The sequence below is a fragment of the Oryx dammah genome, unplaced genomic scaffold, assembly GCF_014754425.2.
Source record: "Oryx dammah isolate SB20612 unplaced genomic scaffold, SCBI_Odam_1.1 HiC_scaffold_29, whole genome shotgun sequence".
Classification (NCBI taxonomy): domain Eukaryota; kingdom Metazoa; phylum Chordata; class Mammalia; order Artiodactyla; family Bovidae; genus Oryx; species Oryx dammah.
In genome coordinates, this window is record NW_024070213.1 from 49,584,188 (window position 1) to 49,728,366 (window position 144,179).

Here is a 144,179-nt window from a genome sequence, read left to right on the forward strand (position 1 = left end):
GTTTCAGGAAAAGTAACTTTAATCAGGAGATGAGGGGTGCATGAAAAATGTTGTGGTAATTCCCAATGGGACTTCTGAGACCTTTCAAGTATTCTGTCCCCTTTTTACATCTATTTCAAATAAAAATGCATGCAATATCTCTCCCTTGATACAATCGTGTACTATTCTTATCTTCAGAAGGACTTTTAGTGTTTGTTTGGTAGGCAGTTAACAACTGTTGTTTCCAATTGAATGGAAGGTAGAAACAAAGCAAGATGGAAGGTTGAGGGAATTCCTCTTAATTGGAAAGGAGTTGGAAGAAATGAGTGTGCTATAAATAGCAAACTTGTATTTGTTATTATGTCTCAATATTCAGAATAGAGGGAAGGTGATACAGAGAGACTCACTATTTATAGACAGAGTAAGACCTGCATATAGAAAGAAAAGGCCCTACCGAGTAAGTCATGCTGGATGACAATCAAGTCACATCGGATGACAGTCAAGACTCAGAGGAGGTAGCAATCTTTGGTGCCAGGAAGGGAGAAGAAAGTGTTTGAGTCTGACCTTGTGGAAAAGGATTTCAGTCACAAAGGAGTTGGGAGGGGGTATGAGGTGAAATTAACTCAATGATGTGCATGAGGGCTAAGCAGCCTGAGTCGTGTCCGGCTCTTTGCCACCCTGTGTACTGCATCCTGCCAGGCTCCTCTGTCCATGGGATTCTCCAGGAAAGAACACTGGAGTGGGTTGCCATGCCCTACCTGTAGGGCATCTTCCCGACCCGTGGATCCAACCAGCATCTCTTACACCTCCTGCATTGGCAGGTGGGTTCTTTACCACTAGCGCTGAATGATACTTGATAGAAAATACAGGAAAAGGAAGAAACATGGTATGAGCGTGACTCTACTCAACAAGAAGAAAGAATATGGTGGGGAAAGGTTGGTGGATGATTTCCCCATGGAGCCTACACCATGGCTCAGGAAAGGTTAGTGCTGTCTAGAGCCAGACAGGGAAGAATGGGCTGGGAGTTTTCAAGTGATCAGGCAGAACATCACTGGCTTTTCAGAGGTGTTTGCAATTCAGACTGCGCCTTAATATACCTAGGTGTTTCTATAAAACACAGAATTTGTATTTTTTAAAAAATCATATTCTGCTTGCTTTTTTTGTTTGTTGGTTTGGTTTTGGTGTTTTTGTTTGTCTGTTTTTGGTGATATGTCCTATTACAAAAATCTTAGATTCCTAAAGGAGGAGATGCTGAAACCCTTGCCTTTGGTATAAGAAGATTTCAAGTTTCATTTGCCAGTATTCACCATCACCTCCTCTTCCCTCTTTCTCTTCTTCCTCTAGCTTCCATTAACTGACTCTGACCAAATCATTCTTAGGGTCCCTTAAAAAAAAAATCTCTACTCTTCTCTTCTCCATGTAACTCTGTGAACTTCTCTGGTTGTCCTTAAAAAAAAAAAAAAAAAAAATCTCTAAATGACAACACTGAACTAGATCACCTACCCTAAAAACTTAATTAGGACATTTTCCAAAATGATAAAACATAGCAATTCACGAGGATGAGACCTAACCATATTAGCCAAATAGTTGTGGTTTCCCAAAAGGTTACTTCTAAATACCACAAATGATTCAGTTACCTATTTTTTTTTTTTTTTTCCCTAGAACTAGCTGACGTCTCTGCTCTCAGAGCTGTCCCGAGGGCACTGAGATTTTTCTAGAAAAAGTGGTACCGGGAGCTTAAGATTTTCACACAGCATTTCACAGATTTTCAAAACCTATCGGTTCTTAATCTTCTTTACTCAAAAAGTCTGGGTACCACAAGCAGATAAAACCTTATCTTTGCGCTCTTGTGGCTTAGCTGGTAAAGAATCTGCCAGCAACGCGAGAGACCTGGATTTGATCCCAACCCTGGAGAAGGCAAAGGCTACCCACTCCAGTGTTCTGGACTGGAGAATTCCAAGGACTGAATAGTCCATGGGGTCGCAAAGAGTCAGGCACTACTGAGCGACTTTCACTCACTTCCGTTCTTGAGTTCCCCCTCCTGGGCTTTAGATGCATTCACGAGCTTAAGCTGCTGCTGCTAAGTCGCTTCAGTCGTGTCCGACTCTGTGCGACCCTATAGACGGCGGCCCACCAGGCTCCCCCGTCCCTGGGATTCTCCAGTCAAGAACACTGGGGTGGGTTGCCATGTCCTTCTCCAATGCATGAAAGTGAAGTCTCTCAGTCGTGTCTGACTAGTAGCGACCCCATGGACTGCAGCCTACCAGGCTCCTCTGTCCATGGGATTTTCCAGGCAAGAGTACTGGAGTGGGGTGCCATTGCCTTCTCCGACGAGCTTAAGCACTGACCCCTTAACCACGGACCCTCACACTCTACTAGCCCTCTGGGAGCCGGGCGGGGTATGCGGTTTCCCGCGAGAGAAGGGCGCTGGCGGAAGCGGGGCCGCCACACTTCCGGTGGCCGTGTAGGGCGCTCGCCACACTTCCTGTTGATCCTGCTCAGCTGAGGGCTGGGCTGAGAGGAGGGCCGGCGGGCGGACGGCGGCGGCCACTGGCCAGGCGTGGGCGCGCGCGGGGCCACCCAGGGCACAGCGCATACGCTCGTCGCCTGAGCCTGGAGCACCCTCGACTGCCGCGCTATCCGCTCTCCGTCCTTCCATCCGGCCCTCTGCTTTCCGCGCGGCACCATGCCCGCTGTGGACAAGCTCTTGCTAGAGGAGGCGTTGCAGGACAGCCCCCAGGTACCTCCCGCCGCCCGGGTCCCCCTCACCCGAGGGCTTGAGGCCGAGGAGGCCCTTCCAGCCCCGGGGTGGAGGCGGGGAGTACGCCGGGCCACCTTGGGGGCAAGGAGGGGGCGGGTCCCGGCCCAGTGTCCTGAACCTGGGATGCTCCGGGACATGGCATCCCTCAGGCAGAGCTGGAGGCACCGGGAAAGCAACCCCCAGTCTTTGTGTCCCGACTGCTTTCCAAACTCAGCTGAAGCTGGGGCTGCTTGGCCTACACCTGGGCTCCACTGCTTACTAGCCGAGCGCCCCGGGTAGATAATCTCCAGATAATCTTTTTCTGCCTCAGTTTCGTCATCTGTAAGATAGGGATAATAATTGTACCTGCCTCCTAGAGTTGTTAGAATTAAAGAAATGCCTGTAAAGTTGTTAGAGAGTAATGTCTGGCACAGAATAAGAAGTCAGTCTTATTACTGCTGTTGATATGCTGGGACCTGGTGGATTTAGGGCCAGAGTGAGAGGCAGAGAGCCTGGACCTCTTTCCCAGCGGTGCCAGACCTCCCCTTGGCCCTATTTTCCCATTTGTGAAGAGGAAATTGTAATAATACAATACCTCTCTCATTTGTCGCACAGGGAAACTTCATTAGCACTCCCGAGATGAGATTCAAGTCCTTTGAGCTCTGCAGAAAGCTGGTGTGTAAATATAGTGAGTGCAGAATGACTTTAGTTCCTAAATCGGTACACCTTTCCCCAGGGAAGCTTTGTTCACCTTCATTAATGTTTCCCCAGCTTCTTATTTACCCTAGTGGCTCTGCATCCCTGGGTTATTTAAGTAAGGCTCTTTATTCCCTAGTATCTCAACTCTTAAAAAATGAGAGTAAGATTTTAAGAGTAAACTATTTTCCTCTCACAACTTCTCTTCACTTTTTGCTTCCTTTCGATTTTCTTCTTAATGTAATTGGGCCTCCTGGAGATGATCCTTTGATGAACTTACCCACTCTACATCTCTCCACTTCAGACTTAGTAATCGAAGGACTCTGAGCTTAGAAACTTGTGCCCATTTCTTTGTGATCTTCCTTACATAGTCAAGAAATTGTAAGGAAGCCGTGATTTATTATTTTTTTTAATTGGCATCCTCAGGTCTGATTGACTTTTTCAAAGACTGCTTTGAAGTCTCTGCACTTCTGGCATATTGATGGGACAAAAGCCCTTGGTAGAAGTCATTTTGTCCCTCCTCAGACTTGTTATGTGGGATCTGAAGATAATAAAGTGGGATTTGTATCATTTTGAACAAGGATTTCCACTTGCTTTGTAGTTGGAGAAACTGAGATGCAAAGATACATTGCTTTCCTAATGGAGTATGGTGATGGCTGAGCCAGATTAGAGAGGCTGCACTAACTGAATCTCAGTGTTGCCCTCACCGAGGAGTTAATATTTGGAATTTTTGGCTCTCACATCAGTGAATATGCACTAGTTCTGAGTGTTTTCAGGATGTACACAGCTATCAGGCAGGCTAAAGAGGACTGGCAAGCAAGTTGGGACACCTGGGTCCTAATTGTGGCTGTAACATTAACTCATCATTTGATTTGGGTGAATTCTTCATCCCTGTCCTGTGACTGGGGCTTCCCAGGTGGCACAGTGATTAAAAACACACATGCCAATGCAGGAGACACAAGAGACGTGGTTCAAACCCTGAATCAGGAAGATTCCCCTGATGGAGGAAACGGCAACCTGCTCCAGTGTTCTTGCCTGGGAAATCCCATGGACAGAGCAGCCTAGTGGGCTACGCTCCACGGAGTTGCAAAGAGTTGGGCATGACTGAGTGACAGCACAAGCCCAGTCGTGTGACTGGCTCGGTTTTTCCCATCTGCAGAATGAGGAGCAGATGATCTTTAAGGGGCTTAAAGTTTTATGTTTGAGGAAGAAGAGGTATGGAGGCCTTGTCATTCATCTTTAGGGTTCCTCTTTATGTGATGAATTTGTCATTGCTTTTGAGACATGTTACTTACAAGGGTTCTTAGGTTTGAAAGGAAGCTAACTTCTAGGACGATCTCTGATAACCATCAAAGTATAGTGTTCTTGTGTGGCGCCGGTGCCTAATGCAGCTTTCCTCCCAAGAGATTCATAGACTTATAATTGGAAAGAATCTAATCCAACTCCTTCGTTTTATCTATAAAGAATAAAAACCATAGCAAACACCTGTATCATATATGCATTTTATGTGCAAGGCACTGTTCTCAATACTTTACATATATTAACTCATCTAATCCAACAAATCTTTTGAAGTAGGTCCTCTATTAAAATTACCAAGGAGCAGAGAAGTTAAGTAATTTGCCCCCAAGATTATACATTAGAGTGGAAGAGCCGGGATTGGAATTCAGGCAGTCTGCCTGTATTGTTGAAGTTAGCCCAGCCACCTAGCACCTGGCTTTTCTGTCATCGGTGACCTAGAATATTTCACTAAAAGGAAGCATTCTTAAGAAACCATCTATTGTTTGTTTCCTCTTGTTTTATGTGGAGTATTTATGAGGGTTACTCCAGTAACCTGATTGCATAGGATTCGTTAATGAACACAGAAGCTTTTATGTTTAAACTCAGTGACCCAAGAGGAGCTGAATAACTGTTCATTGACCTTAGATACATCTGTTCACGTCCTTTTTTCTTTATAGTTCACAGCCCTGCACAACGTAGTATAAGACTAGTTGATGAGTGTACACATATTATCTCTGCTTCAGTTCAGTCGCTCAGTCATGTCCGACTCTGCAACCACTTGGACGGCAGCATGCCAGGCTTCTCTGTCCATCACCAACTCCCAGAGCTTATTCACACTCATGTCAGTCGAGTCAGTGATGCCATCCAACCATCTCATCCTCTGTCATTCTGTTCTCCTCCCGCCTTCAGTCTTTCCTAGCATCAGGGTCTTTCTAAGGAGTCAGTTCTTCCCATCAGGTGGCCAAAGTATTGGAGCTTCAGCATCAGTCCTTCCAATAAATGTTCAGGACTGATTTCCTTTAGGACTGATTGGTTTGATCTCCTTGCAGTCCAAGGGACTCTCAAGAGTCTTCTCCAACACCACACTTCAAAAGCATCAATTCTTCAGCGCTCAGCTTTCTTTATAGTCCAACCCTCACATCCATACACGACTACTGGAAAAACCATAGCCTTGACTAGATGGACCTTTGTCAGCAAAGTAATGTCTCTGCTTTTTAATATGCTGTCTAGGTTGGTCATAACTTTCCTTCCAAGGAGTAAGCGTCTTTTATTTTTATGGCTGCAGTCACCATTTGCAGTGATTTTGGAGGCCCCAAAATAAAGTATCTCTCTGTTTCCATTGTTTCCCCATCTATTTGCCATGAAGTGATAGGACCGGATACCATGATCTTCATTTTCTGAATGTTGAGTTTGAAGCCAACTTTTTCACTCTCCTCTTTCACTTTCATCACTTTCATCTTTAGTTCTTTGCTTTCTGCCATAAGGTTGGTGTCATCTGCATATCTGAGGTTATTGATATTTCTCTCGGCAATCTTGATTCCAACTTGTGCTTCTCCAGCCCAACATTTCGAATGATGTACTCTGCATATAAGTTAAAGCAGGGTGATGATATACAGCCTTGATGTCCTCCTTTCCCCATTTGGAACCAGTCTGTTGTTCCATGTCCAGTTGTAACCGTTGCTTGACCTGCATACAGATTTCTCAGGAGGCAGGTAAGGTGGTCTGGTATTCCCATCTCTTCAAGAATTTTCCACAGTTTGTTGTGATCCACACAATCAAAGGCTTTGGCCTAGTCAGTAAAGCAGAAGTAGATGTTTTTCTGGAACTCACTTGCTTTCTCAATGATCCAGCGGATGTTCACAATTTGATCTCTGCTATATGAGCAACAGAATGTTTTAGGGATTAAGATACTTGTCTCTGTTGCTGTTTGGGAGCCTCTGATCCTGGCTCTGCTGTGCTAAGTCACTTCAGTCGTGTCTGACTCTTAGCAACCTTATGGACTGTAGCCCGCCAGGCTCCTCTGTCCATGGAGTTCTCCAGGCAAGAATACTGGAGTGGGTTGCCATTCCATTCTGCAGGGGTTCTTCCTGACCCAGGGATTGAACCTGTGTCTCCTTTGTCTCCTGCATTGGCAGGCGGGTTCTTTACCACTAGAGCCACCTGGGAAGCCCCCTGCTCCTGGCTAAGTGCTGGTAAATGCTTGAATGTAATGACAAATAAGATAAGAATGCCTGCCCTCCGCTGGTTCACAGTCTGCTCTGGGAGACAGATAAGGAGAGCAGCAGTTCCTGCACTGTGTGAATACTACTGTGATAGGATCACAAATGCAACTTTGAGCGGCTGCAGCTTGCCCTTCTCCAGGGGCTCTTCTTTTTCCTGTACGTGGTGTGCTTTTGAGATAAAGTGAAGCGCTGTTGCTTGCTGTTTTGTTATGGTGTTTGTTTCCTTTGCAGTTGGCACAACTGAAGCACAGACAATGTTAAGACTAAGTTCTGAGATTATGCAGTGAGAGGTCCAACTGGGAAACCAGGCCTTTTTTAACTCAGGCAAGATGCATCAGAACATTACCTAGTGGTTTGGTCTTCATGGTGGAAGACTTTTGTCCTGCTGTACTCTTTGTTTATAATACATTTTTATTTCAGTAGACTTGGTTCTCAGAGAGGGCAATGGCACCCGACTCCAGTACTCTTGCCTGGAAAATCCTATGGACAGAGGAGCCTGGTAGGCTGCAGTCCATGAGGTCGGGAAGAGTCGGACACGACTGAGTGACTTCCCTTTCACTTTTCACTTTCATGCATTGGAGAAGGAAATGGCAACCCACTCCAGTGTTCTTGCCTGGAGAATCCCAGGGACGGCGGAGCCTGGTGGGCTGCCGTCTATGGGGTCGCACAGAGTCGGACACAACTGAAGTGACTTAGCAGCAGCAGCAGCAGACTTGGTTCTACTGAGACATTTCTGTCCCTCTCCCATAATATGGGAATAAGAGTTTTGTTTTTACCTTAAATATATATATGTAGTATTTATACTTGTATATATTATATGTGATAAATATTGAAACATTTTAAATATATAAAATATACATATACGTGTGTGTACATTTTATAATCACAGCTATTGAAATTGTGCCATTATATAATTAGATGCTGTTTTTAGGCATGAAAAATGTTTAGGACTATTTTATTAGATTACACTTGGTTTCTTTATTGTAAGATAGAAGGTAGTGTGGAGCTAAGGCTGAGGTGTTTGGTTTTGTTCTTCTATCCAGGCATACTCTTGAAAGTATAGAGTAGTAGAGAAAGGATGGAATTTAAATCTTGATCCAGCAGGTGACTCAACCTCTCTGAGCTTGTGTTTGTAAAATCACAATAAAATACTTGCTTAATTGTTATGAAGAATAAGTAACACACGTAAAGTATCAATATCTCCATGCTTGCATGTTACAGTAACTCCATAAATGATTGCTGTTATTGTCCTTATAATTATATGCAACAGAGTCCTCTGGATTTTTTGATAGAACTTTCCAGCAACTAGTGTACATTTGACTGGTCCTATTCCTTCTTCATATCTCAGAACATTCCTGTTGTTCCATGTATAAGTTTAAACAGATAAGAGAGCTGATAAATGTGGATATTAAAACAGTGTCTGAGATAGATGGGTATTTTTTTTCCAGGATGATCGTTCAGTTAGAAAGGGAAGATAGGAGTGTTTTTGTCAGTTTTAATGAGTATCATGATAAACATGTTCAGGATATAAAAAAAAGATCTGTGATGTAGTTTTGGCTGTTATCACAGGTAAGAGCATGATAGTAGGATGACCAAAGAGAAGCCAGCTCCAGACAGCTGTATCCTTCCTCCAGACAGGATGGGGGGCTGTGGGCCAAGGAGCATGCCCACTGACGAGACCCACCTTTGCTGGGTGATGGGTGCAGACTCCTGTGGTGGAAAAAAGGTTGGCCATTGGTGCCAGCCTGACCTGGGTTTACATTGCAGCCCTGTTGCTTCCCAGTTGTGGGAGGTTTGTTAGCCTTGATGAGCCTCAGTTTTATCATCTGTAAAATGGGTTAGTTTAACTGTGGTATCTAATAAAGTTGGTGGAAGGATTAGATGAAGCAGTATTTAGTGCTCGACACAGTCTGATACATAGGACATACAGAGTAAATGGTAGTTTTTAGTTTTCTTTCTGCTCTCTTTGTGGAGGATATTTATACAAGCCCTCTCATTTCATCCTACAGCTCATTTTCCATTCTGTTTTGTTTCTAAGAGTTTTAAAAACAGTAAGTAAGATTCAGCTAAATGGATGTGAGTAGTGTTTTAAAAAATTAAATAGCCTCGATCTAGTTGTATCACTCTCTTTCTTTCTCTTAGACATACTGTTATAGGAGCCCGAATCATAATGAACATTGAAGAACTCCGTCATCATTGACACCATGAGTACCGAAAGGGTTTCTCCTGTTAGCTGATGTTTATGTCAGTAGTTAACTGTGTAGATAATGTTGCCGTAGTGTTGAAATGAAACCATGCGTGTGAAGCCAGTGTGTAATAAGTAACTGACATTCATTATCTGCTTCATGATCACTATCCTCTGCTGCCACTATGTTTTAGACACTGATAGGCACCTTAAGTACATTCTTTACTTCTAGTGCTATCTGCAGATTAGTGTTAGGGCCTGAATCTGGACCCAGGACTGACATGGTCCCAAGGGGATCGCAGAGCCTTTGAGAGGCCCCAGTAGACTATAAGCCTCTGGAGAACAGAGTTGGTTCTGATCACCACTGAATCTCAATTCCCATCACAGTGTTTCATCCAATATTGGATGAAGGCCGAAGTATATACATGAATGAATGACTCCAGAGTAATAGACTAGTCACTGTAGGTTCCCAAAACATCTTTTAGCAATCTTCTTTTTTTCAAATAGTATATTTGAAAGAGATATAATAAAGAATTCTAAACCAATGGTTTTCACCTACTCATTGACATCCAGTGATGGATTAAGAGATCCAGTGGGTCACAGCCATGATTTTTGTTTTATTTGTTCTGATCCCTTCATTGATAGGAATTGGTACTGAAGAGAGTTTATTGGTTTCAGAGAAGGTATTTTTAGCCATAAAGACCTCAGGCAAAGCCAGGATAATATATACTGCTGTGAAGTGCCCCAGAGTTTGTCAACAAAATCAAAGGTCAGACGATTAAAACTCCTGGATTTCTCTTCTAGTTTATTGGGGGATGCTTTTGGGTCAGTTATTGTTCTCTTGCCCAAGATAAGTTAGAAAAAGAAAGAAGGAATTGAAATTCATTTGCAGGGAAACTATGCACCTTAATGGATTGTTCTTTGTAAGCTGCCCTGGAATCACCTTATTAAAGACATTTCTGTAGTTTCCTCTCTGTTCTGTGCCTAGTGGGTTATTTTCTGAAATAGAGATCCCATTGTCACTAATGTTTCCCATTGTGCTGGACACATTAACAGTAGTCCCTTGAACAGACATGGTCTCTTGGTGTGATGCCGTGATACTTCTTTAGACATCTTCCAATATATAATTATTTTCTTAGTGCTCAGCAGATCAGGCACCCTGCATGAAAATGGTAGGAAATACCTTTCATCTAAGACATTGCTCAGCTGTTCTTGAAACCCTGAGTAGTCTTCCCAAAGGAACGGAGCTAGCGTTCCTAAGTTTCTATTTGAGTTTTGTGCCCAGAACTTCTGCTGGCATGCCCACAGTACACGAAATTTCCTGGCCATGAGTTTTAAAACGTGGTTTACTAGAGTGTGACGAAAGACGCGGAGATTGATTGTAGTGTCTTAAGCGGAAGGAATGACACACTCCTGCAAGACACTCAAGATTGCAGAAAACCAGACAGATGGTTAACTACTGTGATGATGCAGTGCTGGGTGACCACACCCCAGGTACACAGACAGGACTGACACTGAGTTCAATTTATGGGCTTGAAGGGAGAGGCTGCCCTTTTTAACACTATTTTATTGGATGAACTTTACTGGTGCTTAGGTAGAGGCTAAAGTCGAGACAGATAATAGCCCTTGAGTCTTAACCCTTTAGAAACTGGCTTTCCTTCTCTGTTCCCAGTACTCAAACTGTATTCAGTTTGGCCTTGCACTGTAGTCTAAAGGATTAGAAAAGGAATTCTAAATTAAAGCTCCAGGAATCAACTTGTATCAGTATTAGCAATAAAAAAATAAAGCCAGAGAACGGTCATCTTCCCTTCCCAGTTCTGTGTGTGTATGTGTATTTGTTTTACTTCTTTTGTAACTTTTCCACTTAGAAATAATATTGGCCTCTTTTCTTGCAGACTCGCTCTTTACTGAGTGTATTTGAGGAAGATGCTGGCACTCTCACGGATTATACCAACCAGCTGCTCCAGGCGATGCAGCGCGTCTATGGAGCCCAGGTATCCTCCTGCCCACTCACGTGGAGAGGAACAGAGTAGGAGCCCTCTGCCCTCACCTTGAACTTCTCTCAGGAGGTCGAGAGATTTGAGTCAGAACACCCCCCTTTAAATTTTTGAAATAAAATCACAATTGTTTTTCTCTTCTCTTCATCTCAAAAAACTAAGGACAGTTTGCTTTCATAGCCTAAGAAAGAGGGTAATTTTCCTGTAACTAGTAGAACCAGTAGAAAGGTACATCACTGCTTTTTAATTAAAAAAAAAAAAATGCAGTCCCAAAGGGAAACATTTGGGTCTCCTCTTCCTACTTGTGAATGAGTGGGTTCAGTATTCTGAGGCATGGCTCTTTTGTTTCTTATAAATATCAGTCTTAGATGTCAGTGCAGGCACATAGAGATGTTTTTTCAAGTGCTTCCTCTGAAAAGACTTGAGTCACAGTTCTAGAACAGTTGGGTGGTTCTTTGTTTTGAGGAACAAGTATCTTTGTCTTGCAAAACCATGGAAAATAAATTGCTGAGTAGCAAAAGTGAATCTTTTTAAGATCAAGAATTGCCTATGTATGTTACTTTTTAGGATAAAACTTGAGAGTTACTTAAAAATAAAATTTGTTACCTTACACATCAAAATATTATGGCAACCAGTTTCATTATTAATTCCTTGCTGACTTAAATCTGTCCATGTTACTGTTTCTTTTTCTCACCTGTGATCTCTAAATAAATACCACATTCAGTGTATAATAGTATATGTTAGTAGTCATGTGTAGTCATTTATTATTACATACTTATTCTTCATGTATAACCACTTATATCATTGTTTTATTAATCATTTGTTCATATCATATATGGGAAAAAGACTCAGTTCTTGCCATTAGGGAGCTGACAGCTGGGTAGGGAGACAAAACAGTAGTAAAGAGTGTAGAGGTGCTGGGAGAGAAAGGGTGCCTAACCCGGAGGATTGTGCTGGACACCCAAAAGGAGGACGATTGTGATGGTTGAGATTTATTGACTACTTCTTAAGGTCCAGGCACAGTTTCAGAGGCTTTTACCTGTAATCATTTCATTTAAATTCACTCACAACTCTGTCTGGTGAGTGTTGTTACTATTTTCTTCATTTTCTAGGTCAGGAGATTTAAGGATTCTGATGATGAATGACTTCCCGAGTCCACTCTATTAATACATGGTAGAGCAAGTCAGCCTGAAGCCAAAGCCCAGACTCTTAACTACTAAACATAAGAGTGGTAGCCTGAGGTAGGGCAGCGGCAGTGGCAATAGGAAGAGGTAGATTGGTGATTGACTGAATGTGAAGGGGTCAGGTCGGTGAAGAATGAATTAAGAATGATGCCCAGGTCTCTGACTTGAACGACAGGGTGCACAGTTGGGAGAACACAGGAGGAGGAGCCGGATGTGTGTGGGGGTGTGTGGGGGTGTGTGGGTGTGTGTGTGACAGGGATGGCAGAGACGCCAATCTTAATTCTTGAAAGGCTGAGGTATCCATGGGACATCAAAGGGAGGAAAGAGAGCATATTGAAAGTTCAGATCCAGAGTTCAGGCTAGAGATAGAGATCTGCAAACCACTGCATTATAAAAGTGTTCCTTATTAATTGGAACTAATTTTAGTGACCAAAAGAATCACACAGTTATTTGTGGTTTTCCTTCTGAGGAAAACTAGGAGACTCACTTCGTCAGTTTTTCAAAAACCCTGTTTATTTCGATTACTTTTTTTGTATTTTTTTCCTGAATATTCAAAATTTAAGAGAATAGAAACATTTTTTACTGAAATTTGCTTGCTGTTCAGGAATTTGAATATTGTTGTCAAATGATTGGTCTCCTGTTTATGGTTTTAAGAGTCCCAAGACTTAAGGTACTACAACTCCGCCTCTCCCAAGAGTCTCTGCTCTGCGTCTCCATGTCTGTCAGAATCATTTACTTGGAGATGTCCAGACACTCTCTTATGTGTTTTTTTTTCTTTTGAGCCCAGAAAACTGCATTTTGCCAAAATTAAGTGGGTCTTGCATTCCAAGAGACTGTGACCAGCTCTCAGTTCACACCACATGATCATCACACGGGCTCTTGTGCTGGCAGAAATGCTTCCTTCTGCCTCGGCGTTTCCTGTGGCAGAAGCTTAGCAGGAGCGTCTGGCTAATGCTGCCAGCGCAGTGACGGATTCCGGCAGTGTCCAGTGGCACTCAGATTGGCTGAGGTCAGGGCTAGCTGGGTCAGGGCTAGTTGTTTTTCAGGTTTATTTGAACATGTTTTGTTTCTTAAGAAAACTTTTCTAACTCCTCTTTGATCCATTTGTTTATGTCCATGTATGTGGTTGGGAAGAAAGAGAGAAAGAGAGGGAGGGAGAAAGAGAAAGAGCTGCCAATATTTGCATTCAGTGTTTTCCCCTTAGGTTATGTTTTCTTGGTTTTATTTAACATTCTTCCTTAAATACTTTACACTTAGACCTGTTAAATTATATTAATAGAGTTTTGTAATTTCATTTTAAAATACAGGTGCTTAGCAAGATGTTTTTCATTATTACGTTTTTAAACCAGGTTAATGCTGTTAATAAATGATAAATGTTCATAAAAGATATTTTAAATCAAGCCACATGGTAATTTTCTGGATTCTGATACAGTGAACTTGACCATTTGGGCCTTAGTTTTTAGAAAGAGGAAGAGTGAAAAAAACTAGAGGAAAGTTCTGTGAGCAGTTTTGCTGATATTGGCTGGTTTGGGGGAAATCTGTAATTTTATTTGTCTTAAGCAGTAGAATGAAGCTACGGGCTCTAAGCTATTTTCAGCATTTTGCAGCAGTCCTTGGATCGCTTGTGGTTTCCTAAGTGTCAGACGCGCCATTGCGCACGCAGGGGCTGCGTACTCCATTGTGGGTCATCTGAATGAAAGAATTCGTCTCCTGCTGCAGAGATGGTTTACATACTTAGAAATCTCTGCTGTCTTTCAAACTATTGACTAAGTAAGTTTGAAACTTTAAATATATGCATGTGTATACATATTCAGTAAAAAATCTGCCCAAGTTTTGCATTTAATATATTTATTTTGATTTTGTATATCTGCTGTACTTTTGTTTCTTTCCTAGAAAGGTTAAGGTTTTTAAAAATCTTTAAAAAATGGATTTATTAGGATCTGGCAAGCTTACTTTGGTAATACAACTTCTCTCAGACGCTGTACTGAGGAAACAGGGAAAGGTCAAATGATGTTACCAGCAGTGTTAGTGAAACCTGGCATCTCCTAGAACCTGTCTTTCTCCTCCAACAGATGACAAGCCTCTGTAGTTGGTGCTTTCAGTCTGGATGGGTTTTTTCGTTTGTTCTGGTGTTTTTTTTGTTTTTTTTAATTACGTTTGGATGGAATTTTTTGACGTGAGAACCATGGTTCAGGCTCTTACTCTTTCCTTCAGCAAAACTGGCTTGCTTAAACATGGTCTCATCTCTGCAGCTCTTCCTTTTTTATTTAACTTTTTTTGTTAAATTTTTTTTACAACTTTAAAACACACCCTGCAGCATGTGGGATCTTAATTCCCCAAACAGGGATCAAACCCATACTCCTTGCATTGGAAGGTCAAGTCTTACCCACTGGACCACCAGGAACATCCCTTTGCAGCTGTTCTTAAACAGACCTTTTGGCGTGCAGAACTCCTGATCCTAAAATGCAAAAGTCCGCACTGGAGTTGGGAATCATATCTTTTCAAATTGGGCTTAGGCAGCGGGAGGGGATAGGAGTAAAGTACTTTGCAAGATATGCGTACATTTGTTATTATAAAGAGGAAAATACTTTTCTTTAGAAATGATGATATATATAGATATAGATATAGATATCAAGCTAAATAAGCCAGTGTTCCTCTTGAGAATCAGAGTAGTGGGCATCCAGGAGTGTGAGCTTGTAATGGGGGAGAGAGAAGGATTTGGAAGGCATAGAGGATCAGAACTGTGTATTTTAATAATAAAAATAGTATGGGACACATAAATGTACCACACACTTGGCAAGACACCTCTTGTATATAATTTCATTTAGCTTGCCCAATAAAGGGGAGGCGTTATTATAGTAGGTGTTTACAGGCAGGGTAACTAAAAGAGCTTATGCAGCTTGCCTGTGATCATACAGCTGATGAGAGTCAGGATCAGAATTTGAACTCAGGTCTTTGACTCTAAAACTTTACTGCACTCGCACTCTATACCGCCACGCTGTACTCTCTTGACATACTGGTCTCTGGAAATGTCAGCCGAGGCTAAGGAAGTGGGAGTCTTCAACAGTTGTTCTTGTCATCACAGAACAACCCTGCTTAGCAGCCTAGCAGCTTTGTAGTGTGTTAAAGGTGGGAGCCAGCTCCTTTTTGTGTCCCAGGGAAACTCCCCTTGTTTAATTGGGTTTTATTCATAATGGTTTCAATCAGTGCATTTTAACAGCTCTCAAAAACAGTCACATTGAGGTTCATATGACAGGGATAGAGGAATATGTGTAGCTCAAGGCTGAGGTACAGGAGCAGAGAGCCCCTGAATGGTTCCTGGAAGCAACCTCAGAGACCTGGGTTTTTGTACTGGGTTTGCATATGGAATCTACACCCTTCCCTCATGCCAACATTGAAGGCTTTCAGATTGGTAGAGAAGATTATTCTGGGCCAGGCTCATTCCTTAGGTACGAGGTTAAGTGTGTGACCTTAGATGTATCAACTCTGAGTTCCAGTCTTGGCCACTTGCTGGGTGACCTTGAGCAGGTCACTTGATTGCCTGCGTTTCCTTATCAGTTAAACAGAGGTCATATTAATATTAATAACCACCTCATAAGTTGTTGTGAGGGTTAATGGAGCTAATACCTGTAAAGTATAAGATCAGTCCTTGGCAGGAAGTGCTCACCATTAACATAACCACCTTCTCAGCCTTAGAATAGTTACGATAGCACTGTACCCTGGGTCCACTGGTTGGATTAAATAGAACTTGGTCCTCTGATCTTGACTTTCCTGAAGGAGCAGTGTAGCTGCGTTCCTGACTCCTCACTGCATCGTTGATGTTTGCTCCTCATTCTAGACTTCGTCCCCCGCTGGCTGCACAGGCTGCTTAGTGCCTGATTCCCAGCCCCTGTCCACCTTCCCTCCCGGGCAGCCCCCGATGCTGGTACCAGCGGCCCCTGCACAACTAACTGTCTTTGGTTCCTGTGATAGTGTCTCTCCCGAGTCTCTGCGCACCATTCCTGATTGTTTTCTTGTCCTGGCACCCTTTGCTGCCTACCCCTTAAGTCTAATTCCATAGGAAGCCTTCTCTGGTTAATCTCTAGCTTGCTGGGCAAGGTCACTGCAGCACAGCCTGGCCATTCAGAATCTATTTCTAGCCCTCATCTCTAGGTCCTTATTCCAGATGACTTTTGCCTCTTGTCACTGTGGAGAGTGAGTTTTCTGCTCTTACCTGGGCTACTGCAGCACCATCCTAAGCAGTTTCCCTGTAGTAAGGGGATCGTCTTTCACTCTTCTGTCTATTCTTTACCCTCAAGCTACCACATCCAGACCTTCCCTTCCTCCCTTCCTGTCTCCAGATGCTTCTGTGGCTCTGAGATGAACCCCCTCAGTAAGGCACGCAGAGCTCTTTGTGCGCTGAGTCTCGGCCTGCTCCTCTAGTTTCGTCTTCAGCTGGCCCAGTGTGCCTGGCCCTGCACACATCTCGAGACTGTGCTATGCTGTTCCTGCTGCCTGGAATCCCCAGGGGCCCCTTGTCCTGGCAAATGGCCTTCCCAGCAGGTGACTTTTAAGGCTGACTTCAGATCCGAGGTATCTGACGCCTTTCCTGTGTTCCTTTTCTCCCTTCTGACCAAAGCACCCAGACACCCTGAGCTCTTATGGGTCAGAGCTCTGAGGGACAGCGTGTGTGATTTTTTTGCCTCTCTGTGCACCGTGAGCTCCAAGAGCAGATTTTCTTTGTCTCCAGTGCCCAGCACCTTGCCTGACCTCATTCACTCTTTGATAACTAGGTGTTAAATGAAGGACTGATGAGAATGTCGCCGTACCCTCACTGTGTGCTTGATCGTCCCTCCCAGGTCTGGGCCCTGTGATCAGCACCTTAGCTTGGGGCACTGCCATCGTGGGTCATCCGGTCTAGGGTCCAGCCATCCTGGACTCCTCCTCCCCCATTCACTCAAGCCTGATGTTTTTGCCTCAGCGATACCAGGCAGATCTCTGCTGCCTTCTCTGCTTTCTGGCTTCAGTTCAGTTCAGTTCAGTCACTCAGTCATGTCCGACTCTCTGCGACCCCATGAATCGCAGCACACCAGCCCTCCCTGTCCATCACCGTCTCCTGGAGTTCACTCAAACTTGGGTCCATCGAGTCGGTGATGGCATCCAGCCATCTCATCCTCTGTCGTTGGCTTCAGCCTTTTCTCTTTCTCACTCAACTTCAAATGGTCTCCTGACCCTCATGTCATCCTCTTTCTCCCTTCAAGGTTTCTTTTACAACACAGCCACTTATGGAATTCTGCTCACATCTGACCTTGTTATTCTCCTGCCCAGGTTCCTCAGGGCTTCCCTGGTACCTGCAGAGTATTGTCGGAGTCCTCAGCAGGTACCCCTCAGGGCCTGCCCCAGTCAGGGCGCTCTAACCTTTCTCCTTGCCGTGCTCCAGCCTGGGCTCCTGATCCGTCAGTTTGCGGGTAGTGCTGTGATGAATGAGACTCTCAACCACTTGACTTTAGGTAACGCTTCTGGCCAGATGTTTGGTGGAGATCACAGCAGTGCCTACGCTGTGACGGTGACCCTAGTGGATTTCCTCTGCCCCCACTCCCGGCCTGTCCTTTCCTGTCCAGGGGCCTTCAGGCGGTTTCAGGTGACAGTTGCAGTTGGTGAGTGCTCCATGCCACCATGAGGTAAACAGTTCTTTGTCCAAATCTCAGTTTTCCTCCTGAGTTTGTCAACCACTGGTCTTTCTGCTTGGCACCAGCCTTGCAAAGTGCTGTTTAAAATAGAACATTCTGTCAGTAAACCCTTCGTCAGGTTCTCTCTCTTAAGGATTCTTAGGACACATCTGATAGAGTAGATAGTAACCAGAGAGCTATCCCAGAGTGCTGAAGGACTTGACTCCCAGAACTCCATTATTCATAGAGTCTACATTTTAGACCACTGTTTTTGCTGAGCTACAGCTAGAAAAATATAGAATTTATGCTGATATTTATAGGCCCTACGAGGCCTGCCCATGGAATACAGCTAAGTACAGTTTTGGACTGTGGATAGGAATAGTATTGGGTTAGCCAAAAAGTTCATTTGGGTTTTATAAATGAACTTTTTGGCCAACCCAATATATTGTTAACAACTTGCCCTTTAGATTTTGAGTCTGACAGTTCTGAGTCGAGTTGTTGCCATTCTGGTTACTAATTGTGTAGTTATAGAAGAACCTTTCTCCTCATTTGTATGAAAGTAAGAATATTCTCTACATTGTAAGTGCCTTATAAGGATTAAATGTGATGATATATAAACAATGCTTAACAGCAATTCAGGTACCTAGAAAAGCCTCAGTAAATGTCAGCAGCTACTTTTATTATTGTTACTACTAATATTTACTCTTCACACAAGTTCCAGTTTTACAGGTCTTATTGCAGAGATAATTAGGCAGGCTTACCTCACAGGGTGTGGATTAATTAATTGATGTTGGTAAAGCGTTTCATGAAACCTTTGTGTACAATAGATTAAGTATGAGTTAAGTTAAAGTTGGTCTAGTTTAAAAAGACTTCATATCATGTGCTCTGTACAGGGGAGTTTCATTTCTTTTCAGGGCAGGTGACAGGCCATTTTGTAACATACATTTTTGTCTTTGATGGAGTCATGCTTATAGAACAGAATCTTGGTGCCTGGAATCACACACATCTGAAATACACAGGATTTTCAGAAACTGTTTCTAGTAGAGACCTGGCAGAGGCCACTGTACACAGGAGTTTTGGGAGCAGTTGTGTGTTGTTTGCTCTGCCCCTTCTCCCTGCGCCTCAGTGGAGTTGTGCACGTAGCCCATGAGCACCCGCCCCCCCGTAGGCCTGGGCACTGTCGGGCGCCGGCAGCTCCCTGGCAGGTATCTCCACTACACGTGAGGGTACTTGCCAGGACCCTCTAAAGTAGAGAAGGATTCAAGCAGCCTGTGGCCCTTGCTTACGAAAGCAAGGAGTGTGGTTATCATGTTGATTGGTCTCTAAGGAGGCAGATATGGGGCAGTAATATTTTAGACGTAGCTACAATAAAGAAAAGAATGGGCTAGAAGTGCAGAATCTGTTCCTGACTCTGAAGAGTTGTAGCTCCATGGAGAGCCTCCTGAGGAGGTGAGGCGGAGGACAATCTGTGAGACGTTTACTGTCTAAACAGGACCAGCACTTTATGGCCCTTGGACTGGGCTCTTATTTTGTAAATAAAGTTTTATTGGAACAAAGCCACACTCATTTGCCCATGAATTATTTATGGGTGCTTTTGTGTCATGACAGAGACCATCCGTCCAATGAGTCAAAAATAATTGCTCTCTGGCCTTTTATAGGAAGTGTGTCATCTCTAGCCCAAAGTAGTGGTCTTCTCAGTTCTTTTCTCTTAGTAGGACTTAGGATCTTAAGAGCATGGGTTTTAGACTCAGACAGACCTGGACTCATATCCCAGTCCTGCTGCTAACTAGCTATGTGACCTTGGGCAGATGGCCTAATGTCTCTGTGCCTCCATTTCTTCTGTAAAATCAAGTTAATAGTTAGGACCTGCCTTACAGGGTTGCCAGGATGAAATGACACAATGCCAAGAATGCACTTAGTGTGTGGTATCTGGCTTGAATTAAGTGCTCTGTAAATGTTAACTGCTGTGGTTAGGATGATTCTGTGGCTCTGCAAATCATAGTCTCCATTGTGCTGTCTGGGGTGACTTGAACAGATCCATCTCAGACCCACTGCCATGAGCTCAAAGAAGAAGAGTAGGGGGTTTTCTGACACAGCAGGGTAGCAGCTCAGTGAATGGGCTGAGACCCTTGTTCCCCTGCACCCCGATCGTCAGAACAGCACTGCTGAAGATGGTGCACAGACTGTCTCCTGGCTGACTGCATCATCCCTGTCCACTCTGTATTCTGTTCCCCCCTTGTTTGTGATGTTGCCTTATACGATTAGGAAGTATTTTTGTCCTTATGCTGTGATCCCAGGTATTGTTTAAAAACTTGAAATTTAGATGAGTCTTCTAACTCTGTTTGTTCCTCCATTCATTAAGCACTTGTGGAGTGTTTCTCTGTGCTAAGAACAGTTGCGCACTCCTGTCTAGATCCAGGACACAGTGCTTTGGGATTTGTTCCTTTGCCTCCCTCTTGGCTACATGACTGCCAGCTCTAGTTTGTTTTCAAAGTGGTGGCACCCCAGTAGGATGCCAAAGCTAGGAATTTTCATTATGTTTGCCTGACTTTATCCTGGGGGAGAAGAGAGCATACCACATTTCAGGGTCTACTGATGGCTGTTTCTTGGGACAGAAGAAGGAAACTGGGGAACAGGTTGACCAGTTATCTGCAAAGAAGGCCAAAAAACCATAGGATTGGGCTTTGATGGATCTTGCAAAGGAGGCCCATGAAAAATAAAACAAGCTCCAGCAGAACTCAGGCCTTCACCCCTAGGGCACAGCAAACCCAGGAGAATTAGAACAGCAGTGGAGGTCAAGGCTGGCCAGTACCCTCCCCTCGTCTGGCACCGTTCCTCTCTTAGGAGTATACCCTAAACCTAAAGAGAAGCTTTCACTGAGCTATAGAAATTTAAGACACGTTTTCTAGGCCGGATGTGTTGATGCTGGGAGGATAGTGGTAGACAGCTGCTGTGTAGTCAGAGATTAGAGAGAAATACAACAAGATGAAAGTGGACCATGTCTGCCAGTGAAAAACAGTACAAAAGGGACCTTCCCAGGCATTGTAGCTGTGCTTCTGAATTACCATCCATCATTGATAACACAGTGATAACGCATGGATAACACTGACTTGGTGCTGTGTTTTTGGTAGAATCTGACTATGTGTCGTGTCGTAATGCTGCTTACAGCTGGGCCACAGAGTCCTGCGTGCCCTCACTCTGCCTGCCTTGCCAGGCTTGTCTCACTTCCAGCTACACCCCGCTTTATAGCTTTTCAAACATGCTGGGTGCTTTTCTACATGCCCACCCCTCCTGGAAAGCTCATCCCTGTGGCCAGTTCCTGGTCTTTCTCCAGGGGTCTGTCTGCTTGAAACATCTCTTCATTAGAGCCCATCCCGCTCCTCCCATCAGAGCCTCCTAAGGCACCCAGTCTTTCCTCTGTGGGTCTCATCATGCTTGTGACCAGTTTTTCATGTCTGTTTCCCCAACAAACCCTGTGAGGGCAGGGGCCAAACCTTGGTTGGATGTTTGGCACATTTTAGTGTTTTACTACATTCGTTTGCTGACTGAATGACCAGAAGGAGCACTGATTTATAAATGGTGGGTAGGAGAAAAGCTTTTTTACAAAAAAAAAAAAAAATTTTTTTTTGTTTTGATCGTCTTTTTCAAATAATTTCTGAACAAAGTATTTTATTATTTTATAGATACATATTATGTTTAAGGGATTCTCTGACACGGCATTATTTTCAGTGACTGTATGTGCGCTGGACAAATCTTACTTTTCTCTTTTCCCTACAGAATGAAATGTGCCTGGCTACTCAGCAGCTTTCTAAGCAACTGCTGGCATATGAAAAACAGGTAACTTGATAAATATGTGGCATATGTCTTAAGAGAGTCCTAGGTGGAGTTCTTACAAAGGAATGTTCTAGGGGCATCCTTTAGAGACCTTCCTTCTAACTTTGTTTTTTTCCATAGGTCAGTTCCATTTTTTCTTGTTCTTGCCTTTTCTTTTCCACTGATAAATTCTAACTGATGATTATCCAGAAGTCTTTATGATATATTCTTATATACGTATTCTTAAAATTAGCTCACAAAAGTAATCAACTGCCCTGAGGGTTTGTATTTTTTGAGGGACTACAAGTGCGTCAACACTAAGAATTCCAGGCAATAAACTGAAAGATGCTATTATATCTAGACAGTAGGGTGACAACCAACAACGGGATAGCCTGGGAAGGGCAGCTGACAGAGCGGCTGGGGCAGAACAAGGGAGAGCTCTGGTTCTCTGCAGTCAGACACTCTGACGTCATGTGCTCTTGGGAGGGGAGGAAGTCAATGTAGAGGACAGTGTCTTGTGGGATGATGCTATAGTGCTGAATCCCCTGGCATTTAGCTAACACCTGGCACTTTTTTCCTTTGGTCTTAGAATTTTGCTCTTGGCAAAGGGGATGAAGAGGTCATTTCTACACTCCACTATTTTTCCAAAGTGGTGGATGAGGTAAGATGGCAACATGGCAAATTTTTTTTTTTTTTTTGATTGAAGGATAAAGGTTTTACAGAATTGTGTTTGTTTCTGCCAAACATCAACATGAATCAGCCATAGGTATACATAGCAAATTTTTATTTGATTCTTTTTTTGAACTTTCTTTCCTCTTTATTTTGGCCTACTTTTTATTTTTAGGTATCTACTTAAATATCTGAGAAGGTATCTCAACTTTATCTTCCAAGGCTCATTTCATAAATGAGATTTGTATGCGGTTATGTTTGATTTCGGCTTGAGGGGAGAGGCCTTGGTACACATAACTAATAGACTGAAAGAAAGACTTCTAAGAATTCAGTTTCCTGAGGAGGAAGAATTAGTGTCTTGGGGCTGCTGTAATAAAGTTACACATAGGTGGCCTGAAACAATGGAAATGTATTTTTCCACAGTTCTGGAGGCCACAAGTATGAAATCAAGTTGTTGGCAGGGCCACGTTCCTTTGGAGCATCCAGAGGAGAATCTGTCCTTGCTTCTCCCAACTTCTGGTGACTCTGGGTGTTCCTTGACTTGCTGCAGCATCACCCCAGTCTCTACCCCTGAGTTCACATGGCTTTCTCTCCCTACCCTACCACCATCTGTTTTCTTCATGTCTGTGTCTTATTTTCTTATTAGAACACTTCTCAGTGGATTTAGGGCACACCTGGATAACCCAGAGTGATCTTATTTTAAGATCCTTTATTGCATCTGCAAAGATCCTTTTCCCTAAAATTCACATGGTATAGACATCACTTTGCGGGGACTGTGAGTCAACCCACTACAGAGAGATTCTGACAACTGTTCTTATGGCTCTGTTGTATAATATATTTGGAATATTTGTGAAAAGCATGTGTTGGTATAGGAAAAGTGTCTACATCCTAATCATAAAAAACTTAAGAGCTCAGGTGCTACAGGTGCTGGGCAGCACCCTCTGCCAAATTAGATAAGCGTAAACGACTTCATTTTTCAAGGCGTTTGTAGCATTTACAATAGAACATCTTCAGAGAATAAGCAAATAAGACAGCATACAGGCGCCATTGCATTGCGCCACCGTTGATATGAAGGTGACGCTGTCTTCAGTTTAAAAAACAAGAAACTAATGTTCACATGAATTTGTGCCAGTTGTCTGTTCATTCAGTTCACCAAGTTGATATTCACTCAACAAATACTGACCACCTGCTATTTAGCAGATGCAGTTCCAGGCACTAGGGATGTGGATACAAACTGTCCAGTTGGTAGTGAGCTTTATCCTCTGTTCCACTGCTGGGGCTCTTTGTGTAATAATATGGATGCATGTATAGTCCAGAAGAGGAGGAAGATGAATGGGAAGTGGACTTAGGGAAGAGCAAGAAGTAATTTTGTTGAAGGTGAGAATTTTCCTTAGTTAACAGTAAATGAATAGCCCAGGGGGAGAAGCAGTAGTCTGCACTCACTGAAGTTATGTTTTCTTGACCAAAAGAGAGTTGCTAAGGAAATGTGGTTATTTGTCAAAACCCTAAATTAGGATTTCTACTTTAAGATCTTTACTCATAACTATATTTTCCTGGGCAGGAATGATCATTATTCTTTTTTTTTTTAATGAATTGATTTTTATTGAAACAGTTGATTTTTCAGTGTTAGTTGCTGGTATACAGTAAAGTGATTCAGATATATATTTTTTCTTTCATATTCCTTTCCATTATAGTTTCTTACACAATATTGAATATAGTAGGACCTTGTTGTTTATTTTATATGTAATCGTTTATATCTGCTAATCTCAAACTCCTAACTTACTCTTCCACACCTTTTCCTCTTTGGTAACTTTAAGTTTGCTTTCTATGTCTGTGAGTCTGTTTCTGTTTTGTAAATAAGCACATTTGTATCATATTTTAAATTCCATGTATAAGTGATACCACATGATTTCCATAGTAGCTGCACTAGTTTACATTCCCACCAACAGTATAGGAGCCTTCTCTTTTCTCCACACCCTCTCCAGCATTTATTATACCTCATTATAGTTTTCATTTGCATCTCTCTAACAATTGGTGATGTTGAGCGTTTTTTCATGAACATATTGGCCAGTGATGCTTCTTTCAGTGGGGAATGATTATTCCAAAAGGGTGGAAGCTTGGAAGTGTGATTTTTATAGGCAGTATCATAGCCTTCTGGAAACTTAGCACTGTGACCTTTCACACAAGCCTCTTGATGTCCAGACTTAAGCCAGTGAAAGCAGTTAACTCAGGTGGGAAGTAGAGAGTAACTTTCGAGGTAGTTTTCTCTACCTGGGTCTATATCAGATTGGCAATTTTTCAAAAGAAGTAGTTTGACTCAGAAATTGAAAAATCCAACTAAAAGTAGAGATTTGTGTCACTTATATTTAATAGGATGTGTTGGATTCAGATCTTTGATATTATAGGCATATAGAGATTTTTATCCTTGATGATTTCACCAAAAGCAGGGTTTCTAGATTACTTATTTTTAGTGCATCTGAGACAGGAAATTTTTGACATTATTGATTCCATTGCCCAGTGTGTGTCAGGCCCTCTCCTCTGAGTGTTACTTATTCACGTTATTGTTTTATCCTCAAAAGAGTCATGCAAGGAGCATGCTGTGTTGCCCATTTTCTGTGTGATGATACTGAAGTGCCAAGAGAAGGTCTGTGTTTTTTGCATACTTCTCAGCAGAGGTGGTGTGTTTGGAAGTGATTATTCCTTACCTCTCAAGGCCCCAAAGGAAAGAGTTGGTGACACAGATCCCTTGATCCTTCAGAAGAAATTAGGAAGAAAATGAATAATTCGGAAATTTGCCATTCCTGAGGTATATAACCTTTGGAAAGAAAACCATTTAACCTCTCTGTGTTTCGGTTTTTTTCATCTGTAAATGACAGAAGCAGGATAGTCCACTTAACCAAGCTGTTATAAAGATTAAATTAAATAATTAGAGCATTTGATGCAGAGCCAGTTCATTGAATTCATCTAATTAATTGTTAGTAAAAAAAAAAAAAGGTACATTTCCTATTGCAGTTATTCAGGAAAAGTAGTTAACACGTTCTATCCTAACGTGTTTTTTGGCATGGCTGTCTTCATGTGTTCCCCCACAGAGAGAAAAAAAAAACAACTGCCATCCTTTGGCTTGACTGAAAGATAAGGGGAACATTGACTGGCCAGCTGCTCCCTTGCCTGACAGATGGTTGACCTTAGGCCAGTTTTTAGTCTTGTCAGAGCAGCCTCTGAAAGCACCACCCTGAAGGACCAGATCTGTTGGGAGATCTGTGTGCAAAAGGGGGAGGCAGGTGTGTCTTTGATCGCTGCTGAAAGAAACTTCGCCTAACATTTACCCCAAAAAACAATCACTTGGTGATTTCTCCTTATACACCCAACAGGAATCCCAGAGCATCCTCATAGTATCTGGAAGTTGGGGCCTTCCACTGTGTTCATTACCAACTACCACACGTTAAATGTTTTGGCCACTTTGTGAGCATGAAAGACAAACGGTATCCCAGACAATGTTTTGAGAAGAGCGTGAATTTTAGATCTCAGTAGCCTGGTTCCAAATAGGAAAAGGAGTACATCAAGGCTGTATATTGTCACCCTGCTTATTTAACGTATATGCAGAGTACATCATGAGAAATGCTGGGCTGGAAGAAGCACAAGCTAGGAATCAAGATTGCCAGGAGAAATATCAATAACCTCAGATATGCAGATGACACCACCCTTATGGCAGAAAGTGAAGAGGAACTAAAAAGCCTCTTGATGAAAGTGAAAGAAGAGAGTGAAAAAGTTGGCTTAAAGCTCAACATTCAGAAAACGAAGATCATGGCATCTGGTGCCATCACTTCATGGGAAATAGATGGGGAAACGGTGTCAGACTTTATTTTTTTGGGCTCCAAAATCGCTGCAGATGGTGACTGCAGCCGTGAAATTAAAAGACGCTTACTCCTTGGAAAGAAAGTTATGACCAACCTAGATAGCATATTGAAAAGCAGAGACATTACTTTGCCAACAAAGGTCCATCTAGTCAAGGCTATGGTTTTTCCAATGGTCATGTATGGATGTGAGAGTTGGACTGTGAAGAAAGTTGAACACCGAAGAATTGATGCTTTTGAAGTGTGGTGTTGGAGAAGACTCTTGAGAGTCCCTTGGACTGCAAGGAAATACAACCAGTCCATTCTAAAGGAGATCAGCCTTGGGTGTTCTTTGGAAGGAATGATGATAAAGCTGAAACTCCAGTACTTTGGCCAACTCATGCGAAGAGTTGACTCATTGGAAAAGACTCTGATGCTGGGAGGGATTGGGGGCAGGAGGAGAAGGGGACGACAGAGGATGAAATGGCTGGATGCCATCACCGACTTGATGGACGTGAGTTTGAGTGAACTCTGGGAGTTGGTGATGGACAGGGAGGCCTGGCATGCTGCAGTTCATGGGGTCACAAAGAGACACGACTGAGCGACTGAACTGAACCGAACTGAGCCAGGGATTAACATCCTAGCTGTTCCACTGATTTGCTCTCTAGATTTAGATATTTATTTGCCCACTTATAAAAATGAGGATAATAAATAATACCCATCTGACAGAGTAGATGGGAACTAGGTGATATAAAAGCACAGAAAGCGGGCACACAAAGTGGTGCATGAGGTGCTCCAAAGTGTTCGTGCTGGTGGTGATGATTTTTATTTCTCCTAGACCTTTTACAAAGACAGGATTTAGTAAGGCCTTGAGATGGAAGAGAGGAAACAATCAAGAGCTGTTACAAATATCTGGTGAGGAGGAGCATATCTGAATATAGCCTTCTTGCTCCTGGAAAGGTCTGCAATCTGGCTGGGCTGTCTCTGCAGGGAGCTTTCTCTCTCCATAGCATTTCCCAGGTCCCCAGTGCCTACACTTGCAAGGTAGGTAGGTTCCCAGCAGGCCAGTCTTTAAGGTATGACCTCAGCCCCATCTGAGAGAGCATGCTCACAGAGAGGCCTGGCAAAGTGCTAACCTTACTACCCACACATCAGAGCTTTTTCCTTCTCTAGGCATATGTGGCTCACGTCAAGAACACAGAGCCAGAATTTGCACAGTAAACAAACAATAACCATGGGCTCAGAAATTCCTTTAGCAAACTTAAATGGTGCATTGGTCAGTTAGAACCTTGCCTTTAGTTTTCAATACCTCTTTGCCTATGTCATTTACTGCTTTATGAAGGGTAATTGATTTGCTAAGAAGTCTAACTGAGCTCTTTAATCACATGGAAGTGTTCAGTGTGATCACTCGGTGAAATAGACAGTGCCAGAAATAGTAGGTATTATTTTCTTCAAGAGATTTCTCTTTCTTTCAGCTTAATGTTCTCCATACAGAGCTGGCTAAACAGTTGGCAGACACAATGGTTCTACCAATTATACAATTTCGAGAAAAGGATCTTACAGGTAAAGTATCTGAGTTCAATGCCATATACGTTCAGAATATTAATTCTTTTAGTATTTTTTTTTCTGCAACTATTTCTTTTAAGTGTGTGGATCATTGAGAAATACCCTCTTTTTCAGCTTTTATTAAATCCTTACAGTGTTCTTGGCTCACCTAAAGGAAGTCAAAGGCTAATAAGAAAACAGAGTTGGAAACAATTGTAATGTGACTAGGGCAGCTTGATAGGGCTGCACAGGGAACAGAAACAGCACATAGAAAGGCGTTATTACCCTTTTGAGGGTAGGGTGCCAAGGAAGGCTTCCTAGAGAAGAAGATCTCTGAGCTGGGTTTTGATAAATAAATGTTTACCAAGTAGACAGAGATAACAAGACTCATATTACAGGTTGTTGTTGATCAGTCGCTAAGTCATGTCCAATGTTTGTGACTCCATGGACTGCAGCAAGCCAGGCTTCCTTCCATGTCCTTCACTATCTCCCGGAGTTTGCCCAAACTCATGTTGGGGGCATTTGTAAAGGCATGCTGTTCTTGGGGAGCCATGAATACTTTGGAATGTAAGTGGGAAGCTTCAGGAGGAAAGGCCAAAGTGGGGACCATGTGGTATCTGTGCTTGATTCTGGGATATAGCTCTGAACAACAACAGTGGAGCTCACATTTAGTGGGAGGGAGTACCTGTGACTAGTTCAGAGAGCCTAGTTGCTCTTTTGGGTTAATTTTGGTTCTTCAGCTAAAAAAAACTTTAGAATAATTTTATATCATTTGAAATGAAGGTAGTGAAAAAAAATATGGCATAATCTTGAAAAAACTTAGTTAATATTACTTTTGGGAATGTGGGTTTTCTAGTCCTTTTGTCCATTTTTACTTCATTGAAAATGTTCATTGCTCAGAGAGTAAAGAATTGTATTTTCTACAACACCGATATAAAAAATTGGAGAACAGAAAGTCTGAACCTGAGTACTGAAAGCTCTGTTGTTCAGGATAGTACTTCGTCTTTAAAAATACAACACCTTAAAGTTTTTTTTTTAGGCAGAAAAGATGCCATTCATGGAAGGCCAGATCCTAAACCTGAAGCTTTCTTCCCCCTCACTTTGAGATCCCCTGTGATCATGACACCCTAAACTCGCCCCAAGTAGAGCAGCACTTGGCAGCAGCAATGCTTGATAAATAAAACATAATACATGTCAGCTTGTATGAAGAGAAATCTCAACTGAGCAGGATTTTTTATGTTTTTTAGTGTTGCTCATCTATAATTGCGTGTAAATCCCAGACCTAAATACAGTCCTATCCTGTGCTGTTTATCCAGTGGTAACTGAAAACTTCATTGAGTACATTTTAAAAAAAGATTTTCTCTAAATGAAAATATTAGAAACGTGTAGGGGTGTCATTTAAAAAACAAACTCTTAAGTCTTTTGGAGACAGAGGAATGCCCCCTGACGACTTGTATGGTCAGACTGATGTTTCTCAGGTTTGTTGTTGGGAACCTCAGCCTGAGGTGCCCTGCAGCCTTGATGACGTGGCCCTTGTTAGTCCAGAGGGCTCAACTTGTGGAGTAGTAATATTTACCAGGATGATAATTTTTTTTTTTTAAGAGAATAAAAGTATCCAGTAATAGTGAAAAGAGAAGTCTCTTAGTATTCATGAAAAAAGTTGTTGTCCTTTTCTGATGACACCAAGACAGAGATTTGAAGGGTTTGCCTTGGGTCAAAGCAACTCTTTAGTGACCCCATGGACTATAGCCCACCAGGCTCCTCTGTCCATGGGATTTCCCAGGCAAGAATACTGGAGTGGGTTGCCATTTCCTCCTCCAGGGGATCTTCCCAACCAAGGGATTGAACCTGGGTCTCCTGTATTAGCAGGGGGGTTCCTTACCACTGAACTATCTGGGAAGCCTGCTTACCCACCAGTATAAGTACATAATCTGAATGAATATAGTACAAGAGTTTTTAAGCACGTGATTTGAAATTGATAAGGAAAAAACTCTAAAACTGCTCCAATGGGAAGTAAAAGATGAGAAATAAAGAAAAAGAAAGGCAGAAAGTAGCCTCCATATTAGAAAGAATAACAAAAATGTGAAGAGAAATTTATAAGCTGGAAGCAGTTTTGAGACAAAAAACAACATAGAAAATGTGAAAATGCTTTTCTCTGTTGATAAAGTAAAAATGGATTATTTTAGAATTGTAGAAAGTGTCGCTTCCTTTTAAATATCTCCATGCTTTTCAGTTTTTAACCTTGGATGGTCATTGCTCTCTAACATTGACTTTGTTTTTTTGGTCTCAGACTTTGTTAAGCCGTCTTTATACATGATGTGTGTGGCATCTACATGGGGTAATATTTATTGGTGTTGACTTGTTGCAAGTACAGTATACTAGATTGCTTCAGAAGTTTTTCATTAAAGCAAGCATCCCCAGTCACCAGGACCTGGGAGTGTTGGTGAAGACTTTCGCCTTCCATGTACATATCTTTATTTTCCTGTGAAAGCACAGAGCTCTGGGTTGGCATACTTTCTTTTTCTTTGTTTTAAGATGTTTCTTTTCTCTTATTCAGAAGTAAGCACTTTAAAGGATCTTTTCGGACTCGCCAGCAGCGGTAAGCATCTTCTCTGGTCTTGGTATGAGGGTTTAGTTTGTGGGTAGAGATGCTGAATGAATGTTCTTGCCTTTCAACCCATCTGGGTGCTAAAATGTCTGTTTATTTTTAGAGCATGACCTCTCAATGGCAAAATATAGTAGGCTTCCTAAAAAAAAGGAGAATGAAAAGGTAAGGAAATCTACCTTCCATGTTGTTTTTCACTTCATTTATTTAAGCTCCTTTTATGTTTTCCTGTTATGAATTTGTGGCATTAAGGGTGTCCTGAGAATTTTTTTTTCCCTACACATGGATTTTTAAAAATATTTATTCCAAATCTCTTAAGTAGACTTCTGCTTCCCTGTTCTAGCTTTTCAAACTGGTTTATTAAACATGAACTTGGAACCATTGTAAAATGATAATCATGTAATGATTCTAACTTAAGCTTGATACCTCATATGATTATCTGACTCAAATATACTCAGGCACTTGATCTGCTTGCCCTGGATGTAGCCTCTGATTCTTTAACTCATGCTTTCTAGCTTCTTAGGTGCTATAGAGAATATCGGGGACTTCCCTATAGCTCAGATGGTAAAGAATCTGCCTGCAATGCAGGAGACCCTTGTTTAGTCCCTGGGTCAAGATCCCCTGGAGAAGGAAATGGCAACCCACTCCAGTATTCTTGCCTGGAGAATCCCATGGACAGAGGAGCCTGGCGGGCCACAGTCCAAGGGACCACAAAGAGTTGGACACAACTAAATGACTAACACACACACACATAGAGAATATCGAATATTTTCAGATATATAACTTTTACTTCCGTTCCATGATTTCCTGGGAATACAGTCTTATGAGTGAAGCAGAATGTGTATGGCTTTGATTGCATGCTGCTATATTGTTTTCCTAAAGGACTGTAGTTCTCTGTAGTGCTGCCAGCAGAAAGTCTTGGCTTCACCCTCACGAACACTGAGATGCCATTAATTTTGGTATTTTTAATTTGACTTCTTAAAAACTTGAGGGAGAATGTTATGGTTTTTGTCACAAACATTGCTCTAATGACTAAACAAACATGTTTCGAAGTCGCCAGGCCGTACAGAGTTGCCGCTCGCTTTGGACACCATGCCACTGGTTTCCCTTCCCTCTTCACCAGGTGAAAGCTGACATCGTGAAGGAGGTGGCCGCAGCCCGGCGAAAGCAGCACCTTTCCTCCCTTCAGTACTACTGTGCCCTCAATGCGCTGCAGTACAGGAAGCGCGTGGCCATGATGGAGCCCATGCTGGGCTTTGCCCATGGACAGGTAGGGCTGGCCCCCTGCCCCGAGGCCTCAGACCTGACCAGCTGTGGAGAACAGCGTGGTGTTCTGCTGACGAAGCCCCTAGGAGACGTGGAAGCATCATCAGAGAAAGAAACACAGATGCACAGCCTTCGGGGAAGCTACTAGATGCAGCACTTGGAGAGCTTCCAGAGGGTCTGGGTCCTCAGTAGCTGGACTTGTTAGGCTGTATGTGCAGGAAACAATGGCCCGTTCCCAGGACTCCCGTGGGGAGGAGCCGGCATGGCCTTTGTGTCTGATTCCAATGAAAGCCAGGCCTGGTCCAATTTTCTGAGAAGCCTCTGACTCCCAGATTGGTGGAACTGGGCCTGCAACCCAGGACTCCGCATGTTCCTTTGTCTTCTGTGTGGGAAGGGCTCTTCTCACAAGATAACCTTGCTGAGGTTATTGCCAGCACCTTGGCTTCTGGGGCATGGGGAAACACTGCCACTGCCTGATGAAGTCTCTGTAGAATACTGATCCAGCTTCTTTCTCCCATTTCACGGGCTACTGAACACTGTCTGCAGGGAGGCTACAGTTTCAGGATGGGGCCTTGACCTGGGACACCAGCCCTCACACTCAACCCCTACCTACCCTGCGTTTGCCCCACTTAGCTTAGCTCCAAAACCTCACTTGGGCACGTGAGAAGCACACCTGGGAGTCTTCTTAGTTAACCTTCTAGGGACTGAAGGGAATGTGAAGAAGCAAAACGTGGAGAAGAAAAAAAGCAACTTTAAAAAAACCCCACATGTGAGCATCTATTATTTTTAAAATACATTTTAAAAATACATATATTTCCAAAAAATAAAATATCCGTTTCATTCAAAAAGAGAATAAGAGAGAACCTTCAAACATTTAAGCTCAGCTATCTTCTCAATATGTTTGTTACATTGTTTAGTGGTGGGGACAGTAAGGTCAGCTTATGTCTTCGGAGGTAATATTTAACTAGAGCAATATAATCTGTGTGTCAGCTGAGTAAAGCTGGATTAAACCAGAAACTAGCGCTGTCCAGCTGTGGGCTCCAGTTCTGAGCAGATCCCTGGGCACTGCCCAGCTTCCTTGGAAGGGGCACATGTGTCTACTCGCGTATACTCACACTCTGCTGCCCTCCCCTCTTTTGCTAAATACTGTCCCTCTGCCCCTGCCCTTGTCCTGGCATTGTTAGAGAATGCCAGTACTCCCTTGCTCTCTCTGACTAATACCTCTTCTTACATCTGACCTCCTTGATTAGCAGTTCTTGCCTTTGGAGCAGTAATTCCTTCTCAGTTAGAGGCCCCGAGTCAGGGAAGGACCTGGACTCAGCATCTCAGAAAGATGAACAGCTCCAGGCCTGACGGGTCAGTGCTTGGGGAGCTGGGTTGGTCCAAGGAGGGTCCTCACAAGGCCTGAAGGATGGGTTTGATACTGACTGGTTTCACTGGCTTTCACGGCCAAGGATTCTAGCGCATCTCCCAGCCTGGCTGCAGAGGGGAAGACAAGACATCAGGTGCAGTAGCGCAGTGTAGCCCCTGCACCTGGGAAGGCAGAGCAGAGCACACCATCCTTGTTGGGTGGTGGCAGCATCGTTTTCGAGGACTGAAGATGGCATGTTTCATTTTTTATATGAAAAGTATGCAGATTTCAAGACAGAAGGCTGGATGAAAGCCTCACCCTGCAGACTTCTAAATTCTGGTAAAAACAATAGCTCCTTCCTGTAAACGAGGTTGTTGTCTGACACCGTGAATCTTTGGATGATTCTGAAGCATTCACTGTCCTCCTGCCTCATCAGCCCTCTGTACCCACGGAGCATCTGCTTTGGTAGCTGATGGTCATGTGACCACAGTACTTCTGCTGTTCACAGAGGGCCACGACCTGGGGGCTTCGGATGATGTTGCACCGAATGAGACTTCTCAGCACCATCTGCTTCAGTGAAGGTGGTTGACTCCAGTTTTCCCTTCTCTGGCCCTCAGTAAACAGGCTTCCAGTTAAGCTATGATTCAATCTTGATGCCTACCCACAGACTGAGGTTTTGTAACCTGTGCACAGGTACATGAGAACACCAAAAAAGTTGTATTTACAGGGTGACTCGTACATCACGTGGTTGTAGAAGCCGGTGGTGAATGCCTTCCTTCCGTCAGGTTGTTTAAAGGACTGCATGAGCCTCTGCCTTCGGCCTTTACAGAATAGTAGAGGAGCTGAGGTATGGACTTGGTATCAATTCCAAGGAGTTCAGGGCGGGGAAGCAGAGGAAAAGCCACCTTCATGCTGTGCCCTCAGAAATGTAGAATGCTCATTTAACAGACTTTGATGTTTAACATTTCTGGGACTCAGAGTGGCATTTACAGTGTTGATCTCTGTATGGGTCCAAGATCACGGAGCCAGGGCATCTCCCTGCAGGTATTCCTTGCATTAGGAATCCCCGGAGCCTTGTGTTTCTATACCGTGAGAACTAAGTACACTGGTGTATGTACCTACCCAGGGTGTCTGGGGGCCCAGGTGTGAGGATGTCAGAACTGTACCATGACACCTCCTAGCCTCTTGGAGGTGAAAGGTGGATTTCCATGCCCACCACCCAGACAAGACTTGCTTCCAGATCAGAATGTTGGGGAGCAGGAGGGCCCCGCCCCCAGTGTCCAGCACCTACGCAGTGCCACAGCCCTGCTGTGTCCTCATGCACGATCCCCTTTAAGTTGATGTCAGAGTTGGAAGGGCCTTTTAAGGATCTTCAGCCCCATTTTCCTTCTGCAAGCTGGCAGCCAGGTCACCATCTGTCTGGCCTGTGTTCAGAGCCACACGTGGCTCAGTGAGAAGAGGCCGTCAGTGTGGCCTTCCCTTCACTGAGAGCTGCACACTGCTTCTCTGCTTCTTGCTGGTGCTGTGCATGTCACCATGTTGGCTGCTGGAGACCCAAAGGTGAATAAGACCTAATACTGGCCCTGAAGAGATGACTCTAATTCACACAGGAAAAAGGCAGATGATAATATCTAAATAATTATCAGTAGTAGTTACTGATGAGGGGGTTATGTACCAAGCACTTATACTACCTCTGGTCTTCACAGCCTTTCAGCAAGTTAGCAGGCTTCACCCCACTCCCTCTACCGATGCACTGAGGGCTTTGGGAGTAACTCTCGGCTGGTGAGGTGGGCCTCAGCTGGAAGGCAGTGAATGCTGCGGGCAGGAGGGCCCACTAGTGTCAACCGCCCTGGTGCTGTCAAGCTCACATTTCATGAGTTTTATCAATCACCTTTCCCAGACAGTTTTCAGAATGTCAAAATTGTATCTTTCAGATTAACTTTTTTAAGAAGGGAGCAGAGATGTTTTCCCAGAATATGGACGGCTTCTTATCCTCCGTCGCAGACATGGTTCAAAGGTAATGCTGTGCTCTGGTTTGAATCTCCTTTGCTTTTTGTCTCTTCTCCTGAGTCAGTCTCTCTGCAAGGTGAGGGGAGAGCCCCACAGAGCCCCCGACCCTGACCGCCTCCACTCCATAAACGCTCAGAGACGGCACCCATCTCTTTGCTGTGCTCTTTGGGAGTAGTGTGCTTGGAAAGTCATGATTTCTGCAGTTCTTGACTTGTATGGAGCCAGAGTCCTATCTACTACAAATTCTAAATAAAAAAACGTCCACAAGGGTACTTTCCCATTAAGTCCAAGTTCCTCTTCTTAACATCTTCTTTTTTAATACTCAAGTTTCACGTTATAAGCCTATGAGTCCAGCTTAGAAGAGTGGCTTGCTTTTTTCTTTGAGAGCTAATGGGGTTATCAGCCAGAAGTGCTGCAGCTTTTCAGGAAACTCAGCATCATTTGTGAATGACAAATAGATAAATAAGACATTAAGCCTTTTTAAAATTCATTTACCAAACTGCAGCTCAGCTTTGCAAATGCAGACCGCCCTGCCCACATTTAATTGAGGCTGCGGCTGCTCTGAGTCTCCTCGCTTCCTGTCATCAGTGTCCCCGCTAGTGAGCTCGTGGAAGGCGCCCAGGCACCGCCAATGCCAGGCTCATTTCATTAACAGCACAGACATGCGGTTCCTTGAGCACTCCTCACGATTCCTGGAATACAGAAATGTTGTCTCTCTGTATATATAGACGTATAACTGACAAGTCAGTGTACAAAATAGAAATATAAGTATAGGATCTTATTTTGTGTGGAAAAATGAGTGGTGTTCATTTTCTTGAGGATGTTGCATTTCAAAGTATCTTTAAAAGGCCAAGGAGCAGAATTTATTTGGGCAACACAGGGAGAGTTGTGGTTTAGGAAAGCTTACATTCCTTCGTGAAAGTCCCCAAACTGTTTTTTTCCTCTGATTGCTACATGCACGTTAAATTTATAATTATGCTAGAAAGCAGTTTGTGAAATCTGAATTCAGTTTCCTGCCTTGTAATTTGATTGTGAACCCCAGGAGTGTCAGGAGAAAGTGAAAATAGGGAGCCCATTAACTTGTCACTGCAAAATGCTCTCATCTCTCACCACCTCTCTCATCCTGCCATAACTCTCAGAATCCCATGGTTTTCTGTGTCTCTGCGAGAACTACTCGTGCTTCAGGGTTTTCTCGTGAACTAGAGTTTTATATTGACGGACGGCAGGAAGCTTGCGCCCATTTCCGGCACGCTGCAGTGCTCGCGTCCTCTCCTTGTCTGCGTCTCTCTCAACTGCCCCCAGGACACCAGCTGTTCCCACAGTCTTGTGACTCGGCCCTGGCCACACACCCTGCTCCCGAGAGCTGGGTCTACTTTTGTGAGTTGCGCTTCTGCTGCCTGCCGAGGCATTTTGCTACAGAGGCAGCAGGTGGGGTTCCCAGCTGAACCCGGGAGCCCTGGAACCTCCTGGTTCAAACAGTGAAAGCATTCAGTTAGGAATTCTCATTTTCCTATCCCTTACATTTTCTTCTGGTGAGTAGATAAATACTGCTGCCTGGCCCCCCCACCCCCACCCCACCCCACCAGCCTATGGGGAAGGGTCTTACTGCTGCACTGCCATATGTCAGCAGCCACCCCACCTGAGAGGCCAAGGGAAGAGTGTCTCATGGCGGCTCTGAGCTCTGTGATGCTTCCCCTGGAGATGGACGCCTGGCCTCCCAGACAGGTGTGAGAGGATTCAGTACCCAGCCTGAACCCACATGGGTGGTATTTCAAACCACCTCTGGTGCCAGGGGCTTTGCTTTTAATCCCTACTCCAAGTGATAACATATCAGCCTTTTTTATTGTTTTTTTTCCACACACTTTTTAATTAAAACATGATTTTGTAAAAAAAAAAAAAAACAACTTTGAAGGGAACATTTGAAGATAGTGACTTTTCTCCCCTGTTCTCTGAATTCCTGCATTAGCTCTGAGTTTTTGAGCCTGAGTCCACATGGCTGGGGGAGGGGAGGGGGCTAAAAGCTCCCTGCAGCTGTATGCATGATGTTGTATTGGTTCACATGAGGGCTTTTCTGGGGGAAAGCATGCTTACCTTTCATGAGATCTTCAGAGGCTTCTCACAAAAGCTGATGAGCTTACCAGATTCTGTATACGTTTGGCTTCCTCCTTCTACATCCTTACCACTTAATTTTTTTTTTTTTCTCATTTCTTTCTCTCAGCCTTGGCAGTGACAGGCAGGTTAAACTAATGAGGTTCATTGGTGGAGCCCCAGGCATTCCATTCAAATGTCCAAATAGCCAAAATGAACTCAGACTGACTGCTTGTATCAGGGCAGCATTAAACAAGATGGCAGTAGACAGGCAGTAGACACTGTGAACCTCTAAGAGGAGAACATGGAATGACCAAGCCCGAGCTCACTCACCTGCAGAGCGCTTTTGAAAGGAAATGCTGAGGAGCTCACTCTAAAACCCTGGACTCACTGGCCCCCAGGCTTCCTTCTGAAATCAACAGTGGAGTTCAGTCCTGCCTCCTTACTGCAGTGGGGAAGTGGAACAGTGCCTCCAGAGTTTGTTTTCTTGGGTGGAGGGACCATCCTGGCAGATTGCGTTTAAGACTTTATAACCCAGGCTGTCCTCACTGGGTGTGGTAGCTGTTGGGGCCTCACCTTATTGGGGAGAAAGGGCAGCTAGCTGCTTGTTTCAAGGTAAAGCTTCCAGGTTTTCCACACTTCAGGGCACAAGGAAATGAAAGCCAGACCATAGGCAAATTATGGCCCGCCAGCCCGTGCCATCTCTGGGCAGTTGAGTAGCTGTCACACAAGGGAGAAGCATTGGCCTTGCCTTTGTGTTTGTGCTCTAGTTGCTTTCCAGTATCCAGTGGCCGTCTCCACTCCTGCCTAGATGGGTAGGTGGGTGCATAATGACGGCTGTCTCCTTCTTGCCTCCCTGGCACTTCCACAGCTGCCAGCACCTGTGGCTCCCGAGGATGGGCTTGCCTTCTCAAACTCACACTGGTAGTTCTGAGTCTGGACACCACTGTGTCAGCAGAGTAACTGCTTACCTGGATTCAGGCCTCACCCAGTGCTATTCAGTTATGCTCTGTCTGAAAACAGCAGTCTTGTTAACACTTTGGGTAACACAGACTGGAGTCCCTGTGGTCTTCAGCTTTCGGGGCCTCAGGTGGAGCCTTGTGTATCCTGTGTGAGCCAGGAAGCCATGGGGAGGCTCCACCATCTGCTGTGACAAGTGACTGATCTGACACCTTCTGTCTCAAGCATCCAGGTGGAACTAGAAGTGGAAGCAGAGAAGATGAGGGCATCCCAGCAAGAATTACTTTCTCTTGACGAAGCTGTTTACACCCCAGACTTCGATGTGGCTGCACCCCAGATCAACAGGAACCTTATCCAGAAGGCCGGTTACCTTAATCTTAGAAAGTAAGAGTGCTTTGCCCGCCCCCTTCTGAAAGCTGTGTTCCCTAGCAGTGGCTGAAGAGTACCTGTTACGTGCCCCTTCAAAGGGTGGGGGTGTGTGAGGGTGGGGAAGAGCTCCCACCAGGCGCCCCTCCTGCCTGGGACACAGGACCTGGGCCAGGTCCCAAACTGTGCTGAGAGATGGGCTTGAAACAGTTGTGTGAGTAAGAACCTAGTACGTGGACTCCCAAGACACCACAGGCCACCTCTTCCTGCTCACCAGGGCCATTTGTAAGTAGACTGCTCTTAGTGGTCATTGTCCTAGACCACTGAGACCCTTCCTCAGACTCCCAGTGGGTGAGAGCAGTGTGCCAGTGACCCAGCACTGAGGCCAGAGTCTTGAGGGCCAGGAACTTTTCAGAGTCTAGATTTCTATAGACTGAATCTCATATTTAACCTTCAGATCTTCCAACTGCCCATTTCAAATGAACAAGACACTCAGGTTTACCTGAGCCTAAGAGCAGAGCAGGTGCAGTGGTGAGCTCCCACTGGTCAGACGCCCTGGCTGGGCTGGGGCCCCCATCACTTCGTTTATCAAATAGAGCTGAAAACTGAACCTACATCATAAAATTGTTACAAAGATTAACTGAGGTAATTCCTAGCAGGTATAAGCACTCCAGTGTTAGCTGTTACCATTTTTGGAAATTGTAATTATTGAGGCTTGAAACCTAGTGCCCCATACATAGTCACACTGTACACACTGAATGAAGTAAATACATTCAATGCCCCCCAAATGGAGGGGGCATGAAGAGGAATTGCCATCTGCTTTCCTTCCAGGGTGGAGCTCTTCAAGAGTCCATAAAGCTTGTCAAGATCACAAGCCACATATCTCCTTTAGTTCTGTACAGAAAACTCCACAAGGTTCTGGTGTTACTGTTCAGGAACTGGATTTTTCTCTTGTAAACAGCCCACAAAACAAGAATAACATCTAAGCTGGAACAAAACCCAGTCTGATAAAAAGGTCCCAGGATTCTGGGGTATGTGCTGTGGGCTGAGGTGACCCTGGTAACTCTGTAACTAGATTTCGAGCAGTTCAGCTCTGAGTCTTAAGAGAAGTGGTCTTTGAGGTTTTCAGTGTCCGATGGCTGACACTGGGTTGAGAAGTCAAGTCTGGCTGCAGTGGCGTAGGTGCCCCGCACACATCCTGGAGCTGGCCCTGGGACCAGCAGAGCCTGTCATCTCCTCACTCACTCAGGCTGCACTGTCCCCCCCACTGCTAGTCTTTGCACTTGAGTTCTTTTCAAAGCACTTATGCTTTAATGTCAAGAAACCCATCGTTTCTGAAACACTGAAGTGAAGTGAAGTCACTCAGTCGTGTCCGACTCTTTGCAACCCCATAGACTGCAGCCTGCCAGGCTCCTCTGTCCATGGGATTTTCTAGGCAATGGTACTGGAGTGGATTGCCATTTCCTTCTCCAGGGGATCTTCCCAACCCAGGGCTTGAACCTGGGTCTCCCGCATTATAGATAGACGCTTTACCATCTGAGCCACCAGGGAAGTCCTCTGAAACACTATCAGTACCCATAAAGAGGCAGCAAGACTCTTGAGGTGCCATTCATGCTTCCTAGTGCTCATGGGCTTTTCACAATTCAATTCTCACAGTAAAACAGGGCTGGTCTCAACCACCTGGGAGAGACTCTACTTCTTCACCCAAGGCGGGAATCTCATGTGCCAGCCCAGGGGCGCTGTGGCCGGGGGCCTGATCCAGGACCTGGACAACTGCTCGGTGATGGCGGTGGACTGTGAGGACCGACGATACTGCTTCCAGATCACCACTCCCAATGGAAAAGCGTAGGCCACGCGGGTTTATGTGGGAGGAATGGGCAGTGAGTCCGCCTCTGTGAGGGCCTCCTAAGTCACTCTGTATGCTGGCCCTCCTTGGGGGAGGCCCTGCTCTGGGTGATGTCGACCTTTCCAGAGGGTTGTTTTATGTTCTCTTTAAGCAAGGATACTGGACCATATGGAGTCCAGCCTGCCTTTTATAAGAAGTCCCAGGGAGGAGACTTCCCTGGAGGTCCAGTAGTTAAGACTCCATGCTTACACTGTGGCGGGTGCAGGTTGGATCCGTGTTCAGGGAACTAAGATCGTGCGTGCCACGCAGCCAAGAAAAAGAAGTCCCAGGGAGGATTTGTGTGGCTTTGGAGAAGGGGTGACCTACATGTGTAGAGAGCGATGGAAGGAGCTGTTGATCAGTAGAGACTCAGAGAGAGGGGTGGTGCCAGGCTCTTCCTGTTACTAGACAAGCCTTTGTGTCCACATCATGTGGGTTGGCTGTGCAGCTAAAGGGGAAAGTGGGTGCCTGCCTGAGGCATCCACTGCTCCAGCTGACACAGCTGACGTGAGCAGGACGTTCGGCTGCAGCAGTATCGTGTCATTAACACGCTGTCCCCACATACTGCTGTGCACCTTGGGCCCAGAAGTGACCGACCCCACACTTACACAGAGGCAGCCTCACATCACCACAGTAGACCCCGTCTGAGCGAGATCCCCTCTCACTTGGAGCAGTGGTCGGAAACTGCTTCACGTAGTCCGGAGCCCCGTGAAGTGTTCTAGGCCTCACCTGCTTGTGGGGAGGAGTGGCCTGTGCTCAGAGCTGCTCTGCTTACATTTCCTTTCTCCACTGGGCTTCTGAGCTGAGATTCTCAGGGGAGGGGGCAGTGTTGTATGGTGTAGACCGTCTCTTCTCCCAGATTGGCAGAGCATATTCAGACATCATCCTTCCTCCCTGGGTGCTGGGAAATGACTTGGGAATGAAGATACCGGATTCTAGTCACAGTCCCAGGCAGTTATGAAACTCCTCTGGGCTTCACTTCCCTGAGATAAGAAATAGGGATGTGATCCATGTTCCCCAGCTCCCAGAGATGCGATGAGGAACACAGGAGCTGGCAGGCGTGGAGTCCCTTCAGGAGCGATGCCTTTATGGAAGTAGGGCAGGATTGCACGTGTCTTACTCCCAGTCCATGGCATGCAGAGATTCAGTTCTTAGGAAGGCGTGGAATGGCTGCTGCTTCTTTGGGTGTGGCTGGAGGAGTGGTGAGGCCACAGTTTGGGCTGCCTTGGATCATCTACGCAGGGCCACAAGATGGTCCATGCTGCAGAATCATGACCTTGGGCTAGCAGGTCTGAGTCCAGCTTGCTCACTGTAGAGATGGGAAACCTGAGGCCCAGGGGAGGGAAGTATGCCCCAGTCACAGAGATCTGGGAAGCACTTACTTAGATGTACTTTATTTCAGGGGAATAATCCTCCAGGCAGAAAGCAGAAAGGAAAATGAAGAGGTAAAGATTTCGTTTGTTTCATTCTGTTGTAGTATGGTGGGTGACTTTGGGATTCAGCAGGTTTTTGTTTTTTTTTAAATGTCCTCTGCAGTGGATATGTGCAATAAACAACATCTCCAGACAGATCTACCTGACTGACAACCCAGAGGTAAGTCACAGCCACCCCACCTGCATCTCAGCACTTTTCTTAGTGTGAAAGGTAAGCGTCTACCTCCTGGACCTGAGTGTGTCTTCCTGTGGATTTTTAGGCAGTCGCCATCAAGTTGAATCAGACGGCTCTCCAAGCAGTGACTCCAATTACAAGCTTTGCAAAAAAACAAGAAAGTCCATGCCCCAGGTAACTAAAGGACAAAAGAAAAGTAACTTTTATGGAGCCAAACTTTGTATTAGGAATTTCACATGTACTAGAAATTTCATCCTTCCAGACCTCCCAGTTGAGCCCTGTACTACAGAAACAGTAACTCTGACCAGGAAAGGGTAAACACTTTGTTCAAGGTCACACCACAGATGGGGGACCAAGCCAGGATTCAAAGCTGTCAGCTTTCAACATCAGCGTCCTTCCCTGGGCCCATGTACCTCCAGCCTGAGCAAACAGAATGTGCATTGAGTGTCTAATAGGCGTTCTCCCCACATTTGTATCAGTATCAACAGAGTTATGGAACCAAAACAAAATTTTTTAAAATAAGGAAGAAAATCACCTTTTGTGTGTCCATGTTACAGCTGCAGGCCTTATCAGCACATACAGTGCTATTTTCATATGTGCATTTGTTTCACATACATATTTTTCATATTTTTACTTTTTTCATAATTGTTGCTTTCAGTTCAGTTCAGTCACTCAGTTGTGTCCGTCTCTTTGCGACCCCATGAATCGCAGCACACCAGGCCTCCCTGTCCATCACCACCTCCCGGAATTCACTCAGACTCACGTCCATCAAGTCAGTGATGCCATCCAGCCACCTCATCCTCTGTCGTCCCCTTCTCCTCCTGCCCCCAGTCCCTCCGAGCATCAGAGTCTTTTCCAATGAGTCAACTCTTCGCATGAGGTGGCCAAAGTACTGGAGTTTCAGCTTCAGCATCATTTCTTCCAAAGAAATCCCAGGGCTGATCTCCTTCAGAATGGACTGGTTGGATCTCCTTGCAGTCCAAGGGACTCTCAAGAGTCTTCTCCAACACCACAGTTCAAAAGCATCAATTCTTTGGCGCTCAGCCTTCTTCACAGTCCAACTCTCACATCCATACATGACCACAGGAAAAACCATAGCCTTGACTAGACAGACCTTAGTCGTCAAAGTAATATCTCTGCTTTTGAATATGCTATCTAGGTTGGTCATAACTTTTCTTCCAAGGAGTAAGCGTCTTTTAATTTCATGGCTGCAGTCACCATCTGCAGTGATTTTGGATCCCCCCAAAATAAAGTCTGACACTGTTTCCCCATCTATTTCCCACAAAGTGATGGGACCGGATGCCATGATCTTCGTTTTCTGAATGTTGAACTTGAAGCCAACTTTTTCACTCTCCTCTTTCACTTTCATCAAGAGGCTTTTTAGTTCCTCTTCACTTTCTGCCATAAGGGTGGTGTCATTTGCATATCTGAGGTTACTGATATTTCTCCTGGCAATCTTGATTTCAGCTTGTGTTTCTTCCAGTCCAGCGTTTCTCATGATGTACTCTGCATATAAGTTAAATAAGCAGGGTGATGCTTTAACTGCACACTATTCCATCAATTATTGTCTGTTTGACTACACTGGTTGTCTTCCCTTCCTTTCCTTGCTGTTGTCATTTATAGTGAGCATTTTCACACAGACAGCTATCCTCTTATTTAGAATGCTGCATTAGGATTTATTCTAGGAGTGCCCCCCTTTATCTAAATGGGATTTTCCATTAGTTAAATAATAGAAGGCTGATTTATCTGTTATGCTGATGAAAGCATGGTATCAAAGGGTGAGTTAAATCATGAGTGTATCAGGCACCCATCTTCAATGGCATGATAGAAAGAACCCCATTAACGTGTTTTACGGATACCGTCCAGTGATTCCAGAAGAAAGTTGTCAGAAAGCTCAGTTAAGTAACTTCCCAGGGTCTCAGTGCTGTGCAGTGTGGAGCCAGTGTTCACACACCCAACACGGGGATGTGAGGAGGAAGAGCATGAGATAAAACAGAAGACAGGTTGAGTCCGTGAAAGAATGGCAGCAGAGCAGGACTGCAGGACTGCAGTGATTTTGGATCCCCCCTTTTGGGAACTGAAAGGTATCAGTGTAACTAGATGAGAAGTGGGGAGGCAGTCGGAACGGCGCGGGAAGACTGCTTGATGACCCTTCCTAGGAGAGAGTGGGTGGGGTGGGAGAAGAGAAGGGCAGAGGGCCCCATGGGATGTCCTGTGAGGAGAACTTGAGCCAAGTGAATGAAAATGAGGAAGAGGCAACAAGTCTTGAGAACACTCCAGTGCCCTAATTTAAGGATACCAGTTTACACACAAGTAGCATACTTATCAAGTGCAGCTTCAAGGAAAGCACTTTATGAATGGAAATGGAAATACAGATCAAGCCAGTGGGGCTCCTCTCTGAGCCTCGGATTGGGTCAGTGTCTGTCCTCTCTTTGTAAAACCACGCGAGTGTGTGGGGACAGAGCGGAGAACAGGCACTGAAGTCAGGAGACGTGGTCTCACCAACACCTCTGCTCTGAACACAGATAGATGTCCCTGAATGAGTCATCAACACTCCAGGCCTCTGTCCCGACTCTGACATGAAATGAATTAGACCACCTCCGAGACCACCTCTTCCCGCTCTTAAAACGCCGTCTTTCTGGGGTGCCAAAGTTAGTAATTAGAAGGTGTGATTGGCTTTCTGAAAAAAGTTTGCAGCTCAGATTCAGTAACTGATTTTTCTCTTCTGTTCTAGAATATGTAAACCACATTCTTAGAAAGGACCCCATAGAAGAATCCCTAGAAAAAAATGACTAGCCAGCTGGCTGAACCTGCCCAGAGATTGGAAGGGTGACACACAGCTGCCCGGTGGTCTCTGAGCAGTGGAGGGGCAGGGTACTCTGTTAGGGTCAACTCATTAAGGATAAAGAAATGTTTTGATGACAGTGAGGGAATGAAGCAGAGAAACTGTTCTTGGGGACAAACTGTGTTCACTTCCAAGCAAATCTCCTGTGTGGCCTTCACTCGTTCTGCAGTTACTTATATCTGATATTCATTCATTTATCCTGTTGTTCAACACACGTTTGTTAAATGTCCAGTATGTGGCCAGGCAATGAGCTAGAGCGTGAAACTTACAGACTTGTAGGGAAAGACAGGCAAAACGTAAGTAAGTTGAAATACAGAAAGCATTATGGTAAAGATAAGAATGTTGTCATAAAGAATAAAGAGACCAATTTAGGGCCTGTCTGGGGAGATAGTATTTAAACTGAGAAGTAAGAGATGAGAAGTAGCCTCTCTTGCAGAGAGCCAGATGTACTGCATTCCCGACATCAGCTGTGGAGGCTGAGTGGCAGAGAAGAGCTTGGTGTCTTTTGGGAACTGAAAGGTATCAGTGTAACTAGATGATGGTCAGCCAAGGGAGGCCAGAGAGATGAGCTTGGGAAGGAGGGAGACAGGGACAGATTGTGAAGGAAGTCAGACTCACACCTTCCTCCAGTGAGTCACTTGTATCACACTCCCCTCTTAAAGACTGTGTTGAATAGGAGGTGTGACTCTGTCATTCTGGTTACTAAGGCAGTGTGACCCTGTGGGAAAGACTCAGTTCTTAATCTAGCTCACCCACCAGATGACCGAGCGCATTCAGGATCATCAGCTTCTCTAGAGGACATGGATTCCTTTTCTGTTAACAGTGGAGGTTAAACTAAGTGTCTCTCCTTGTAGTGATCATCTACTCTTCTGTTGTATCCCTGTCCACTTTCCATTCATTATGCTCATTTGTCAGATGATACTATAAAATATTTCCTTACAACATATTAAGTTACTGACACACTTGAGAAATTTGAAATACTGATACACAAAATATCAAATGAATAGATACTGAGAGTCTTCTTTTGGTTCAAATAATGTAAGAAATCAAAATACTTTTACTTTCTTTGCCCCTCACAGGCATTTACACTCTAGCTGGGGAGAAAAGATTATAAACATATGAAAGGTTAAATTATGCTGACATTGGGAAGAGAACAGACAGAGTAAATCACTGTTCAGACAGTGCTCTATTGTCTGGCCACAATCTCCGAACAGCCTGTGTGGCTCCAGTGCTAAGCCCTGGAGGCACAGGGAAGTCCAAGACTGTCCTCCTGACTTCCTGAGAAGAAACACAGGACTGCAGAGGAGGGAGAGGGTCAGGCTGGCTTGCAAGGCCTGGTGGGTGGAGGGCGATCTGAGCTGACGCTTGCAGTGTGGGAGAGAGTGGGTGAACAGTGGAACTGAGGCAGAGTCAGTGGCAGGAGGAGCACAGTGGAGGGCCCACTGAGGGAGGGGAGAGGGAGGCCCTCAGGAGAAGGAAAGCCAGGTGGTTGACTGCTACGCCAAAATGTAGTGTTCTTTCAGCAAACATTTGTGAGTGCCTACTGTGTACCAGTTCAGCGTTTCTCACGATGTACTCTGCATAGAAGTTAAATAAGCAGGGTGACAATATACAGCCTTGACGTACTCCTTTCCTATTTGGAACCAGTCTGTTGTTCCATGTCCAGTTCTAACTGTTGCTTCCTGACCTGCATACAGATTTCTCAAGAGGTAGGTCAGGTGGTCTGGTATTCCCATCTCTTTCAGAATTTTCCACAGTTTATTGTAATCCACACAGTCAAAGGCTTTGGCATAGTCAATAAAGCAGAAATAGATGTTTCTTATATGCAGAGTACATCATGAGAAACGCTGGACTGGAAGAAACACAAGCTAGAATCAAGATTGCTGGGGGAAATGTCAATAACCTCAGATACGCAGATGAAACCATCCTTATGGCAGAAAGTGAAGAGGAACTAAAACGCCTCTTGATGAAAGTCAAAGTGGAGAGTGAAAAAGTTGGCTTAAAGCTCAACATTCAGAAAACGAAGATCATGGCATCCAGTCGCATCACTTCATGGGAAATAGATGGGGAAACAGTGTCAGACTTTATTTTGGGGGGATCCAAAATCACTGCAGAGGATGACTGCAGCCATGAAATTAAAAGACACTCCTTGGAAGAAAAGTTATGACCAAACTAGATAGCATATTCAAAAGCAGAGACATTACTTTGCCGACTAAGGTCCGTCTAGTCAAGGCTATGGTTTTTTCCTGTGGTCATGTATGGATGTGAGAGTTGGACTGTGAAGAAGGCTGAGCGCCAAAGAATTGATGCTTTTGAACTGTGGTGTTGGAGAAGACTCTTGAGAGTCCCTTGGACTGCAAGGAGATCCAACCAGTCCATTCTGAAGGAGATCAGCCCTGGGATTTCTTTGGAAGGAATGATGCTGAAGCTGAAACTCCAGTACTTTGGCCCACCTCATGCGAAGAGTTGACTCATTGGAAAAGACTCTGATGCTGGGAGGGACTGGGGGCAGGAGGAGAAGGGGACGACAGGATGAGATGGCTGGATGGCATCACTGACTCGATGGATGTGGGTCTGAGTGAACTCTGGGAGTTGGTGATGGACAGGGAGGCCTGGCGTGCTGCGATTCATGGGGTCACAAAGAGTCGGACACAACTGAGTGACTGAACTGAACTGTGTACCAAGTGATAAATATGATTTAGCTACAGCTTCTGCCCTCAAAAACCTGTCTTAAAGAGAGAAAGATACAAGAAATAATAGGTAATAGAAGAAGTAGTCTAGCATCATGTGGAATGTCATGCATAGAACCAGCTGTAGGTAGTGGGAATATCCAAGGAATTTTAACCACGGACGTGAATGACATCTTAAAAGATTTATTGGAAGAGTAAGTTAGATCTTCTCCCTTATCTACCTGTAAAAGTCACATAGGCATTCAACATGTATTCATTTGATTGTAAAAACTTAAGGTCAAAAGGCATCAAAAAAAATTATTTTCCAACTTGGTACTCCAGCCAGAACGTGAAAGGTTCAGAGATGGAAAATGACAAGATAGTTCCTAAAGCAACAGTCATTATACCTGAAGCTGAACAACTAATTGCACCTGGAACACCTATTCAGTTTGACATTGTACTTCCTGCTACAGAATTCCTTGATCAGAACAGAGGCGGCAGGTATGGGCTAATAAGGGGGGTTATTTCTGGGAGAATGTCATTCCCCTCCCGCCCCCCACCCCCACCCCCAGAGACCGTCCCCTTCTTGCATAGAGTTCAGGTGTTAAGCATTCTTTGAACTGACGCCCTTGGGATTGTTTTGACTCTGGCTGTCCCCCTAGGCGTACCAACCCCTTTGGTGAAACTGAGGATGCAACATTTCCAGAAGCAGAAGGTAAGTGGCTCGTTCTGTGTGCTTTTTCTTTCCCCAGCACAGAATAATCAGGGCCCTTGAATGTGAAGTCATATTCTAAAAAGCTTTGACTTGAACTGTGAATTGAAATTACGACCCACAGATGTTCTGTGTGAAAACTCATTAGGACAGAATGCTATTAGGACAGGTCTAGCGTAAAAACTCGGAGAAGGCAATGGCACCCCACTCCAGTACTCTTGCCTGAAAAATCCCATGGACGGAGGAGCACGGTGGGCTGCAGTCCATGGGGTTGCCGAGAGTTGGACACGACTCAGTGGCTTCACTTTCACTTTTCACTTTAATGCATTGGAGAAGGAAATGGCAACCCATTCCAGTGTTCCCGCCTGGAGAATCCCAGGGATGGCGGAGCCTGGTGGGCTGCCGTCTGTGGGGTCGCACAGAGTTGGACACGACTGAAGCGACTTAGCAACAGCAGCAGCATAAAAACTGAGGGGTGGTTGACAGATTTTCTGCAAGCATCGTACCATTTAGCCACATCCATAACCTTTTTGTAGCTCCTGCAGAGCAATGTTGCCAAATCTAAATCTGCTATCACATTACTGCAAAACAGACTCCAAGAGGATAAAATCCAGATGTCATAAATACGCTATTTCATTTTAGAAAAGCAAAAGCACAAAAACAACTCATTCTTAAATTTGAAGATGACATGAAAGATGGAGGGAAAAATAAAAGGTATTTAATTCATTATAACTCAGATTGTTGTCTGATTTACATTCTTGTAAGGTACGTAAGAACACACCTGATAGAGCTAACCATAACCTGCTTCCCCACAGAGCTGCAGCTCCCAGCCGGGACAGTTTAGAAGTTCTGGCAAGCCTTTTGTTTTAACACAGCTTCCTGACTGAAGCCACAGGATGTCATTAGAATGAAATGCCACTTATTTAAATTTAAAAGTAGGACTTGTGAAGAGGCAGTCCTCACAGCTTTAGGCAGAAAAATGAAAAATAATGTTATTAAATAGGCTGTGCCTCAGATCTGACTCTCTAGCTGACTTTTCACACAGTCCACACTGTTTGTTACCGGTCTAAACAGAAAATATTAAACTTGTAAAAACTATCTTCATATGGGAGTAACCATTTATATAACATGTCAGTTATATTTCCCTAATGTGTTTTTTCACCAGTTTTTTAGGGGCTAGGATACTAATAGGGAAAACAAGTGAAGAAAATGTAGGCTTCTTACTTTCAAATGGTGGAAAGGAGAACTGTTGTTCTTACAGGAAAAAAAAGTTCTTTCAAACCTTCTTCATGATTTTCAGCTGTGATTGCTGTTACTGTTTGTCAGGTTATGTGTCATTATCAAGAAGCAAATACTGTAAGCTCATTAGCATCAAGTAAGTTAAGAGTTTGAGACCTCCCAGAGTTTATGGAATGTCATCACTGCCCTCCAGTAATAAATGATGTGCATAAATTGAGTGAGATCCAACATCAGGTCTCACTTTCTTCAAATCAGTTTTCTTCTATAAGAGGATTTTGTCAGCAGGCCAAAGTAATGAATGTATGTTCTATTATCTGGAAAAGTTCATTTTCAGAGAAAAGGTAAGATGATACACTTTCTCTTACATGTGGTCACCTAGAGTTTTAGTGCTAGAAGGACATTCATCTGGTTTCATTTTATAGATGAAGAAAAAGGTGCTTTTCTAGTCTAATAAATGGTTCCAAACAGACAAAATATAGACAATAGAAGATTCAGAGCTTTGGCGGTTTGTGGTTTACATAATCAGAGTACTGAGAAGTTTTGGCTTTAGAAAGCCCTCCAGAAAGCAAGGAAAATCTGAAGTTGGCCTGTCCTCAGAGCAGCACGTGTGCCTCTTGTACGTGGGTCGGCAGGCAGGAAGTGAACATGATCCTGAGCAGAAAATGCTCTCTTGCAGACTCTCTTTTGCAGCAGATGTTTATAGTTCGGTTTTTGGGATCAATGGCAGTCAAAACAGACCACACTACGGAAGTGATTTACGAAGCAATGAGACAAGTATTGGCTGCTCGGGCTATCCATAACATCTTCCGGATGACAGAATCCCATCTGATGGTCACCAGTCAGACTCTGAGGTACATTCAGTTTCATTTTTGGACTTTCTTACAGCTTCTACTAATTCCCTGTTAAGTCACGTCTAATCATCTAGAATGTTCACAGCAATGTTGATTGAATTCAATGTTGATTGAATTAAGTGAAGACACTATTCATGTTTCTGCTTTGCTTTTTATAATACATTTCAATTTCATAAGATACACTGGCTAAAAGAAGTGCCCTTAAAGACAAAAGCTGTTATTTTTAGAAACTGGTGTTTTTAGTGGTGAGTGAATCCTACCCCATTGTGCATAAAGATGCTGTCATTTGAGTGTATCTCTCTCTCAGAGCTTGCAAATGAAAGGGGTTTTTTTCTTTTTCACCTCAAATAAAAATTTAAAAACTGTGAAAACAGAACACGAGCCTACCTGAGATAACTAGACCACCATAAGGAAAACCTGGTTAATATTTATTGGGCTGAAAATAAAGAAGTCAAGCCATATCAACTACGTGATTTGGGGTTTCAAGTAATAAGAGCTGTATGAATGATGGCAAACAGTGGTCAAGCTGTGGTTGGCACAGGTTTTATTAAGACCTGCACTGTCCATACTGCAGCTACATGTAACATCTGAAACCTAAGTCATCTGAACTGAGAAGTGTAAAACACATACCAATATTTAAGCTCTCATAGTATCGTACCCACCTCAAAGAGAAAGCAAAGTAATTGTTATGTTAGTAACATGTCTAGCTGATATTTTGATCTATTATATTAATTTCACTTGCTTTCACTTTTTTTGATGCAGCTGCTAGAAATTTTTGAATTACATATAAGGCTTACATTAAATTTCAATGGGACAGCAGCACTGCTTTAGAGCCTTATTCCTGACTCTGGCATTTATTAGTTGTTTGAACTTGAGCAAGTTACTTAACCTTTGTGCCTCGGTTTCTTCAGTTATAAAATGAAAACAACCATATCCTACTCCACATAGTGTTGTCATGAGGAATAAATGAGTTAATTCATGTAAAACATTTACAGCCATGATTGGCACATAGAAAGTGCTCAATAAATGGGAAGTTTCAAAAAAAGTTAACCAGTACTTTGGCAAAAATCATAGTTTCTTCCATTTATTAAAATCAGTCCTTTTCATTTGTTACAAACCTACTAAGAATGAGGGTTTTTTTTAATTAGTTCATTTTAATTGGAGGCTAATTACTTTACAATATTGGGGTGGTTTTTGCCATACAGCAACATGAATCAGCCACGAGTGTACATGTGTCCCCCCTATCCTGAACCCCCCTCTCCACCCTCCCCCAACCCCTCTGGGTTGTGCCAGAGCACTGGGTTTGAGTGCCCTGCTTCGAGAATGAGGTTCTTACGAATAAAAACTTACATTTATTTAAAGCTTTTCTCCAAGTATGCCCTGGACTTTTCATAGGCATTGGCTCACTGTTCTTATGATCATCACCAAAAAGATTAAATTTATGTAAAAGCACTGAGAAAAAACATAGTGCATCAAAGAACACAATCCAAAAAAAAAGTACAAGACAACACACAGAATGGGAGAAAACATTTTCAAATCCTTTACCTAATACACAGAACTCTCACATATCAACAAAGGAAAAACTCAGTTTAAAAATGGACAAAGGAAAAAAAAAAATGGACAAAGGACTATCTATTCCTCCAAAGATATGTAACTGGCCAACAAGCACATGAAAATATGTTTGTGTCATTAGTAACTAACATGTAAATCATATCCAGAACAACTTCATACCCACTAGGATGACTAGATTAAAAAAAAAAGAAGAAGAAAATAGCAGGCGTTAGCAAGGATGTGAAGCAACTGGAACCCGTTGCTGGTGGGCATGTAAGATGGTTCAGCCACTGTGGGAAGTAACTTGGCCATTCCTTTGTAACTTAAACATAGAATTCCATTCCTGAGTTGATAGCCAAAAGAATTTAAAACAAGTGTTCATATAAGAGTACTATACACAATAGCCAAAAGGTAGAGAAATAATCCAATGTCCATCAAAAGATGAATATATAAACAAAACGTGGTATATACGTACAGTGGGATACCACTCAGCCTTAAAAAGGAATGGAGGTTCAGGAGGGAGGGGACATATGTATACCTATGGCTGATTCATGCTGATGTATGGCAGAAACCAACACAATATTGTAAGCAATTATCCTCCAATTAAAAATAAATTTTAAAAAAGGAATGAAGTATATACTACATACTACATATGTAGTATATACAACACAGATGAACCTTGAAAACATTATACTCATTGAAAGACAGACACAAAAAAGCCACATATTATGATCATTTATATGAAACATCCAGAATAGGCAAATCTAGAGAGACAAAGATTAGTGAGAACTGCCAAAAGCTGAGAAGAAAGGAGAATTGGAAATGACTGCTCTAATAGATACAGAATTTCCCTCTGAGGTGATGAAGCTAGAACTAGATAGTGGTGATGCTTGTTCAATCCTGTGATGTGTTAAGTATCAAGAATGGTGAATTTGATGTTAGGTCTATTTTATCACTATATACACACACATCCTTGTATGGGAATTCATATGTTTTTAGAAGTCACACAGAAAATCAGATCTTTAAAAGCAAATACAGGTTACCTGTTATACACAGCAAACTAAAAGTTTTAAATTTCCATTTATAGAAAACTTTTACAAAATACTTCGGTTATCCCAACTTGAGGGAAATTGCTTATGATGTGTATTTTAAAAATTATTAAATTCATACTCACTAGTGAAGACATAAATAATTATTTAGCTTTGCAGCTTAAAATTCCATGCACATTTTGTTAACCACCTCTTTGAAATTTACGGAGGTTCTTATCCCAGTTTTACAAAGCAGATGAGAAAAGTCACGGTGACTTGCATAAGATCATAAAGTTAGTATCCAGGAATTTAGTCTTGGGCCCTCTGATGATAAATATTGTTTTAACAAATATAAGTGTATATTTTTCAAATTGTTACCATGGGGTGGGGGACAGCGTTGTTGAAATATAACTTAACATACTGTATAATTTACCTATTGGCAGTGTTTTTTAGTATGTACATATTTGTACAACTATTACCCAAATAGAACATTTTCATCATCCCCCCCCAAAAAAACTCACACCCATTAGCAGTCACTCCTTTTCCCCTGCAACCTGCTCAGTCCTAGCCACTAATGTGTTTTAACAGATTTTCCTATTCTGGACATTCCATATAAATGGAATTATAACCATCTTTTAACAGCGCGAATAGACATTTCACTTTCACTTATGAAACAGCACATCAGTAATAATTTATATACACAATACTATGTTTTAGAAAGTAGAAATTTTAATCTATAAAGTAACAGTAAATTCTCTAAGGTAGTTTTCTCAGACATGGATGATCCTTAAAATGCTGTTAAGAGAGTATCTAGAATACCTTCCGAAAGTTACTCCTCCTACACCCAAACTGACAAGTTTGGTTAAATCTGGGAACAGTTCTGTTAGGGAACAGCTCTGTTAAATCCTTTAACTGTTCTCACCTCTACCCCATGTTTTTGAGAAAACTTGTTAAAACTGAGAAGTATATGTTTCTGGTACTTTAAGGGAAACAGGCTGATAGGAATTTCTGAGGAGGCTGCACAGAGTATTACCCATCCATGTTAATTTTTCTGGAGAATTATAATGCTGCCTCTTCGGATAAGCACTAAAATACTGTGAAATCCACTATTTGCCATCATCTTCCATTAAAGATGCCCTGAGGTTTAACTGCACAGGTTCGATCAAGGCAGAAACCAGAGCACTTGCTCTCTTTGGATGGTCCCATGGTGCTCTCACCTTGCCCTCAGACAGACAAAAACATATGGAAATATAAAGTTTTCATATTTAAAGTTTTGTGTGGTTTCCTTCTGAAGTTCTACAAACTCATCCAAGAAAATAATTTTATCCAACATTTGTGATATAATGAATCTCTTAAAATTTCAGGTTGATAGATCCCCAGACTCAAGTAACAAGGGCCAATGTAAGTACCCTGTTGCATGCTAACTGTAGTGATTACTCTTTAATTCACCTTTGTAGTCACCTGAAACAGTGCGCACTTAAAAAAATTTACTTGCCAGATTAAACGTCACTAGTAGTGTGCACTGTTTTTATGGAAAGTGAAAGTGAAGTCGCTTAGTCCTGTCTGACTCTGTGACCCTGTGGACTGTAGCCTACCAGGCTCCTCTGTCCATGGGATTCTCCAGGCAATACTGGAGTGGGTTGCCATTTCCTTCTCCAGGGGATCTTCCCAACCCAGGGATCAAACCCAGGTCTTCTGCATTGCAGGCAGACACTTAAACCTCCGAGCCACCAGGGACCCTAATTCCAGTTTGTTGCATAGTAATAGTCTATTCCTGTTTTTTTTCTAGTTTGAACTCACCAGTGTCACCCAGTTTGCTGCTCATCAAGAAAACAAGAGACTGGTTGGCTTTGTGGTCCGCTTGCCTGAATCCACAGGCGGAGAGTCTCTGAGCACATATGTTTTTGAAAGCAACTCAGAAGGCGAAAAGGTCTTGTTATTTTCTTCATCTAAAGATGCTGCAAAAGTGGCCAAAATAGCAGCTCAGTTGGGAGAGCATTAGACTGAAGATGCCAAATTTCAGTCCAAAGATAGATATTTAAAGGGTTATTTTGCACAAACCTCTTCAACATTTAGTTAACTATTCTTCAGGTCCCCACTGAGGAGTTTAAGAATACCTCCCACAAAGGCCCCACTGAAAATTGGAGTAAAATTTCCATATGGAAAGTACATATCAAGCAAAAAGAGTGAAGAACTTTAATGGTGAAATATAATTGCTTAGGAGAGATCAGGAAATGTTAAAAAGCAGTTCACCTCAAATTTCTTTTTTAAAAAAGTTACAATGGAGAAAATCTTTTCTCAGGGAGGAAACCAAGGAAGCAGATGTGAGGAAAGTACATCTAAACTGTTCTTTAATACGAAACTTTGCGGCTGCCTTTGCTACTAGAATTAATCAAAATGATTCAAACTTCTTTCAGGAAGTATCTGTTAAGCACTGTGTGTATGAACATGCAGTGGGCTAAATATGGTTGAGAGGAAAAAAGTACCCAGTAAGAATTTGAGACTGTTTAATACGGTCAGTTTTCACTTAACATAAAGTGACAACAGCAGGCCAGTCCAGGTGGACGCTAGTGTTCAGAAGTCCCATCTGATGAACTTCCTGCAGCCAGATCCTCTGCCTCCGTGGTGATGTGAGCAGACTGTGACCTCGCTTTACTTTCAGAGTCACATTTTCTTCTAAAGTTTTTATCCTTTTCTACCTTTGCCAAACACTGTTTTTTTTTTTTTTTTTTTTTGCAGATATGTTATGCTATTAATTTGGGAAAAGAAATCATTGAGGTTCAGAAGGTAAGCTTCATTTTAGTGCTGGCCGAACAACTCAAAGTTATCTGTATACTTACCTTTCCCTCAAAAAGCAAAGCGATGCTCACTAGGCAGGGTGGCCATGTCTGGGACTTCCTTTTAAGCCCTCTGTGTGCCAGGCATTTTTGATCAGCTAGTTCCTGTCACTGGAAACATGTGGCGTTGCTAACAAATACCACGGCTACAGCTCCTGCACTGGTTGGCTGGGTTTCCTGTTTGAGATTAAAGTACACTAACCAGTATCTGCCGTGTGCTCTAAGGCCTCACTCCCCAGCGTGGTCACAGGCCCAGCAACACTGAGATGTGATCTGGAAACTGTCTGGAAGTGAAGACTCTCAGATCTCTCTTATCAGTAGTTTACCATCTTTCATTTACCCAACTAATTTTTGAGAGCAAATTCTGTGTAAGAAAAATCCTTGCGGTTATAGCAGTGAGCCAGAGACACAGTTCCTGCCCCCAGGGGCTTCTAGTTCAGCACTGCCCAGCAGAACTTTCTGTAGTAACGGAGACGGTCTGTTTAATATGCAGATTGAATGTGGCTAGTGTGACTAAGGAACTGGATTTGAAATTTTTAGTTTTAACTAATGTAAATAGTAACCTGTAGCTTGTGCAGTGTTAATCCATCAGGGAGGGGCAGGCAGGTCAAGGATTAGGACCAACATAATGAAAAAAGAACACTCATGGCAAGTTTGTATCTTATGTTGTAGATCAGAGTTGACAAACTTTCTATAAAAGGCCTGATGATAAAACCTTTCCAGGCTCACCATCTCTGCTGCCAAACTACTCAACTCTGCTGTTTTAACACAAAAGCAGCCATAGTATGTAAATGAATTGACATGGCTATATTCCAGTAAAACTTTATAAAAACAAGTGATGAGCCAAATGGCCATAGTTGGCAATTCTTGGTATATAGAATAAAAGGAAAAAAAAGGAGTTTAAAGACAGCGGTCAGCGCTGTGAAAGAAATTCCTCTCTGGACTCTTTCCACAAAGATGATTCTGAGTTTGCTATGTAAATGATATTTTGGCTGACAGGTACAACCTTGGCCTAGTTTTTGGGAGAAGTAATACAATTGAGGTGTGTTTTTTTTAAGAGATGCAAGAAGGCATACCTAAGACAAGAGTCAGAAGAAATGAGGCTAGATTACAGAATATAATGACAGCCAAACCAAAGGGGTTTTAAGTGCATTTTAAGTGTTTTCTTTTCTCCTTCTTAAACTCCCGTAACTTCAGGATCCAGAAGCACTGGCTCAATTAATGCTGTCCGTGCCACTAACCAATGATGGAAAATATGTACTATTAAACGATCAACCAGATGACAATGATGGAAGTCCAAGTGAAAATAGAGGCGCAGAATCTGAAGCATAACTTCCTTGTGCCTCTGGGTGAAGAGCACCCAGGAAGGAGAGCTACCTCCTTAAGGGTTTTCAACTTCTCTGATACATACAGGCACACCACCTGGTTTCAGAATGCTGACAATCGCTTGTGGAATGTACTCTTGATGCCTTGATACTGAGACTTGGGAGGGAAACAGTAAGAAATGGTTGACAACATACCCATCTACAAATGTTATTTTAGGTGCTTTGCGGTAAGTCCTTTTCTTAGATTGCATTGTTCAGTGCTCAGAATGAAAGCTATGAAAAAAAATGCATTGTTCACTTTACTTCAATGTCATCTCTTTTTCAGTATCCTTTAAAAAAATGGTAAAAGTCTAGATTTATAATTTGATAGACACTAAATATTTCCTATTAATATAATCTATTTTTGTATTTTAATGAAAACTGTAAGTGCCTGTCATTCTGAATTGGTCTGTTTATAATCAAGTCTGTCTCATCATTTTGACCTAACAATTAATTTGTGCAGTCAGGTGATGAGCCCTGTGCTTTGAAGTCAGTGAGCACTAGCAGAAACGCAGGTCTAGTTCTGGTAATTGTTCAAACATCACACAATAAAAAGACAGGCAGATTAGTACCACAAAAGATGTCTGATTTTACAGTGGAACCTTAACGAACCAGCATTTGGAAGTGTATGGGCCTTTAGATACTGTTTTTAGGAGTGGAGCACCATGGACAGTGTACAGCTCCACTAATTTCTATTTCTTCTGAGCCAGACCCTCCTTAAAGAAGGGACCAATGAATTTTTAAACTCACTTGAAGCACAGCTGGCCGTGGGGCTTGGTAGAAAAGTTCCTATTTTCACCCTGACACATAGGTTCCAGACATCCTAGCCCATTAGGAAATAAGTGTAATGATCTTTAATTGATACAGTGTACTTAATTATAACCAACTTCAACAGAAATACCACTGTCTCTGTAATAAATTAACCTAGCAATAAATGCTAGTAAATAAAAACTATCATTCTGTTTCTTTTTCTTTTTGTGGTTATTTTCTACAACATCCATGAAAGAAAACTATAGTTGTTTCTGTACCTTTAACAGCTAATTAAAAAAAAAAAAAAACCCCAGGACATAATGAAATCACAGCTGAGGGTATGTATGATGCAAGGTGAGTCAAATAACGTGATCTCAAGGCCAGATTTTTAAAAGGTGCTGCTTTTTAAATAGATTAATAAAACAACTTTTGTAACTCAAAATTAAAGAGGCACCGTCAGAAACACAGTGAGCTGGTCAAAACAGTATGAAATTATACACCATAAAATCATAGCATAACCATAGTAGCTCATAGCTCAGTAAGTTCTGACAAGCTTCAAGAGCTATACCCTCTGAATTCTTGCTTAGAACTGTTCAGGGTGTAAAATAATATATCTACATAATAAAACTCAATAAAATCGATGTTTTTAATTTAAAAATTTTAATAATGTGTAGCCTATGGAAAGTATGGAAGTTCCTTAAAAAGATGAAACAGAGCTACCATATGATCCAGCCGTATCAGTCCTGGGTATGTATCTAGTAAAGATGAAAACTAAAAGATACATGCAGCACTATTTACACAACAGACAACTGGCTTAAGAAGATGTGGCAAACACACACAGGCATGTTACTCGGCCATAAAAAAGAATGGAATATTGCCATTGGTAGCCACATGGATGGACCGCGACGGTACTATACTCAGTGAAGTCAAAGAGCTATGTGTCACTTATATGTGGAATCGAGAAAATAATATAATTCTATATACAAACCTAAAAACAGACTGAGGCACAGAAAACACAGAATGAAAATACAAAATACAAAATTAACTGAGCATCTTCCCAGGAGATAGTGGAGGACAGAGGAGCCTGCTGTGCTGCAGTTCATGGCGTCATAGTCACATGACCTAGTGAATGAACAACAAATTAGCAAACACACATGAACAAAAATTAGTATCCAGAATATATAAAATATCCCTAAAATTAGTAAGAAAAAATGAAAAAAAAAAGTCATGAAAACATTTCATAGGAAAAAAAAGGCTCAAATAGAAATATGTTCAATCATATAAAAATCAAGGAAATGCAAATTAAAACCACAGATACGATATTGACCAGACTGCAGAAATCCAGCTCCTGGCAGGGAATGGGAGTCACCTCACCCACTTCTGGGATGGGACAACAGCCTGGCCTTCTTTTCCAATGAACCTGCAGGTAACCTGGCCCTACCACCAAGGAGGTTCACTTGTGACACACACCCCCAGGGAAACTCAACACACGTTCCCAGGGACAAGTACAATGACGAATAGAGCAGCACTATTCACAGTATCCCAAATTTGGAAATAACCCAGATCTTGTCAACAGACCAAGTATCTGTGTATTCATGTAATCCAGGCTGAGGGAAATAAAGCTAAATGAACTAGATCCATATACATCAATGTGGATGAATTTCAAGTGATACTGAATTAAAGTCGTAAGCACACAGTAAGAATACATTTATATTAACTTTAAAAAATAACACAAACATCACCTATTATTGTTTAAAATAATGACAGCTGTAACCCTCAAGAAAAACACAGTGCACCGTGGTCCCCCCTGCTGCAGAAAAGGGAGCAGAGCAGGGATAATGGGAGCATCCGAGCTCATAACCCACCTGGTGGCTACACAGGCATTCTCTTTTCGATCACTAAATAGTACATACATACTGATATGCTTTTGCATGTATCCGATTTTTTTTAAAAAATTTAAAATTCAGAAACAATGGGTGGGTGACTCCCTTTCTGTCAACTGAAATGTGCATTAATGCATAGGAAAGCCCTCTGAAAAATTCACAAGTGCCATGTAAATGAAAGGTGGAGGGAGGGAGGAAAATGAGACCTTTTCTGAGGCAGCTAGCCTCACCAAACTGCATCTCCCGGCACTGCCTTTTCATTGTTAGCCACCTGTCAGACTACCTTCAGGGAGGAGCAAGACCTGCCTCACACTGTCAACAGTCCACCAGTTATTTAAAAAGGAAGATTTTATGCGACCAACAGAGAGTCAAATACAGACTGTTTATCTTCAAACTTTTCAACAGCTATTACATGCCAAGTAAATTTCTGCCAATAGGAGCAGCCATAATAGCAGCTAGTATTTATAGCAGTTACTCTTTCCTAATAAAGTGGCTTTATACATATTAACTAAATCCTCAAACAATCTATGAATGATATTATTACACTATTTTAGGCCTCAGAAAATGAAGCACAGAAAGGTTAAGTAAACTTGTAAGCAGCAACTCAGGATTCAAATCACTCCTGGTTCCAGAATCTATGCTTCTGCTATATTAGCACACAGGAAACCAGAGACAAAGTAACCTCCAAATGTTTCAATGCATTCATCTCTGAAGATTCTGATATTCAGTAATTACATCAACTTAAAAGTACATCTTTAATGCCTTACTACCTTTTGTACAGATTCTGAAATGTTTACTGTAATACTACCACTTTTGTATAAACAGGAGATTCTGGGTATAGAAGTGTTAACTTTTTGGCCCCTCACATAATGACTGCATTACCAGAGAATGACTGCATTACCAGAGAATGTTTCAATACACAAAGATCTTACATTATAGACTGTACAGCCCTTAAAGGTGACTCCAGAATTATGACATCAGATCTACAAGGATTGAGAGAGAAATTTCACCTATTTTTCCCCAAGTATGTTCTCCACTCATGGGAACAACCAGTGCTATTAGGTAAACTACGTGATAAAGAACCACCAAACTATTACAACAGAGGAAACTGTCTATATACTTGCCCAAATCAGCCTTTCCTATAAGAAATTTCTGTATAAACTAAACTCTCATTTGTCATCACCATCTCTGAGTTCACTGCACAGTTCTATGACTTCAGTTAACCGCTACAGACCCACTTATTCTGGACTTCTTTTTTAAAACTGAAATCTGTGACAATCTAAACTTTTAATTGTCCTAACATCTAAAAACAAAAAAATGTAGCACTAAATCTCTTAAGAAAAGGAATACCATCAGTCCGAAACTTCGGCAACTGAAGCTGGAAAAAGAAGTAAAGTTATTAAAACTGAATAAAGTTCACCATTTATATTTGGCCAGTCCAGCATAAAAAAGTAAGAGGACAATGTATGTGATGGTATTGTCTCACCTTTCCCACAACCTTACAAATTTACCACCTCAGAAGAGAAAAGCAGAACATTTGCTCCAGCACAGTATTTAGAACACTCTCCTTTATTATACTGTTCCAGTCCAAGTCATGACTGCAAATGGCACTACAGCACCACAGATTAATGATCCCTTCCCAGGAGTAAGATTTAAAATTATACATTCATTTGGGTTCTTTTATTTGAAAACAGCAAGCAACAGAAAGATTAAAAATATAAAAAGGAAAGAACAAAAAGTCCACCTGGGCTACACAGAGGAGCCAATACCAATTTTATACTTTAAATGTCTTGCCTATATGCATGCAAGTATTTGTTTAAAGACATTTCCACATACTATTAGATTAAAAGGAACTCCAGAAAGAGTAAGAACTACTGGTTTAAGACATTCAATTCTGAACAAACATCCAAAGGAAGTAAATTTTGGAAATTGCATTTATTAATGTTTTATTATACATAGTGTATTCTCTTAGAACTGGGGGAGAGGAAAGCCCCCACTTAAGGGAGATAACAAACTTACCATCTTTTATAAAATCTAATTAGAATTGACAATGTTATGGTTAGTCTTTAATTCCTGAGAATTTGAACATTAAGTTTTCTGTGAATTTACAACAAATGCTCACACAAATTTTAAATTGCAGTATGTCTGAAAAAAATGAAAATGTTAACATTAATACATTGGCAAGGAAAACCATCATCTAAACGGGTGCACATCTAACTTAGGTGTGAGACACTCAGCCCTGTTGCTCTGCACTTTAACAGCATTTAAATATGCTTAATCTTTTTCAGAGATTTCAAATAAGTAAACTTATTATACCTTATCCAGTCTGCAGTGACATTATTTTGAACTAAAGGTAAAATTTGATCTGTCACATTTTTTGTAATCATGGGTATCCATGGAGTCAGCATGTGACCTCTCTCTAGTATGGATAAAATAACTGACTTATGTGGGGAAAATGATAGAAACCTTTGATTCTCTTCTAATCAGAATTTCTATTAAAGGAAATGATTTTAGGGAAGTTAGCGAAGAAAAAAAAAATAATACTGTTGCTATGAAATGGTGACCAATTTGATAGAGTCAAATGCAAGATCATTACTATAAACATTTATAATAAAAATATAAATTATTAATTATGCAGCATGCTTCAGGGCCATTTCTACAGTTAGTATGAATTACAAATATTAAATGCCTTTAATCCATCCATTGTACATAATTCTATAAGTCATGTTGACACAATAAAAAACATTGTTTCTTCTGAATTTTAACAGTGAAAGTGTTTATCTTAAGCTGGGAAAGTTACCCTGACTGTGATCAATGAGAACAGACAGGGCATTGTATACCCATTCCAAAAGCTGGAAATCAAACGACGTTAGAATTACTCACAAAATTTACCCAAAGAAATGCTTTATAGGCAAGTGCAATGGAAAAATCAAGTATTTCCTAAAATAATATTAGTATTACATGTAAAGTTTCAAACTTTGTTTTCACTGTAAAGGTATCATTGTATTATATTAAAATATTATAGGCCATGATTAACCATTTTACTATTAACTGATATAATCTTTACAAAAATAAAGCTAATAATAGCTTGTCCGGAACTAAATTTATTCTAAATCTTTCTGTACTTTTTAAATCAGTAAATGATTTAGTTATTTAGAACTTCATTCTCACAGTGGTAATTTTTTTAAAGCCTGCACAGTGCTAAATCTGATTTCTTAGATTATACTTGGTTTAAAGAAAAAAAATCTGCCGAAACCATCACCAAGACTTCAATTGAACTTAATGTAGAAGAAACCTGAGTTTGGATGTAGAAGTAAGAATTCATTCAGTTTTCTCTGGTATCATATATGCCTTCAGCCAAAAGTAAAGCGTCAAGCAGGACTCTATGGCTTTATCTGTATTTTCCTCCATCTTGAGTATTAAGTAAATCTTAAATTTAAAGCAGTTGTTGGAGGTTAAATAAGTTCTCAAAGCAATGTAAACGAGTTATAAAATATCTCACCAGACAGCAGCAGCTCTTGTGAGCCACAGGAAGTTAACGAGGAACCAGTGCACACTGGACGTACAGGATACACTAGTGCCTCCTCTCTAGCATCAATACCATCTTCACATGTCCCTTTTATAAGAATATTGATATGTATGCTTCGTGAATTTCAGGCTCAACTCCTTTTGTTTAAACAGATTTACTGGCTGTACACAGTATATGCACTGAATTTCCAATGACTGAGACAAAAATACAGATCAAAGACCTATGCAAATACAAATTATAAACATTCATGTAGATTATAAGAGATCTGAGGTGGCAGTTTAGGAATGTGGGTTAACCCTTTTAACACTTCATTTCAAATACCAGTTCCCAAGCAGGCACATCAAGCCTAAAAAGTCCAAGAAAAAAATCTAATTTTAAAATCTCATTCTCAACCTTTGAAAAGTACAGCTTTTAGACGGAGAATGGACTTCACTTTAGAGCACTGCCTTAGAGAGATGCAGCATCTAAGTGTTTCCCAGAGATGTGGCCCAGGAAACACTCTGTTATTAGCTTATAACATCCATTTCACGTACAATTCTGATGATCTCACAGGGGCAACGCATACCATCAGTATCATTTGACAACAGGATCTGCAGACACAGTGCTGTCGGACAGGTCTCCGTTGCTTGTTTTAGTCTCTTCTGAAAGCATGAGTAAAAATAATGGACATACTTATGTTCATCTAAAAAAACAAACTAAAATCGAAAAGGACAATATTGCTAAATTTCAAATGAACAAAATGTTGCATCTACCATTCTCTAATATCACAAATTATATGCAGTTTATCTACCTTCATGTTTTAGAACTCTAGGCTAAATACTGCAAATGTGATGTTCTGACTAGTTGGTAATCAGGGTGTGGAACTGTTGAGACATCACAACTGTGTCTGGAGTGGGGTTGGTTTCACACTGCACATTCCTCCGCATGGGCGAGGAAATTGTAGTGCTGTTACTGGTAAAAACATGACTGCAAATTCACATATAAAACTGTCCAGAATGAATACCTTCCCAATTATGTTTATGGTTTATTTTTAAATGTGATTTTTTTATTATGAACATAATGAAATGAATTCTGGCTTTTTGTGCAAAATGTTATATGCATATACTTCATTAACAGAGCAAAACTATTTAGCTAATACATTCAGCAACTCTGAGCAACCTTTAGCTAACAGCCCTACAGCAGAGCCACCACCCAGGCATCAGGCAGATATCTGGGTGACATACATTAACCTCAAACCCCAGAGTTCCTAACAGTCCAAAACAAGGAGCTCTACTGAGACTGCAATGTTCATTTTGTCTTAATGCTCTAGGCTTTAAAAGTAAATATCCAGTCCACCTGCAGACAAGGTTCTGGCATCATGACAGGCCTGAGCACAGCCTATGCAGTAACTGAACTACTGAATCTAAACTCTTAGATTCTAATCTAAACTGCACTCACAGTTCAGTTACTACTGACTCAGATTCTTCCAGAAGACTCTGCTAAATATTATTTTTAAATGAACTCCAAAGTAGTAAATACGTATTTTTTCATTTAATAAATACTGAGTATCTTCCAGGCAACAGCCTGAAATCATTTTTCAAGCACACTTACTTAGTATAGATTCTAAAAATGCTTGCATATGCTAGTAATACTGATGTAACATTATCAATAGGGAATAGGGTAATGGATGTAAGTGGTCTACTGAAATGAATGATCTCTCTTCAGTGTGAAATAGATATTTTAAAATTTTAACTGATAAGATTAATATAAATATCATAGTTCATGAAGTTCTTTTATTCTTGATCATTGTGAAATAAATAAGGGCAAGAAGAAAGGAAGCAGAGCAAACATGAAACCCGTCAAGTTGCTGTACACAGTTTTGAGCGTCCACAGAGGAAGCCTAAGTGGCATAACTTCCATAACAGGAAAAAGGAAATTACCATTTTTCAGAGGAAACAACTGGTATTAAATTTCAAATCTGGGAAATGATCATGAGGGTCCCTTAAGTATGAAATACTGAAGAATTTATACCCACACAGATTATATCAGACAGAATCCTCTCCCCAGTGACCATCAGTTATTATGGCTGTACTGCTCTGATTCTCCAATGTCTGGCTATAGAGGAGCACAGGAGGCTATTCACTCTGATACTGAAACCGTCCTGAGTCACCTGGCCCTGGCATTCAGTCAACATCTAGTCAGCAGTCCTGCCCTCAGCAGCATTTAGTCTCCTCTAATCTGTTCCTTCTCATCTGCTAACAGTTGAAGGGTGAAAGAAAAAACCCAAACTTTGTGCAATTTTAAATTAAGAGAAGATGAACTGAATAAAGTGTTATTCCAGAATGAAATGCATGTTAAATTTCTTTTCAGTTTCACAAATGATCCACTTAGGCTTTACTTTTTAAAAAAAGGACATTTCTAGGTTTATATATTTTTTCAAAAAGAAAAGTCTGACGCAATAAAATGGGTATTCATATATATTATTGATGAAAGATTTACTAGTCTTTCCAAATAAAAGCCACTCACTAACCTTCTTTCTCTTTCTTTTCTTGGTTTTCTTCAGCCGCAGTCTTGTCAGCTCTGAAGAAAATTCTTGCACTGCTCAGTGAGAAATACAGCAATTCAAATTCCTAAGTAAATAAAAATATCAGAAATAAAAGTTGAAAATACATATTTTAGCAAAATATCAAAATTACCATATTTAATATCTCTTCATTTTTCTAAAATGCTCTAATGAGTACAAATCATAAATACAGAAACTGAACTAAGCAATCTATCCATTTTTAAAGATATGACTGAGTCAAATGGCTTCTAAGTATCATTCATTTAAAAATATACTCTTTATGACCATTATTCATTTCACCTATTAAAATGGGAGTTTCAATATGACTGACATTTTTTCAGTGATCAAGAAGTAATGGGTATTAAAAAGTCAAACCAGATGTGACTATTATTCTCCTCTACCTGTAGATAAACATCCAGTCGTTTCTGAGTGAGATTCATGGTTTGTAGTAGTTTTTCATCCTGACTAGTTGACTGTACATTCTGTTGCTTAGCAACTGCTCTCATCTCCTTCAGGTATTTCTCTCTAACAGACTGGAACCAGTGAAGTGAGTCAAATTCCTGGTACTGATCCAAGAGCTTCAGAATGTAAGCCACACCTAGAGTCACCAGCAAAACCAAATACAATTACAATGTGTGCACAAACTGTATTCCACTCTACCAATAATTCTTAAAATTAAGCTGACCATTTTAAAATTAATCCTCTTTCCAATTATGCTTTACTGCACAAATGAGAAATTTAGCAACATGGCTTAATTCCTCCTTAAAAAGATGTGATCCTGTAAAAAAAATTAAAAAAAAAAAAGCCAATCAAGAAGATAAAAAGAAATAATATGGCTATGAAGATCTGCAGATCACCTGGAGATAACACAGGGCTGTAAGAGTGGTTCTACTGCTAAAGAGACAAGTGAGGAAACTACAAGGAAACCAGAGAAACTAAATAAAAGATGGTCAGACTGTAAAACTATAACAAAAACAAAGCCTAAATAATTAATTCAAGTGATTAGCAACACCAAAGGAGCATGAACAGTACAAATGATGGGAAACAAGTATTACCAATCAGATGACCCACCTAAAAAGTAAACAGTGAATAAACACAGCTTGTGAAAAACAAATCTACAAAGAGCACATAGATCTATTCTCAAGCAAACATTTCAAAAAATTCATTGTAAGGTAAACACAAAATTCATGGGAAAAGAATTTCATTAAGCTTACCCATGGCAAAGCCATCATCAGTAAAGGCAGCTCCAATTTTATTTTTTTTATTCAATTTCTCCTTGCAACTAATGGAATGCTCTACAAAGTTGAGGGTCTAAAAAGATATAACAACGTATCAGAAAAACGACTGTGCTGAAAAGAGTTGTCAGAATTTAGTTCCTAAAACAGACATTTCAAAAATTATAAATAGGATCTCTTCTAAGTTCCTGCCTTTTTGATTTGAAACACTTGCCTCATATAAAAAGCCTCTTGGTGAAGTCACAATATGTGTAAGTATCTCATAATGGCTCTTTTCCAAATCCTTTAAATGTCAGCACTCCCTCAATCACCACTTAACCCAAGCACAGTGCCTTGTTATAAGATGCTTACTAAAATATGCACATTTTACAGATGAAGGGACTAAGGCTTGAAAAGTTTCGTACCTTCCCTAAAGCCATAATCTAAAGCAAAGTTGAGTCAGAAAAGTAGATCTGCTTTATTTAAAAGCTTGAGTGAAGTCTCTCAGTCGTGTCCGACTCTTTGCGATCCCATGGACTGTAGCCTAACCAGGTTTCTCTGTCCATGGGATTTTCCAGGCAAGGATACTGGAGTGGGTTGCCATTTCCTTCTCCAGGAGATCTTTCCGACCCAGGGACTGAACCCAGGTCTTCTGCATTGTAGGCAGACACTTTACTGTCTAAGCCACCAGGGAAGATCAGTTTAAAAGCTTAAGTACTCTTAAACACAGCAATGCTTAGTTCTGCCCACCCAATTCATGCTATAATAGTATTTCTTACCATATTCTTGGCTTAAAAAGCTTAGTGGTCATTTGGATAAACAAATTCCCCGTCCCCCCCGCAAAAAGCACTTCCCTAAAAAATCTAGCTCCTGTAAAATACCTTAACTAATCACAGCATTTATTCAACAAAGATTTACTGCAACTTACTATGTGTGCTCAGCTGCTTATTCTTGTCTGACTCTTTATGACTCTCTGGACTGTAGCCTGTCAGGCTCCTCTGTCCATGGGATTCTCCAGGCAAAAATACTGGAGAGGATTGTCATGCCCTTCCCCAGGGGATCTTCCCAGCCCAGGGACTGAACCCATGCCTCCTGTGTCTAATACACTGAAGGTAAATTCTTTATCCACTGAGCCACCAGGGAGGCCCAATGAAATAATTACAGTAAACAAAAAGAATACCATCTAACACGCTACAGGGCAACACTCCTGACGATGACAGAAATGCAGCCCATCTACACTGTCCGCCCAGTAAACCACCAGCCACTTCTGGCCACTGTGCACTGGAGATGTGGCTGGTGAAACTGAGCGAGTGAACTTTTTATAAAATTTTAACTAATTTAAGTGGCCACTTGGGGGCTACGATAGCACAGCACAGGAACAGAGAGAGGCCTATTTAAAAATAATTGTGGTACAATATGATAAGTACTACAATAGCTTACACTGGAAACAAGATTATCAAGTTTCACTTTTTTTTTGCTTGTAAAACTTACTTGGCAATGAACTGCATTTTGTAAAATCTTTGTTAAAGATTTCTTCCTTAGATATTTCATGTTTTTTTCTGAAATTAGATTAAAACTCAAGGAAAACAATAGTGTCCCATACTTTTCTTCTTTGTAGTGTTCTTAACCCACCTGTTTTCTCCATCACTAACTGAATTTTGACAGCTGCCCTGCAAAACTCCACTCTTCCTCAGACCCACAAATGGTTTCTCACTGATATTTACTATGGCTTCAAATTTATAAAGAAATATGGTGAGAACTCACCGTGAGTTAACTACATTATTACTGAAATATAACTAAGATAGACTTGCTTCCAGTCTCACAACTATCTGAATATGAAAAGATAATGCTTATCAGATAAATATAGACTTTTCTGCTATATGGTGTAACAATTATTATGAGAGAGTATTAACAATAAATGTATTTTAAAAACAAACAATAGAAAGGAAAATGCATGAAGAAAAAAGCCGTCCATAGCCATCAGATACTTTGAATTCATAATAATGGTTCTAAGTTGGCAGACTACAGTCCATGGGGTCGCAAAGAGTTGGACATGACTGAGCGACTAACACTTTCGGGTTTCCCTGATGGCTTAGACTGTAAAGAATCTGCCTGCAATGTGTGAGACACTGGTTCAATACCTGGGTCAGGAAGATTCCCTGGAGGAGGCAATGGTTACCCACTCCAGTATTCTTGCCTGGATGATTCCATGGACAGAGGAGCCTGGCAGGCTACACTCCATGGGGCTGCAAAGAGTTGAATATGACTGAGCAACTAACAATAGGATGTTAGAATATCGGTGTTAATTCAGGCAGCAACATGAAAAAAGTTATTACTCTTGATCAAAGTTAGATGTAATCAGAAGTTACATCTGCTCAGTGACATTTAGACTTTAAAGCTATTCTTTTACAATTTTTTAAAGAAAGAGCTTTGTTAAAGAAACCTTTAGAGAAGAATAACTCTTTTTCCTAATATATACCTCTCTAATCTCTTCACTCCATTTTCCTCACTGTAATAACTGTTTTCATATTGCAATTATGGTTATTTTTAAGATGTCAACTACAGAATTAGAGCAGCACACACTATATATGATAAAAATAAATTTGGTTTAGATGTTAATATTTACTACTGAGTAGAGATATGCTATGCTATGCTAAGTTGCTTCAGTCATGTCCAACTCTTTGCAACCAATGGTCTGTAGCCTGCCAGGCTCCGTCTGTGGTTCTTTACCACTAGCACCACCTGGGAAGTCCCTTTAAATAGTATGTTTTTAAGAAACACTTCATATTTTAACAGTCTACATTAATCACTTAAAATGACTATATAATTCAGTCCAAAGATTACATGGTATATATATAAAATGGAGTATATGCAAGTAATTTCAATCACACTAGGGTTCCTCTGGCAGTTATTAACTAATAAGAATCTATCTTAATTATAAAGAAGTATCATTCTGCATAGCTAGTAAGTAAAAATTCTAGGACACATTCACTGAGACCACATTTAGTTTTATCTACAATCAAAAAGTCAACAATACAGTCTGTGTGCATTTCTTGCTGTAAAAAAAAAAAAAATTGGATCTATTTATTAATACTTTAAAAAATTCATTTTGTGTATTAAAAATACTCACCAGAGGGGGAACAATGATATAGAAATTTCGGAGATGTATATTCTTTGGCCTTCGAAATTCTGGAGCAAAAACATCCACAAGCATTTTGAAATATTCTGTGCCTTCAGCAGAATTTCGTGTGTGATCACTGAGGACTGAATCCAAATGCCTAAAATGCAAAAAAAGAAAAAAAGTATTTATTTGGCTCCTTGAGAAAAAAAAGAGGAAGCTTTTAAAATCCATCTCTCATTAGTTAAGAGCACTCAAAAATATGAATTACTTTAAGACATCTCTAAACTTCCTTGGAGTACAGGATGAACTTTTTTTTTCAACTGACAGAAGCTTATCATTGTTTAATTAACTTAGTCCCTAAAAGAGAATATGTAGCGCCTCTTGTATTTAGAGTTTTGTTATTTTCTTCTTCTCAAAATGAACCGTGCAGAAGCCCATTTCATTGTTAATAAATTCCTTTTCATTTTAACTTTCTTCACTAACACTTCTACACTTCCTGACTTCAACTGTAATCGATCTCCTTTTCAAGAATCTAGTTTCCCACTCAACCTTCAGCCTTCCCTCATAGCTCAGTTGGTAAAGAATCAGCCTGCAATGCAGGAGACCCTGGTTTGATCCCTGGGTCAGGAAGATCCCCTGGAGAAGGGACAGGCTATCCACTCCAATACTCCTGGCCTTCCCTTGTGGCTCAGCTGGTAAAGAATCCCCCTGCAACATGGAAGACCTGGGTTTGATCCCTGGGTTGAGAAGATCCCCTGGAGAACCGAAAGGTTACCCAACTCCAGTATCCCGGCCTGGAGAATTCCATGGACTCTACAGTCCATGAGGTCGTAAAGAGTCGGACACGACTGAGCGACTTTCACTCATTCACTGAGTCAACCTTCAGAAACATTAGCTGCTGCTTCTCCATCCTTATGATGGCTATTATCACTTTCAAATTCCTATTCCTCCACCAATAAATGGTAGAAATCTCTCCTTTGAGATGCATGTGACCCAACTATATCCAACTGTCCAACCACTCCCTCCTGAAAGCAGGCATCTATTAACTGGTTTAACCACTGTACTTCATTTATCTTGAACTATGATACCTGTTCCAGAAGACATTAATGTCCATTTAGAGAATCAATTTATTATCATAACCTCATAACTCCCTGACATCACCTGCCATAAACTTTGTTTCACTTGATGAGTAAACATCAAGGCAAGAACACAAGTACTTGCCATTACATTGCATCAGGGGGCCCTGTGTCAGCATGTAAGGTGGATACATCAGTCTCTCCATTGGGAAGGTGTTTTTTCCCCTTTATGATTAGTAATCAGTTTGTGAGACAATGTTTTCATAGTGAATACTGTTCTCCAAAAATGTCTGAGAATTCATTGATGGTTTCTGTCTGATGTCAAGTACTACAGTGGTAGTTGCAAAACTGGTTTTTTCCCTAAATTTTCTCATCCCTTTCATATTTACTAGCTGGCAAGCACTGTAAAAAGGAACTTCCCCTCTGTCTCTCCAACTTTTATTATCACTGTATCACAGACTCTTAAATTCAATATTGTGATCAATTTCTACCATTATTCTTTTTGATATTCAAATTGTTTCCACTTTGTCCAAGGGTGCCCCTTCATACCTGACTCAGTAACTGTTATAGTTATTAATAAGAAAACCCGGTTTTCTAAATACGTAACAATTCTGCATGCCTTTTCAAGTTTTAAATTGTGTTTCAAAATCACTACTTATAAGTCTATACACCTGCACTGTTCAATAAGACTGTCATTAGCTATTTAAATTTAAATGAAATAAAGATTTTATTTCAATTCCCTAGTCCATTAGCCCTATTTCCAGTGTTCAACAGCTACATTTGGTAGTGACCACTGTACTGGACACTACTGCTCCAGATTACATAAAAGGATGGAGCAGTATTCTAGAACCATGCTGGTGAAGAGGAATATTAAAAAAGAGTAAAAAGAAAGGTAAGGGGCTTCTCTGGTGGACAGTGGTAAAGAATTCGCCTGTCAATGCAGGAGACATGGGTTTGATGTCTGATTCGGGAAGATCCCACAGGCCGTGGAGCAACTAACCCCATGCGCTACAACTACTAGGCCTGTGTTCCAGAGCCTGGGAGCTGCAACAGGAGACTAGCGCAGTGAGAAGTCCATGCACCACAACCAGAGAGTGGCCCTCACACACCAAACAGAGAAGAGCGCATGCAACAACACAGACGCAGCACAACCAAAAATAAAGTGAGAAAATAAAATTATTTTTAAAAATAGGTGAAATGGATTTTGTTAATGAGATTTTTTAATTTCTTCTTTTTAAAAATTATTTGGCTGCACCCAGTCTTAAGTTGGAGCACAAGAACTCTCAGTTGCGGGGCTTGTGGGATCTAGTTTCCTGACCAGGGATAGAAGGCAGGTCCTCTGCGTTGGGAGTGAGGAGTCCTAGCCACTGGACCACCAGGGAAGTTCCAATTTTGTTAATGAGATATTTGGCATTCTTTTTTAAACACTAAATCCTCAAAATTAGTTATGAACTTTATACTTCAGCACATTTCAGTATGGACTAACCACATGTCAAGTGTTGAACAGTCACATGTATTTGAGGGCACCGTCTAGAAGATCCCCTTTAGTGACGTTGGAAAGATCTCAGAATACTATAGTCTTAAAAAAATTGTATCCTGTAAACAGACCATTATTTGCATAATAAGAACACTGACATATCAGTTTATATGTTATCCTCTAGTCTTTAATGTTTAAATGAACATACATTTTTTAAATCTCCAAATTTAACTTATTTTTCCAAAGATTAGATTACCTTGCTGCTTTTAATGTTTCTTCTGCAAGACCTTCTTCTTTGACTAGTTCTTCAAAATTTACAATATCTTCAAGATCAGGTACAAATCTACGTTAAGAATTTTAGAAGGCATTTATTAAAGCAAATTAAATATATGCAATTGACAGCAGTACTGTAACACTAAACTTTTCAACAATATTTTTGGAAAGAACTTTGCATTTCAGTTATATTATTAATATCACCAGTTTATATTTGGAACAACTGAGTTCAAAAACTCAATTTTAGCATTTTTAATTATTTACATATAATCATCAAATTATAATCTTTAAAAATTATGTAGCCTATAGAACATTTCAAACTGCACTGATAAAAAAAATTAACTTCAAAAAATACAGATTTTCAAGTCTGCTATAGTCTTAAAATTTGACAAAAATATTTAAGTAGTAGGATTAATGGTTTTCTTCCATATTTGATCTCAAAATATATCCACAAGAAAAAAGCCCTTTCTACAATATTACTTATAATAAAGACAGATTTTAAATGACATAAAATTTCTAAATGGCATAAATAAGGCAAAAATATTGTATCCATACCTAATGGCATTGCTGCTACAATGAAGGCCACCAGATCTTATCATTCGTACATAGCCCATAGCATTACCTTAAAAATCACATACACACAAAAAATCAGATGTTTATACAAATAACTCTAAGTTCTAATGATCAGGAATACAGTTATATATAGCAGTCAATTACAAGGTTTCAACTCGTAAAAACTAAGAGATTTTGCTGTATTTTACTTTAGTTTTGCTCCAAAAAAATATAACTTACGTATTTGTGCACTTAAAATATTGTTGCTCAGTCATTAGTGTCCAACTCTTTGAATATAAATGTACATAAACTTACACCATCTATATTAAATATTTTAAAAATAAGTGTTTTAATTGATAAATGCATTAAATTGAGCACATTTTAAAAAATAAAACATTTAAAGATTACTGTTACCATATGTCTGTCTGTCTCTCTCTCTCTCTCACACACACACACACACACAGCTGCAAGTGGTATCAAGAAATCCTTATTTGATTCCTCCCAAATTAGTATCTCCAACCAAGACTATTCCTCTAGGCTTTTTTTTATCCCATGCCTACATCTCCATGTCTAAGAAGAATTTTTAATTTAAGAAGTTTAACTCCAACTGAAGATCTTCACCCCCAGTTATATTTTCTTCCTCAGAAACTGACAAGTCTATCCTTCCAGTAGCTCAGGCCAAACCCAGGGAAGTCATCTCTGCCTCTTTCCTTACCCTCAATGTCGTTGTTTAGTTTAGTCAGTAGTGTCCAACTCTCTGTGACCCCATGGACTATAGCCCGCCAGGCTCCTCTGTCCATGGGATTCCCCAGGCAAGGATACTGGAGTGGGCTGCCATTTCCTTCTCCAGGGGATCCTCCCTGTGGTTCAAAGCTGTATCTCCTGCATTTGCAGGAGGATTCTTTACCACTAACCACCAGGGAAGCCCTCCTTTCCCTCATACTTTAATCAATGGCAAATTACACTGGCTCCACTTTCAAAATGTCACCAGAATTCAACCAGTTTTCCCAACTTTCACAGCTCTCACCCTATTCCAAACCACCAGCAGTTCTTGCCTAGAATATTACACTATGCAATGGTTTCCTGATCTATTTCCACCTTCAGTATGCCACCCCCCGACAATGTTTCCTTTATATAGCAGTTAGTGGTTCTTTGATTCTGCCCCTTGCAACTGTTCTGATACCACACCCTACCATCCAGGTCTTCACTAACTCCATTCCAGCCCCTGACTAGTTTCCAAAATTGCTAAGCAGACTCGGGACTTTTGCATTTACCGCCACCTCTTCCTGGTAAACTCTTTCCTTAGCTATGCAAGCACATGGCTTATTCAGTCATGTTATTTAGGTTCCTGCTCACGTGTCACCTACTTAGAGCTTTCCCTAAATATCATTAAACTATATCATTCCCTGAATATCATTAAAATCATTTAAAATTAAGCGTTTAATGATATGTCACCTTACTCAGCACCTATTACTGATACATATCTTTTTGTCTCTATCTCCCCCCATTAGAATGCAAGATCTATGATATAGCTTTTGTGTTCTTAAACTGCTCCACCCCTAAAGCCAACATTTCCTACTCAAATGAAATGAAAATACTTATAAGAACAGACAAAAAGATAAGAAGCAGTCAATACTTCATATATTACAATAATTATGCACTTAACAGACATCATCTGATATTGTTAAAAACCTTCAATTAGGTATCACTGAATCCAAGGCTTATCCCAATATAAGAAATGATGTTAAAATGCTTTTTTAATATGCTTCTTAGAAAAATGAAGTATCTAGTTTGATTGTTTTCCATCAAACTGGTCACATTGTTTTCCTCCAAACTGGCTGATTAAAATAATGCTAAGTCGCTTCAGTCGTGTCCAACTCTGTGCGACCCCACAGACGGCAGCCCACCAGGCTCCCCTGTCCCTGGGATTCTCCAGGCAAGAACACTGGAGTGGGTTGCCATTTCCTTCTCCAATGAGTGAAAGTGAAGTTGTTCAGTCATGTCTGACTCTTAGCGACCCCATGGACTGTAGCCCACCAGGCTCCATGAGAAGCAAATAGGGAGCAGCAGTAAAGAGTAAATCTGTGAGCCAGACTACTGGGTTCAAATCTGAACTCTGTGCTTTTTAACTACAAAACCTAGGTCAAGTTATAAACTTTGTATCTTAGTCTCTTCATTTGTTAAATTAAGCTATAATCGGTTAAATACTGGGTTTACTGTCATAGATATTACCAGCACCTAGAAATACTGTACTGTCCTCAATAAATATGTGGAATGAATGAATATAACACATCATACCATTGAGTTTTACACGTGTTAGAACATATAAAGCACTCAGAATAACTTTGGCACATAATGAATGCTCAATAAATGTTAATGGTGGTGGTTATTCATTCAGCAGGCAGGTTATAAGACAAAAAGACTTTTCATTTTGCTCCCAGCTCTAGATTCCTTCCTCCTTTTCTCAACAGAGTTAACAGACTCAAAAGTACATTACAATTTTTACGGGCAGAGGTAAAGAACTTTTTAGGAAAAACATTGCAAGCCTAACAGAGAAGGCAAAGGCACCCCACTCCAGTACTATGGCCTGGAAAATCTCATGGACAGAAGAGCCTGGAAGGCTGCAGTCCATGGGGTCGCTGAGGGTCGGACACGACTGAGCGATTTCACATTCACTTAAGAAAAGAATAAGGAATAAAATACTGGAACAAAGTGAAAAGGATAATATTCACCAACTGTGCAATACATGTCAGGGGCAGAAGTGACATGATTTTTGGGTACTGGGGAAAAATGTGTATTTTGATGTATATTGGGGGGGAAAATGACTAGCGTCCTAAGCTCATGAATTAATGATTATTTCATAGTACAAAACTACTTTTAGAAAATGTAAAAACATGAAATAAGTACTGCCACAAGCAGTAGTCACAAGGGAAAAAAATTTATTGGTGTGTGAATTTTAAAGTTTTAAGCAACACTGCTCTGAAGAAACAGCTCTTAATTTGACTACCATGGACTCTAGCTTTGGGCATCTGACCTCTGGTATGTTATATGCAAAACTGTATGTGAACATGCATAGGGGTATTATTCTGAGGAAAATCAATTCAGTATTTTCATCAAACTCTCAAAAAGAGTTAAAAACTATTGCTCCATAAATTTACAATCTAATATGACATTAAATATCACTATGAATAAAACAATACTAGATTGTATCTCACTATTAAACTGTTTAAAATTAAAAATTTACAAAGGTAAAAGTTTCTAAGTTCTTGTACTAATACAAAATAGAAAGTTTTAATGTGTAAACCAATTAATTTATACAACTTTAGCTAATGCTCACTGACTTTATCCCCTAACTAAAAGTTTATCATACCTTTCCCACTAGTAAACTTAAAGCCTCTTGAGAACAAAGGCTATTTGTATTTTCAGCATCAAGAAAAATATCTGGTATAACAAAGGCTTTATAAATGTTTGATAAATGAATCAATCAATCTCAGGAGGCCAAATTTTGCCAAATTAGAGTCAATAAGGGGCTTCTCCAATGGGTCAGGTGGTAAAGAAACTGCCTGTAATGCATAAGACCCAGGTTTGAGTCCTGGGTCGGGAAGAGCCCCTGGAGAAGAAAATGGCAACCCACTCCAGTATTCTTGTCTGGAGAATCCCAGGGACACAGGATACTGGTGGGCTACCATCACAGAGAGTCAGACCTGACTGAATGACTAACAGTTTCAGAGTCAGTAAGAATTTACTGAACTGCTTGCGGTCTGCAACTGTGAAGAATACAAAGCATCTTCGGACATGGAGCCAAAAAACCCTGGTTAAAATGCCAGCAACACCACTTATTTCTGAGTTTCTCTTTTTTTTCCATCTTTAAAAAGATGATTACGTGCCTATCTCAAGCATTACTGTGAGGACATTAATAGAGGTAATGCATATGAAAATCTCAAATAAGTATACAGTTTTTTTATTCTTGGATTATTTTTAAGTGAAGTTCTTCCTTTTAAATAGTGTTACACATTTCAGAAAACAAGTTCTACTTGTAAGCCAGACAGACAACTCAAGAAATTATATATAAATATAAAATGATGGAGCACAGGAAAATTATTGAACAACTTTTCACATAAACACTGCAGATCTTTGCATTTAGGCTTAACCTGAGGGAATCTCTTTTAAAAGTCTGAAATAGGACCTTGAAAAGAATAGGCACCCAATAAATAATTACCAGTTGACTATTTACTATGAGTATGGCCTTTGAGATGAGTTATATTTTTAATTTAACTGAAGAGGTTTTATTTATCCACAAAATATTTATACTATTTTATTTATAAATATTTTATATATCTATCAATTTTTTGTGCACCAACCATCTAATCATACTTGAAAAACTTTTGGTAAGGAAAGGAATTTACTAGTGGAATAAAGCCAAACTTAGGCACACACATATTAAAGTTTATTCCTATGAGATATATATAATATTTCAGACAGATTCTAGGCATTTGTACTTTACTTTCCAACATGTTTACAATAACTTACCAATCTGGCTGATGAGCTGCCTGAACTGATCAAGGTAGCTTTGTCCCTCTGGGGTTATTCCAAGTTTTCTGATGCCTCGATTGAATTTTTCTGCTCTTTCAAAAGGATACTAGAGAGAAAATTTGAAGACTGCCATTATTAATAAAGACTCCTAAAACATAAAATACCTACTAAATCAATCATATCAATATCACTGTTCTAATTTTGCATTTCCATTGTGTTCAAAAAAACAATTACTGAATTTAATGACAAAAAAATTATATATAGCACAAAAACTACCAATATTCAAGGTCAATATAAATATTTTTAAAGGGAATAATTATGAATGCCACCAAACTTAGATTTCCCATTACCAATATTAGTCTTCAACCGCTCTATCAGATAGATAAAAGAAATCAATGCTTCCTAGAAACATCTGTTCAGAGATTTGTAGTAAGTTTCCATGGGCTGAAAAGTATTCAGTTCAGTTCAGTTACTCAGTTGTGTCCAACTCTTTGCGACCCCATGAATCGCAGCACGCCAGGCCTCCCTGTCCATCACCAACTCCTGGAGTTCACTCAAACTCATGTCCATCGAGTCGGTGATGCCATCCAGCCATCTCATCCTCTGTCGTCCCCTTCTCCTCCTGCCCCCAATCCCTCCCAGCATCAGACTCTTTTCCAATGAGTCAACTCTTTGCATGAGTTGGCCAAAGTATTGGAGTTTCAGCTTTAGTATCATTCCTTCCAAAGAACACCCAGGACTGCCATTTTCTTCTCCTTTAGAATGGACTGGTTGGATCTCCTTGCAGTCCAAGGGACTCTCGAGAGTCTTCTCCAACACCACAGTTCAAAAGCATCAATTCTTTGGCGCTCAGCTTTCTTCACAGTCCAATTCTCACATCCATACATGACCACTGGAAAAACCACAGCCTTGACTAGACGGACCTGTGTTGGCAAAGTAATGTCTGCTTTTGAATATGCTATCTAGGTTGGTCATAACTTTCCTTCCAAGGAGTCAGTGTCTTTTAATGTCATGGCTGCAATCACCATCTGCAGTGATTTTGGAGCCCAGAAAAATAAAGTCTGACACTGTTTCCACTGTTTCCCCATCTATTTCCCATGAGGTGATGGGACCAGATGCCATGATCTTCGTTTTCTGAATGTTGAGCTTTAAGCCAACTTTTTCACCAATAAAAAAAGGTTTTTCAAGTCTTAGTCAATTTTTTTTAATTATTCATTTTATATAAGTAAGAAATGGAAACAATTCTTATACAACAACAGCACCATTTATTTCTCTGAACATTAATTTCTGATTCAATAAAAATGAGTTATTATAATTTCCTGCTAATCTGTAATTTTATTAATTATTTGCTGCCCTGACAATGAGAAGAATGAACAGCTAATATATCAGAGGGCTAGAACTAGGTGATGCTTAAGAAGAGTAATAAAAAGAGGTCTGGATGTGGCAAATCAAACATAAAATCCATCCAAGCCTGCTGGTTTCTCTATCCACATGGCTATAGGTGGCCTCTGTACTGTTAACACTTACAATTCACTTCACTACAGGAAAATTCAGTCCAGAGGGTGAAAGTAAAATAGCATTCTTATAAATTATTGGTGGGATTGTCAACTGGTACAATACTTTTAGAGTACTTGGCAACATGTATTAAAAATTTAAATAATCATATTCTTTGCCCCTTTCCGCTTCAAGGAATCTGTCTTTCAGAAACAGTCCCTAACACACGGAGATATATATCCAAGGATGTTATCTATAGCACTGTTGGTAGCACAGAGAAATCAGAAGCTACTGAATATTTCTCAGTAGGAGGTTAAAGGAGTTACAGTATGCATCTTTACTATCAACTCTGCAAAAGACTGAGGTAGATCTATAGGTACTGACATGTGATAAACACACTGCAAAACAGTATGTTTAGTATCAGTCCATTTTTGTTAAGGAAAAAAGCAGTATTTGTAATGCATAAAAACATGTTTATCACACAGACATCTGGAAGACGTCACATGACACTGTTAATAGCAACTGCTCCCAAAAATGGAATTGGGAGAAAACAGAAATGAAGGAGAACATTCAGTTTAAATGTTAAACAATACATTGTTTAAATGTTTCAAAATGGGCATGTTCTGCTTTTGCATTATTTTAAAATGAAGAAAAGTAATACCTGGTTACATTCATCATTTACTTTTTCCTTACACTTTCACTTACAAAGAATGCAAAGGGTGAGAAATTACAAGGGAAAATACAGAAAACTGGACGTCAAACCAGGGAGTTATGTGAAAAATAAAAAAGAAAACAAAATCCCTAATAGAGTAACTCATAATGAATTTCAGCATAAACATTTGCTATATAGGCAACTGCTGAAGATATTGAAGGTTTGGTTCAAGACCCTGCAACAAGGCAAATACTGCAATAAAGTGAGTCATGTTAATTTTTTGGTTTCCCAGTGTAATGCAACAGTTATGTTTTCACTGTACCGTAGTCTATTAAGTATTCAATAGCATTACATATAAAGAAATAACATACATGCCTTAATTTAAAAAAACTTTGCTGCTAAAAAATGTAACCATCATCTGAAAATGCAGGTTTGCCACAAACCTTCTATTTGTTAAAAAATATAGCACCTGCAAAGCACAAAGAAGTAAAGCACAGCAATGTAAGGTATGTCAATATATTCAATAGTTGAATCAAACCACCTTTTCAAAAGAATATGTAAAATACCTTATGATCATTTTGGTCCTTGATTTCCCTGAAAAATCGAATATCTTTAATCAATCTGGATTTGATATGTTCATCATACATAAATTGGCTAAATATATAGAACTTCTTTTTCAAAAACTGGTAGGTGAAATTGACCTGTAAAATTAAAATTGGAAAAATTAAATATAAAAATTAATTTCAAATCAGTACTACTAAATATAATAATCCATTTATAAAGTCTAATTCATTTTGGACCTGAAATACTTAAATAAATGAGGTTTTTATTGCCAAAGTTTATAGAACCTTCTAAAAGCTCCTGTTAAATATTTTTATGACACAAAAAAGAAATTAAAAAATATTCACATAATAATATGACTAAGAGCTATAGTGAGAATCATAAACCAGATTTGCCGACACGCTAGGTTTTATGTCATAAACCACATTCAGGACATTATTACCAATCTGCATGAATGAACTGATACTAAAGTAAAAAACATGGTGCTCTTTGACCTTTCTTAAAGGAAGACAGTAAACATTCAATTATTTACCCATAAATATTTTGAGCACCTCTTACGTGCAAGACAATGTACCTGCTCTCATGCTAGACACTGCCCTTGTCATCACCAGTAAATTCTAGTGGGAGTGACAGGCATTTTAAAACAAGTATAATACATGTTAAATAAACTAGGAAATCTCAACTGCAATAACCTGTAAAATGATCAGTGTAGATGTTTTGAGAATGGATTAAAAGGCCCTGATCTAGACTTAGAAAACACTGAAAAAGTAGGGTTTAAGCTGCGATTAAAGTCAAAACAAGATTAATTCTGATCCACAGATGAAAAGAAATGAAGCCACTCAATCTTGTGCGACTCTCTGCGACCCCATGGACTGTAGCCCACCAGATTCCTCCATTCATGTAATTTTTTAGGCAAGAGTACTGGAGTGGGTTGCCATTTCCCTCTCCAGGGGATCTTCCCGACCCGAGGATCAAACCTGGGTCTCCCACACTGCAGGCAGACGCTTTACCATCTGAGCCACCAGGGAATCAGCCTTGCATTAATTTCCATCCCCACCACCTTCAAATATTACCAATTATTTTGGCATATGTACGCCCATGTTAACTAACAGTCTTCATCACCCAGTTATAGAAATGGGTGCTTTCTCAGAACTTTTCTTGCAGCTTAAAACATTGCTTTTTCTTGATCTCCTCAGTTGTAGTAGCTCTTAGAAGATTATTACCCATCTTAATAGTGGGTAAATCTGCCAGTCTCTGATCTTATTTTTTCTGTGCTCAGCTCATCATCACCAGACATCAGGAATTTACATTACTGTGGTTAACTAATTAACAGCTGTTTCTCCCACCAAAGTACAATTACTATGAGACCAAGAAATGTCTGTTTTTCTCATCTCAGCACCCAGCACAGTGCCTGAGACACATAAGATACAAGCATAATTACACGTTACATGAATGGCTGATAGATGAGGTCAAAGAAGAGTTTGATCTTGAAAGGTTCAGAAATCTCTATGCAGATGACTCCTGACTTGAAATCTGAAATTCCATCCATGTCTCATTTTTCTACTGGTAACCACTAACAAAGAGTTCCAACCATGTTACTTATCAGCTCAAATACAGCTTCTCCACTACACTAAAAATGGTCCTTTGCAACCTTCCAGTCATGTAACTTGTCCTTATTCCCTTACTCCCAAATATGCTTAATAATACTGTACTATTTAAACATTCTCTATATTCTTTCCTCAAGAAGAAACTGTAACCTGAAAAGCAGAGTAAATTTAAAGATTTCTCTTTTTCCAACAGAGGAAAAACAGCACATAAGCTCAAATGATTCATTCTCTCACATGACTGCCCATTTTTAGGAAGATTTGAGATATTTTTAGCAAATTGCTATTTTAAGGGTATCAAATAACTAGGAAGTACCCTCCCCCGAAAAAGAGCATGCAAGTGTTAAGCGTTTGTCACTCAGTCGTGGCTGATTCTTTTCAACCCTATGGACTGTAGCCCTCCAGGCTTCTCTGTCCATGGAATTCTCCAGGTAAGAATACTGGAGTGGGTTACCATTCCCTTCTCCAGGGTATCTTCCCAACACAGGGATCAAACCTGGGTTTTCTGTGTTACAGGCAGATTCTTTGCCTGGTGGCAGAGCCACCAGGGACTGATGTTTAATAAACTATCAATGATTTGCTTTCAAAAGCAACTTTTCAGAGACTATCAGACAATCCACATAGATATATATTTATGCTGATGTCTTCAAATCTCCAATGTTATTTACAATGATCTTGAGATGGTAAGACATTCTAAAGTGACCTTTGAATCACAAAGCTTCCATTTCCATCTTACACAACTTCAGTGCCAGATACTTCAATTACAGCAAACAGAAAAATGGAAATTCAGGTATAATATGAACAGTTTTTTCAATGAAAAAACTATTTTTAAACTTCCAAATTAAACAGCATCAAACATCTGTACAACACCCCCTCCCATAGAAGGTTCTTACTGTTGTATTCATGATTCCTGTGCCATGTGTTCGAATTGAATTAGCAATATGCCGAATATTAATAGTGTTCAAATGTTTGTTATTACTTGTTCGTTCAATAAAAATCTGTAATAAAACAAACACAATCCAAAGCAAACACTGGTCAGTTAATCTAAGAATTTTAGAACTCTATTTTATTAGAGATAATAGGAAAGTCATTCAAGAAGATAATAAGATAATACAGTCAAACCAAAGAAATAAATATCTCTAAACAATTAGTTTCCTTTATTTTGCTAACTTTCGCTGCTAAGAATCAATTCTTTGCCCCTCAGCCTTTCCTACTATACACCCACCCACATTAAAAAATTTTTTTCATTTACTCACTTGATTATTGAGATTATAGAGGTATCGAGATACAAATATATGAATGTTTCTCATAATTTCCAAGACATCCAGGCCCTACAAAACAATCCACATAAGTTCTATTATTAGTTTAAAATAATCAAACTTATCAATATAGTAACTTACTGCTTACATTAAGTCACCCAATATTTTAAAATTATTTTAAAGAACTACAGAAAACATACAACCAAAGGTTAGAATAGGCTTCTGACACACACAATCAGGACTAACTGCTTGGGGAAATCTGACTGTTGTACCTTTTGTGTAGACAGGAAAAGTTAAAACTTCAAAGATCCATGACTCACATCATTTCCCTACCACTTCTGAGAATATTTGTCTTCTCAAGGATTTTTTTCTGTATTTTTTAGAAAGTAAATTAACAGGGCAGATTCTAAAAGGCAGCCAGAATATGTGGTGATCTCTAAAGTATACACTATTTTTCAAGCACTGTGCAAGGTTCTTTACATGGAATTCTCAAAAAGATATTCTTCTTCTAAATTCCACAGCTGATCACCCTGTTTTTTCAGTCTTTTATCTTTACTGAGGCTTTCAATGGCTAAGTTAAAGATGAAAATGTGTGGACTATTTTCAAGTACCTTTTGATATTGATTTCTAACATAATTCCACAGCAATAAGAGAACAGACATTGTATGACTTCAGTTACCTTTAGACCATGAAATTTTTACACTTTGTTTTATGTCCCTGGATATGTTCCAGTGTCTCCTGGTTTATAGTCTATGGGAACTTAAATAGAATTTCTATCCTGCTGTTGTGTGAAAATTGTATAAATCTTAATTATGTTGAATTGATTCATAGTGTTTTTCAGGTCTACTATATCCTTCTACTTTTCTATTCATTTTATTAATTTTTGAGAGTCTGATAAGGAAACTCCAACTAAAAATCTTAATTTATCTTAAAAAATAATTATAATGTATAGTGGACTATATGTAACTTTGTTCTGTATTTTCTAAGTCTCCTATAATTGTGTTACTATACTTTCATAATTTAAAAAATAAAAAAGGACAAAAATAAATTCCATAGCTGAAGAAAATGAAACTAAGAGTTCTGCAAAGTCAAAGAGGTAGGAAGAGGCAAAACCCAGGGATTTTAGAAAGTCTAATTCCAAATCTTTATGCTTCTTTTAATTATACTGCTGCTGCTAAGTCGCTTCAGTCGTGTCCGACTCTGTGTGACCCCATAGACGGCAGCCCAACAGGCTCCCTCGTCCCTGGGATTCTCCAGGCAAGAACACTGGAGTGGGTTGCCATTTCCTTCTCCAATGCATGAAAGTGAAAAGTCAAAGTGAAGTCATTCAGTCGTGTCCGACTCTTCGCGATTCCCATGGACTGCATCCATGGGATTTTCCAGGCAAGAGTACTGGAGTGGGGTGCCATCGCCTTCTCCGTTTAATTAAACCAGACCATCCTGAATATAAGGACTTCTCAAATGACTCAGTGGTAAAGAATCCTCCTGTCAACGCAGGAGATGCAGGTTTGATTCCAGGGTCAGGAAGATCCCCTGGAGAATGAAACTGCAACCCACTCCAGTATTCTTGCCTGGAAAATTCCATGGACAGAGGAGCCTGGTGGGCTATAGCCCACGGGTTCATAAAGAATAGGACACCACTGAGCGACTGAGCTCACCCATATGTACCTTTAATATACAAGTTACCTAATAAGAATCCGTCATTCTTCAGTGATTACTCTAGTATCTAATGAATGGTATCATGTAAACTATTCCATAGCTTTTCTAATTGGGGCTCAAGTAATATCACAACACCCCTTTGATTAAGTTATTATAGATTTTCTCACATTTTAATCTAAAAATTTATTTACTCATTATTTTTCTTCCACTAGGCTACAGGTACATGAGCTAAGACTGTTTCTATTTATTTTTGTATCCCTAAACATACTGAGGGCTTCACAGGAGACCCAGTGGTAAAGAGTCTGACTGCAAAGCAGTCAATGGGTTCAATCCCTGGGTCAGGAAGACCCTTGGAGAATGAAATGGCAACCCTCTCCAGTAACACAGTGCAGTGTCTAGCAAATTTTTTATAAATATTAATTTTATAAATAAGTGAATGAAAGGATATACAAACTGATCCTGGAACTGGCCCCTATATATGCAGTAAGATGAACGAAAAATTATGATCTTCAAATTTTGGAAATGAATTAATGGATTTTAGTAAATATTATATCTGGATGATCTTAGAAAGAATTACATGCAAATTAACTGAAAACAAATCTTTGCACTCCTGAGATACAACCATATTGTAAATTAGCTTACTGAATTTATAAAGCTAAATATTTTGCACTCAAGTTAAAAACAAATACAATTTTATAAATTTAACCATTTTTCTAAGATATTAAAGCACATATGTTATATCTAGTTTAAAATTCTTAATTGTGACCTTGACTAAACTTGTAAAAGTTCAGCAGAAGTCACCTCACTATCCTTATTTGTTTCCGAAAAGCTGTATGTAAAAATGTATGTACCAAAATTTCAACAAAAGGTGAAGTATAAACATTTGGAAGCATGTGATAAATTCTTTCATAAAGCAAATCAGCACTAATATTTTATTCTTCTCAACTATGAGCTTTTTATATATAGCAAATATTTTCTTTTCACTTTCAACTTTGAAATATAAACACAGTACTAATTTTTTTTTTAATTGTCTTAGAGAAATACTATTAAGCTACCATTAGACTATACTAAGAACACTTTATACTATACCTGTTCCAAAGTCTGACTAGGAAGATGGGCCTCTGTCATAACCAATCCATAACGCTGAGTAGCTAGATTTCTCATTTCACTGTAAGTAGCCCAGTCATGAAGAGCTACTGTCGTTAGATTGTAGAAAGTCTTGTCTAGGTAGTGAGTTACATAAGCTTCAAAAGAAACAAACAAAAAAATCAAAACTTTTTTGATTCACAGTAACAATAGGAAAGGAAGAAAATGACACTAAAAAGCAAACAACTTGTCTTTGAACATTAAATTTCTTCCTTTAAAATAAGGTGCTAGGAATGGGACTTCCCTGGTGATGCAATGGATAAGAATTTGCCTGCCAACACAGAGGACACGGGTTCAATTCCTGGTCGGAAGATTTCACAAGCCATGGAACAAGTAAGCCCGAGCACAACTACTGAGGCTGTGCTCTAGAGTCCACAGGCTGCAACTACTGAGCCATGTGCTACAACTACTGAGGCCTGTGCTTCACAAGGGAAGCCACCACCATGAGCAGCCCACGCACTACAATGAGAAGTCCCTACTTGCTGCACTTAGAGAAAGCCCACACACAGCAACAAAGACATAGTCCAACCAAAAATAATAATAAAAAAATGAATTAATTAAAAAGAAAAGACTGAGAGCTAAAAAGTGTTCTTTAAATAATAAAATAAGCTGCTAGGAAAACAAAAATGAAGAAACAAAAAGGAATTCAAGAATAAATGGACTAATACAAAGAAAGATTTTTCTCAAGGTTTTGTTATTTCTTCTTTAACAGAGCAAACACATATAGAATACGACCCTAAGAAGAAAACCAGAACACTCACCTCGAATGTCAATGAAACGATTGAAAAACCGAATTGGATTCAGAGAGAAAAAAAGGGCCAGGTCTTTCATGCCAACTTTGAAAGGGTTTCTGTCATCCAGCTTTAAATGAGTATGCACAGAAAGTCGCAGGTCCTTCTCTATTTCTTTGCACAACTTGTCCAGCAAATGCTATTCAGAAAAGAATTGTTATCTTAAATTTTCAAAATGATATTCCAATTGTATGATTCTTCTAGATGTCCATGTTCTCAATGTGAAGAGCTTTATACTCAGTACAATGATGAAAAAATTTGTCAAACTGTCAAACTAAATACTCCCTGGTAAAATACTGTTTCACTGTGAAAGTCAAATTATTTTGCTATCCATTTTAAATCAATGACTCTTTTTAACCAGGAAGCAGTCAGATGAGTTCTAATGAGTTCATTAGTATTTTAAGTATAATACCCTGGCAAAGAAAATCAAAAGCTAATCTCTGGTAGTTTCACCAAAAGGAACATGATCATACAACATGAAGCAATAAAATTTATATAAACCAGAACAAAGGAAGAAAGATCCTGAGAACATGCAAGAGGAAAATTTATGAATGCTTCCATGTAAAATTATTAAAAAACCACAAAACTCATGGAATTAACAGCAACGAAATTAATCATCTTTTCTGGTGTAACATGGGGTTCTAAATACTGACCAAGACATGTACCTTATTTTCTAAATATGAATATTCAGCATGAGAAATTATATTAAAACTCTCACATTTTTATCAAACCTGAGTATGGTTTATAGTGTAAAATTCACTCATTTTTAATTCCTCCCTCCATATAAAAATACTGCTGGCTGAAAATAGTTTTAAAGATGGCAGTGTTTATAACACACACTTCTTTAGAACAAAGAGAGATTCATTTAAATTGTTACACAAGAAACAGGATTTACTTTTAAATATAAAAGATTTCAGTCATTAGCTCTCAAAATGAAATTCAACATTGATAGTTGTCTTAACTGTATTACCATGAGCAGCAGACAATATTCAAACCAATTTTGCATCTGCAGTCTAATGAATAGGACTTTAAATTCAAATATACTACTTACTAAAGTAAAAGAAAAAAATAATTCCAAATTCCTTATCTGGATTTCTATACAAAAAATTAGGAACTAAAGACCAATTACAGTTCCTTTGTTCTAGACAGTGATCTGTAAGTAAGAATCATAAATTTGTGAAAGTCTGCTTCAACCCAAAAAGTTTTTCCAAACACTGCATTCTAAACACATCTTAAGCTTTTCAATCTCAAATGTTACCTCATTTAAAATTTCCATAATTTCCTTGTCATAGCAATCGAGAAGTATTTCACAGGACTCCAAATGCCGTGCATGCATCATGGCAGGCACACAGTCACGTAAAGCGCTGAACATGTACTGAAGAAGAGGAGGAGAATGTACATGAATTTAGAGAAATTACATCTTTGAATTACATTACAGAAGTTACCTATCTTAAAAGACAAAGCCTCAATCTGAAGGCAGTTTTTCTACCCATGACTACCTTACTTTCCTAAGAAAGAGCTGAATTTTATTCTCCAAAGCATACGCTAATACCAAAAAAAAAAAAAAAAAACCACATTAACTAATCCTTTTTATCTTAAGCATTCAAATACGTTCATTTCCACAAGGAAATGGAAAGATCTGAATACCTTGCTGACAAATAAGTCAATTATTTTGACACAAACTAAAACCCAGTGAAATGAGAATGATTAGGAATATGAGAAGAGTTAAATATATATTCAAATTAATTCATTTGTATTAATATAAAATTTATATGCACAGCACTGTTAAAAAACAGCACCAGTTTTTAAATGGTTTATTAAATGATCTATTTTAAAATTAATTAAAATGGTTTGCACAGTGAATAACAAAAATGAAGAAATAATGTTCTTTACACTATTCTTTTACTTACATGTAGTCTGGCTGCATCAACAGCATTTTCATATACGTCATCTAAATAAATTGGGAAGACAGCTCGATGCCAGTACAGAAAACAACAGTCACATTGTGTCTGGACTCTACAATGCAAAGCAGTAATTAATGCTACCAAAAGTGAAGTCAGTCCCCAAAATAATGAAAAGAATGGCATTATATACTTTAAAGTTAAGAGCTGTCTATTCATGTCTGTATTCCCTATATCACGTAACCCAAAATTAGCATAGAAAAGTCACAAAGTAAATATTTTTCAGTGGTAACAAAACAGTCCAATATCTGACACTGTTAGAATTTTATAAATGCATTTTAAAGCATACTTAAAAAAATACAACTTTACCACAGTTTAAATTGTCAGTATTATTTGATATGACCAGACTCACAAGACCTGCACCACATGCACCATTTTACCTGTCTCAAAGCTGAAAAGGAGACCTTTCAAAAAGCTGTGACCAAAACAGCAACAACAAAAACCAGTGGCACTCAACCTACTTATCATCTTTGCCAAGTGACTATTTCACACTTTATAGGGCAACAACTTGATCATAAATATCTTATAGTGAAGAAAAGTTCAGTATTTCTTCCACGGAGAGAAAGTGAAATGCCACAAACTACAAAAATCTGAGCTTCTCAGAATAACAAAAACATTATGCTATAAATACGAGCATTAAATAAAAATTGTGCTGTAATCTTAGTTCGACTGGAAATCAAAATTCCCCTCTAAGAAACTCAATGCTTACTTGATAAAAAGAAAACAATAAAGCCACAGGAGTTAGACAAATAACCAAAAATGAATCTATCTTAGTGACTGTCTAACCAACGATGTAACTCAAATTCTGTCCCAAATAAAATTATGGAAGACTATGTGAGATGGCTCTAAGTCTCTCACAAGTAGATGAAGCTTTGTTACAAAGCAGCAATTCTGAGTCCATTAGAGATACGCATCACAATAAGCACAAAAGTTCCAGAGTCTGCCAGATGCTCTAAGGGCTATATCACATTTTTCAAGTGAGTTCTTCCAAAAGCTACATCCTTACTACAGAAGACATGTAAAAGAAATACAAATCCTTGTCAGAGTCTCATTCTAGTCATGCCACAGAAATTATGAGGAACCAAAGGTCTACCTAGATTATATTCCTTCTACTGCTAGACTATTAAAAACAAACAAAGCCCTGATGTTTCTATCACCCGTTATCTTTTGTTACCATTAGCTATCCCTACTTACCTTTCTCGAAGTTCACTGATAAGATCCAGCTTCTTCATGACTACTTGAAGTGGAAAGAGTTCTTCATCTTTAAATGTTTTCTATTAGGGAGGGAAAAAGCACAGAGAAGTTGCACTTGAAGGACAGGTTTCTTAAGTCAGTAAAAAGGGAAGTGTGAAACCTCAGGTCTCATTTTTACTCTGTAAGTAACAGCAATACACTTACCATTTGTGTGCCCACACTCAATGCCAAAGAAACAATCAGTCGTCGCTGCTTTGTGCTTGGTCCATTTAGAGTGTTTTCAGCCAAAACTAGAGCAGAGAGCACATCAAGACGCTGTTCACTATATTTTTTGTCAGAAATTACTCTTTTCTTAAAGATAAAAGGAAACAGGACATATCAGCTTTAAATTTGAGGCAGTAACAAAAGACTCATGAGGAAAAATTTTTCAGTTATCTTTTCCATGATTCAACTTAACAGCACTTAAGACAAATACTTTCCCTGTTCACTTCTTATGATATCAGATGCTTTATTTCCATAACATTCTTGCTGAGCACCGTCAGGAACAGCAAATTACTAGGCGTACCTCAAAATTACAGTATCAATTTAACAAGGAAATAATTTAAGAAAGACACAATGTTATTTTAATAATGCACAGTATGTCCTTTTTTAGGAGAACTGTGTTAATGCTGGAAATTCAGGCTAAAGATAATCCTGATCACTCTCAGTAAAATCATGGAATACCTTGGAGATTATAACCAAGAATACTGTGGATAAACATGCTTAATTAGAAAACACAAAACAACAGAAGGGCAAACTAGAAAGATAATATAATTATGCTTTTATACCTTGGCCACAGAAATAGAATTAAGAGCCTGATGCTGAAGGTGCTGTGTTATATGTGAGACTGAATCAGCCACAACCATGCTTCTCCTGTAGAACATATGCTCTATTGCCTAAAAAGAATCAGAAGTGATTCTGTGAGAATCAACTTAAAACTTAAAGTATTTAGGCACAATTCTAGAATATCTTTATAACTTTGGGCCTGGTAAGAAATTTATAAATGAGATTAAAAAAAGCACTACTATAAAGGGTAAGACTGGTCAATCCAACTGTATTAAAATTAGAAATTTCTGTTTATCAAAAGCCACTATAAAGAAAATTAAAAGATAGACCAATGTATGAGAAAATACCTGCCACACACAAGGGATTAGTACTCAGCATATGTGGACACCAAACGAATCAAACACTTTTTTTAAAAGGTAAACAAGTCAACAAATACCTGAACAAAAGACATGAAAATATTTCTCACAAAAGAAGCAGTTAATAATATTTGAAAAGATATTATCATTAATCATCAGGGAAATGTCAAGGATAAAGTCATCTATAAACACTAATTCATAAGTATACGGGCACACACACATACAAAAAGTTGATAATACCAATGTTGGCCAAGTAGGGAACTAACAGAAATCTAATACATTGACAGAGGTATGTAAACTGATGTTAACTACCTGGAAAAATAATCTGGCATCATCTTAAAAGCTGATTATATACATAGCATAAAACCCAGCAATCCACTCATAGGTTTATAACAGCTAATAAAAACTTTTGCACAATTACAGCAAGAAACATAAATTAATACAAGAATGGCAACATGATTTAAAACAGCAAAAACTGGAAACAACCCAAAAGACCAAGCCCAGGAAGACTACACAGTAATGAAAATTAATGAACTACAGCTACTCATTCCAACATAGTAAGACCAAATAAAAAATTTTGAGTAAAAAGAAACCAAGCTGAAGAATACATGAGACATCACTCCATTAATACAAACTTCAAAACATTTATAACTAAACAATGAGTGGTTGATAAGTTCAGTCATATGCCACAAACTAAAAAGAAACAAGAGAATGATAAAAGTTCAGGACAGCAGGTCCTCCAAGCGGGTAGATTAGGATGCAGTCTGGGAAGGACAAGAGAGGGGGCTTTGAAAATACTGGTAACATTTGCTTTCCTAAATGGGATGACTGATAGGTTTTTAAGTGTTTAGTATTTTTAAATTATGCTTAGATATTAAATATAAGATATACATGCATTTATACATATATATATACTTCTGTATTTGCATTTCATTAAAAATAAATATAATAATACCTTAAAGGAAAAAATGGCTAAAAATCTAAAGACAAGATCTCCAAACTATATTTATTTCCTAAGCAAATCTAAAGAAAGTGAAAGTGAAGTCACTCAGTCATGTGCGAGTCTTTGTGACCCTGTGGACTGTAGCCCACCAGGCTCCTCCATCCATGGGATTCTCCAGGCAAGAATACTGGAGTGGGTTACCATTTCCTTCTCCAAGGGATCTTCCCAACCCAGGGATTGAACCCGGGTCTCCTGCACTGGAGGCAGACGCTTTACCCTCTGAGCCACTAGGGAAGCCCTAAAGCCACTATTGACAGAAATTCACTAGCAAATCTTTAGCTCAGGTTTTACAAAAAGCTACATGTACGCTCTCCCGCCTATAGTATGCTAAGAAACATTTTACCACATTTTCAAAACCTTTCAGATCCCAAGATTACAACACTTCCTCTAACTTACAAAATAAACAGCCTCATGCTGACTAGCCTCATATACATTTTAATACTATAAAATATAACGTTTTATGTGTAGTTTTTAAAACTCATGCAACACATTTAGAACTTCCATGAGTAAAACTACTAATATTTTGACTAATCTTTTCATTTTCCTTCTTTTCTCTTTGACTACATGTTAACTTTTAATACAGTTTAAGTATATTGGCCATTCACAGAAAATTATTCAAGAAATTTCTGTCACTGGCTAGTTCCTTTATCTAACTAAGAGACAAATACACATTCCCATAATTTTTTATACTCATAATCAAGAAGTCAAACCTTACCCCTAAAAATCCTACTTTATCTTGGATCATTTCTCAATGGTAATGGCAAGGTAAAATAATCCAAAACTTACCTTGAGAAGTTCAACAAGCCTGCATAATGCCTTAACCGATGTTTTGGTCATTGGCTTTTGCATGGACATGTAGAGATTCATTGTGGTTTTAATAATGGTACTAATACTATAAGCATATAAAAAGCCCTATAAAAAAAACAACATAAAACATCAATTAAAATCACAATAAAAGGTTTCATTCCTTCAAGATTTCATTCTCTATGTGATAATGATTCTTCAACTCGCCAATATCTAGTGTTTCTAGAGTGCATTTAAGATTTTGAAATACTCTTTACATGCAGTATTATACATGGTGGTGAAGTTTCAAAGTTATGCAACCTATTTGCTGCAGCTTAAGACAAGAGCTGAGGGCTCTAAGGAAGTAGGAACTGAAAAATGAGGAGAAAGAGAGCTGTTCTCTGGCCAGTACAGATGTTCAACAACATTCCTCAGTTCCAAATCAATCTCCCCTTTCTTTCTCACCCAGACCAACCCCTACCATCCATCTGCTACCATGTCCCCTGCTTATGTTGCTGCTAATCGACTTTCTCTCCTTCCAGCCCCAAGAACAGGGTCTCTCTTACCCTTCTACTTATAAAGCCAGACGTCCTGTGAGGATTAAAAAAAATTTAGTGCTAATAAACCCAAGGAAACAGTATAGAATACAAAGTAAGAAAAAGGGTATTACTTCTCAAACATATTTTCATTTAGATCCAAAAAGGACACACAGAAATAGAATAATGCAGATTCTTTGGGTTTATAGAGAAGGACCAAAAAGAGATACATGTACAGTTTAGAGATGAACCTAAACTATATTATTGTGAATATATCCAAGGAGCCAGGGCAGCAGCTATATGCCAGTGATTCTCAACCTTTTTCTCCAGCTCCATCATGAGTAACAGTGGCTGACTAAAGGAATGACACAATGCAGGGAGGGGGAATTTTCTGTGAACCAATAATAATGGTGAAGAGATGCAACACAATTAAGAGGACTAAGAAATAAGAGAGTAGGTAGCTTCCTAAGAGGTGACAATAAGATCAGAGCTTGGGGTATACATGCAGAAAAGAGTCTCAAGTCTTACCTTGTCAGCTACAGGGCTATTACACCAGACCCTGAACCTACTGCAGCACTGGGAAAAGTTAAAAAGCAGAGACAAGGAACAGGGAGAGTGTAACTCTAAGGCAGGCAGAAAAAGAGTTTTTTTTGGGGGGGGAGAAGTGGGAGGAGGCAGAGAGGTCACAAGCTACCATCACCTCATTCCCAAATTAATTAATGGTCATTAATTTGTGAAGGATATACATGAAGGATGACTTTTAAACACCTAAATGGGATGGGAGAAGGTCTGGGGTCTGTTTCTGTTAAAGGCAGAATAGATAAGTTGAACCAACCTTCCTGTATAAAACAACCAGAAAATCTGGACAAAACATTTTTTTTAACTGTTGGAAGGTATCAAAGAGCTATCAAGAAAATAAGAAACCACAAGGCCATGATAGCGAGAAGACAGAAACCCAGAGACATGAGCTCGGCATTTGAGGCTGCTTTCCCATAGAGGCATCTGCCCATTCCAAAAGAAGATAACAGAGACGGAAGCCAGACATATCTTTCAGGATCCCCGAGGATAAAAACAGGAGCTCACGGCCCATCAGGGAGAGGAGGGAGTCCTGCTAAATCCAGCAGGCTCTGAACTGGGATTCTTAAAACTACCCCCTAAAAAGTAAGGTTGAACTAGAAAAAAACAGCCATCACACAATTTAGGTCCCGATTTAGATCATCTAAACCCATGACCGGGCTGAGGTAATCTCAGTTACTAGTTATCCTAGACTAACGTGTATTGGAAGCAAGTATTAAATCCTCTCTGGAGGAAGAAAAACAATACCCATATCTTCAAATTATTTCTATAGTTCTATATACAATTTGGGTTATTAAAAATCACTAGGCATAGAAAGAGATAAGATATATTCAAAAAACAAACAAAAAAAGATTAGAAATAGCTAGATAATGCAATCATTGGGCTTAAAAGTAATTACGCTAAGTATGCAAAATGAAATAAAACACAAAATTATTTCAGAAAATTGGAAACTATAAAAAAGAAACTGAAAATTAAAACTAAGAACTAAGAAAAAATTTTAAAAGTTAGTAGATTAATACTAAGTCAGTAGATTTAATAGTAGGTTAGATGAAGAAAAAATTAAAACAGAGAATAGAACAGAACAGTACTTAAGGAGTTGATGACTGAGAATTTTCCAATAATTCCAAAAGCTTTACAAATCCCAAGTAGCAAAAACACATAGAAAACCTCCTGTAGGTGCATCAAAAAATACTGCTTAAAAACAAAAAGTAAATTTTATAAGCAATCCAACAAAGACATATTGAAAAAAACAGCAAAACTGACAGCTGCCTTGCCTTCTAAACAAAAACAAAGGAAGCCAGAAAATAATAAAAAATTAAGTGGAATTTTAACAGGTATTCCACAAGCAGAAAGATGAGGCGATGCAAAAAGGATAAAAAGCAACAGAACAGGTAAATATATGGGTAAATCTAAATGAATACTATTAAAAAACAACAGCAACAATGCCTTACATGGTTTAAAATATACATAGAATCAAAATACACAACAGCAGCATAGGTGAGAAGGGGTAAATAGAATTAAAAGGGCTTAAGAGCCTTATCTGGAGAAGGAAATGGCAAGTACTCTTGCCTACAAAATCCTATGGACGGAGGAGCCTGGTGCAGTCTATTGTCCATGGGGTCGCAAAGAGTCGGACACAACTGAGCAATTTCACTTCACTTCAAGAGCCTTATACTGTCTGGAAAGTGAATTACTCATTTATATTGGAGTTGAAAGTTCAATAATGCATCTTAAAATCTCTATAGTAACCACTAAAAGAACAGTAAAATGCTGAATGAAAGTAACAGAAGGAAAAATAAATAATTCAAAAGAGAGCAAGAAAAGAAAAGAATATAGACACAGAACAAGTGAGACAAATAAAAAGCAATTAATCAGGTGCTAATTAAATATGAGTATCAGTACTGACATACATAAGAGTTTCATTGGGGAGAAATACATGTTGCTTAAACACGACCAAGATGACCACGATGGTGTAATCACTCACCTAGAGCCAGACATCCTGGAATGTGAAGTCAAGTGGGCCTTAGAAAGCATCACTACAAACAACGCTACTGGAGGAGATGGAATTCCAGTTGAGCTATTTCAAATCCTAAAAGATGATGCTGTGAAAGTGCTGCACTCAATATGCCAGCAAATTTGGAAAACTCAGCAGTGGCCACAGGACTGAAAAAGGTCAGTTTTCATTCCAATCCCAAAGAAAGGAAATGCCAAAGAATGCTCAAACTACCGCAAAATTGCACTCATCTCGCATGTTAGTAAAGTAGTGCTCAAAATTCTCCAAGCCAGGCTTCAGCAATACGTGAACCGTGAACTTCCAGATATTCAAGCTGGTTTTAGAAAAGGCAGAGGAACCAGAGATCAAATTGCCAATATCCGCTGGATCATGGAAAAAGCAAGAAAGTTCCAGAAAAACATCTATTTCTGCTTTATTGACTATGTGAAAGCCTTTGACTGTGTGGATCACAATAAACTGTGGAAAATTCAAAAAGAGATGGTAATACCAGACCACCTGACCTGCCTCAAGGCTGTATATTGTCACCCTGCTTATTTAATTTCTATGCAGAGTACATCATGAGAAATGCTGGGCTGGAAAAAGCACAAGCTGGAATCAAGATTGCCGGGAGAAATATCAATAACCTCAGATATGCAGATGACACCAACCTTATGGCAGAAAGTGAAGAGGAACTAAAAAGCCTCTTGACAAAAGTGAAAGAGGAGAGTGAAAAAGTTGGCTTAAAGCTCAACATTCAGAAAACAAAGATCATGGCATCTGGTCCCATCACTTCACGGGAAATAGATGGGGAAACAGTGTCAGACTTTATTTTTGGGGGCTCCCAAATCACTGCAGATGTTGATTGCAGCCATGAAATTAAAAGACGCTTACTCCTTGGAAGGAAAGTTATGACCAACCTAGACAGCGTATTAAAATGCAGAGACATTACTTTGCCAACAAAGGTCTGTCGACTGTGAAGAAAGCTGAGCGCTAAAGAATTGATGCTTTTGAACTGTGGTGTTGGAGAAGACTCTTGAGAGTCCCTTGGACTGCAAGGAGATCCAACCAGTCCATTCTGAAGGAGATCAGTCCTGGGTGTTCTTTGGAAGGACTGATGCTAAAGCTGAAACTCCAATACTTTGGCCACCTGATACGAAGAGTTGACTCACTGGAAAAGACCGTGATGCTGGGAGGGATTGGGGGCAGGAAGAGAAGGGGACGACAGAGGATGAGATGGCTGGATGGTATCACCAACTCGATGTACAGGAGTTTGGGTGAACTCCGGGAGTTGGTGATAGACAGGGAGGCCTGGCGTGCTGCGATTCATGGGGTCGCAAAGAGTCGGACACAACTGAGCGACTGAACTGAACTGAAAGGAGACACACATTCAATAAAGGAGCCAAATAGGTTGCAAATAAAAGGATGGTAACCGATGGACCTTGCAGACAGACCTAATTAAAAGAAAACTGGTACAGCTAGCTATGTTACTATCACACACACGAGACCTATGACAAAAAGCATTACCAGACATGATATAAAGTTTGACTTACCACTAAGCTATAACAATTCTAAATGTTATGTGCCTATTTAGTCTATAAATACATAAAAGTTGACAAAGCTACAAAGGATAAATAAGACAAATCTATAACACAGTGGAAGATTCCAACCCAATTATCTCAGTAACTGACAGAATATTCAGACAAAATAATTAAATATCCTTCTTGATACATATAAAATACCATGACCAACAAAAAGCAAACTACGTTCTTTTTAAGTGTACATGAAATGTTTGCCAAGGTTGTCCATAGCCTGATCCACCATGCAAATCTCAACAAACTTCAATACTGAAAGTATTTTCATACTGGGAGAAATCAGTATGGTAACTAGGAAATCCTCATGCATTTGGAAATGAAGAATTCTATTTCAAAACAGTCAGGAGAGCAAAGAAGAAATCACAATGATTTTTTTAAGTATTTTGAAGTAAAGAATAATACAGATACAACACATCAAAACTTATGGGATACAGCTAAGAAGTCAGGACTTGGAAGGAGTGTAGATTTGCATATATTAGATGCATATATTAAAACCATATATTAGAACATCTAAACAAGTCACACAGATTCAAGCTTACATAACCAAATCAATTTCAGTTTTAAACACAAAAACATATCCCACCCTTCACAGTTCTTTCACAGTGTACCTTCTGTACAGTGGATTAACAAATAAATGATCCAAACATTCTAAGAAGATGCAACTACCTGTATAAAAACATTACATCTACTGGTGAGGTCTTCAGCAAATTTATCCATTCTCTGCTCTTTAGATAAAATAGATTCCATTTTCATCATCCATGAGCTCACAAAGACGTAGTAAGACTGTACATCTCTAACAAAGGAAAATATTGAGGTTATTCAGCACAGGAAAGAAAATTTACTTCCATTTCTTCATACTGGCTAGAATAAAATATTTCCTGGCAGCAGTCAATTCATCTTTCAGGTTTTTTTTTTTTTTCAGATTTTCAAAATATACATGTTATACATACACACATAATTTACTTAAGCAACAAATATTCACTGAATATCTATACAGGCCAGGCATTGTTTTTCAGTGCTAAAAACAAAAAACAGCAGTAAACAAAACAGACAAAAATATCTGCTCCCATGAAGCTTATATTCTAGAAAGAAGAGCTGTGCAATAAAGCAATCAGTAACTGAACTCTGAGATGTCAGATATGTGCTTCGGAAAAAATATAGCAGGGAAGTGACTGGGGCAGCAAGTACAATTTTAAACACAGTGATCAAAGTAGCCTTATTGAAAAAGTGATCGTGAGCCAAGATTAGGAGGAGATAAATAAGTAATCTATGCAAATATACAACAGATGAGAATTTTAGGGAAGTAAACAACAAATGCAATCATCTCAAAACAGAAGAGTGTGTGCCATGCTCAAGTACTAAAAGAAGTCAGGATGACTGAAGAGCAGAGAAGAGGGGTGAGAACAGAAAAGGAGATCAGAGATACACAGGGGTGAGTGGGCTGGAGGAACAGGTAAAGCGGAGAGCAGAAAGGGATTTGTATAAGGCCTGGTAAGGACTTCAGTGGAAAGCCTCTGAAGTGAAGTTGCTCAGTCGTGTCTGACTCTTTGCGACCCCGTGGACTATAACTTATCAGGCTTCTCCATCCATGGAATTTTCCAGGCAAGAGTACTGGAGTGGGTTGCCATTTCCTTCTCCAGGGGATCTTCCTGACCCAGGGATCGAACCTGAGTCTCCCACATTGCAGGCAGACGCTTTACCTTCTGAGCCACCAGGGAAGCCCCTCTTTAGACTCAACCTTGTTGGCACTAAAGGGACCGGTTTTATGGAAGACGATTTTCCCATAGCCTGGGGGAGCTGGGGTGAATGGTTATGGGATGATGCAAGCACAATGCATTTATTATGCACTTTATTTCTATTATTATATCAGCTCCACCTCAGGTCATCAAGGCATTAGATCCTGAAGGTTGGGGATGCCTGCTAGAGGATTTGAGCAGACTGACCTACTCTAACTCTGAGGAGGATCAGTATCACTTTGGTTGGCATACTGAAAATAAACTATATAGGGGACAATGGTAAAAGCAGGAAAACCACTTAGGAAGTTCCTGTGATAATGCAGAGGAAAGGAGATGACAGCTTGAACCACAATGGAAGTATTTAGAATCTGAAAATAAAAGCTAACATTTACTGAATGCTTACTAAACGCCCAATCACTGTTATAAGCACTTTACACAAATTAACATTCAATCCTCACATTAACCTTATGAGGTAACTAACATATTATGATCTCCATTTTACAGAACAGGAAATTGACACACAGGGAAATTAAGTAATGGGCCCAACATCATACTAGAACTCAGCTGAGCCAGGACTTAAGCCCAAATCTAGGAAACTGTCCCAATCTGGAAAAGCTGAATCAGTAATAAAATTCTACTAAGCAGGTTGCTTATTAACACTACATCACTCTATCAATGCATATCAAATCACTCAAGATGAGAACTTTCAGGGCACAACTATTTAAGGTATACTCCTCTTTTATTTTAAAAACAATAAATTAATTTCAATTAATTCAATGTGTTTTTAAGGAGGTGAAACCTCACCATCAAATCTGAGAAAAATTATTTTGAGCCAGGATTTCATTTAACCACCACCACCAACAGTTGTACTCTGCCTCAAATGGTGCTAAAATTTATTATTTGACTTGTGGATATTTGATTTAAAAGTCTGGAACACAGATAAAGGGCAGAATGCCAGGGCAACGCCTCCACTTTGAGGAGAATGTGATCAGGACTCAAGCAGGACTCCTCTCGCCTGGGCTTTACTTCAGTGTTGTGAATCTGAGGTTTCTCTGGCAGAGTTATGACAGTGAAAAAGACACTGCCCCCTTCAACTCAAAGGAGCTCTTGCAGTGACTGTGTAGGTATATTTTTGGAAAAAAAAAAAAAAGAATTTGGAAACATTAAAATGTTATCATATGGGGGGAGGGAATCTTTGAAAGTCAATTTATTCAATTTTTTACTTAAGAAGACTCAGTTCCTACAGCACCTTGGACTGACAGTCCTCTATGTTCTGCCTATGCAGCTCTGGTATAAGGGTCATTAGTCCTCAGGGCAGCTTACACAACTCTGCTGCAAAGGCTCAAGAGCAGGCTGGGCACGGGTCTGCCTGGCCTCTCTGACATGTACCTAGCTGTGTGCCCTGGCAATATTCGTTTCTCTAAGCCTCATTTTCCTTACCTGAAAACGGGATGAAAATAGTACATTAGAGTAGTGTTAAGGGCTTGCGCTCTAGAAGTGAACTCCCAGCTCTGCCACACATTTGTTTAAATTTGAGTAAGGTCACTCTCTCTGTATCTCAATTTTCTCAGTTATAAAATGGCCATAACAACAGTATCTACCTCACAGGATTTTCTGATGATTAAAAAAGATGACACATATGAAGTTCCTGGAATATACTGGCTTACTCAAAGCACAGGGTAAACATTAGTTGTGATTTTACTATTTCCCATATGAGAAGATTGTTACAGGGTTTATGTAAGACTGTGTTTAAATCCTTTAGCAGAAGGCCTACTGCTGCTGCTGCTGCTGCTAAGTTGCTTCAGTCATATCTGACTCTGTGCAACCCCATAGACGGCAGCCCACCAGGCTCCCCTGTCCTTGGAATTCTTCAGGCAAGAGTACTGGAGTGGGTTGCCTAGAACAAGCTTAAAAACGTTGGCAATTACTATTAATATCTGCCATGTTCATCTTTTGGTTCTGATTGAACTTCTGAAACCACAGGAATTAAATCTGTTCCTTCTTCAACCTGAACACCCTCCAAATATTTTTAAAAAACACATCATTCTTCAGATTTCTCTTTTAAAGGTCAAACCATATAGAGACTTTTCCATTAAGTCTTCAAAGGTCATGGTTCTAACATCCTGATGAGCTTCATCCACGGATGCTGCACTCTGTGGCCCTCTTAAAATGTGGCACCACCGAACACTAATTATGTGACCAGTAAGAATTCAATGCAACTACCAATTCCCCTAGCCTAGACATGGCAACTAATTTCTAAAATTTGGGTACAAATATTAACGTAATCTAAATATAAACGGACATGTTTAGCAATTGTATTGCATTGTTAAAGAACGTTAAGCCTCTGATAACAAAAATATCCAAATCTTTTTTAAGATTACTGCTAATAAATCTGATTCCTGTCTCTCCATCCTACTGAACTCATCTCTGTAATCTAACCCCAAACTTATGTCTTCATCTCTCAACTCTGTCTTAGCATGTATTGGAGAGCCCTGAAATCTCTGTCCTGAGTAGTCCTGCCTGAATTGAGCTGCTATCACTCTCCATGACTTTAACCACAGGACTTGGGAGTACTAAAATATGCTTTAGGGGATCTCATACATTCCACACATACTCCTTTCCCACTGTGCAGGAGTGACACAACTTCCCCCTCAACAGTGAAGATCAACAGCAAGTGGGTAGTTTTCCATATTATCATATAACCACGTTACAGATAAAAACCATGATCAGTACCGGGCCAGTGGCAAAGTTCCATGACACCTCACTTAAAATCTTCATCTAGGTCAACATAAAATTTTAGCACTATACTCCAGGGAGAACGCAATATACTCCAGTGAGTAAACTTAACTGTTGAGCTAGATGATGAGAACATGGGAGTTCATTATACTATTTTCTCTATTTTGTGCATATTTGAAATTTTACATAGGAAGAGAAGCTAAAAGATGTAAATATTAGAAGAAAACTAGGAGTTAAAAGTATTCTTTTAGGGAACAGGACTAAGGTATAGGGGGCAATTCAGCAGAGAACAATTATTTTTCCCTTTAAGCCATTAGTACTTGTTAACTTCTTAAATACATGCATACATTATTTTCATAAAAATAAAAAAGGATGGCATCAGTCCTGCAAAAATCAACACTGAAGCATGTATACATGATGTTCTTATTTCATCAAATGGCACCTACTGCAGCGACTTCACTTCACACACAAAAAATATGTAATGCACCTGATAAAAAAGCATGTGTATGTATATATGAGTGTATGCACATGTATATGTATTTCCATAAAGCATAACTTGTCCACATCTCAAGCTGAGGTTTATGCCTAAAACATTTAAAACAAGAACACACTCCTAGAAAATAAATCTCGGAGAGACTGCCCAGCCTTTTCTCTGGTAATGAGTAACTATGTTTGATCTTATAATTCAAATGCTTTCCATACATTCAGAATCAGTGTAAGAGCTGAAATATAAAAATATATAAATATTTTCACTATGGGTACTTATAAAACCTACTTGGTAAGTGACTGCGCTTTCTGCTGTAGGAAAGTATCTCTGTGTATTTTAATGGCCTGAAGACTTTTTTTGTCCAGAAGTTTGGCAGCTGCTGGTATTTTCTGGATCAAAAAATTATCAGGAAACCAAATAATATTAGCAGTTAGAGTAATCGCTGGTACCTGAAACAGGAAATGTAATAAAGGGGGAAATCATTAAATGCAGGCTAAATAATGAACTGTTTAACAGTCTGACAACAGCCAAAGGAAGACAATTTATTTCAAGAAAAATAATGATAAAAAGATACTCATTAATATGAAAAATTATGTTAACATGGCACAGAATTCATGGCAAGGCATTCCTGTATCTGGTGTGGAGCATGACATTAATTTTATTCTGCCTAAATATTAAACAACATACATATGCATGTGCACACACACTTAAACACACTCATGGATTTTCAGATGAACAAAAATATGTAAAAATTAAACAGAAACTTGAAACATTACGACCTTTACTTTTACTTTATATTAGTGAAAAAATGCAAAATACATATCCAAGATGGCTGGGTTCTCATGGTCACTATCCTTGATTCTACACAATATTAAAATTTTCATCTTTGAAATCAGGCACCACACCATGGAAACAGCAAAGACAGGAAAAAAAAATTATTTCATATTTTTCCTACTTCAATAATGGGAATGAATGACAAAAAGAAGGAAAAGAAACAGAAGAGAAAAATGTAGTAATAGTAATAGGAAGTTAATGTACAGGAAAAGATCCAGAAAAGCACCTACTAATCTGTATTTATATTATGGGATATTTTTATGTACAATGTTACTTATTTTTGGACAGCTTAGTTTTTTAAATGAATATTATGCTATTAGTTTTATAACTATTACAAAAATTACCATTTTTGTAAGCAGGAATAAAACACATTTTAAAATATCTAGTTTTATCCAAAATCTTTTCCATCTATTCAAATTGAAAAAAACAGAAGTTACAAATTCTTACCTTCTTACAAATGTCCAATAAAGACTTGTAAAACTTTTTATCAACGGTTCGAAAAATTTGAAAGTGCAATACAAAGAGTCCACAAACTCCCACATACTTGTCTCTCTGATCAATTTCAGAAGGTTCTCCTTATAAAACAACATGAGAGAAAAACAGAGTATACTTATAGTTCTGCTTTAAAGGAAATGAAAACTTTACAAACAAAAACAAAAATGCATTTTACATTACCAAGTCTGGCCTCTACATTTGCAAAAATTGAGCGAATACTATGTGCAAATTCTTCAGCAAAAGTGCTATTTTTCGACACAGATACTCCTCCATTGAGAGAATCAAACTGCTGTTCTATACAGGCCTACACAGAAAACATTTAGAGAAATTTAGACTCTCATTAGTTATTATGACTTAATATGCTATGAAACAGAATTAAATAGTGATAAAATCCTACATTCATCATTTTAATTTTACTGAGGCTCAAGTTTTTAATCTAATCCAATATCTAAATCTTTCTGAATGGGAAATGTGTATATACTTATATATCTGAGTACCAGTTATGTGAAAGTAATAAAACGGAACTGAAAACCTGCAATCCTACATGAAGGGACACAGTGGAGCTTGGTAATGTACAGAAGATGTATCTGATGAAGCATGGGAAAGCATGTTTTATTATTTCAATTTACACTTTTAAGAAAAGACTTTATTTTTTTCTGGTTACAATTACTCTCTTAGCACTTTAATACATCACGTGTAGAAATGGCTCCTGGAAAAAGAATCAATGAAAGAAATTCTTCTAAAATTAATGGATTTGTACTTAAATTTATACAAACAAGAGTTGTGATCATTCTGTAAAAATTGTGACCATCTAAAATATAAAGGTAACCTTTAAATAGATTTTAAATGGAATATACAATTGAACCTTGATCAAGTGGGGGTTAAATCACATATAATTTATTGCTAGCCCTCTGTATCCACAGTTCCTCTCCATACTTGGATTCAACCAACTATGGACGGTGTAATACTATAGCGTTTACTATTGAAACTATCCATATGTAAGTGGACCCGTGCAGTTCAAACCCATGCTGTTCAAGGGTGTACTGGTAATGCAACTTCTGGTGAACACTACCAAAGCAGTGCCATCTAACAGAACTTCCTCTGATGATGGAAATGTTTTCTATATGTGCTGACTGGTATGACTGTTAGCCACAGCTGACTTTCCCCCCTGTTTTACTGAGATACCACTGGCATGTAACATATTAAGTTTAAGGTGTGAGGGCTTCCCTGTAGCTCAGCAGCGAAGAATCTGCCTGCCCATACAGGAGATGTGAGTTTGATCCCTGAGTCGGGAAGATCCCCTGGAGAAGGAAATGGCAACCCATTCCAGTATTCTTGCCTGGAGAATCCCATGGACATAGGAGACTGGAGGGCTACAGTTCATGGGGCTGCAAAGAGTCAGACATGACTGAGCACACACACAAGTGTGATAATTATACTATATGTGGCTATTAAGCATTTGAAATGTTGCTAGTATGGCAGAAGGTGATTTATTTTAAACTTAAATAGCTACATGTGGTTAGAAGCTACCTGAATTGTATAGATCCAAATTATATTCCCTGTGTAGGAAGAATTAAAACAGGCTTTTAAGAGGCTGTTTCACAAACCTAAAATCTAGAGATAAACAACAAAAAAATGCTTGACACAACTGTTTACATACTAATCCTCAAACAGTTCTATCATTTTACATAATTAAAAAAAAACTTTATCCCAAATACAACCAGTATACTGTTAATTTCATTAGCTACTAGATACTGACATAATTATATTTTACAACATAATCAATGTTTTAAGCTTAAGCACTTTTAAAGAAAAATACAGTCACAATAATATGTTATAAAAGTGCCCCACTACAATTCTGAGCTGGGTCTACTAACAGAAGCCCATTTATTACAGTCTGATACAGCTCTCATACCTGAAATATCATTCCATCAAGTAACTGCCCTTCTAGCTTCAGCAAGAACTTTTCAAATGGCTTTAGCTTTTCTTCCTGAATTCCAAACTTTGAAGGATTGTGATGGACAGATTTCAGTAACCTTGTAGAAAAGGAGGAGAAAGACCTTCAATTTGCCAATAAATTCTTATATTAAAACTATCCCCCCCAAATCAAAGTTCTCTATTTGTCATTATTTGGCTCTACACATTTGAAAATTTGAACAAAAACAATCCTAATATATTTAAATTTCTAATCACATACCTTTTTATATCATCTTCAATTCAGACACCTGGTACTCTCTAGACAAAATTTAGTGAAAACTTAATAGATTGAATAAAATAAAATGCCTTCACTTTAAAAAGTTTGGAATATAAAACAAAATAAAACCAAGCTGAGAATAAATGTTACTTGTATAGAACAAGGAAAATAAACTTGGGTCCTAAAATAGTCAAATTAACATTCACTACACTTTAAGAATTAGGATGCTTTATACAAGTATATCATACTCTCAAAAAGCCCATCTGCAATTAAAAGAATGGTTACTGTCTTCAAAGAAAATCTGAAATGAGATCCTTCTAAATATGTATCTTCAGGTCTCTTAAAGGATCTGTACTATTTATATTTATTTTTTAGTAATACATTAACTGTACAAAGAGAGCATTTTTAACATTTTAGTTGGCTCACCTTTTGTACATAGTCCAGTGGTCTTTTAACGTGATGTGATTATCAATAATTTCATCCAGGGTAAGCAAAACTGTTAGCAGCTCTCCCAAGTGCTCATACATAGTCTGTCAAAAAACCTTTAATGATTATCATTTAATCACTAGTTAGAAGTTAAGTTTCATGTGGATTTTAAAGTTAAACACACTTGGGATAATTACTAATTTAAAACAGTAGGAAAGTTAAGCTACAGATGAAACTACTAATCCTCAAGGTGGAACAGCCTAAAATTGTAAAACCCTTCACCCAAATTTCATCCTTAATCACGATACTGTAGATTCTCTCAGACCACTTACAGCAGGGGTCCCCAACCTTCAGGATCTAATGCCTGATGATCGGAGACAGAGCCGATGTAATAGTAATAAAGTGCACAAAATAAATGTAATGTGCTTGGATCATCCCCAAACCATCCATTCACCCCCTTTTCCCCCACCCCTGTGGTCTGTGGAAAACTGTCTTCCAAAAAAGTGGTCCCTAGTGCCAAAAACGGTTGGGGACCACTGACTTCGAGAGTCTGCATTGGGCCAATACTAGAAAGAATTACACTCACAGTGGGTCAATAACGCCTCATCAAGTTCACAAATGAGAGAAGAAATGCAAAAGAAAGAAATCCTTTAATAGCTTTGCAATAAGCGTAGTACTCCCCAATCATATAAATGTCAAAGTAAAATACACTAAAAATTATTATTTTACAAGTTAAATTACTTTTACCTGAAAATGAACTCCAGTTGTCTCTATAATTTTGGGTGCAATCCTGTAATAAAATAACATCCAAGTTTAAAAGAAAACCTCATTTTTTGGTCACAGTTTGTGTTTATTTTAAGGAAAAAGCCTCTTGGAATTTAAAAATGTATTTACTTTTATTTAGGCTTTAGTCACTAAAATTTACACAACACAAGTTTACTATCATAGTCCACACCCAAAAAGAGAACTACTTACTCTCCTTGCCTATACCCAACTTAGTGGGCAGGCATACGTCAATCAATACGTGGCCCATCTAGCTTGGGATGAAGCAGAGAAATAACAAAACTGATTCTCATTTATTGCTAAACTATTAGAATTTCTCCTTTTTCAACTAGAATCTTTGCTATCCTACCCAAACTGGCATTTGGAAACTAGTCCTCTCTCCAGTTGGGTTTATTTCTAGAGTTTTCATTCCTACTGAGAAAACAATGCATACAGATGGGATTACACCAAAGTCAAAGCACCAGGATAATTCAATTTTACCTCCCAGAAAGTCAACCTACTCAACAGTAAATAAATTAATACTTATACATTAAAGCACGTATAAATATTCCACAAGGTAGAATACTTTAAAAATTAAACACAAAATTCAAATAAATTTCATCTTTCTAGGACAGGGGTGTGGTAGAGAGGGGTCTCTCTGAATTACACACCAGGTTCTACGGGGGGCTGGGGTAGCTATGCTCTCATTCCCTTCTGCCATGAGGAGAACTTTAGTGAAAACACAGAACATAAAATAAGTATCTGATAGAGCAGAAACACATGAGAATGAGAAACACACTCTTCCCCTTTATAGAGAGAGTTAAGACGCAGCATGGTATAGGAAGAACAATGAATGGACCGGTGACCAAAAGAATCAGACTGGAACTGCTATGGAATTTTCGCAAATCTTTGGGCCTCAGTTATCTCTCTTCTCACAACTGACAACTCCTAATCATATACCTAAACAAAGGTATTTTAAGATTATAAGTGAGTGGGAAAAATGAAGTATAAAGTTTTAACCAAATGCAAGATATTACTCTATGGTGGTTAGGAATACTAACTATGACAATTTGATCATTTTTCTTGATTTGGGGCAATGATGTCCAAACCTGGAAGGTCATTAGAATTATAGATTACCTAGTCCCCTCTCCCTAAGGGTCAACGGTTTAAGTGTCACCTGATTCTAAGGAGCCAAGACTACTTCAATGTAAAGGAAAGCAGTAAGGAAAGAGAACTCAGTACATCCTATATTAGCCCTTTTCTCTACAATTAAAGATTGTTCTGTCAACATTCTCATTCAGACAGATTATGGGTTCCTGCACCACGGTATAAACTGTCTTACTAACCTCTGCATTATACACATCAAGAAGTGTTTAAAACATCATGCGTGTTCAAAGAAACCTGAATAATTGACTGAAGGAATGACTGAGTGAGTAAACACACAAAAAAACTTTTAGATATCTAGCTAGTTTAAGAAAAAACATTCCCCGCATCTCTACTAAAAATGCAAAATGACTTTAAAATCCATTACTTGTTACTGATATAGAGGGCAGCCAGCTGATGGACCACATTCATCACCACTTCATAGCACCTCGTAACAAAACAAGACAGTTCCTGAAATGACAAGTTGAGTATATAAGTTGAGTAAATGTCATCATTTCTGACTGAGTTTTATGTTAACAATGCTAAACATAAACAGAACTGTTTTCCAGTAAAAATCTCCAGTTAACCTGCAATAAGACAATTTCAAGCATCCTTCAAACAATCAGTTCTTCACTCACCTCCCAGGGTCATTTCTACCTCTTTGCCTCCATAGCATTTCATTCATCCTTGTATTTTAAGTCTTGCTTTCACTGCTCATATAATTCCTAAGTGACAGAGGCTGTCTTACTTCCTCTTTAAATAGCCACTGTCCAGTATGGTGGTTAATCTTCAACTGCTTCTCAATTTCTGCCTATTAAATGAACATCTAAATGAATGAAGCTCAAAAGCTGCCAGTTTAGAAAGTGTGACAAGGAAGGGAAAGGGTCTTCAGAAATCACTCTGAAATAACTTCAAATGTTTACAACCTTTAACCCTACCTATTAACAGGCTTGGCACACATTAAGTGAAATATAGATTTTCCCAGGAATACGTGTGTCATTCTTAAAGAGATGGGAATACCAGACCACCTGACCTGCCTCTTGAGAAATCTGTATGCAGGTCAGGAAGCAACAGTTAGTACTGGACATAGAACAGACTGGTTCCAAATAGGAAAAGGAGTACATCAAGGCTGTATATTGTCACCCTGCTTATTTAACTTATATGCAGAGTACATCATGAGAAATGCTGGGCACAAGCTGGAATCAAGATTGCCGGGAGAAATATCAATAACCTCAGATACGCAGATGACACCACCCTTATGGCAGAAAGTGAAGAACTAAAGAGCCTCTTGATGAAAGTGAAAGAGGAAAGTGAAAAAGTTGTCTTGAAGCTCAACATTCAGAAAACGAAGATCATGGCATACAGTCTCATCACTTCCTGGCAAATAGATGGGGAAACAGTGGCTGACTTTATTTTTGTGGGCTCCCAAATCACTGCAGATGGTGATTACAGCCAGTAAATCAAAAGATGCTTACTCCTTGGAAAGAAAGTTATGTCCAGCCTAGACAGCATATTAAAAAGCAGAGATATTACTTTGTCAACAAAGCTCTGTCTAGTCAAGGCTATGGTTTTTCCAGTGGTCATGTATGGATGTGAGAGTTGGACTATAAAGAAAGCTGAGTGCCAAGAATTGATGCTTTTGAGCTGTGGTGTTGAAGAAGACTCTTGGGAGTCCCTTGGACTGCAAGGAGATCCAACCAGTCCATCCTAAAGGAGATCAGTCCTGAGTATTCATTGGAAGGTCTGATGTTGAAGCTGAAACTCCAATACTTTGGCCACCTGATGTGAAGAGCTGACACTGGAAAAGACCCTGATTGAGGGCAGGAGAAGAAGGGGACAACAGAAGATGAGATGGTTGCATGGCATCACTGACTCCATGGACATGGGTTTGGGTAGACTCAGGAAGTTGGTGATGGACAGAGAGGCCTGGCGTACTGTGGTTCATGGGGTTGCAAAGAGTCGGACATGACTGAGCGACTGAACTGAACTCACACCTATCTTATTTAGAATCTAATTAAATTTATGGCTGTTCTAAACAATAAGCTCTCTGTGGGCAGAAATTTGTTGGTTTTGTGCACTGCTGTATCCCAAGCACCAGTAACAGTTTCTAACATATGCTAGGCTCCCAAAACATTTGTTGAATGTATAAAATGAAATTATATGCAGCTGTGAGATCCACAATTTAAATGTTTTAAAAGTGAAAATAATGCATTTAAATTTTAATTAAACAGCTCCAGTTATCTCTTATTAAACTTCTATAAATCTAATAAAAGCAAAGCAAAGACTAGAAAATGCAAGACAAATAGAAAGCACAAAGCAAAAGGCAGAAACGAGTCCTGATACTATAAAATTTAGACTATAAAATTTAGAAAAAGAACCAATTAAAACACAGAAATTTTCAATTATAAAAAAAAAGCAAAATCCAAATAGACCCAGTTTTAGAGAAACACAACTGAAACATAATGACACTGAAAGGATGAAAGAATAAAAAAGAATTTTAAAAAAAGAAAATGCTAACTAAAGTAGAGCTGGGGCAGTGATAGTAATATCAAATAGATTTTTATTAGCATTAGTATAGCTAATATGTATGTAACTATATATGTAATTATCACAGTTTAAGGTCATCACACAATAAACAATTAGATTTACTGGGAATTATTAACAATTCTAAACTCATAAGCACCAAATAAAACGTCCTCAAAATAAGAAATGCAAAATTTGACAAAACCAGAAGGAGAAACTAACACCTTCACTTCAACCTTGCAAATCAACATTTCTCAGACCCCAGCTCAGCAGGCTTCCTGTTAGGCTTTGTCAACAGGTGGCACTAAAAGGAGACCTAAAGGCAGGAAAAGGACATCTTTTCTATTTCTTGCTGTTTTTATCAACATAATCCAGGCAGGAGGAGTTCAACCCAGCAATGACAACTTGCCCCAGGCCCCAGCTTCTTTCAGCACTGCTGCTGCTGCTGCTAAGTCGCTTCAGTCGTGTCCGACTCTGTGCGACCCCATAGACAGAAGCCCACCAGGCTCCCCCGTCCCTGGGATTCTCCAGGCAAGAACACTGGAGTGGGTTGCCACTTCCTTCTCCAAGGCATGAAAGTGAAGTCGCTCAGTCATGTCCGATTCTTAGCAAGCCCAAAAGCAATATTCAATTTTAAACTCTACCAGCAGCAGCCAGGCAGCACTGATTCCTCAGAGCTATGATATTAACACTAACTCCATGGGGCTCCTCCTCCTAGCTCTCAGATTCTAACAACCTGAACCTTTTTCCTTTTTTACCCTAGATGTAGAGGTGATACTTGCGTCCTCTGGCTTACCTCACTGTTTTTCCTTTCAGCCCTCCAATTCTTATGTAACCAATTCTCTAGATTTAATATATATTCTTTTTTCCTTTAATTGAAGTACAGTTGATTTACAATATTTTATTAGTTTTAGGGGTACAGCAAAGTGATTCAACAATATATTTTTTTCAGATTCATTTCCATTATAGGTTAATTAAAAAAACTGAGTACAGTTCCCTGTGCTATGCAGTAAATCACTGCTATTTACCTATTTTACGTATAGTAGTGTGTACCTGTTAATCCCATACTTCTAATTTATCCTTCTTCCCACCTTTCCCCTATGGTGACCATAAGCTTGTTTTTTATGTCTGTGAGTCTGTTTCAGTTTTGTAAACAAGTTATTTGTATTATTTTTTAGATCCCACACATAAACAATATATTTGTCTTTCTCTACCTTCACTTATAGTATGATAACCTCCAGGTCCAGCCATGTTGCTACAAATGACATTACTTTATTCTTTTCTGTGGCTGAGTAATATTCCATTGTGTATGTATATACCACATCTTCTTTATCCATTCATCTGCTGACAGGCACTGAGGTTGCTTCCATGTCTCAGCTACTGTAAACAGTGTTGTATTACTGGGGTGCACGTTTACTTTTCAAATTAGGAGTTTTCATCTTTTCAGAGTATATACCCAAGAATGGTATTGCTGGACCAAATGGTTGCTCTTTTAAATCTCCGCTTTTGAAATATCCTGTGTGATACTTGCTTTTGGACTGAATCCTAACTGATATGTACCATCATAGAGGACAACTGCAACAAAATGCTCTCAATTAGGTGAGAAGACCAAAACAAAGTAGTAAAGATATAAAAGATTTGAACATATTAGCATGCCTGATTCAATGAAATATATCAAATCTTATATCCAACAGTCAGAAGGTAAGTGGGATTATGGCTATTGTTTCCTGATTTCTAGTTTTTGCTTTCGTCATATAAGCACTGCTTTTACAACAGGGAGGGGAGAAACAGAACTTATTTCATTCTTTTGATAAATCAAAAGACCTAGAATAACTTTACACTGTAAAATAAAACTTTACAGTAATGAAAAGTATATCTAAATTGAAACATCTGGTTAAAAGCATCATATGCTGCTGCTTTTAACACTTCATCCTTGTCCATGTAACAGCTTAATGATCTCCATTAGCCACTTTTTCTAACATAAATTATCTTTTCCTACTAAGTACAAGCTTTAAATTGTTTTAAGAGGCATGGTGATAAACTGTCCATAAATTAAATTATACAAAGAAACTTATTTTGATAGCTTATGTCACTAAAAATGCTATGAAAATCTTTCAGGAATTACAATCTCTTTAAATATAATCCAATGGCAACAAAGTGCCTTAACCTCAGAGTACAATTTCTCAGCATCTGACATTTCAGAACTCTTTTCTGATTACGTGATTTACTCAAACTTTTTTGGGGAAAAAGAAAAAAACAATAAAAAGTAAAAACCACTTACCTGTAAGAATGAAATAAATCTCCCCATTTGAATTTGACAATCACCTTCCACCATGCTGGAATCTGTAGCTTTAAAAGGCAACATGAAGAATATTTCAAGTTTTTATCTTAAAGTGAATCAATATCAAAAAAGGAAAATTATTTTTATTCATTAGGACATCTTCTAAACTGGATAGTATGAAAAATAGAATTTTACACTAAAGAGAAAAATGAAACAATCATTAATCACACAATTAAAAGCAACCATCTGTCCCACTATTTAATGAATTCAAGGAAAATCCTCATCTAGCTATTGTGCTTTGTAATTTACAAAAATATTCACCAATCAGTTTTACACAATTTGCTGCCGCTTGTTCACTGAGGTTTTCACCTGTTTCCTAAACAAAAACACAAACCAACAAACAAATGTGACTGTTTGCTGCTCAAACTAACACTTTACATGATCATAAAAGTCCTAGAATTGTCAGTTAACTTTGTTTATTTCAATCTCAAAAAAGGCACCACAACATTACAATGTGAAATTTTAAAACTTACCTCCTTCTCCATAAAACAAGAGACCATTATAAAATTTAGTTTCAGCCTGTTTAAAAAAATTAAAATAATTTTAAAGGTTGCTATTTTGTTTTTAAATTCCTAGGCTGTCTTCATTATCCTTATTTAATAATACACAGATGACTACATCATACACACAAATTTACTTAACATCAAAAACTGCTTATAATATAGATAAATTCAATCTATCTTTAGAATACCAAAGACACTACTGATACTCAGTTACTTCTTGATTTCTTTAGCCTTTACTTTATCTGACCACTCTAATTGTCCAACGTCCTCTCACAAGTTCATGAAAGCAAGCAACCATGTAGTACCAAAAACGTAAAAAAGAAAAATAAACTTTTTAAAAAATATAAAGAAGAAAAGATGAAGTTTACCATCTACCAGTTTCAATGGCTCATGGGTGAGGAAACACGAAACATTAAAAATTTGAACCTTTTTTAAAAAAAATCAGTTATATCCAGAAGATCTGGTATATATGACAAGTAATACAGAAGGAATGCAGGCCCAGACTCAAACCATTACTACCAATAAAATGTTAGATGAGTGACACCCTCTTTAAGCTTCAATGTTCTCATCTATTCCTCACGTACCTCCCGGAGTGGTTATTACTGTTAATAGGGTTAGCATGGTGTTTGGTAAATAGTACTTAGTGAATGGTCTCATTTATTATTGCTAAAATAAATATATAGCTCACCCAATCTTCATGAAATATTTGTGCACACTTACACATATAAGCACATATTTGCTTTCTTTTTCATATTTGCTTTTAAATCATGTTTTTAATGTCTTAAAGAGTACAAATAATTACCTCATATTTTAATTTCTTGATTTCACAACAAAGTGCTGCATAAACAGTGATGACTTTGTTTAGGACCTAGTTTCACGAAGAAAAATACAAAAGGAAAGAAGTAAATTGCAGAAGACAAAGCATTTAAAAAAACAGATTTTTAGGTTTAGGAATCTGTACCTTGTTTTCGGTCTTGATGAGTTCCAAAAGGGAAGACTGTTCATAAGGCAAAAGCTATAGAAACAAAGGAAAATAAATTCCTTTTTAATTTGAAAAAAATCATTAAAATTCTCAATACACAAATTGAGACTAGCTCTATTTTACTGAAAGTTGTGTTAGACCCTGTACTCAGCACCCATCCCACAGCTGATGGGGACTGCTACCAAGCAGAGGATTTCTTTCTGGAGTGGTGAAAATGTTCTACAACTGACTGTGGCACAAGTCTATGGATATACTACAAACCTAAGAAATTGTATGATACATGAATTACATCTCAGGAAAGTTGCTATTAAAAAAGTCAACACTGCTGCCTTAGGACAGCTGTCTAGCACATAATAAATGCTCAAAAAATGTTATTATTTTAGTAAGAGGCTATAGTTTCAAAGATGAAACAAAATAGAACCACCTCAAAATGGAACAGAGAAGCTTATTTTATATATTAAAAAAAAAAACCTCCCATATTAAGAGCCCCTAAATAGCATAAAGGAGCTTTTGAAAAATCATGGAAATATTCTTTATCTTGACTGGGATATGAGTTACAAGGGGATAGATGTTTGGTAAAATTCACTATACAATATATTTTAAATCTACGTACTTTTCTGTATGTAAAATAATCTTAATAAGAAAACAAAGCCCGAATATGCTATTCCAACCCTCTTCATTTTCTTGATAATGAAAAACAAAAGTCAGCTCAAAGACTGGCGTTTGCATCATTCTTTAAAAAAAAAAAAAAAAACACATGCATGGCTTAAAGTAAATTAACCATGTTTCTCCAAGTTTCTTTTAGCTCTCTAGATTCCAAATAAAAATACATATCCTATTTTTGAACACTGTTTTCAAGGCATATATGTTCTGAAAATGTATACATAAATTAAAAATAAAACAAATTCCAACCTTTAATGCTATAGGATCAAGATTGAAATCCCAAACATCTCCAATTGAGTCATCCAGTGCATCCTCAATTCTTCTCAATTGAGAGGTATACTCCTCAAGAAATTTCCCATAATTCTTAAGCTGGACTTCAGCATGAATTTCTAAATATAAATTTGAAAAGTTTGTGAAAAGTAATGAATTACAAGACATTTACTTCAAATAATCTCAAAAGTCACAGAAAAGTAGCTACTAAGCATTGTTAATGTATCACCCTAGAATGTCTGGACTTCTTGAAAATAAAGTTCTAAAGTTAAACAGTAATTGAACTTTGTCTTTTCCAAGTATAATAATGGTACATACAGTAGATGGTACTTTAAGAAATCATCTTAAAACTGTAACTTTAAAGTACTATGAAAAAGTCACTATACCATTTACCACATAATCTAAACAATCTGAAAATGCCTTGGACAACTCAGTGTCCTAATTCTCTATTTTAATCATAAATAACTACTTTGTGCAAAAAACCTGATTTAGGTGCAAAAATCTGAGCTGTCATAGAAGCAAAATTTTTAACTGTAATGCTCAATTACACAGTAAACTACACCTAAAAATACACCTAAATATTGTTTTTAAAATGATTTTAGATCTGCTTCATCATATTATTTCTGTAATGCCCCAAATTTATATTGCTAATTTTATATTTATAATGTCCCAAGATATATTGTTTTAATTATCATAATAGAATCAGAAAAGCCAGTAAAGGACACAGAGTACAGAATATTGTATTGATACTTACAGACTTTACACAATAGAGGACTCCAGAAGTCATTGGACTAAACTGGACAAAAAAGTTTCCCTACTCATCAAAATTAGTGATAAAGAACCTGCTTGTCAATGCAGGAGATGAAAGAGATGTTGGGTTCAAAAAATCGCCTGGAGGAGGGCATGGCAAATCACTCCAGTATTCTTGCCTGGAGAATCCGAAGGACAGAGGAGCCTGGTGGGCTACAGTCCATAGGGTCGCAAAGAGTGGGACAGGACTGAAGTGACTCAGCCCCATACATTGTATCATGACTTATTCCAAAGGGAGGAAATTCAACTCCAACTCAGATTCTCTTGCTGATGTGAATTACTTTATTCAATTGCTGACTTCTTAAAAAAGTAAAACTTTTCTCTCCTCAAATTAGCAATGCAAAGCAACTGTAAATATGTTTCAACTCAGTGAAGACCTAGCTTCACATTCTCCCCTATTTTGCAACTAATGTTCAGAATCAGGTGGATTCATTTAGTTAATACCTGGAATCAGGTGATCCATTTAATTAAGGTTCCTGCTTTATTATAGCGTTAATCTAGGCAATTCTGGAAAACAATATAAATGAGTCATATTCCAAAAATTAATGAAAACCAGGCCCAGAGAAGAGAGCTCTTCCCTCCCTTATAGCTTAAATTTTAAAAACTGTGTAAGATTCTCAAAATCCCAAGTACCTGTCTAATTTTCAGCTACAAGGGAAATGACCAAAGCTGCATTTAACCAGCAAATGACTTCTTAATGACAACGCTAGAAAAACATGTCAATGAATTATTCATTTAGTCTGTTTGGAAATTAAAGTAGCAGGCAAGAGAAAACCTGTAATAACATTAAAGTTCCTTGCCAATAAGTTTTTAAGCTGGTAAAAGTTAAAATAAGATCTGAAATAAGAACTCTACAGTGACTCTTCAAGAGCTAAATTCCAAAAACCTATTAACATGCTTATCACTTCCAAGAGACTGAATTCCTTTTTTTATCTTTGTGTGGAAAATATTTTTGAGTGAACCAGATTGAACTGATTCAATCTACCTGAACCATTTTCAAACCCAAACATATCTTCAATCCAATATTTCACAGATACAGAATAAGGAACCGCTATCCATAAAACTTCATGCATGACAAGGTGCAGTTCACTTTAACAAAGACAGAATCCTCTCCACAAACAAGTTGAAAGATCCTGTCACTACCACCAGGATTGTTTTTTCATGCTGTGTAAGAGCTAGTAACTCATGGAAAGTTTTGTGAGAAACTGCTAACTATCCTGAATTAAACTCACCCTTTTGACAGGCTAAAAAAACCTAAATACATCTAATGTGTCTGTCTTTTTTACATGTAATTTTAAAAAACTACACCTTTTGAGAAAACTACATAAAAAAAACAAATTCACAAAGCAGTTAAGGCCTATTATCTCTTATCTGAATCACCTATACAGATTCATATTACCAAAGATAAGAAACAGATTGCCAATTTGTATTCATCTTCAGTAGTTTCAATGAAACAGCTTGACCTCTATCTAAATTTTGCTACGTGGAACTGAATTTGTTAGGTTTTGGGGGGTTGGACTTCTAAATTAAAATGAGACAATCCAATTTTATGAAGTAAAATCTGCAGGAGATATGCTCTTAATTTCTGAAACCTGTCTAGGTGCGCTGGAAACCACGGGGCGTCACTTTTTGAAAAATACCACTAAACCTAAATAAAAGACATGGAAGGTAATAAACTGACGTTCACGTGTTTGTTTTTCACGCGTGAGTTCTTTTTCGCTACCTTCTACAGTTCTAAGAATATGAAGGCAAAAACACTCAAAACTTCCCAAAGTTGGTTTGGGAGGAAAACGAAGAAAAACAGGAAACCGAAACAGGAACCTGGACCTCAACCTCACCTAAAACTGCACGCTCGGAGGCTCTGGCGAGAGTCCCAGGGGACCGGGGACAAGGCCGCCTCTGCTCCCCAGGATGCGGACCTTCCCGGGGGTGCCCCGCCCGGGGCCCCGGCTGCAGCAAGTGGACACGCCGCGCCCCCCGGGCCACGGCGCGCTCCGCAGGACAGTCACAGCCCCATACGCCAAACTCTGGCCGGGCCTGCCTGACCCACCATCACTGGGGCTCCCGACCCCGAAAGTTAGGTTCGCGAGCGCGTCCCTCTCACACCCCAAGGCGCAGAAAGCTGCGCGCCCACCGCAACGCAAAGCCCTCCCGCAGGAGCGCTGCCCGGACGTCGGTGGGCCGATGAGCGTCCACCCGCAGCCCTCGCCCTGCCGCTCCCTTACTCTGTGAGCCGTCGTCTACACGGTCGAACTCCCAGTCCGGGGACAGAGTCTCCACCGCCATCACCCCAGCGCCTCCCACAGTCACAGCCCAAACCAGCCTTCGCTAAGACCGCGGCCTCACCCCGGCGGCCTGTAGCAGCACGTGACTTCCGGCTTCGGCCCCGCCCCCGCTCGCGAGGGCCAGCGGGGCTAGACGCCCCTGCGGGCCGCGGGGGCCGCTGGGAAACCGAGTCCTCCGCGGGGGCCGGTGAGGCAGCCACAGCCGTGGCGATGGCGCTTTAGGTGTCCCTTGGTTCCTCCTTGGGCGTCGCAACCATCCAGTTCATTTCTCACGCCACAGCTCTATACCTTCCGTTTAGCCCTGCAGTCTCCAGGAACTTTTTAATAGTAGAAGAACTGCTCCCTCATTCTAACCTAAAGAGGGCAAAATTGATGGGGTGAGGGCTTAATAGGAAGGCGTGGTCCACTAGGACATAGCCGTCCAGGCACTTCTTACCAGAAGCTCCTTTAGCCAACGACTTCCCGGTCGCCAACGTCCGAACTCTTGCCGCTCTTGTCCTGCACTCCCAATGCAGGTTGCTCTAGAGGGGGAAGAAAAAAAAAAAACACACATACACAAAAACGATGTGCAAGAGGAGTTACTTTATGAACACATTTAGACGAGGAAATTTACTACTCTGTTTATCTTGCACTCAACAGCTCTCATCTTTCGTGCTTCGTGCTCAGGCATGTCCGACTCTCTTCGACCCTATGGACCATAGCCCACCAGGTGATCTTCCTGACCCAGGGACTGAACCGGCATCTCCTGCATCGGCAGGTGGATCCTTTATCACTAAGCCGCCTGGGAAGCCCCGGCTCTATTCATACCTCTTCTTAAAAAGCCAGAGGGAAGAAGCGCAGTTGAAGTGGCTACCTGTTGTTGTTGTTGTTCAGTTGCGTAGTCATGTCCAACTCTTTGAGACCCCATGGACTACAGCCCGCCAGGCCTCTCTGGCCCTCACCATCTGCTGAAGTTTGCTCATGTTCATGTCCATTGCATCAGTGAGGCCATCCAGCCATCTCATTCCCTGAGCCCTCTTTTTCTGAACCTCGGTCCTTCCCAGCTTCGGGGACTTATCCAATGAGTCAGCTGTTGGCATCAGATGACCAAAATACTAGAGTTTCAGCTTCAGCATCAGTCCTTCCAGCCAGTATTCAGGGTTGATTTCCCTTAAGATTGACTGGTTTGATCTCCTTACTGTCCAAGGAGCTACCTGTGCCTGCCTGTTAACAGGCTTTTCAGTGAGCAGGGATCTGTGTTACTCAGTAATGCTACATGTCTACATGTATTTGCACAGCAGTGTTCATTGCTGCATGGTTTTCAGTAGATACTAGTAAGAACCCCTGTGCATGTCCATCCATGGGGAGTAATTACATAAAGTTTAATATGTCTGTACTGTGAAATACTGGATAACTGTTCAAAGAAATGTGGTAGATTTATAGAGACATGAGAAACTTACAGGAGGTAGTTGCAGGAAAATGTGTATTTGTGGTTACATTTGTGTTTTCATATAAACCTGTACTGGCATATGTGCATGTAAGTAAAAGAAAGAGAAATCACTAGACAGGACAGTGGTCAACTGGAAAAGAGTGTGTATTGGTGCTTAGAAAGTGAATTTTCAAGTTTCATTGTGTCTACTTACATGTTTTTTAATCTTTAGCAATGAGAATTTGTGAAGGTCTTCTGTAGTCTTAAATAGGACCAAAAATAACAAAGCAAGTAAACAGCCTCTTGAGGAACATTCCTTGAGGCCCCTGAATCTGCAGTTGGTCAAATATTTGAGGACCCACTAGGTACCAGGCACCATGCTAGATGTAGAGATTGTTATGGAAAAAAACAGACAAGAAAGGGGGATCCCACCCCTGTGGTACTTGCAGTCTTAGTGGGCATTTTAGAAAGGAAAAAAAGAAAAATTTTGAAAATAACAGGAAACATCAGTGCTGAATGGTTAGCAAACTTTTTCCTTTTACTTCTGTGTGATCATGAATTTGACTGTGCTATATTCATGTTTGTGCTAATCACTGTAATTAATCCCCTAGTAGCTCATTATGATACATTGAAATTAAAGGTCAGAGCAATTTGAATCTGCATATTCACTAATCTATTAAATCAGTGTGAGAGGCAGTTTCATTTAATAACTAATAGCACAGTTTCTACAGTCAAACTGTGTAGGTCTGAATCATAGCTTTGCCACCTACTAGCCATGGGGTTTGGGGCCAAGTACTTTAACCTCTGCCTCAATTTCCTCATTTGTAAAGTGGGACAAATAATAGGAAAATCCTCATAGGATTGTTATGAGGACTAATTTAGTTCATACATGTAAGTATAAAGCAATGACAACTACATGCTATGGAAATGCTTGCTGTTTTGAATCATTATAATCTAATTTTAAAAGAAATCACAGGGATTGCCTGTCTTGAGCTTGCATATCTTTAAATCAAATTCCATACCTAGCATTTCAAATTTTACTAGAGAACTACAAGTCAGAGACTAAATCTAAAGCACATTATTAACTGAAATGTGCTCTCTGAAAGTTATTTATTACAACAGATTTTCTGTATTTCTTAGGCATAGGCTATCGAAGGCAAATAATCATTTTGAAAATTAAATACCCTTCTTTCTACTTTTCATCACTCTTAACAGTACTTTCTGAAAGATAAGCTTGGAATTAGAAGGGGAAATATTTTATATGGACAGTATCATGCTATTTTGACAGCTTCGAAGAACTTTAAAACAATTGCACTTAGAATGTGCCTGCCCACGGGCACCTAGCAATCCTTTCACTTAACTATTCTATCCACAACTTAAACTTAACTACAGGTTTATTTCATACCAAAACATAGTATAGATAGATAGTAGTGCTAAGGTCTTGATGAACTAGTTTCTTAATATATGTTTAAAATATGATTCTTACAATACAAAATCTATGGTAATAACTCACTGAAGACATTTCTGTTAGTAATTTGTCAGAGTCCTATGTGTATCTGTCAAAAAGATTCCTAATATGTTAATACTCTTGCTTCTTGCAAGGGAAGCTATGACAAACCCAGAAAGTGTATTAAAAAAGCAGAGACATCATTTTGCCAACAAAGGTCCACATAGTAAAAGCTGTGATTTTTCCACTAGTCATGTATGGATGTGAGAATTGGACCATAAAAAAGGCTGAGTGCTGAAGAATTGATGCCTTCAAATCGTGGAGCTGGAGAAGATTCTTGAGAATCACTTGGATTGCAAGGAAATCAAACCAGTCAATTCTAAAGGAAATCAATCAGGAATATTAATTAGAAGAACTGATGCCAAAGCTGAAGCTCCAATACTTTGGCCACCTGATTGGAAGACCCAACTCACTGGAAAAGACCCTGATGCTGGGAAAGATTGAAGGTAAAAGGTGACGAGGGCGGCAGAGGACAAGATGGTTGGTGGCATCATCGACTCAATGGACATGAGTTTGAGCAAACTCCGGGAGACAGTGGAGGACAGGGAAGCCTGGAGTGCTGCAGTCCATTGTGTAGTAAAGAGCTGGACATGACTCTGACTGAACAACAATGTTAATTCATATATTTCCCTCATGGCTCAGATGGTAAAGAATCTGCCTGCAATGCAAGAGACCCAGGTTCCATACCTGGGTTGGAATGGGATGATCCCCCTGCAGAAGGAAATGGCACCCCACTCCAGTATTCTTGCCTGGAGGATTCCATGGACAGAGAAGCCTGAAGGGCTATGGTCCATGGGGTCACAAAGAGTCAGACATGCATCCCAATGCCAAAAACTCCAGTCTTAATGACAACAAATTTTTAAGTGTTGCTGTCTAGTTAGACAAGCCCCATACCTGTTTTCTCCTCAGGGGTATTTTTATTTTTGACCCTTTGATTTTCCAAATACTTTTTATTCCGTTTATGGCGTTCCATGGGAAACCTTGTTGGAATCCTAATTGAGATGGCACTAAATCAGTTTGGTGGGAATAGATCTCTCTTCTATTGGTATTGAATCTTCCTAACACTGTCATTTATTTGGGTTTTCCTTAAAGTCTTTCAGCAAGTGTATAATTTTATTTTCTTTCTGAACTTCAGAGGGTTTTTTTCATAAACTTCTTGCATATCTTTTGTCAGACTTATTCTTTTTTTAAAATATTTTTTATTTGTTTGGCTGTTCCGTGTCTTAGTTGAGGCACACAGACTTATTCTTTTATTAATGAATTTATTTTTGGCTGTGCTGTGTCTTTGTTGCTGCACACAGGCTTTCTCTAGTTGCAGTGAATGGGGGCTACTCTTCATCAGGATGCTCGGGCTTCTCATTGCCGTGGCTTCTCTTGTTAAGGAACACAGGCTCCAGGGTCTGAGGGCTTCAGCAGTTGCAGCACATGGTCTCAGTAGTTGTGGCACACAGGCTGAGTTGCTCTGCAGCATGTGGAATCTTCCCAGGCCAGGTATCGAACCCATGGCCCCTCCATTGGCAGGTGGACTCTTATCCACTGAACCAGAGAAGTCCATGTCACATAGACTTATTCTTAAAGTAAATTTGCTTTCAGTGGTTGCGATTATAAACTGTATTATTTTTAATGTTTTCTAACAGTTTCTTGCAGGTGTATCAAAGTAAATAGATTTTTATTTATGGAGCTTATATTCAGTCAAATTCTCCATTTAACTGTAACAAATTGCAGATTCTTTTGCATCTTTTCCTAAACAGTTATTTTGTCTGTGCATGAGGATATTTTTGGTTTTCCTTTTTAATCCTTATATTCTTTTCTCCTTGTCTTACTGCATTCTCTAGAGCCTCGTATACTGCTAAATAGAAGTGGTGATAGCAGACATCTCTGTCTTGCTCCCACTATGAAAAGAAAGCTGTTTGCTATAGTGTTCTAAAATGTACACTTCATCAAGATAAAAATAAAGTCTCCTGCTAGTCTTGGCTTTCTTTGCAAGAGGTGTGTTGGGTTTTATTTGTTTATTTTAATAGTTATATAAAGACACATCATTTAGAACAGTTATCAGCAAACAATAGCTCAGTCCAAATCCAGTCTATTTTTATATAGCTCCAAAACTACGATTTTTAAATGGTTGAAAAACTCAAAAGAAAAAATATTTTATGACACCTGAAATTTATGACATGAAATTCAAATTTCTGTGTCTATAATGAAGCTTTATTGGAATACAGCTATATCCATTTGTTTAGGAATGATCTCTAGCTGCTTTTGTTAAACCATAGTTAAGTAGTTGCAACAAGTCTACCATATGGCCTGCAAAGCTTAGAATGTTGACTACCTAACCCTTTACAGAGATTTGCCAACTCCTGGTCTAGAATAATGCAGTTATACAAAGTTTGTTGTGAAAAATAGCAAAGTCTCACTGACTGCTCTCCCATTTTCCTCTCCCCAAAAGCAATCATTTTATCTTTTTAGCTGATTATTTTAGTATTTACTTCCATTTCTCTAAATAGCATAATTGCAGTATTATTTCTTTAATTTTTGACTTTGGGAATTATATATTGTCTTCCCTCACTATGGGAGATGAGGATGTAACTACCTTGTGTTTTTTTTTTTTTTTACTGCTTGACATGTGGGATCTTATATCTTAGTTCCCAGAGCAGGGATCAAACTCAATCCGGCTGCATTGGAAGCATGAAGTTTTAACCACTGGACCACCAGGGAATTCCCTTGAATGTGTTTTTAAGTTTCCAAATGCAGGGGTATTTTTTGATTTATCATTCAAAATTGAAATCTAATTCAACTGCATGTGGTCAGAGATGATGGTCTGCAGAATATCAATTCTTTTAAATATTCTGAGACTTCATTTGTATCCTAATTTGTAGCCTAATAAGTGATGAAATGAGAAAATGCATATGAGCCTGGGAAAAAAATATGTTAGGTTCTGAATGCAAAATACTATGTTCATTAAATCCAACTTGTTAATTAGAGATAAATTGAAGTTTTTGTTTCAGCCGCCTAGTTATTCGAAAAATCTGCCATTCAGCATCCTTGTATTCCTGTACTCACGGGTGACCAATGATTATGGGATCATGTGGGTCATTATCATATGTGTGAGTATTCCTCATTCTGTGAATCGCATATTGGACTGAGCAGTCCAGCCCTGTGCTTCCATAGTATTTACTTCTTGTAAATTGTATGTTTATATAATTGTGTCCCCTATTAGGCTATCTGTTGGTTTCCTATTGCTATGATAGATTGCCACAAACTCATTGGCTTAAAACAGAACAGATTTATTATCTTACAGTTAGGGAGATCAGAAGTCCAAGATGAACCTCACTGGGCTAAAATCAAGATGTTGGCAGGGCTGAGTCCTCTTAGAAACACTGAGGGAGAATCCACTTTCCTGCCTTTTTTGGCTTCCATGCATTATGCCAATCTCTAGCTTCTGCCATCACATCAACCACAGACATCGGTTCTCCTGACTTCTCCTTCTAAGTGAAGCTGCTCAGTCATGTCTGACTCTTTGTGACCCCATGGACTGTAGCCTACTCGGCTCCTCCATCAATGGGATTTTCCAGGCAAGAGTACTGGAGTGGGTTGCCATCTCCTTCTCCAGGGGATCCTTCCAGCCCATGGATTGAACCCGGGTCTACCTGCATTATAGGCAGACGCTTTACCGTCTGAGCCACCAAGGAAGAGGTCTTCCACCAGGAAAGAATGTCCTCTTCTAAGGACCTTATAATTACACCAGGCCCATGCAGATAAGGGCTTCCCTGGTGGCTCAGAGGTTAAAGTGTCTGCCTGCAATGCGGGAGACCTGGGTTCAATCTCTGGGTTGGAAGGATCCCTTGGAGAAGGAAATGGCAACCTACTCCAGTGTTCTTGCCTGGAAAATCCCATGGACAGAGGACCCTGGTGGGCTACAGTCCATGGGGTAGCAAAGAGTCGGACACGACTGAGCGACTTCACTTTCAGGCAGATAATCCTGGTTAATCTCCCTTTCTCAAGAGCCTTAACTTAATCACATCCACAGAGTCCCTTTAAACAGATAAGACAGAATAATCACAGGTTTGGGGATTAAGACATAGACATATTTGGGCATCTATTATTCAGCTCGGTATATACAGGACATCTTTTCTGATAATTCCAATATCTAGATTTATCTATGTCTCTCTTCTGTTGTTTGGTGTGTGGGTGGTTTCTTTTTCCTTTTGGTTTTCTACCATTTGGTCTTATTTCCTGATAAGCCTGATCATTTTTTAGTGCTTCCTGGTCTTTAAGTGTGAAAAATTATAGAGACAAGTTGAGGGCCTGAGTGATGTTATCTTCCTCCAGAGAGGATTACTATTAATACCTCTTCTGGGACGTTATGAGAGTAGGGGCAGATTACTTTAACTCCATCTAGGACTAGTGCAATTCCAAGATGGGTTTCTGTCTTTGTGTGGCTGGTCTATTTCTGCATCAGCTTAATCCTCAGATACAGCTTTGCAGGTGTACTTGACAAGTCCTGTCAAACCTCTGCTCAGCTTTCAACCTCAGAGCTTCTGCTTTCTGCCTCTCAGCCTCTTAGAACCTCAGCTACCACATACAAATCAGTAAATGCTTTGAGGTTCACCCCTCTGGACCTTCTCTGATGAATCTTGGTTCCTCGGAGCCTTCCTGTCTTAGGACAGCAATGCCTTCGGAAAGATTTTTAGCAACAAAAGCAAAAATGGATAAATGAGACTATACCAAACTTCAAAACCTCTGCACATTAAAGGAAACAATCAAGAGTGAAAACTCAACCTATGGGATGAAAGAAAATGCAAATCATGTATCTGATAAGGGGTGAATATCCGGTATATTCAAAGAGCTGCTACAATTCAAGCGTTAAAAAAGTAACCCAATTAAAAATGAGCAAAAAACCTGCATAGACATTTCACCAAAAGATATACAAATGGTCAACAAGCATTTGAAAATATGCTAAACATCACTAATCAATAAGTCTGTCTGTGAAAGTCGCTCAGTTGTGTTGATTCTTTGCGACCCCAGGGTCTATTCAGTCCATGGAATTCTCCAGGCCACAAAACTGAATTGGGTAGCCATTCCCTTCTCCAGGGGATCTTCCAAACTCAGGGATCTTAGCCCCGGTCTCCTGCATTGTAGGCGGATTCTTTACCGTATGAGCCACCGCGGAAGCCTAATCAATGGACAATGTAAATCAAAACCACAATTAGATATCACCTCACACTAATTAGGATGGCAACTATTAAAAAATGTAAATAAACACACAAAAAAATAACAAGTGTTGATGAGACAGTGGAGAAATTGGAAACCTTGTGCACAGCTGGAGAGATGATTCAGCCTCTATGGAAAACACTATGGAGGTTCCTTAAAAATCTAAAATTAGAATATAATCCATTTCTGGGTATATATAAAAATTTTTTTTAGTTGGAGGATGATTGCTTTATAATATTGTGTTAGTTTCTGCCATACATCCACAGGAATCAACCATATACGTCCCCTCCCTCTGGAGCCTCCCTCCCACTTCCCACCCCATCCCACCCATCTAGGTTGACACAGAGTATGGGGTTTGAGCTCCCTGTCATACAGCAAATTCCCACTATCTATTTTACATAAGGTAATGCATATGTTTCAATGTTACTCTTTTAGTTTGTCCCTCCCTCTCTTTCCCCCACTGTGGTCACAAGTCTGTTCTCTATGTCTGCATCTCCATTGCTGCTTTGCAAATAGGTTCACTGGTGCCATCTTTCTAGATTCCATATATATGCGATAACATATGATATTTATTTTTGTCTTCCTGACTTACTTCACTCTGTATAATAGACTCGAGTTTCATCCACCTCATTAGAACTGACTCAAACGTGTTCCTTTTTATGGTTGAGTGATATTCCATTGTGTATCTATACCACAACTTCTTTCTTTTGTTGTTGTTTTTGTTCAGTCACTCAGTCATATCCGACTCTTTGTGACCCCACGGACTGAAGCACGCCAGGCTTCCCTATCCTTCACCATCTCCCAGAGCCTGCTCAAACTCATGTCCATTGAGTTGGTGATGCCATCCAACCCTCTCTTTCTGATCTCAATCTTTCCCAGCATCAGGGTCTTTTCCGATGTGTCAGCTCTTCAAATCAGGTGGCCAATGTATTGGAGCTTCAGCTTTAGCAACAGTCCTCCCAGTAAATATCCAGGGTTGATTTCCTTCAGGATTGACTGGTAATGTAATTACATTACATTACTAAATTACATTTAGTCATGTCTAAATTACACAGCAATGTGAATATAGTTAACACTGCTAAAATGCACATGTAAGAAGTTAAATTTCATATTATGTGTTTTTTACTACAATTAAACATTCTCCTCCCCAAAAGATTTTAAAGTGTATTTTACCAGCTCTTCTAGTTGTTGCAGCAGGAGAGTTGTTCTGACAGAAGCTAGGCAGTCATAGCCAGAAGCCCTGAAGGTGTTTCTATTTTTGTTTTTAATAATACAATTGCTTACTTCCCTGTTTCCATTCTTTCCCCCACTCTAATTCTTAACTTAGTAGTCAGAGTTTGATTTTTAAAATATAATCAGTATTCTATTCCTTTGTTTTGTTTTTTTTTTAAAAAACTGTCAGTGGCTTCCAGTTGTGCTTACAATAAAACACAGCATCTATAGCAAAATCCTGTCTGCCTCACTAGCATCGTCTTCAGCCTCTTTTCTTTCCACTCCTTACGATCCAGCCACATTGGTGGTTCAGTTCCTCCAAAAAACCAAGCTCTTTTTCCACGTGAAGGCTTGCACATGTACTGTGTCCTCTTTTTGCCTGGAAAGTTCTACTCCCCCATCAACTGGCTCCATTCCAGTTATCTTTCACATCTCTGATTAAATATCTCTTTCTTAGTGAGGACATCCTTGATGACACAAGCCCAGATATGTACTCCTATTGTATGAAATTCACTATGTTTCTTTCCTTTGTAACTCTTACCAAAATTTTTAATCATATATCTGGAGGGTTACTTGCTTAATCTCTATCCCTCCCACTAGATTCTAAACATCGATGCCATGTATCTTTGATACAGTTTAATGCCAAGTACAGTGCTTGGTATATAGATTTTATATATATACATACATACATATATTTGTTGAAAGAATAAATAATATATACATTTTTCAATTTCTCTATAATATTCATTTTTGAGGACTTCCCTGGTGCCTCAGTGATAAAGAACCTACCTGCTAGTGATGCAAGAGACATGGGTTCGGTCCCTGGGTTGGGAAGTTCCCCTGAAGAAGGAAATGGCAAACCACTCCAGTATTCTTACCTGAGATATCCCAAGGACAAAGGAGCCTGGCAGGCTCCAGCCCATAGATTGCAAATAACTGGACTTGATTAACCAACTGAGCACACACCCATAATATTCATTTTACAAGAAAATTATTTACTCTTAGTTTGTCAGTAGGTGGCACTGTTGGTTAAAGAATTTGTAAGTATCAAAAATAATAAAGCATCTTTTATTTATTTCTTTTTGCTGTATTTTTACTTTTTACTTTTTTATATAAATTTATTTATTTTAATTGGAGGCTACTTACTTTACAATATTGTATTGGTTTTGCCGTATATCAACATGAATCGGCCAGGGGTATACACGTGTTCCCCATCCTGAACCCCACTCCAACCTCCTTCCCTGTACCACCCCTCTGGGTCATCCCAGTGCACCAGCCCCAAGCATCCTGTATCATGCATCAAATCTGGACTGGCGATTCGTTTCATATATGATATATATTTCAATGCCATTCTCCCAAATCATCCCACCCTCTCCCTCTCCCACAGAGTCCAAAAAACTGTTCTATACATCTCTGTCTCTTTTGCTGTCTTGCATACAGGGTTATCGTTACCATCTTTCTAAATTCCATATATATGCGTTAGTATACTGTATTGGTGTTTTTCTTTCTGGCTTACTTCACTCTGTATAATTGGCCCCAGTTTCATCCACCTGATTAGAACTGATTCAAATGTATTCTTTTTAATGGCTGAGTAATACTCCACTGTGTATATGTACCACTGCTTTCTTATCCATTCATCTGCTGATGGACATCTAGGTTGCTTCCATGTCCTGGCTATTATAAACAATGCTGCGATGAACATTGGGGTACACGTGTCTCTTTCAATTCTGGTTTCCTCGGTGTGTATGCCCAGCAGTGGGATTGCTGGGTCATAAGGCAGTTCTATTTCCAGTTTTTTAAGGAATCTCCACACTGTTCTCCATAGTGGCTGTACTAGTTTGCATTCCCATCAACAGTGTAAGAGGGTTCCCTTTTCTCCACACCCTCTCCAGCAATTTATTGCTTGTAGACTTTTGGATTGCAGCCATTCTGACTGGTGTGAAATGGTACCTCATTGTGGTTTTGATTTGCATTTCTCTGATAATGAGTGATGTTGAGCATCTTTTCATGTGTTTGTTAGCCATCTGTATGTCTTCTGTGGAGAAATGTCTGTTTGGCCTATTTTTTGATTGGGTCATTTATTTTTCTGGAATTGAGCTGCATGAGTTGCTTGTATATTTTTGAGATTAGTTCTTTGTCAGTTGCTTCATTTGCTATTATTTTCTCCCATTCTGAAGACTGTCTTTTCACCTTGCTTATAGTTTCCTTTGTTGTGCAGAAGCTTTTAAGTTTAATTAGGTCCCATTCATTTATTTTTGCTTTTATTTCCAGAATTCTGGGACCTGGGTCATAGAAGATCCTGCTGTGATTTATGTCAGAGAGTGTTTTCCCCATGTTCTCCTCTAGGAGTTTTATAGTTTCTGGTCTTATGTTTAGATCTTTAATCCATTTTGAGTTTATTTTTGTGTATGGTGTTAGAACGTGTCCTAGTTTCATTCTTTTACAAGTGGTTGACCAATTTTCCCGGCACCACTTGTTAAAAAGATTGTCTTTTCTCCATTGTGTATTCTTGCCTCCTTTGTCAAAGAAAAGGCGTCCATAGGTGTGTGGATTTATCTCTGGGCTTTCTATTTTGTTCCATTGATCTATATTTCTGTCTTTGTGCCAGTACCATACTGTCTTGATGACTGTGGCTTTGTAGTAGAGCCTGAAGTCAGGCAGGTTGATTCCTCCAGTTCCATTCTTCTTTCTCAAGATTGCTTTGGCTATTCAAGGTTTTTTGTATTTCTGTACAAATTGTGAAATTATTTGTTCTAGCTCTGTGAAAAATACCGTTGGTAGCTTGATAGGGATTGCACTGAATCTATAGATTGCTTTGGGTAGTATACTCATTTTCACTATATTGATTCTTCCAATCTATGAAAATGATATATTTCTCCATCTATTAGTGTCCTCTTTGATTTCTTTCACCAGTGTTTTATAGTTTTCTATATATAGATCTTTAGTTTCTTCAGGTAGATATATTCCTAAGTATTTTATTCTTTTCATTGCAATGGTGAATGGAATTGTTTCCTTAATTTCTCTTTTTATTTTCTCATTATTAGTGTATAGGAATGCAAGGGATTTCTGTGTATTGATTTTATATCCTGCAACTGTACTATATTCGTTGATTAGCTCTAGTAATTTTCTGGTGGAGTCTTTAGGGTTTTCTATGTATAGGATCATCTCATCTGCAAACAGTGAGAGTTTTACTTCTTCTTTTCCAATTTGGATTCCTTTTATTTCTTTGTCCACTCTGATTGCTGTGGCCAAAACTTCCAAGACTATGTTGAACCGTAGTGGTGAGAGTGGGCACCCTTGTCTTGTTCCTGACTTTAGGGGAAATGCTTTCAATTTTTCACCATTGAGGATAATGTTTGCTATGGGTTTGTCATATAAAGCTTTTATTATGTTGAGGTATGTTCCTTCTATTCCTGCTTTCTGGAGAGTTTTTATCATAAATGGATGTTGAATTTTGTCAAAGGCTTTCTCTGCATCTATTGAGATAATCATATGGCTTTTATTTTTCAATTTGTTAATGTGGTGAATTACATTGATTGATTTGTGAATACTGAAGAATCCTTGCATCCCTGGGATAAAGCCCACTTGGTCATGGTGTATGATCTTTTTAATATGTTGTTGGATTCTGTTTGCTCGAATTTTGTTAAGGATTTTTGCATCTATGTTCATCAGTGATATTGGCCTGTAGTTTTCTTTTTTTGTGGCATCTTTGTCAGGTTTTGGTATTAGGGTGATGGTGGCCTCATAAAATGAGTTTGGAAATTTACCTTCCTCTGCAATTTTCTGGAAGAGTTTGAGTAGGATAGGTGTTAGCTCTTCTCTAAATTTTTGGGAGAATTCAGCTGTGAAGCCATCTGTACCCGGGCTTTTATTTGCTGGAAGATTTCTGATTACAGTTTCAATTTCTGTGTTTGTGATGGGTCTGTTAAGATTTTCTATTTCTTCCTGGCTCAGTTTTAGAAAGTTATACTTTTCTAAGAATTTGTCCATTTCTTCCACGTTGTCCATTTTATTGGCATATAATTGCTGATAGTAGTCTCTTATGATCCTTTGTATTTCTGTGTTGTCTGTTGTGATCTCTCCATTTTCATTTCTAATTTTATTGATTTGATTTTTCTCCCTTTGTTTCGTGATGAGTCTGGCTAATGGTTTGTCGGTTTTATTTATCCTTTCAAGAACCAGCTTTTGGCTTTGTTGATTTTTGCTATGGTCTCTTTTGTTTCTTTTGCAGTTATTTCTGCCCTAATTTTTTAAGATTTCTTTCCTTCTACTAACCCTGGGTTTCTTCATTTCTTCCTTTTCTAGTTGCTTTAGGTGTAGAGTCAGGTTATTTATTTAACTTTTTTCTTGTTTCTTGAGGTATGCCTGTATTGCTATGAACCTTCCCCTTAGCATTTGTTTTACAGTGTCCCACAGGTTTTGGGTTGTTGTGTGTTCATTTTCATTCATTTCTATGCATATTTTGATTTCTTTTTTATTTCTTCTGTGATATGTTGGTTATTCAGCAGCGTGTTGTTCAGCCTCCATATGTTGGAATTTTTAATAGTTTTTCTCCTGTAACTGAGATCTAATCTTTCTGCATTGTGGTCAGAAAAGATGCCTGGGTTAAATTTTTTTGAATTTACCAAGGCTAGGTTTATGGCCCAGGATGAGATCTATCCTGGAGAAGGTTCTGGGTGTGCTTGAGAAAAAGGTGAAATTCATTGTTTGGGGGTGAAATGTCCTATAGATATCAATTAGATCTAACTGGTCTATTGTATCATTTAAAGTTTGTGTTTCCTTGTTAATTTTCTGTTTAGTTGATCTATCCATAGGTGTGAGTTCAGTTCAGTAGCTCAGTCGTGTCTGACTCTTTGCAACCCCATGAATCACAGCACTCCAGGCCTCCCTGTCCATCACCAACTCCCGGAGTTCACTCAGAGTCGTGTCCATTGAGTCAGTGATGCCATCCAGCCATCTCATCCTCTGTTGTCCCCTTCTCCTCCTGCCCCCAATCCCTCCCAGCATCAGAGACTTTTCCAATGAGTCAACTCTTCTCATGAGGTGACCAAAGTACTGGAGTTTCAGCTTTAGCATCATTCCTTCCAAAGAAATCCCAGGGTTGATCTCCTTTAGAATGGACTGGTTGGATCTCCTTGCAGTCCAAGGGACTCTCAAGAGTCTTCTCCAACACCACAGTTCAAAAGCACCAATTCTTCGGCACTCAGCCTTCTTCACAGTCCAACTCTCACATCCATACATGACCACAGGAAAAACGATAGCCTTGACTAGACAGACCTTAGTCGGCAAAATAATGTCTCTGCTTTTGAATATGCTATCTAGGTTGCTCATAACTTTTCTTCCAAGGAGTAAGCGCTTTTTAATTTCATGGCTGCAATTACCATCTGCAGCGATTTGGGAGCCCCCCAAAATAAAGTCTGACACTGTTTCCACTGTTTCCCCATCTATTTCCCATGAAGTGATGGGACCGGATGCCATGATCTTCATTTTCTGAATGTTGAGCTTTAAGCCAACTTTTTCACTCTCCTCTTTTACTTTCTTCAAGAGGCTTTTTAGCTCCTCTTCACTTTCTGCCATAAGGGTGGTGTCATCTGCATATCTGAAGTTATTGATATTTCTCCCGGCAATCTTGATTCCAGCTTGTGTTTCTTCCAGTCCAGCGTTTCCCATGATGTACTCTGCATAGAAGTTAAATAAGCAGGGTGACAATATACAGCTTTGATGTACTCCTTTTCCTATTTGGAACCGGTCTGTTGTTCCATGTTAAGTTCTAACTGTTGCTTCCTGGCTTACATACAGATTTCTCAAGAGGGAGGTTAGGTGGTCTGGTATTCCCATCTCTTTCAGAATTTTCCACAGTTTATTGTGATACACACAGTCAAAGGCTTTGGCTTAGTCAATAAAGTAGAAATAGATGTTTTTCTGGAACTCTCTTGGTTTTTCGATGATCCAGTGGATGTTGGCAATTTGATCTCTGCCTTTTCTAAAACCAGCTTGAACATCAGGGAGTTCACGGTTCATGTATTGCTGAAGCCTGGCTTGGAGAATTTTGAGCATTACTTTACTAGCGTGTGAGATGAGTGCAATTGTGTGGTAGTTTGAGCATTCTTTGGCATTGCCTTTCTTTGGGATTGGAATGAAAACTGACTTTTTCCAGTCCTCTGGCCACTGCTGAGTTTTCCAAATTTGCTGGCATATTGAGTGCAGCACTTTCACAGCATCATCTTTCAGGATTTGAAATAGCTCTACTGGAATTCCATCACCTCCACTAGCTTTGTTCATAGTGGTGATTCCTAAGGCCCACTTGACTTCACATTCCAGGATGTCTGGCTCTAGGTGAGTGATCACACCATCGTGATTATCTGGGTCATGAAGATCCTTTTTGTACAGTTCTGCTGTGTATTCTTGCCATCTCTTCTTAATATCTTCTGCTTCTGTTAGGTCCATACCATTTCTATCCTTTATCGAGCCCATCTTTGCATGAAATATTTCCTTGGTATCTCTAATTTTCTTGAAGAGATCTCTAGTCTTTCCCATTCTGTTGTTTTCCTCTATTTCTTTTCATTGATCACTGAAGAAGGCTTTCTTATCTCTTCTTGGTATTCTTTGAAACTTTGCATTCCATAGTTGTCAGTCGGGTATTAAAATCTCCCACTATTGTTGTGTTATTGTTAATTTCCCCTTTCATACTTTTTAGCAGTTGTCTTACATATTGTGGTGCTCCTATGTTGGGTGCATATCTATTTATAATTGTTATATCTTCTTCTTGGATTGATCCTTTGATCATTATGTAGTGTTCTTCTTTTTCTCTTTTCACAGCCTTTGTTTTAAAGTCTATTTTATCTCATATGAGTATTGCTACTCCTGCTTTCTTTTGGTCTCTATTTGCGTGGAATATCTTTTTCCAGCCCTTCACTTTCAGTCTGTATGTGTCACCTGTTTTGAGGTGGGTCACTTGTAGACAACATATATAGGGGCCTTGTTTTTATATCCGTTCAGCCAGTCTTTGTATTTTGGTTGGGGCATTCAACCCATTTGTGTTTAAGGCAATTATTGATAAGTATGATCCCATTGCCATTTACTTTATTGTTTTGGGTTCGAGTGTATACACCCTTTCTGTGCTTCTTGTCTAAAGAAGATCCTTTAGCATTTGTTGGAGAGCTGGTTTGGTGGTGCTGAATTCCCTCAGCTTTTGCTTGTCTGTAAAGCTTTTGATTTCTCCTTCATTATTAAATGAGATCCTTGCTAGGTACAGTAATCTGGGCTGTAGGTTACTTTCTTTCATCACTTTAAGTATGTCCTGCCATTCCCTCCTGGCCTGAAGAGTTTCTACTGAAAGATTAGCTGTCATCCTTATGGGAATCCCCTTGTGTGTTATTTGTTGTTTTTCCCTTGCTGCTTTTAATATTTGTTCTTTGTGTTTGATCTTTGTTAATTTGATTAATATGTGTCTTGGGGTGTTTCACCTTGGGTTTATCCTGTTTGGGACTCTCTGGGTTTCTTGGACGTGAGTGATTATTTCCTTCCCCATTTTAGGGAATTTTTCAACTATTATCTCCTCAAGTATTTTCTCATCATCTTTCTTTTTGTCTTCTTCTTCTGGGACTCCTGTGATTTGAATGTTGGGGGGCATTTAACATTGTCCCAGAGGTCTCTGAGATTGTCCTCATTTCTTTTAATTCATTTTTCTTTTTTCCTCTCTGATTCATTTATTTCTACCATTCTATCTTCTACTTCACTAATTGTATCTTCTCCCTCTACTATATTCTACTATTTGTTCCCACCAGAGTGTTTTTAATATCATTTATTGCATTATTCATTATATATTGACTCTTTTTTATTTCTTCTAGGTCCTTGTTAAACCTTTCTTGCATCTTCTCAATCCTTGTCTCCAGGGTATTTATCTGTGATTCCATTTTGATTTCAAAATTTTGGATCATTTTCACTATCATTATTTGGAATTCTTTATCAGGTAGATTCCCTATCTCTTCCTCTTTTGTTAGGTTTGGTTGGCATTTATCTTGTTCTTTTACCTGCTGGGTATTCCTCTGTCTCTTCATCCTGTTTATATTGCTGTGTTTGGGGTGGCCTTTCTGTATTCTGGCAGTTTGTGGAGTTTTCTTTACTGTGGAGTTTAGCATCTGCCTGCAATGTGGGAGACCCAGGTTCGATCCCTGGGTTGGGAAGATCTCCTGGAGAAGGAAATGGCAACCCACTCCAGTACTCTTGCCTGGAGAATACCACGAGTGGAGGAGCCCGGTAGGCTACAGTCCATGGGGTCGCGAAGAGTCGGACAGAACTGAGCGGCTTCACTTTCACTTTCCTTGCTGTGGGTGGGATTGTACAGGTGGCTTGTCAAGGTTTCCTGGTTAGGGAAGCTTGTGTCAGTGTTCTGGTGGGTGGAGCTGGATTTCTTTCTGGAGGGCAATGAAGTGTCCAATAATGAGTTATGAGATGTCAATGCGTTTGGAGTGACTTTGGGCAGCCTGTATATTGAAGCTTAGTGCCGGGGTCCAGCCCCCACAGGATCCAGGGGAACCGAAGGGAAAAACGGCATCGGCGATTGATTTAGAGAGAGATAAGGAAAGAATATTGATAAGAAAATAGAGGAGAGAAAGAGGCTGATATTCCTTGGTTTACATAGAAAACCAATAAAACTCCTAGACAAAGAGTTTGTCCGGTTCACGGAGGCCACAGGTGCCCTCCCGGCCTCCCGAGGGAGTGAAGACTCAGAACGTCTTCCTGTTCAGCTCTTAGAAACCCGGGCAGATAAGTGAACACAGGGAGCCTCTATGCTCCAAGGGATCAGCCTGAAAAAGAGAGGGAATGCAAATTACAATATGACTGTAGAACTATGCAAAGTTTAAGATCAGCCTCAATAATGCAAATCTACAGATTTTAACAGAGAGAGTGATTGACACAGGGAGACCAAGTTGCTTCGGTGAGCGAGGCCCAATAGCTTTATTTTTAAAAGGTACTTTTATACCTTGCCTTATACATAGAGGGAAATGAAAGATGCAATGTCATACAGAGTCAGCCCAAACATTCCAGCAGTTTTGCCCTCAGCGAAACCAGGATTTTTTCTGCATACCTTTCCCACAAATGATGTTGTGTATACTATCTTCTGGCCTTGGAGGCCTGTGAACATTTTTGACCCTCTTTTGATAAAGGCTGCTCAACCAGAAAACTTATTTTCCCTCAAAGTGTTTTTTCTTTATATTTCTGATCTATGTCAGCCTCAGAAAATGCTAAACAGAGTTACATTTTTCACAGAGCAAAGGTGCAGTGAGTTACAAGAAAGAACCAGTTAGCTCAAAGGTCTGATGTGGTTAATTTCAAGGCTATACTTGTTTTTCTTACATTCTAACTGTTAACTAATGCATTCTCAGGTGCACAGTGGATAAGAGATATCCACTCTTAGCAACTTAGCAACAAGCATTGGCCCAATAATGAAATCCTACACCAGCACTACTCTAATAACTTTTAACTCTTTGAAAGGCTCTATGTTTTAGGCTTCCTGTGCCTCTCACAGCTGGGAGGCTGTGAACAATCATATGCATAGCTGCAAGAGTCTGGATAGACCTGCCAAGCAAGCTAGAATGCTAACAGAGGGGGTTTGATTTGAAATATTCCTCTCATGTCCAGGAGACTTATTAACTAGAGCCCTAAGTTGATTTTCTCCAGAGAAAGGCGGTCAGGGATAGCCCCCTGTTAATGTCAGGAGCGTTGGTGACAGGCATAATACAATAAGGCAGACAGACTCTGGTTTGGAGGTAGATGCCCAAGAAACTCTAGGGAGCCCCTCGAGTCTTGAAGCCTTGCTTAACAGTTCTCTTCCACATGACCTTGTCATGGGTGGGATCTCCCGTGCTGGCTCCCAGCATCAGGGCTATGTTCCTGTGTTGCTGGAAAATTTGCATGGTATGTCTTGCTCTGGAACTTGTTGGCTCTTGGGTAGTGCTTGGTTTCAGTGTAGGTATGGAGGCGTTTGATGAGCTCCTGTTGATTAATGTTCCCTGGAGTCAGGAGTTCTCTGGTATTCTCAGGATTTGAACTTAAGCCTCCTGCTTCTGGTTTTCAGTCTTATTTTTACAGTAGCCTCGAGACTTCTCCATCTATACAGCACCATTGACAAAACATCTAGGTTAAAGATGAAAAGTTTCTCCACAGTGAGGGACACTCAGAGAGGTTCACAGAGTTACGTGGAGAGGAGAAGAGGGAGGAGGAAGTTAGGTGGATGAGATGAGGTGGAATCAAAAGAGGAGAGAGCAAGCTAGCCAGTAATTACTTCCTTATGTGGGCTCCACAGTCTGGACCGCTCAGAGATGTTCATGGAGTTATACAGAGAAGAGGGAGGAAGGAGACAGAGGTGGCCAGGAGGAAAAAGGGGGGAGTCAAAAGGAGAGAGACAGATCCAGCCAGTAATCAGTTCCCTAAGTGTTCTCCACCATCTGGAACACACAAAGAGATTCACAGAGTTGGGTAGAGAAGAGAAGGGGGAGGGAGGAGATAGAGACGACCTGGTGGAGAAAAAGGAGAGTCCAAAGGGGGAGAGAGCAGTCAAGCCAATAATCTCACTCCCAAGTAAAAATGGGTACTGAAGATTGGGTTCTTAAAGGTACAAAATTGATAACAAATAGCAAAAAGCAAAGATTAAAAATCTAGAGTAGAGGTTGGATTTTCAAAAATACAATATTAAAGATGAGAAAAAAAGAAAAAAAGTCACAAAAATTATAAAAAATATATATGAAGTTTGCTTTAAAAATAGGGTCTCTTTTTTTTGAAAAGTAATAGTAGGTTATAAAAAAGAAAATTAAAGGAGTAACAGAGGACTTAAATTTTTTTTTTATTAAAAAAAAATGATAGTAAGAATAGTAAAATATATCTAGGACTTTGTCTGGTGTTGTTGTGGGCAGTGTGGGGTCAGTTCATTTTTGGCTAATTCCTTGGTCCGGCTTATATTTCTCAGGACCTATAGGCCCCTTCCTATGTAGTCGGTACTAACTACAGGGTTTTAATCTATTGCACCTGTCACTTCCAAGTCGGTTCCCTCTGTTTTAGCTTCTTCTGTTTGCTGGTCTCTTCAGTGTCTGATTTCCGCCCTAACACAAGGGATCGGTGGTGGACACTTTTTTAGGCTCACTTGTTCAGTCGCGCTGTCGGGAGGGAGGGACGCTGCAAACAAATAACACTGGTGTGTGCTGGCAGTGTCTCAGCCACACTGGGCCTGCCCCCGCTCACAGTGCGTGTGCCCTCCCTGCCCACACTGCTCAGACTCTAGGTTGCTCTGCTGGGAACCGTCCGAATCCGGCCCTGGGCTGCATGCACCTCCCAGGTCTAGGCTGCTCACGTGCAGGCACTCGGGTAGTCCTCAGAGGTGCAGACTCGGTTGGGCCCGCATTTTGTGCCCTTCCCAAGTCTGAGCAGCTCAGGTGATGAGGTGTTTGGCGAGAGCGGTCGCTGCTGCAACTTATCGCCTCCCCCGTCCCTACCACTCGGTTTTCTGGGTGTACAACTGGCGCGCCTACTCAGGCGGATGTTGACCATCCAAAACCCCAAGAAGTCTTATTTAGCAAAGAAGTCTGCTTGCAGTTTGGTAGAGAATGCCTCTCTGGGGCTGTGATTGCCCCCTTCCTGCTCTGGCTGCCTGTCACTGGAGGGGGATGGTCTGCAGCCGGCTAATTCTGTTCAATCCTTTGTTCTGTGTCTGGGGCCTGGTGGTGTCCTAGGTTAGAGCTTTGCACATGGTAGCTATTCCCCAGTCTGGTTTCCTATCCCAAGCTAGTTCCCTCAGATTGCCCTCCGGACATTCAGGCCCGGTCCTTACTCTAAGCAATGCAGCCCGCGCCTCCCTGCCCAACCCCCGCTTGCTAGTGGCGGGTACAGGCATCTGCTCTGCTTCTCTGCTGGGGGAGTTACCACTGGGCACGTAATCTGTGGGTTTTAATTATTTATTTATTTTTCCTCCCAGTTATGTTGCCCTCTGTGGTTCCAAGGCTTGCCACAAGCTCAGCAGTGAGAGTGTTTCCTGGTGTTTGGAAACTTCTCTCTTTTTAAGACTCCCTTTTTCGGGTTGGAGCTCCGTCCCTACCTCTTTTGTTTCTCTTTTTGTCCTTTATATTTTTTCCTACCTCCTTTTGAAGACAATGGGCTGCTTTTCTGGGTGCCTGATGTCCTCTGCTGGCATTCAGAAGTTGTTTTGTGGAATTTACTCAGCGTTTAAATGTTCTTTTGATGAATTTGTTGGGGAGAAAGTGGCTTCTGCCATCTTAGGACCACCTCTAAAGTGGCTTTTAAAATTGTTCATTTCTTCCACCAGTATTTAATCAGGATCTTCTCTGTTCTATACTTCATATTGACTAAAATCTTTCAAAGAGCCCAGTTGTCTGGTAAGATAAATTATTAAGATATTTTAACTTAGGGATCAACAAAGTAAGCAGATCCACCATCTGTTTTTGTAACTAAAGTATTTTAGAACACAATCATGCCCATTTATTTGCATTTTGTCCATGATTGCTTCATAATACGATGGGCAGAATTGAGTGATTGCAACAGTGACCATTTTAGGCTCACAAGCCCAAAATATCTCTACTATCTGGCCCTTTAAGGAAAAGCTTGCCAACCCTTGTTTTAATTCCAAAAGATCGAAATGAACTATATATATATAGTATATATACATATATATGAAAGTGAAAGTTGCTCAGTCCTGTCTGACTCTTTGCAACCCCATGGATACACAGTCCGTGGAATTCTCTAGGTCAGAATACAGAAGTGGGTAGCCTTTCCCTTCTCCAGGGGATCTTCCCAACCCAGGGGTCAAACCCAGGTCTCCCACATCGCAGGCAGATTCTTTACCAGCTGAGCCACAAGGGAAGCCTATGTGAGTTTTAGCCTACAAAGTGGGTTGAAATAACCTAATTTACAGCAAAAACTAACACAACATCATAAAACAATCATACCCTAATTAAAAAACCAAAAATATAACTATTAGAAAAATCTTATAATTAACATATTAAAGTAATTCACAAAGATACTTCTGTGTCCTTCTCAAGTGGTACTGGAGGCAGCCTAAAGCAAGTAGGTTGCCGCTTGCTGCTAATAACAAAAAAAGTAGACAAAATAAAGATAACTTTTGAAAAATCTGAAAGAGAATAAATTTAGGCAGAAACCATAGGAGAATTTCCTGAGCAGCTGGTAATAATTATGAGTCTGTGACTTCTTAGCTGACAGTGTCCTCACTCCTTCAAATCTGGAGTGACAGACTGAAGTCTTACTGGCTCAAGGTGGTAGCAAACTAAGTTCAGGTTTGTTGGAAGAGAACCTGGAAACTTGAGAGGGAATCCTAAAACAAAGGACCCACAGAAGGGGTGAGATTAAAAATCCCTGGCTGACCTCTGAACTACATCCCCAGGCCCTGCTGAAAGAGCTGTTCAGGAGTCATTGAGAAACAGCAGTACTGGGTCAGAGATGTGTGTTTGCCGTCCTCTGACAACATATATGCCCCAATACATGGGCACCTCAGGTAGCAAGAGCTAAGCCCTGTGGGTTTAAGACAGCAGAGAACAGAGACTGGGCTGGCAGAGCAGCTTGACATTTAGAAACGAAAACAGATCATCAGGGGGACAGCAAAGAGGGTGAACCCCATCATTTGAGCAAAAACACTGGCCAAATCTTTAAGTGAAGACTTAAGCAGAAATATAAGCCATTACATGCTACAGAGTTTGAATCCAAGCAAATTTACTTCTTTCAAAATCAAAACCCTAATAATTTTCTGAAGACCATAACAGAATCCAGAATACCAGTGAATTTGCTTTTTTTCACAATGATAAAGTTATAATTGGTTAAAATCTGACAGAATTAGAAGATATAAATAAAATTATACTTGGAAATTTTAATACCTCTCTTGGTATTTGGTATAAAGGAGGAGTCTGGTAGGCTGCAGTCCGTGGGGTCGCTAAGAGCCGGACACGACTGAGTGACTTCCCTTTCACTTTTCACTTTCATGCATTGGAGAAGGAAATGGCAACCCACTCCAGCGTTCTTGCCTGGAGAAGTCCAGGGACGGGGGAGCCTGGTGGGCTGCCGTCTGTGGGGTCACACAGAGTCGGACACGACTGAAGTGACTTAGCAGCAGCAGCAGCAGCAGCAGCAGCAGACAGAATATGGGCTTCCCCGGTGGCTCAGACAGTAAAGAATACGCCTGCAATGTGGGAGACCTGGGTTCGATTCCTGGGTTCAGAAGATCCCCTGGAGGAATGCATGGCAACTTATTCCAGTATCTTTGCCTGGAGAATCCTCATGGACAGAGGAATCTGGCAGGCAACAGTCCATGGGGTCACAAAGAGTTGGACACGACTGAGTGACTAAACACAGGCAGAAAATATATTTAAATGATACTCTCAACTAACTTGTCTTAATTGGTATTTATAAAACATTTTATCGCCAAACAGAAAAACCGACATTTTTTTCCCAAGTATACAAAGAATAGCCAGCAAGACAGGCCATAAAACAAGCCTCAATACATTTAAATGGTTTTAAATGTTACGGTGACATTCTCCGACCACAGTGGAATTACATTAAGATCAATAACAGAAGAACCTCAAAATCCCTGGAAGATTTCTAAATATTAGCATGAATCTCAAGGGCATTATGCTGAATGAAGACAACCAGTCTAATAACTTTTTAAAATATGTATTTATTTTTGACAACGTCAGGTCTTATTTGCTGCATGGGATCTTCATTGCACTGTGGGCTTCCCTCTAGTTGTGGCACCCAAGCTCCAGAGCATGAGCTGTACAGTTGCAGCACATGGGCTCTCTAATTGTGGCATCCAGGCTTAGTTACCCCACAGCATGTGGGATATTAGTTCCCTGACCAAGGATCAAGCCCACATCCCCTGTATTGGAAGGTGGATTCTTAACCACTGGACCACCGGAGAAGTCTCTCTAATAACTTATTAATAATACTACATGAGTCCATTTATTTGACATTCTTGAAAAGATAAAACTACAAGGACACAGTGTATCAGTGGTTATCAGTGTCTGGGGTGGTTGGTAGACATGACTACAAAGGTATAGGAGAAGGATGTTTTTATGTATAGGGGAGTGTTTTGTGGATGGGAGGAATGGAACTGTTCTGTATTCTGGCTGTGGTGTTCCATATACAAAATCTATACATATGTTAAAACTTAGAGAAGTGTACACCAAAAACAAAGTCAATTTTTACTTTATGTTAACATAGTGGTGGGACTGGAGCCTTTATGATGTCAGGTCTTGACTTTTCACCATTTCTTTTCCATCTCTTGAACAGTTTTTGCTACCTTCTTTAGGTTGCTTATACTAGTCCTTGGCAACTTTGGTCTCATATCTATATAATGTCAAATCCAGCCTAAGAGAGATAAAGAGCAGGTGGATTCTCTACCACTGTGCCATCTGGGAAGCCCCAATCATTTATTACAGGTTCTCAAAGGAAATTGTGCAATGAATTGTTTTCTCTAATAAAAATGATCATCAAAGGAGAGATTAAATTGGTAGGGGGTGGGAAGTTGAAAGGTGATCATTTTGAAGGATGAGGATTTACACAAGAAATTATCTTGGCAGGAATATGGTTTGGAGAATTCCAGGAATCTGAAAAAAAAAGAATTTCCCTGTCACCAAAATTTGAGATTCACAATGGTTTTAGGTGTATCCCTCGTG

At 39.7% G+C, this 144,179-nt stretch overlaps 2 protein-coding genes across 4 annotated transcripts; one reads left to right on the forward strand and one right to left on the reverse strand.

Moving 5' to 3' along the window:
* The first annotated feature begins 2,510 nt into the window (after positions 1 to 2,510).
* APPL2 (adaptor protein, phosphotyrosine interacting with PH domain and leucine zipper 2) lies at positions 2,511 to 58,090 on the forward strand. 2 transcript variants are annotated; one of them, XM_040234818.1, is made up of 21 exons: positions 2,511 to 2,719; positions 10,996 to 11,094; positions 21,707 to 21,766; positions 22,332 to 22,403; positions 27,720 to 27,807; positions 30,347 to 30,388; positions 30,501 to 30,559; positions 31,518 to 31,664; positions 34,946 to 35,028; positions 38,295 to 38,453; positions 40,092 to 40,280; positions 41,723 to 41,765; positions 41,857 to 41,913; positions 42,014 to 42,102; positions 47,785 to 47,943; positions 48,105 to 48,157; positions 50,070 to 50,244; positions 54,188 to 54,224; positions 54,613 to 54,753; positions 55,563 to 55,610; positions 56,858 to 58,090. In XM_040234818.1, exons 1-21 carry the CDS (start codon positions 2,666 to 2,668, stop codon positions 56,990 to 56,992), a joined length of 1,989 nt encoding a protein of 662 aa, XP_040090752.1. In that variant the 5' UTR covers positions 2,511 to 2,665; the 3' UTR covers positions 56,993 to 58,090. The 2 variants fall into 2 exon arrangements, with proteins under 2 accessions (XP_040090752.1, XP_040090753.1); XM_040234819.1 differs by having other exon boundaries at positions 57,074 to 57,979.
* Positions 58,091 to 61,573: 3,483 nt separating this feature from the next.
* Positions 61,574 to 119,252, reverse strand: WASHC4 (WASH complex subunit 4). Of its 2 annotated transcripts, XM_040234816.1 has the most exons (33): positions 119,090 to 119,252; positions 116,034 to 116,173; positions 115,101 to 115,154; positions 114,942 to 115,007; positions 114,110 to 114,155; positions 113,577 to 113,644; positions 109,161 to 109,243; positions 107,615 to 107,657; positions 106,868 to 106,971; positions 106,163 to 106,283; positions 104,428 to 104,551; positions 104,200 to 104,327; positions 103,207 to 103,367; positions 98,626 to 98,752; positions 93,266 to 93,391; positions 91,123 to 91,230; positions 90,500 to 90,646; positions 90,296 to 90,375; positions 89,051 to 89,156; positions 88,399 to 88,515; positions 87,111 to 87,279; positions 86,293 to 86,447; positions 83,542 to 83,616; positions 83,179 to 83,283; positions 80,687 to 80,821; positions 77,972 to 78,080; positions 73,445 to 73,511; positions 72,873 to 72,959; positions 70,073 to 70,220; positions 66,943 to 67,039; positions 66,130 to 66,326; positions 65,696 to 65,795; positions 61,574 to 63,827 (listed from the first exon to the last, which is right to left on the reverse strand). In XM_040234816.1, exons 1-33 carry the CDS (start codon positions 119,148 to 119,150, stop codon positions 63,760 to 63,762), a joined length of 3,522 nt encoding a protein of 1,173 aa, XP_040090750.1. In that variant the 5' UTR covers positions 119,151 to 119,252; the 3' UTR covers positions 61,574 to 63,759. The 2 variants fall into 2 exon arrangements, with proteins under 2 accessions (XP_040090750.1, XP_040090751.1); XM_040234817.1 differs by lacking the exons at positions 109,161 to 109,243; positions 113,577 to 113,644; positions 114,110 to 114,155; ... (2 more) ...; positions 116,034 to 116,173; positions 119,090 to 119,252 and having other exon boundaries at positions 62,265 to 63,827; positions 106,868 to 106,983.
* Positions 119,253 to 144,179: the final 24,927 nt, after the last annotated feature.

Coding starts and splice junctions, on each gene's coding strand:
- APPL2 (XM_040234818.1), top strand. CDS start 2,666: ATGCCCGCTGTGGACAAGCTCTTGCTAGAGGAGGCGTTGCAGGACAGC. Junction 38,454..40,091: donor GGTTACCTTAATCTTAGAAA/GTAAGAGTGCTT, acceptor CAATTCTCACAG/TAAAACAGGGCTGGTCTCAA. Junction 54,754..55,562: donor GCAACTCAGAAGGCGAAAAG/GTCTTGTTATTT, acceptor TTTTTTTTGCAG/ATATGTTATGCTATTAATTT.
- WASHC4 (XM_040234816.1), bottom strand. CDS start 119,150: ATGGCGGTGGAGACTCTGTCCCCGGACTGGGAGTTCGACCGTGTAGAC. Junction 98,753..103,206: donor AAAGCGCAGTCACTTACCAA/GTAGGTTTTATA, acceptor TTCCTTTGTTAG/AGATGTACAGTCTTACTACG. Junction 88,516..89,050: donor TTGATGCAGCCAGACTACAT/GTAAGTAAAAGA, acceptor CCTCTTCTTCAG/TACATGTTCAGCGCTTTACG.